The 144,179-nt window shown below is 41.4% G+C and overlaps 4 protein-coding genes across 7 annotated transcripts; 3 read left to right on the plus strand and 1 right to left on the minus strand.

The window, feature by feature from the left end:
• Positions 1–8,907: 8,907 nt before the first annotated feature.
• On the plus strand, positions 8,908–34,190 carry impg1b (interphotoreceptor matrix proteoglycan 1b; the record flags this gene model as incomplete). The annotated part of the gene is made up of 17 exons (XM_079527484.1): positions 8,908–8,971; positions 11,321–11,536; positions 13,716–13,882; positions 14,423–14,451; positions 15,541–15,595; positions 16,231–16,374; positions 17,923–17,981; positions 18,255–18,427; positions 18,857–19,234; positions 19,692–20,290; positions 20,711–20,800; positions 27,036–27,255; positions 28,259–28,466; positions 29,837–30,022; positions 30,497–30,659; positions 31,310–31,393; positions 32,858–34,190. The coding sequence occupies 17 exons, from the start codon at positions 8,908–8,910 to the stop codon at positions 32,936–32,938; spliced, it is 2,916 nt and encodes a 971-aa protein (XP_079383610.1). The 3' UTR covers positions 32,939–34,190.
• A 3,325-nt stretch (positions 34,191–37,515) lies between these two features.
• myo6b (myosin VIb) lies at positions 37,516–80,600 on the minus strand (the record flags this gene model as incomplete). 3 transcript variants are annotated; one of them, XM_079527828.1, is made up of 32 exons in its annotated part: positions 37,516–39,241; positions 39,821–40,039; positions 41,547–41,681; positions 43,241–43,344; positions 47,777–47,824; positions 48,477–48,637; positions 51,686–51,764; positions 52,156–52,364; positions 53,663–53,813; positions 55,338–55,428; positions 56,555–56,684; positions 56,858–56,935; positions 57,199–57,329; positions 58,012–58,105; positions 58,347–58,385; positions 59,247–59,417; positions 59,663–59,758; positions 60,744–60,871; positions 62,443–62,515; positions 63,078–63,169; positions 64,449–64,606; positions 67,999–68,143; positions 69,614–69,794; positions 72,177–72,257; positions 73,389–73,553; positions 73,880–73,977; positions 74,095–74,150; positions 75,339–75,444; positions 75,858–75,987; positions 77,044–77,117; positions 77,271–77,340; positions 80,484–80,600. In XM_079527828.1, the coding sequence occupies 32 exons, from the start codon at positions 80,598–80,600 to the stop codon at positions 39,042–39,044; spliced, it is 3,810 nt and encodes a 1,269-aa protein (XP_079383954.1). In that variant the 3' UTR covers positions 37,516–39,041. The 3 variants fall into 3 exon arrangements, with proteins under 3 accessions (XP_079383954.1, XP_079383956.1, XP_079383955.1); XM_079527830.1 differs by lacking the exon at positions 47,777–47,824; XM_079527829.1 differs by lacking the exon at positions 47,777–47,824 and having other exon boundaries at positions 48,453–48,637.
• Positions 80,601–87,407: 6,807 nt separating this feature from the next.
• colec11 (collectin sub-family member 11) lies at positions 87,408–90,713 on the plus strand. 2 transcript variants are annotated; one of them, XM_079527794.1, is made up of 7 exons: positions 87,408–87,520; positions 88,219–88,366; positions 88,634–88,705; positions 89,369–89,440; positions 89,543–89,596; positions 89,699–89,794; positions 89,987–90,713. In XM_079527794.1, the coding sequence occupies exons 1-7, from the start codon at positions 87,482–87,484 to the stop codon at positions 90,394–90,396; spliced, it is 891 nt and encodes a 296-aa protein (XP_079383920.1). In that variant the 5' UTR covers positions 87,408–87,481; the 3' UTR covers positions 90,397–90,713. The 2 variants fall into 2 exon arrangements, with proteins under 2 accessions (XP_079383920.1, XP_079383921.1); XM_079527795.1 differs by having other exon boundaries at positions 90,005–90,713.
• Positions 90,714–93,359: 2,646 nt separating this feature from the next.
• On the plus strand, positions 93,360–113,492 carry dcdc2c (doublecortin domain containing 2C). The gene is made up of 12 exons (XM_079528233.1): positions 93,360–93,391; positions 94,774–94,850; positions 95,010–95,141; positions 95,288–95,443; positions 95,817–95,892; positions 100,481–100,619; positions 102,542–102,642; positions 103,917–104,006; positions 104,782–104,868; positions 109,403–109,472; positions 111,720–111,777; positions 113,422–113,492. The coding sequence occupies exons 3-11, from the start codon at positions 95,029–95,031 to the stop codon at positions 111,734–111,736; spliced, it is 849 nt and encodes a 282-aa protein (XP_079384359.1). The 5' UTR covers positions 93,360–93,391; positions 94,774–94,850; positions 95,010–95,028; the 3' UTR covers positions 111,737–111,777; positions 113,422–113,492.
• The last annotated feature ends 30,687 nt before the right edge of the window (positions 113,493–144,179 follow it).

Consider the following 144,179-nt stretch of genomic DNA (forward strand, 5'->3'; position numbering starts at 1 on the left):
CCCAAGCGGCAGCTCTACCTCCTCACCTACTGCCACCCCATGATCCTCTAGACGGAGGTGGGGAAGACCCAGCTCACTATCTATCCCGATTCCTTTCCTAGAAAGGTGTTTTTCTTTCTTTCCCTATCTCCCCATTCTTTCTACAACTCTGCCCCCTTCCCTTCCTGTCCCTGTCAGGTAAATTAAACCCTGCCCACGGGGAACATGATAGATGGGCTCCATTTTATATGCCAGGAGCCACAGTCCCATCTTCGGTCTCCAGGTGAGCGAATACAGTCTTTTAGCTCCTGTTCATCCAGTACAGCAGGGTGGCCTTGTAGGCGACTGCTCTGGTTCCTCTACAAAGTTACACACAGATTAATCTCTGGGATTCCTCCTGTCAACGACGGGGCACGTTGAATATATAAGAGGACATTTCATGGCCTCTCTATTCTCTAATGACATTCAAATTCATCACAATGCTACGTGCTTGTTTAAGCCTCTCTCTTCTGACCAAATGCACTTAATAATAAAACATAATTGCAGTTAGCATGTCACAGGCTGTAGGCCTTTTAAAGGTGACCTTATTCCTTGAAAATCAAGGCAATATTTGATCATACATATGCAGAGGTGACTTGTTCACGAGTGATGGCCCTGATTCATGCAATTACACTCACGATGCCTCTTCAGGACACCAATATTTTATCATATATGTATGATATGCAGACGGCTCAATCATTGTCTTTACGATTGATGGCCCTGATGTATGCAATTACGTCTGACACTGCCTCTGAATTTGATCAGTGTCTGATATTGTCCATCACCCATGGGGTTATAGATTGTCTCTTCAAGTGCTCTTAATCCTGATTTATACTTAGCTGCACGTAGGTGTCATGCACCGAAAAGAGCTGATCTGCTATTTTCAGTGCATGCTATTTTCAGTGCGTGAGTTTTTTAGTTTATTAGATTTAAATCATCACAACATTTCATAGTCTTTTCTATAAACAATGCCACAATGCAACAATGCAATAATATAGCAACAGTAATAGTGTCGGTGCACAACCAGGCATTGCTATCTGTAACATTACCATGCAATCTGCCTGTTGTATAAGATTAGCTTGACGGGAGGGCTCATGCATCCATGTTCATTTGAGGATGCTCAATTTATTTTCCCTGTTGTTTTCACGCATGATGTTGCATTTTTTTGCAGAAAATATGTTACTTTGGATGAGCAACATGGTTTAAGTCAAGGTAATTGTCTGCCTGCCCACCCTCCTCGCCTTGCAGTCGACTATTTTATCTTAATGAAATTTGAATGTGATTTTGCAGCCCTGTGAGTGATTTGGGGTCAACTGACTGTATGCGAGGGATACATTCATGTTTGTTAAACTGGCATGTGCATGGTTAATGTCTGGTGTGTTTTCCATGGGCACAAGCTGACACATAAGAAAGCAGCACTCTGTGGAGCAGATCTCCGCCAGGCTGGGTTAATTGCTAGGGCTTTGATGTCACTCATGGGAACCATCAGGACACCAGAGCTCGCCTCTCGCAAACACGGCCCATAGCATCCTGTGTTTAACCCATTAAGACCTGAGGCAGATTCTACAAATGCCTTCTAGTTTTTACTTTTTCATGCCAAGGAACCACAAAATCATATTGTATTTGGCCATGGGTGTTAAAATAAATAAATACATCAAAATCTTTCAAACACAAAAAAGAAAGAAAAAAACATCAGATATACAAGGTCGCAGCATGGCACAGAGTGACACACTTGCTGTGAGCTTGTTTATCTGCCATATCTGCCAACATACGTTTTCAGAAAACTCTTAGGATTTAGTAACACTGGTTCCAGTGTTACTAAATCCTAAGAGTTTTCTGCTAAAATCTAAAATTTCCTCCAGAAGGTGACATTCCCATTTCCTGTTACGGTTAATGTCCCCATTGCTTCGGACCTTTACCCCAGTCCCACCCAAGCACCCGATGTTTAAAGGGAGAATAACTATAAATCCACAAATATATATTTATAATTGGACATTTATACAGCACACACAAGCACGCACGCACGCACGCACGCACGCACGCACGCACGCACGCACACACTTTTCACAGACATGAATTCAGCTTTGTCTTAACACTAGTTCAAAGTTCCAGGTCCAAGACAAAAACATGTACTATTCTGCATTGTGGTACATGTTGTATATACCTTTTTTTATGATCAGTACTTTATTTGGATTTTTTACAAATAAACAGAAAAAACAAACACAAGCAGCAACAACAACAACAGAATACGTATGCATGGACATTATGTATAAACACAAAAACATAATATAAAACAAGGATAGACAAGATAAACAAATAAAAATACAAATAAATCATGTTGTACATACCCTTAAAAAATCACACCCGTGTGAACTGAGTGGTGCAACTCCCCTCTCCCCCTGCCCCCCCCTCTCTCTCTCTATCTCTCTCTCTCTCTTTCTCTTTCTCTCGCTCTCTCTATCTGTCTCTCATTAGCAGGCAACAGTGCAGCACTATCTCTCTCTCTCTGTTTCTGGCACAACAGCGCCACTTTTGCCCCTACTGCTACTCAAAGTCACACACATAGGTTAACACACACATAGGTTAACAGTTTAACACGGACATTGCCGTTCCTTGGAGTGGTTGCACCACTCAAAAATAACTTTAGTTGCACAGCTTTGTAGCAAAGGTTTGCCACATTTAACGTGGGAAAGCACATGGGGAAGCGCTTTATTTGTACGATTTGTGGAAAAAGCTTTTAACTTTTTTTCCTGCCTTGACGCCTTAAGACATGGCTGTCATGGTTTGCAGCTTGTGAGATTTCTCTAATTGGCTCAATACTTTTTTTTACCAGTTTGTCAGTGATAGAATGTGACCTTCTCACATGGTTTGAAAAGAAAAAGTAAACAAACCTATAGACCATATTCAGTATTCACGTCGTCGGCCATGTTGGCATTTTGCATTGAAAAAGCAGGGTGACAATGGCCGCCATATATGGGTCAGTGACGTGACACCCCTAAAAAAGTGTTTTTTAAAAACCTTTAAATAACAGGAATAAAAATGATTTACTTTTGTTCTACTCACTCTCATCTTTATGGAAACATATTTTGTTTTTAGATATTTTATTGGAATCAGAATTTATTCAGCATTTTGTTGTACTTGTGCCTAAAATCATCATATGGTGTGACATGACAATAATTGTTTATAAAATTAAAATGGAGTACACCTTTCTTAAGTTACTCACTTTATCAAAGTCCTTTATCATAACTAACCTGTAATCCACTATAGTTTTGTGAAAAGTTATTAAATCTGTATATTATTTTCGTAATCAACACTCAATGTGAGGCCCATGTTGTCGGTCTTTCAACATATTTCGTATTTATTGTGACAAAACTTTCTCTAAAATTACACAAATATTTGTGACTCTTCCTGATACTATTTGCTATGTAATCGATGAACATTAATGGTTTCATCATTAATAAAGGTATGATCTTTTCACTATTTGGAACGTCACACCAAATGATTTAGTGTCACACCGTATGATCATATCTTCATTTTTCAAAGCAAACTGTGTTTTAACCTACCTATTAGTGAGTACTGAACTTTACAGATTGATTAAACAATTACTCAGGAAAAACAGCAACAGGAAAATTTCTTTAACATTGAATAACATGCAATGACTGAATAAAACAAAATTAAACACATTTTATTGTGGATAGTTGCAGATTTTAGGTGTAGCTGTTTAAAACAAATGTTTAAATGGACAAAAGAAACATGGGTCTTTGTTATTTATTGTTATATCTGTAGGAAAATACAGTTTGCATCATATGGTGTGACAAAAAAGTCATATGGCGTGACAGGCAGACAGTCACACCATTATGATATAGTGTCACACCATATTATGTTTTCTGCACTTAACATAACCTTGAGGCTACTAGCTACACATTAGCATGCTAACAACATGCTAGCTATAACAAAGCAACATAGATTTACATGTAATTATGACCAAAAAATCTAATAACTTTAGCTTTTTTAATGAAAAAGGTGTCACACCCACAGACACTCGGATGAGTCGCATTGGTCAGCGTTCCAACAAGATCGTATTTCATGGAAATGTTAAAATGATAATTCACCACAGACACCTGTCATGCTATTGTAATGCAAGTGCTGAGCAGCCTTACTGAAGAAGGACCTCTCTATCCCAATGGGTGTCCAAACCATTGCCTGTTGAAATTTCCCAAAATGGTGTCACACAATATGATTTTGGTTTGGGGGACAAAATCTTTTTGATCAGAAATGACTGAAAACATTATGCTTGGACTTTGAAAAGATTAGGCTCACAAATAGACATCTATATTATATTTATGGAATTTTTAAAATAATTTTAGCATTTTTTCCCCTTAGTTTTATTCAAGTTCCTACTTTGAGAAACAGGGCCAGGACAGTCGCACCATATGAGTTTTGCTATGTTTGGTTGAAAATTCTGAAGAAATGAGGAATGAAATGTTTTAATCTTGAGTATGTTCACATGAAGCATAATGTCCTGCACAATATACAGAAGGTTTTTGACAAATATATTTTTTATTTATACGCGTTTGACACTGAGGACAGCAAAGGACAGCATGTCACGTCACCCACCCACATATATATATATATATATATATATAATGGGACCCTGGTCAACAAAGTACTGCATAGGGTTTAAAGTGGTAGATCTACTGTGTTGGAGAGCACTTGAAAAACTTAAAACATTTGCATGGACTATTACACTTGCTGCCCTCTGTTGGTGTCCTAGCATGCTGGATCCAACAAGTACTCATATCAAGAACCATTTGACCGGACAACTTCAAATTTGTGTTGCCCAAGACAGGATAGGCAGTTGTCCAGAAAAGCCTGTATGAACGATATGCCCATATATAGAGGGAATGCGCATGCATAAAGTGAATGGCAGATCGAGTGGCAAATCGAGTGGAAAAGTGAGTGACAAAGTGAATTTAATGTTGTTTAAAGTCATGTAATGCAATCAAATAGGACTTTTCTGTTTGGATGCATGGGCTGTCAAGGCCAGAAAGTAGTTTTTTGCCACTCAGTAGGAGTTCCTGCATAACTTCCGGGTAATGATGATGATGTCACGCGCATACCCTCTATAGGCATAAGGATTTGTGTGAGGGGCTGTGTTATTTTATTTTTTGGGGAGGAGCGAGGGAGTGGTATATAGGTATTAATTGGCTGGGCTCAGTTTGGGGTTTAGTGGTATGTGGGTGATAGCTGACTTAAGCAGTCACACCTGGCCTTTGTCAAACTAATGAACTAGCAGAGGGGCGCAGCCTGTAGCCCAACAACAGTGATGTACAATTATACATGTATTTGTTTCCGTTAATATGTCAAAATAGTTAGTTTGAGTCTGAGAACTGTACCACTGGAGAGACGATTTTGGAATATCAAATTCTAATCAGCATCTGTTGAAAATATCTTGCAGATATTTGGAGTTACATCATATTTTTTTACCTTTATTACACTTTTATCTTTTGAACTTTTACAGTATGTCTATCAGTCATGCAGTATCTGTTCACTTTTGCCTGTACCTGTGTTGTATTTCATTCTTACTGTAGGCTGCTGTGATGAATTGAATTGAACTGAATTTCCCCACAGGGATCAATAAAGGTCCATATCAATGAATGAGTTGGCATCCCAATTCATCTTGCTTACCATGGATGAAGAAATTTGGCCCATTTTGCCCATGCAGGTAGTATAAAACTACTTCACATGATCAAGATTGGATTTCAGTAGGCAAGGAAATAATTTCTCTTCATTAATTATTCATGAAGAATGACACCAAGGTCATGTCCTCAGAAGAACACAGGCTAAGTTCCATACATTTACTATTTCAACTGCAACTTTATATGTTTGTTTGTTTTCACTTACAAGAGAATTTAAAAAGGATACAGAAAGAGTGTGAAGGAGAATGCATAAAAACCCTCCAGGGGCTTGAGAGGTGGCATTCTCCGGGAATATTTATACATTCATAGGATAGAATTAGATAAATTTGGAATATACACATCTATTACAAATAAAACATTAATAGCATGTGATGTCATACTAATGAGGAAAAAAATAAAAAATAAAATATGGACAATATAACAAAGAAAACAAACAGCAAAAGCATATTGCAATAATAAAAGTCAAAGGTATAAAAAGTACACCTACAGGAAAAATATTGGTTTCATTAGGCAGACCATTATGGAAAGTATTTGGTGGTCAAGAGAAGCGATTTCAAAACCTTCTTGAATTGGTGAGAAGACAACTCCCATAGATGTAATAGCAGAGAATTCTATTATTTTAGACCCTCTGAAGCCTAGATATTAAACTGAGTTTAGACGTACAGTCTGAGGTTATTAGCCACGTGTTGAGTAATTATTGACCTGAGAATTATATCCAAATATATTATGAAAAAAGGGGGGAAGGGTTGATAGATCTGGTAGATCTGCTATTTTGGTATTTTTGTGGACTTGTGTCAAGTGTTCATATTTTGTCATCTTGCCCTTTGACCATCAGTTTTATCATCAGCCTACTGCCTGTTTACTCTGGGTTGTTCTCCTTATCCTATTTATGTCATGTCACCATCCACGTGCCCAATCATCTCAGCCCTATTTTATCATTTATATTATGGATTGCCTGACGCCAAGTTAGGCCTCACTGTCTGTCCCCAGTCAAAAGTTAGCTCGCATATTGAGAGGTCTGTTTTGATGTGGGACTGCATGTATTTGACCTTGATGCCTAGTGAGAAAAGAGATAGCTGCTCAGGGAGTATTTCTCTCTGTTAAGAGTTCACCGCTAGCCGGGGAAAGAAATGTTATCTTGAGGTTGCCATAGCAACGCCAGCCTCAGTGCTTTCCCGGTCTATGCCCTCCATGACAGAACTAAGGAAGCTGTCCCAATATCAGTCTCATCAGCTATGTGCTGGTCCAATGAGCGTTCGACACCTAGTGCCAGCGTGGAATAGTGGAAATTAACTGTGTATTCAGCCAATGAAATGTGTATCAACAATTTGGTATTCTACAGTATTAAGGCCGGTGAAATGAATTGTTCGTGAGAGAGAACCCTGTGCAGTTTGTCGCACAGGGTGAGAGTTTTTTGTAATTTGGCTGTGTGTGGATCTGTCCTGTCTCTCTGATCTGAAAATGAATAGACACTAAACCATAATCTGCTGACTGGACAATCCTTCTTCCTGGTGGTTTCATCTTTTTATTGGGTACAAGGTATTTTTCTAAAAGAGTATTTCCTGCTCAGATCAACTTTTGGAAGTTGTTCTTTCTGCTTAAAGTAATCCTGTTAAAGCTATTTGTTAACTTGGTCATAGGCTCTCTGCCTAGTTGTGGTGCTGAGTATTCATCAGTACTTTTAAATACTTTCTTAGAAGTATTTTTATAGTTATAGCCCTGTGTAGCTCAGTAATTCAGTATTATACAGTCCTTTATATCTGGGATCATTAATTGTCCCTTCTGCATTTTATATGCAACTAATGGGTTTTATCTTCATTATAAATCCATCAGGGTTCTCCCCCATGAACAAAGACCAATTTGAAGATGGTTCACTTAAACAGTAAACACTGAGGACAGGAAAGCTGTTGTAAGTACAATTACAGTGTTTCCCCTATAATGAAGTTGTAGCTGCAGTGGTGAATAAGTGTGCACGAACAAATATTATGTTGGTGCTCAAAATGTATATTGCGCTCAAACACTTGACTTGTTGACTTGTTGCACAGCCATGAGCAGGAGTAATTTGTTTTTACATATGAATTGTCTAAAGATTTAGGAAACTAATGATGACGTCAACTCCCACGACATAAGTTGTATTCAAATAAGCCTATGTTGTATGAACCACTGGCACCTGCAAGACCCCTTAACCGATCCAGTTATCATCAGTCATATGAGGACAATCACTACACGCACCTCTCTATCCCCCGCAACACAAGGGATATCTCATGCAGAGGTAATAGGTAGAAACTACAGCCTGCCACTTTGTCCCTTTCCACAGTAAAGAGGGCTCAAAAGCTCAGCCCCAGAAAGCAACCAGAAAACATGAATAAAGGCCATTGTTTTGCTGGTTGCTGGTTAAGACAGCAACCTCACTTGGCAGCAGGAACAGTGAATACTGAGGGCACAGATTAGTCCCCTCTCCCTCGACTGTCAGTGTGTGTCCCGGGAGAGGAATTAAGGACTAGGATGGTTGGAGGGACCCTGTGAAATTAGAGAGAGAGAGAGAGAGAGAGAGAGAGAGAGAGAGAGAGAGAGAACAAAGGCAGAGACAGTTCAATAGAAAACTACTGAGGCAGACAGGAAAGACAGAGAGACTGAGGCTATCAGTAAGCCAGTTACAGGTGACAGGGGAGTTCTCACAAGTTGGTTCAGGCTGACAGATGAGGGTCCAGAAGGCAGCTAACAGGATGAGGCTATAGCTGCCACGTGGCCCTGCAGGGATTATAAAGAGCAAGAAGAAGGTAAAGGGATTATACTCAAAAACAGAACCTGCTTTTTTAACCTCGTCACTGTTGTCACACTGGCAGTGAGCGGAGTGTGGCTACTCAGAATTCCATCCACATCTCCCAACACACTCGCTCGGCCTTTCCATCCCTCTATTGATCCATCCATGCAGGCGTCAATGCTGTGTACTGGGATCAAACACTGGGGATCAAAGTAACTCAATCTGTCAATGAAGTTGTTGCACAGACTGTATTGGAACTGAGTCAACTGACAACCTCTTTTTGGATGCACGACACATTGAGGAGGAGACTTTTGGACAGCTTAATAATGGACTCTAGATAAACAGATTCTGGATTTTATTATCGTTTTCTACACCACCTACACAAATGAAAATCCTGGGCTGGACAACGGCATAAACTAGTCCATCATGCTATTGAAATCAGGACTATTCCTCCCATTGCTGTTTACTCTCCAAGCTTTTCAAATCAAAGGTAAGGACTCACCTTTGCTACCTCCCTACAGGGGGGGGCTGTACTAATGACTGCTGTTCACCTGTTTTGCTCTATTGCTCTTGTTCTCTGACAGGAGAGAGATAGGTTGTTTCTTACTTTTACCCAACGGATAGTTGCTTTGGAAGGATAAGTGTATATACAGTAGAGTAGAAGACACAAAGTTCTGATAACCAAACCTAATTAAACAACTTTCACTCTGACATGCCCTGAACCACTTGAGAAGGATCTTGACATAATTATCATTTCTATTTTAGTATTTTTCAGGGGGTATAGGGCAGTTGTGTCACAGACTGTCTTGTACATTAATGTAGATCATAATTACTGTCATTTCTGAAAAGATTTTTGGGTGCATGTGTGCCTAAAATGGGTGCAGTCTCGAGCACTGATACGTTGTAATGAGTTGTGAACACGTCATGAACCACTTGCGTAGGTGCAAGCTCAAGGACAGCGGGATTTACTCCCCTGTTATGTTAGAAGCAAACTAGAAAATGCTAGCTCTGAATGCTACCTGCTGAATCTATATATGTTTTCTTTTTCAGCACCATATCCACAAGCCTTTCACAGTAAAATACTGGGCAATAATGTTCCGCAATTAAAACCCACTGAAATAGACAGTGTAATTAGTGCCTGCATTTAGCAGTGGTTGTGCCGTTCAGTATGATGTGCGTGAGTGAGTTCATTACACTGAACAAAACAAAAGCTATTCTGTTCCCAATGTAGCGAGACGCTAATCTTTTCTGGCTTGTAGCTCTGCTGTGAGGCCCTTACTGTTTTGTTGGGCATTAAGGCCCATTCAAGCATCCCATCGTCTATTTTAGGCCCTGTCTGTATGCATGCAAACAGGCTTCCTGGTTCATTAAGCATTTCATATTTTTTATCTGAATTGAGCAAAACACAATAAACATTAACACAAACCATTCAGCAAGATTTCAAGCTCAGGCTGGTGGGTCAGTAAATGTCTGCCCTGGTCTGTCTACATACAATGTTCACAATAGGTCACTGATTCAAAGTCTGTCTGTCTGTCTGTCTGTCTGTCTGCCTGTCTGTCTGTCTGTGCGTGCGTGCGTGCGTGCGTGCGTGCGTGCGTGCGTGCGTGCGTGCGCGCGCGCGTGTACACGCAGTACAGTATGTACATTTACTGTGTGTGTGTGTGTGTGCGTGCGTGCGTGTGCTGTATGTCCATGAAAATGCACTCTCTGTCTGGCAACAAAACTGTCAAGTCAACAACAGTGTGCATGTCACTTACATCAAACTGTTTACATGATGTTTCTTTCTATGGCCTGCTAATGCCAACATAGTCTGCTAATCTAGTCAATATTGTTTGGTCGCTGGGTCTGATTAAACCACAGGTCTTTGTTTTGAAGCTCAGATATCTGTCTAGGCTTATTGTCTTAACGAGGCTTCAGGGGTTTGCCCCCCCCCCCCCCCCCCCCCCCACACACACACACACACACACACGCCTACCCCTCAATAATAATCTCATTCATTGTGAATGGACTGGACTTCACCGTGTTCGCTGGCCTATTGGACTTGTGTAATGCAATGGCACTACCTCTCTGCGAGGCCTCAAACTGTGTCCTGACATGACTGTAGCTTTGCCTGGTTTCGTCAAAGAATTGTCACATGCAAGTGGTAGACGACTTTCTATCCTGGTGTGACAATGCCTTCTTGCAGCTTAATGTCTCTAAAACAAAAGAGCTATGCATAGATTTTAGACGTTCCCCACAATCCCCCCAGAAGAGCGTTGTCAATGGACAGACTGTAGATATTGTACCCAGTTACAAATATCTAGGCACAATTATTGATGACAAGCTGAAATTCGACCTACTGTAAATACTGATGTGATGTATAAAAAAGGTCAACAACGCCTGTACTGTCTAAGGAAATTGGCTAAGTTCAATGTTGACAAGACTCTGTTTTACATAGCGGGGCAGATAACATGCAAATACAGGTGAATCGTTCACTTGCGGATACAAGCACCAAAATTGGCACACATACTCCTTAGGGATGGCTCTTTTGATAAAACCATTGTGCCAAATAAAATTATGAAGTATCTATACATATAAATGCATTTTGGTGGGCACTTTTTTTCTCCTCTTTTATTTTTTTTCTGACGGGAATTCCCGCGGGAGCCCGGGAAAAGTTCCACAAATGAGCCAAATCCGGGAAAATATTAAACCCTAGTGCAAGGCCAGAGGCCTGGATACAAGCCATTAGATAATGCTCTGCACAATGTGGAAATTGAAGTGCTCCTTGGCATTAATTACTTGTCAGCATCTTGTCATATGAATATACAGGATATAACTAATAGAATGGTTTCTCTTGCAGACTTTCGCAACCAAGGATACTCAGGACTCAAACATGTTAAATACAGACACTTCTTGGAAGCATTCGGATCAAACAAACAAATCCCCAGCATCAAAACAGCAGAGGCTGGACATCGGACAAAGAGATCAGCACTCTTTACTACTGGTGTGAAAATATGTCCCCAGGAAACAATGAAAGGAGTCATCACTAGCCATCAGGCCTACTACAAACTCAGAGGTAAGGGGAAATACATTAGTCCGACTATATGCACACTTTAGATTATGTACTGTGCCAATATTTAGGACAAAACAAACACTTTGAAGGGTTCTGACTCAGAACTTCTGAGGTGCAGCATATTCATGCCGGTTCTAGCAATGGAATTAAGTATTTTCTCAAAACCAAAACAATTCAGACTGGTAAGCTATGCCCCATGATATACGACTCATACGAGTAGTTCATTTGAATCACAAGAAGCCCTAGTCAAACACCAGCTCTGGGGTCTAGTAAAGATATTGACAAGCCTGTACAGTCTTGTAGCAAATTAAGGCTTGTCAATAATCTCATGTGAGAAATTAAACAAGGACCCACACTCACAAAAATAAACTTTACTTGTACTATTTGTGGAAAAATCGCTCAAAACTAATTTCACCCTGCACTTCTTTTACCTGTAAAACTGTGATGTGACAATAATGCTCATTCTGATTCTGATAAGACCTCACTTTGACGCTTTCACAGTTAAAAATTTAGTGTGGAAAAAAACCTTCTGATACAATGCTTTACAGTACACATGTGCTCATTGTTAGTCTTGGACTAAGTGACATTGAAGTGTCTAGTGTTTCCACCCAATTTTGGGCATGTCATTATAGGCAAAAGTATCATATTTTAAAAAATGTTAAAACATTTCAGAAAGTTTTGAAAGTTGTTGATCTACAAGCTCACAAAGCATCACGATGTGATGTGTTGTAAGCTTGTAGTTCTGCTAATTTACGACAACGTATACATTAGGGCGGCTGTGGCTCAGGAGGTAGAGCAGGTCGTCCATTGATCCCTGGGTCGGCGGTTCGTATCCCGGCTCCTCCTGTCCACATGTCGAAGTGTCCTTGGGCAAGACACTGAACCCTACATTGCTTCCAATGAGTTGGTCGGTGTGAGCTTGCCACCATTGGTGTGTGAATGTGGGAAGTGAGGACGCTGGCGTCGACTGTTCGCCGCTTCACCTCCCAATGTATGAATGAATGAACCATTGTAAAGCGCTTTGAGCACTTGGAAAAGCGCTATAAAAAGGCAATTCATTATTATTATTATTATTATTATTATTATTATTATTATTATTATTATTATTATTATTATTATTATTATTATTATTATTATTATTATTATAGCAATGCTTGTTTTGTCATAGTCAACTTCAAATGGCTTTGAAGCTAATTTCGGGGATTAAGTTAATAAAATACAGTATAATGTAATGTCAGCTACTGTATATAGAGCAGCTCACCTTTTCAAATCTCCAGTTGGTTTAATATGTCACTCTATGTGTGTTATGTCACACTCTGTGTGTTATGTCATGTCGCACATCCCCTGCTGCAGTCAAGTGAAGCTGATACATATGAATTATGTAGTTATTACATAACTGTTAAAATGCTCCATGGAGCAATCAAGATATTGGACAAAGTGAAACTGGTTCCATGCAGAGTCATACTTTAATATTTTCAAATGTCAGGGATATATGATTTGCAAACATAATAAAAAACTCAGGATGTACAATGTACATATACTGTAAGCGTATTCTCAATCGTCATTGACTTTGCTGGAGCTTCAGCCTCTAAATCAGAGGTTATAAATACATTATCGTTGATTCGTTGCTGCCGGGAGGAAACCACCTAACTCCATTTTGAGGTTCGAAAGTATGGAACCAATAGAAAGTAATAAAAAACGCTTTGGTCAAAACCTCTTAACTCCATTGGACCCTCAAACTGTCTGTTAAAGCAACTAACTCCACACCTCTCCCCCTCTCGTGCAATTAATTGACAATATGTCAGAATACCAACTTTGATGAGGCAGTATTGCTTTGTTTTCAAAATATAAGGTTTTCTTAGTTTCCTGAAAATGTATATTTTTCATTTCCTGAAAAATGAAAATTTTGGAGTTAGATGGTTTCTTCCCGACAGCAGAGATATATTATGTAGGACTGCTTGTTTATTAAAGCAAATGACTGATGTTGCTTAGTCAAAATGGGAGGCCTGCCATGCAACACGGTCGCACGCACACAGCACGCACACACGCATACAAAATGAATGCTACATTAGCCTATCTGCAACTTCTGCAAGTGTTGTTGTGAGTTCGGCAATTTTCGCGGAATATTCACCCCCAGAATACGGACGCTGCTGTTCATGCACTTACTTAGTGTATTCTTCAGTTTGTCAGGAGGCGATCTGGGAGGCGTTCCACATCTTTTTCGACAGGGTCCCTATCTCAGAGGAGTACCGGGCCTGGGTTCATACCTGCCAGCATGAGAACATCTGCATGGACGACCTGGCTCGAAACTTCAGCAGCTCACAAGAACACCTGGACCTGGTTGCCAGAGTGAGTAGCCTACATCCACCACACAGTCGATTCAGTGACTATAGTCTGGCTTAAACCCTCTATGCCATAGAGGATATCTGTGGCAAAGATAGACAGAAAAACCAGTCCAAGTATGCGCGTTACTGTATGACTCAGATCCGTTTGACTAACCATAGAGTTGTTTTTTTCCATCTACAACACATCTCTTTGCCAAAAGATATCTGGTCTACAAGCTTTCAGATTGTAAAAAAGAGCGGACCAAATATAGAGCCATGCAGGATGCCAAAGTATATAGGGTTCATTTGGTTAAATAATTTAATTGCAACATTTTCAAGAATAAGAACAATGCACCACAGGAGCTGTTCTGAAAGACCTCTTGAAAGATGGTTAACTTTAGGTAGGATTACCAATGACCATCACAGTACAGAACTGATCACTTGCAGCACTGTCAAAAAAATAAGGAATTTCACATAACTCTCAGAGGAGATACTTAGAATGTGATAAAAGCTGTGTGTCACAGTTCCTACTGTGAGATGTGATTGTCCTTTTCTTGGCTTACAGAGAGTAGCTGAGCTGGGAGAAAGTGAAGGGTATGTACAAACTACAGTATATGTCTAGAAAGTTGTTATTATTAATGATGACACAGTTTTAATTTAGTATTTAACTGAATACATAATGCACAATCTTTTGCACCGCTCCAGTAATAGGCCTATCTCACAGCCCGTTTTCCACGCCCACTTCCGGTAAATAGTGGTGTCTTTAACATGAGCATTTACACGTTTTTTTCTCTGGAGAATCTAAGTACATTTTCTAATGTAAAAATGTGACAGACCAATATTATTATGAAGCAAACAAGATGGTAAATCAGGTCGAACAGATAGAACAAACCTTACCTTGAGAAAACAAAAGTTGTAGACTTCTTAAATTACCTCTGTTAACATGGAGCGTCTATGGAGTGACGTCACGCTATCACCACTAACCCCGAAAGGGGGCGTATTTAGGGGGGCGGGGAAATTCTGTGAGATAGGCTTATTGCTATGAGATACTGTACATTTCAAACAAAATATATCCATTGTATTTGTGCTGTTTTCTTGAAACTGCAAAGTGCAAGCAGCTTCATTTCTGTTTATATTCATCTGCTTTGGCTGTGGGTTTTACAAATGCTGCTGATATAACAGTTTATTTCAATAGTTCATCACTGTAAAACTCATATGGAGCCAGAGGGATATTGACTGATTATACAGCTAGTTTGCTACACTTAATGAATATTAGCCTATCCATGCATATCCAATGTGAGCACTGGACCTGAACCCATAAATCAAGTCGTAGAGACGTAGAGACAGCTAAAATGCCAATATTCACCCCAAGTATTATGTGGCTGATTTAATGATTACAACAACAAATGTATAACCTTTTTCTCTTTAGTTGTTCTTTCACTCAGGGTTGTATCACACTGAGAATTCAGTTTGATGTGATATTCCTGACATTGTGAGTTATTGATTAATGACACATTCAATTATTTTACAGGGGGGGAGTAGCAACATCTGGTCCAGGAAGAGACTGTAAGTTGCCTACCTCTATGCATCGATGCTGTTGAATGAAATCAAACAAACAAGGCTGTTAATTAAACAAATTTACTAAATTAACTCAATGCCGAACGCTTTGCTCTTTTGTTTCAGGTACATGGACTCCCCCATTGAATCTACTTCCAACAGAAGAAGTGGAGGTAAGTTGGTAAAAGGATTTTTTTTACCAACAAGAACCAAGAAGACTCACAGTAGCTATAATTCATACATTGGCCAATGAAGTATGCACGAACGTTGAGTGATGAAAAACAAGTGCCTCCCAGAATACGTATAGGTCATGTCAAAGATGAAGTGAAAGGCTTGTTATGTTTCTGTTCCGTTCATGCAGGCATGTCCTCTGTGGATATTACCCAATCTTATTGGAGTTCTGGAAGATAAAACATAGCCTATACATATTCATAAATGCCGTGATACTAAATGAGGGCAAAGATAGAGCAAAACAGGGCCCTGTAAAGCTCCTTTAGGGATGTTTTTGGTGAGAGAAAAGAACTGAACTGGTATATGCTCTTGAACAGAGTATGATCTTTAGTAGACAATGATTTAACCAATTAAACCCTATAGCCTACTTCATAGACGAATACTCATGCCGTTTCTTTTTTCCCTCTACACCAAATCTCTTCGCCGGAAATAGCCAATCTTCATGCTCACAACGAACAGATGTTCGACCCAGAATAGAGATGCTATAGGGTTCAAGTGGTTAAACCACACCCAGGCTGACATGTGGACGGGGACTTCAGAGGCCCGTGTTTAATCTGTCGTTTACCGTGGTGTTTTGTCTGGCAGAGTGAGGACCAGAACATGCTACCAGGGGAGTATGAACACACTGTTGAGTTCAGTGTCACTGTGGTGAACTCCGAATACAGTGAGCTGCTCAGTGACCCAGAGGATCCACGGTACCATGTCATCACAGAACACCTGACGGAACAGGTAAGAGCTATCTTGTCTGCCATAAAATGTAATTTATACTTCATCACACAACTGTGTCACTCAAAAACAATTAGCCTCTATAGAGCGTCGCAGTCATGACGACGCCAGGCCCAGGAAATTAAAATTTTATTCTCACATTCGGTCAGTCAATCAAATCATCACTATGGGGTACACACAAACACACAAAGCTGGGCATAGCTCAAAAAGGGGAGCCTTTGGGGGGGACGCACAATATGTCATAGTAAAAAAGTCTATAGACTTGGCTGCTACATTACGTCAAGAGGGGACGCACCATACGTCATAGTAAAAAGTCCATAGCCTTGGCTGCCATAATTATTATGTCACGGGGTGCCCACACACAAAGCCAGGCGTTGGAGGGGCTAGCGCCCCTCAAAAATATTGTATTATGGGTATAATGGAACCTGCTACAACTTATGTGATGATTTTAATTAGGTGCAGCAGCTAATCAGCCAGCTTTGGAAGGCTCACATTTAACAATAGAGCTAATCCTCTTAATGCTTGTAGGCAATTGCTGCAGAGTTTAAAAATTAGTCCTTTCCCATGCAGCTTTTGAGGGGGAAAGACATGCTAGAAGCATTTTGTTCTGGGTGGAATTGAACTGGAGACAACTGGTGCATTCACAACCGCTGGTGAGCCACAAAACGAAACTGCTGAGATACACGAAACGTCTCGTGGAAATCAAAAAATCTAAGTGGCCATGATAGATGATGTGTCTTAAAGAGATATCCATGTACACTGCCCCGTGGGGCCAGTTCCCGTACATATTGAATAATATGTAGTGGAGAGCCAGTCTCGAACACGATAGAGAACGATGCATCTCCAGCTGAAAAAAGTGTTGATGTCGGTCACTTGTCAAAAGGAACTGTGCGCCAGCATAATTATGCCTATAAGCATCTAAAAATAAATTGATTTTGGTGAATTACTCTGTATAGTGGTATTTTCTATGTTGCCCTATGTGGCCATTAAAGTGCCCTATGTCAGCACAACTTCATTTCTGCTACATAATTAATGTATGTTGAACTGACACAGCTCTTGCATTAGGTTGAAACTGAACTATATCGTTGAAATAGTGTGTTAATCATCAAGCTTTCTTCTCTTTTACCAAGGCATTGCACGTGCCATATAAGTATGTACTTAACCTTTGATTGTTGTTGGTCCTTGAAACAAGAAGTGTAGGTCTTTGTGGGATGTCAAATGTCATACAAAGTAATTATAATCACAGCGGGTAAATAGGAGCATTACTGATTGAGCTAATTGTAGGGATTTAAAACACAACAGGGTGCCTCAATCTGTCAATCCCACAAATGTGACTGAAATTCCTCTTTGATTATAGTCGCCTTTAGTGCTGCTAACTTGACGTTGAGTGTGGAGGAGCTTATACAAGGTCAAAACTATGTAAAACCAAGAGCACACTAGTACAAAGCTTTTTACACCGATTTACAATCTCTGTGGAGCACACATAGCTCATGCAACAAATGCTTTTGATATGCTTCTTACACACCTGGTTATTTATTTATTCTTTTGCAGATGTTTCATATTTTTGAAAAAGTTCCGGGATTTAAAGAAATTCGTGTTCTGGGATTTCGGTAAGTATCAAGTGAGAACAGGGGAGACCAACAAACTAAGAATTATTATTATCTTTTGAGATAGATAGATTTTTCCTCTTGAAAGACATTTATTTAAGTAATGCTTAATTTATGTGGAAAATACCATGGCAAATAGCTGATCTACAAGCTCACAACGTGCCATGACAACAAAGTATACATCAGGCTTAAGCTGTACATGAAGTCTTTCTCACATACTGTACTATCCATGATGTCATGATGTGCATGATGACTTTGTGACGATGTGTTGATCAGATCAGAGGATGTGGCCGTGCGTTATGCTGCTGTCTTTGATGGAGACATAGATCTCGGCCAGGAGGAGCCAGGCCAAGATGTCAGTGGATCTAAACTGAAGCACATTGTTGCCAACGCCTTAAGTCACGGGACATCATTGCCACTGGACATTCAAACTCTCAGCTTTGGGCCTGGTAAATAAGATATCATGACATAAAATAGATCAGGGTAGAATTTAAGATTGTACAGCTGACCAATTTGAAAGGTTAAAGGAGCATTCAGTGATTTGGGTGATTTGGAAAAAACCCCGGTCTGCCCCGGTAACAAGATGTGCACATGCACGCACTACAGTGGGTGGACACGCAACAGGCCAACAGCACACACACCAAGGCCCACCCCCGCTCGATCATGATTGGCGGAAGGCCCCTCTCTATCCTGATTGGATGAAGACTGGGCCACCTAGCCAAAAAAGGTTTTTTTTTACCCCCAGGGGTTAACTGGGGACAGGGAGGAATTAACTCCTTATATGGTCAGCACACTCTAGGGAGGATTATCACAACAAAACAAAAAATAAGTGATATTTGAATGGTCTTCATCTAATGAAAGTATCCCTGTCATTTCAGAAACCACAATTTACAGAGTCGACGAAATGCGCATGAATCCCCATGAGACTGTGACATCTCAGAACATTGCCTCACCACCACCGACGGTTGGATACAGTGTTCCGAGTCTTGGCCTCTTACCCACTGTGTCCGTTACAGAGAAATCAATGGAGGCTTTCACAGTCATCTCAGAAACACAAACCTTTGTGCCGTTCATGCCCAACAACCTCCCAGAAACAACTTCTGGAGTCAGTGAGGAGACACCGGCAATGGCAGCAATAGAGGAGTCTGTGGAGGGTAATATTGAAGGGGCTATAGATGTTATGCCACCCACTCAGATGACTGCAGAGAAAGAGGAGGGGGATGTGTCTAGTAGACCCGATGAAGAGGTGTCAAGCGGTAAGTACTGTACATCATAGACCCTAGAATCAAAACCCATTATGATTTATGTCCACTATTGCTTTCATAATAGACAAAAATATGTTTTAAAATTGACACAAGATGCCTTTGCAGGAAGTAGGTCTTCTTCTTCTTGTGTAATGTGTATGTTTTTTTTAATGTAATGTTATATATCTTTATTATTATTATTATCACTTAATTTGCAGTTTTCAACCTGAATCTTATTGTTCTGTGAAAACATGACATTTTCATTATGTTCTGTGATTTCTGTCGGGTGGTTCTGTCGAGAGTGCCCTCTCTCAACACACAGAATACATTGAGAGGTGCTATGTCATATTTCCTCTCCTTCTGATTAGTCACAAATACAATAGATTCAGGTTAAAAATAAATTCAGTTTTCCATTAATTTGAAATAAATTCTCTTCTTTTTTGTTCTTCCTTATCATAATATACACCAGTTGAGGTGGTTAAGGAAGAGCCACAGAATGAGGAAAGTCTCCAGTTATCTCCAGACGTGAAACCTATGACTACTGTTACACCTGCGGCTAACCTCGCCCCATCAGAGTCTACAGACCCAGAGGCAGAGGTCCCCATCTATACACCTTCCTCTGACGAGGATACAATCCGGACAGGCATTGAACCAGCAATATTGGAGCCAGTAGTGGAAATAGGGGCAGGGATTGAGGATGTGGTATTACCAGCATCCTCAGAGAGTGGGATATCCGCTGAGAGAGGAGATGAACCGGTGCACAGTGGAATGACAGCGGCGTCAGTGGACATCCCTGTTGAGTACCCAGACCTACACGAGAGGTCTACAAGGACGGAGGTGGATATCAGTGGCAGTGGATTGCCCTCAGAGTCTGAGGAGCAACCATATGAATCAACCGCGGCCCCGGCTAAGAGGCAAATGAACACCCCACTGATGATGACAGCTGATAACAACAAAGAATTAGTAGTGTTCTTTAGTTTGAGGGTCACTAACATGCTGTTTTCTGAGGACCTGTTCAACAAGAGCTCCCCTGAGTACAGATCATTGGAGAATACCTTTCTTGAGCTGGTAGGTAAACAAGCTTTTGCGCTTGATGTCATGCTTCTGCACACCTTATTCTCATTCTTACTTTTGTAGGCCCATGCAAACGTCGTGAAGCATTACATATTCACATTGATGCATTATGTATAACATTTATCTTGAAATTATAACTGTAAGGGCAACCGCCAACAGCTCCAAGATGACACGTTATGAGTCTTTGTATGCTCTATAAGTGATGATTCACTACACACTATACAGCCTTATTTATCTTCTGCTGCTTTTTTCCCCTTCATGGCCGTTAAAATAATAACACATTATGTAACATGTAGATTTCTCAATCTGGCATGCTGATTAATGCTACCTGAATGTGATATGGCATTATCCTATAGTCCGGATGGCATCTACAGTATTATGCAGATACTCTGATTTATTGTGTTCACTTAATAGACACAACACTCTGGGTCCAGAGACTCACCAAACCCTGGAGCTTCCAGTAAATCTGGGCATAAGAGACAGAGGACCTTAGCATCTATACCGGTATTCTTTTTCCATATTGGAACTACAACTCCCATGCCTCAGAGAGAGCATGACCTATCTACCTCTAACCTAACCATTCGTTATGCAGTATCTAACACATCTTAAACACAGACCTATCTACCTCTAACCTAACCATTCTTTATGCAGTATCTAACACATCTTCTTAATCACAGCACTTCTAACATTGCTTAAGGAGTTGTCTCCACTTCCGCTTTAGACTTAACATTGCACAGAAATATTCTCAGTGGCTTGCATTCTTTAAACTTCAATCTTTGAAAGTCTTTGTGATCTTATCACAAAGACTTATCATCTTATCATCATTTTATTTTCATGTTGTTTGGCTAATATGCTGCCTTAATTCTTCTAACTAAATTTTTGTATCTACCATATTTAATAGCCTAATATTACAAAATGTGTGTCTGGCAGAACTTGTAGATTATTGGACTTGAACTGATGATTAGTCGGGAGGAATATTTTTCGGAATTAAATAGTTGTGTTAATAGTTTAAATACAGTAGAATAAGCCAAACATAATGTTGCCATTCCTTTTAAAATATTTCAGACAGGCTATGTGATGAGGGCAGCAATTTACTGTTTTCTTAATTTTACAGTAACTTATTAAAGTATCTTAACTGTATTTGAAATTGTTCTACAGATTTCTACAAATTGTTCTACAGATCTACAGTATGTGTAATTGGGCTGTAAATTTAAATTAATTAAAAAATTAGTATTTTAAAGTGAGATATTTATTTGGAATTTCTTTCTGCTCATTATTCATGAATATTGGAATATTTTTTTTAAAGAAAGATCACCTCTGTTGACAACTTGACATCCCTATTTAGCTCTAAGCCTTACCCAGGGGTTGACAGAAGGTTAGTCTCACACACATAGAAGAGCCTTGTGCTCAGTAAAGTCCTCTGCCTTGAACTGAAGCATATCAATACAAATTGGATTGCCTGCTGGCTGACATGTCAGCTGCCAGCTCCATCAGAGCAGAGGGAATGTGTAAGCTACTGTAGGAGGCTGGTTTTGAGCAACTGAAGTTTCAAGGTTCAATATTTCTTTATCTTTACATAATTGTGTAATGGGGGTACATAAAAGTAAAATTATTTTGAGAAGTGAAATTCTGTATAAGAAGTTAAATTATTTTGGGGTATGAATAGATACTGGCATCATATATGATGTACAGTAACTTCATATATTGAAGTGGAATGGGCTTACATCGAATGTTACATTAATTTACTCATTGCTTTTGTGTTGCATTTAGGCTATTTGCATTGTGAGTCAGAACAATGGTTAATGCTGGTTTAACCAGCAATATCCTCTCCTGCAGCTGGAGAAATGTTCTGTGCAATAATTTATGGTACAATTAAATCTGTCTGTCTTGGATAAGGACATGCAGATGTAATGCCTTGTGCTTTTATTTTATGATTAATGACTGTTTGGCTGACTTGGATATGGACATAGATTTAAGAGAGACGTTATGGATGCATTTTTGCATCACACTCAAATCAAAATAATGTATACACTAATACAAATGATACTGCATCCAATCTTAAATGATTGCCCAAACTGTGAATTTGTCCCTCAAACCATTAGAAATAAGTTTGAGGGACATAGACAATATGATATTAAATATTAAAAACTGTTTTAAAATTCATGTTATAGCTGCTTTAACCAATGTATTTAGTGCCATATGCATATAATTATTTCTGGCAAAACTAATGTGGTCAGAAGTTTGCACTGGTAAGTACTCAGTGTATCTCTCCATAGCCTATGGAGAATAGTTGAAATATCTAATTTTAAATGGGCTATGAATATAGGGAACAGTTTTAACATTTGATACATTTGATACTGAGACGAAACATCAAGTGATTGTGATTGCCAATATTCAGCCCATTTAAATGAAAATACTGGTTGAATATGGAACCCCATGTGTGATATTGTAACTTAACCACTTAAACCCAATATGGTTGAGCGTAGTCCCTCTGGGCTCTATGCTAGTAACCTTTCTGTTTTCTGTAATTGGAAAGCTTTTGCTGAAAATAGCTGATGAAGCTTGTCGATTTGGGATTTTCAGCAAAAGCTTTCCCCACAATATAGATAAAGGGGTTAAGGGTTTAAAGGAGCATTCAGTGATTTGGGTGATTTGGAAAAAAACCCGGTCCACCCGGTAACAAGATGTGCACATGCACATGCTCTACAGTGGGGGAAGTACAACAGACCAACAGCACGTGCACCAATGCCCGCCCCACTCGATCATGATTGGAGGAAGGCCCCTCTCATCCTGATTGGATGAAGGCTTTGCCACCCAAAGCCCAAACCGAAACTAGGGTTTTTTGACCCCAGGGGCTCACTGGGGACAGGGAGGAACTCCTTATATGGTCAGCACACTTTATAGTAGGGAGGATTATCCAAAAAATAAGAAAAAATAAGTGATATTTGAATTAAGTGAAATCACTGAATATACCTTTAAGTCTATCCCTATACTTTCCATTCAACACTCTCCTCCGTTACGCCTGTATGTACTGGTTTGTGTTAGACATGGCATTTAAAAAATAACTAATGCAATTTAGTTTTAATAGTAATATGATTGACTGGACATTCCCCAACAAGAACCAATAGATACATGTGTAACTTACTGACTGTATGGGTAAGCATGCAGCTTGTTTGTCTTTGATCGCATGCATGTATGGATATATCTGTGTAACACATGCTTATAAAGTACAGAGAAGTCTTTAACAAGTAACAACCAAATATAATGCAGTATAGGCCTACTGTTATATAGGTGACAAAAAATCACACCTGTGTGAAGTGAGGGGCAATCTTATCATCATACATCATCTCATTCTGGCCAATCAGAATTTGCGTGCTCACCTTCGTCTTCAATGTTTGTGTTACGCAATGTTTGTGTTTACATGAACACTCAAAATTGTTCATTAATTGTCAATGGGATTTAAAAGCTGGACATAGGAGGGTCAAAAACATAACATCCAAAAAGCAGGCAATTGTGATCCATATAGAAATGTAACTCTTACAAACAAGCCTGAGAAGATTATGCACCATCGAAATGTAGATCAGGTGTGCTTCCTTTCATAAGCTACTTGGCTGTGGTGGGTGCTCATCTACAGTCAATACTTAGTATTATAATTAGATAAAACAACAACAACAACAACAACAACAACAGCAGAGTGGAAATAGTGGCACTCTAAATGATTTAAAAAAAGACAAACTTTGTCTCAAACTACTTTGCTGCATCAGGCTAGTGGAGTAGAATATCGATATGAAGTTCTTGGCTTCATTGAAAAGACTTTGTTGTTCCTTGGCCCACAAAACCCCTGCATTTAGTTGTGTCCCGAAAGGCATTTTGCTTGACCAACAAAAGTAAGCTAACCTTGACTTGCGTCAACATACTGCATTGAGACAAATGGATGGCCCAGAAACAAATCTTTGCCAGTGGTACTGCATGTCATGATCTATTTGCTGTTCTCTGTTAGATTGTCTCTCTCCGTGACTCTCTCTCTCTCTCTCTCTCTCTCTCTCTCTCTCTCTCTCTCTCCCCACTTTTAGAGACATATTAACCATTGTGCGTACACTGGCCCTGACCTGCCTGCTAGTGATAAGTGGAGTAACCCTAAGAGCTCCTTAATGCCTCTTATCTCCTGCTCTGCAGCCAGGCACAGAACATATAGCTAAGGCATCGTAATCTCCACCACTCCCACTCCAGTGGTTTGATGCTGACCTTCTGTAGCCAAACTCATCTGCAGGTGGACCACACATAACAGATACGATCGATAAACCATGATGGAGGTCTCTTTGTTGTACCAGCTGGCCTCTTCCTCCCGACTAATCATCAGTTCAAGTCCAAAGCCAGCCTTATGAGAACCTAGCCTCAGTCAGCTAACCTGCAAGTCATTGGTGTTTATCTTACCTTATCTTATTTTAGGGATATTTCACTTTCAAACAAAATAAACAACATAAACAAAATATATAAAAATAAATTAAAAAGGATTTATATAGTAATAATATATTTGCAAATTTTCAGCAAACTTTCAGCATTTATCTTCTCAATTTAACTTGCCTTATCATAATCTTTTTAAATATCTCCAAATCAGCACTGGGTCAGAGAAAACTACAAGGATTTCCCGTGTAATCCTAATAATTCACCCCTGGAGGATCAGCACATTGATCTCCTCCACCAGGGGATTCATCTCTTCCATATACAGTATATTAAATAGGAATCTTTAAGTCTATAATAAATTGTTTCTTAAACGCAAATGGGAAGCTGATTTAGAATGTACGATGATGGTGATTGGCGAAACGTCTTAGGAAGAGCTCAGACAGTCCTGATCTCTACAAAGCAAATGCAATTCAATATTTTTCACAAAACGTATTTACTTAGGCTACATCAAATAAATGGACATGTGTCAGAGGTGCAACATAAATTAAGGTGATTTTATTCATATGCTCTGGAGTTGTCCACACTTTGGAAATTCATTATAACCACTGTTTCAGATGTCATAGAATCGGAGGTTCCTTTTGACCCTAGGATTTGCATATTGGGTGATGTCAGTTTACTCAATGTGAACATTCATACAAGATATTTTATTTTACTTGCCAGCACAGCTGGGAAAATAATTATCCTTATAAATTGGTAGTCAGACATTTCTACAACATAAAAACATTGGTTGAATGAACTTTCTTTTTATTGTACTCCTGAGAAGATCCTGTATTATGTAGAAAACCTGAAACATTTGGGGCTCCGTTCTCGATGACTCCTCTTCGGTGATGTTATAACAAATTGCTGTTCCTGCGAAGGTTGTTGTAGTCAATGTTGAATATTGTGTCATTCTGGGATGGGGGAGGGCTTGATGTGAAGGATTGTTTTTTTTTGGCTTTTTCTTGTATTTTTGTCTAAAAAGAAAAATGGATGTTTGTACTTTGTACACTGCCGACAAATACATTTTACAAACAAAGGGGAAAAAATAAAAAAGTAATGGAAACATCACAGCCGTGATTTGTCAATTACCTTTTTCATTTATTTTTTATATATATATATTTTATGTTTGTTTTATTTGAAATTTAAATATCCCTTTAAATGTGACACATGTCACTTGTAGTAGTGCCTTTAACTGTGACTGCATTAAGAGTGGATGTTGGCAGGTTCTGTGTATCTGCGTCTGCGTACAGATACACAGAATAATTCTGAACAGCATAATACTGAACTGATTACATAATACTGCTTAATGTACTCTTGAGGTCTTGGTATATAGTTAGTACACTAAGGGATATACGTAAGCATTCACCAAACGGCATGCGTGATGTTGAGCTGGTTTCAATTCCAGATAGCTGGTGTCATGTAGGCCATTTCCAACTGTTTGATCTAGTTCTTTTTGATAACATATTCTCTGTTTGACTCTCTTCAAAACTAGTGATCACCATTTCCTGTATTCAACACTTAAACTTAGCCCTTCATTTGAATCCATATAGCGCATTTAATGTATGGTTTCATGCTCACACACTTTTATGACATATTATTCATTGCATTTGCACTAAAACATGACATGCTTTACCAGTGACAGTCTCTCACTGTGTGGATGTAAACCTATTTCCTGTAGTCTTTTCTTGGTTCTATAATCTTGTTCTCAGGAGGACAGCCATATAGGCTAGTGTTTGTCAAATCAATCTAACTTTATTGCATCTGTAAATACTATAGAGCTTTGAAGTGGGAGGGAATCCAAACCTTTTCCTCCTAGGATCAAGACAAGAGTCATTCATTATTCAATCCCATAGGATGGCACCATCACCATTTGGAATTAGCCTCCCTTGAAAATCCTAACCCCACTTAATTTCTGAAAATCCATTTCTTGCTGTTTTATGTTTGTATGTTTTGTTTATTTGTTTGTGAGAAACTGATTTGTTATTGAATTTATCGATGAGAACACAGAAAACGGATTATATATATTTGTCAATGCCAGTATAAGCCATTATAGCCTAAAGTGAAACAATACAAGAAAACATTACCTCTACATTGACTGGAAATAGCTCTACAAGCGCAACTCATTTTGAGCTTGTAGATCTGCTATTTCTGCAAATATATTTGGTATAGAGTGAAAAAAGAGTGGAAGTACAGAACCGACTTGTGTCAGATCAAGTGTATAATTATAGACGGTCTAAAATGCAGAGCAAAAGTCCTGGCTACTTGGTAATTCCGCCTTCTTATCCTTTCTCTACAGCTCCTGCCATATCTAGAGTCTAACTTGACGGGTTTCAAGCAACTGGAAATCCTCAACTTCAGGAATGGCAGTGTTGTAGTAAACAGCAGAATGAGGCTGGACCAGCCGGTGCCATCCAACGTCACCCAGGCTGTGCACTGTGTGCTCGAAGACTTCTGCCATGCTGCGTCCAAACGGCTAGACATAGAGATTGATAGTCGTTCCCTGGATATAGAACCAGGTACAGTAAGAGGATTTCTTGGAGTTGTTGTTGTGACCCTTATTATCTGCACAAGTGTGTTAACCACTAAATAGCCACCTGTAAGCTCACAACCTGTCACAAAGTGACACATTGTGTGCTTGTAGATCTATTTTATAAAACTAGACCAGTTGATCACCGGCTTACTGTGGAACGGTGCAAGTTGGGAACGATCTGCGATCTGGACAATCTCCATATATGCCTGGGCATATCGTTTAGATCGGCTATTCGATCCGACCAACACCGGCACACTCCCGCAGGTCATGTGTTCGGCAAGTTTGCCGAACGGTCGGTCAGACGGTCGGTCGGTCAGACGGTTATCATCAAGATACGTGAACTGCAGACACACAGACAGAGATATCATGCACTAGGATGTTGAAAATGTTGAATATGTTATTTTATATTTTTACGTTTGTTTTTTATATAACTAGAGCGGTGCCCGTTGGGCACTGGCCTACTTGGAACGAGGCAAGTTGGAATATATGGAGTTATTTGTCAGGCATGCCCAAATATGGACATATGTGTGATGTCAGAACAGGCCAGCTCCATAGAGTCTGGGCAGGGGCCCTGTCCAGAGCCGGGGCAGAGGCCCTTTGTGGCGGTTCTAGACAACCGTGCGTCTGTCTGACCGACTCGACACCGTGCGTGTGTCGAATTTGAAGTCGGTGAGGCGAACGGTTCTCTGGTTACGTGGATTACAGACGTACACACATCCTTTACAGTTTGTGGATGTTGTGCAATAGTAATGTGATAACTTGTTCATAATGTAAGAGAATGCCCGCATTAATGCACACCTTTTCACGTCAATCAAACTGACCTTAAATTTCTCCTCTGAATGTGCAATGCAAAACAGGTGGCCAGCATTTCATTCATGTTAATGAGTTATTCTCTCCTGGTTGTTTCACCTCTCTCGTCCTCTGTTGTCCACCCTGTCCACACCCTTCTCTGTTGTCCCGTCGTTCCTACTATCTTCTCATGGTTTTAGCTGAACTGGTGGACCCGTGCAAGTTCCTGGCCTGCAGTGGGTTCTCGCGGTGTGTCGTCAACAGCTGGACAGGAGAGGCAGAGTGTCTGTGTAACTCTGGCTACAAAACAGTGGATGGACATTGTCAGAGCACCTGCACCCTGGAGCCTAACTTCTGCTCCAATGGAGGGCTCTGCGAGATAATCCCCGGCCATGGTGCCACTTGCAGGTACACTACAACCAACAAGTTAACGCACAGAAAAAACAACATTGACCGCATTGTTCTTCATCGTGTTTTTAGCAGGGGGGGACAACAACGACGACAGGTGGTTAACCTGTGACATAAGTCCTCTATGATGTCAGTCGTCTATGACGTATATAGCCTCGGAAACCCATGATTTATATGACATAGGACTCTAAACCCATGACTTATATGACATAGGATAGGATAGGTTTCAGACTGATCACAGCTCCTTAAACTTGTCTTCCATTATACAATTTAAGTTAAACATTTCAATATTTATGTATTGTCACATTAAGTAAAAGAGTGGTGTGAAATTGGATTTTTGTTCCCATTGTGTCGTTATTCCAAGAAAAAAATAAAAGGAAGAAGGGGGAGTGGGGGGAGGTCAAGGCAGGATCTTTCCACAAATCGTACAAATATGTGCTTTCCCACTTTAGATGTTGCTTTTTGCACAAATCGTACAAACATTAGATGTGGCACACCTTTGCTACATACATTTTGGTGCTGATCGGTTAAGTGGTTTGTGAGATTAGCTCTGGACACACGCACGCACGCACCCACCCACCCGCCCACCCACCCACCCACCCACCCACACACACACACACACACACACACACACACACACACACACACACACACACACACACACACACACACACACACACACACACACACACACACACACACACACACACACACACACACACACACACACTCTCTCTCTCTCGGACCCTCTTATAGAAGGCTAGCCTCCTGCAGAGCCACGCTGTAAAAGGAAATCCAAACAGTAATGTTCCACAAAATACATTTCTTTGGGTTACATTTGTATACGCTCAGAGTTATATTAACTTTCATAAGGTTGTTACAGTGTATAAAGGGTTATAGTATCAATGCTTCCATCTGCAGTACAGGTTGAGATGTTCACCTTTCACCCACCTAAAACATGAAGTCTTTGCTTTGGAACGATCTCCCAGCCGCAGCACTGTCTCACGCACGCTCGCGTGCAGACACACACACACACACACACACACACACACACACACACACACACACACACACACACACACACACACACCACACACACACACACACACACACACACACACACACACACACACACACACACACACACACACACACACACACACACACACACACACACACACACACACAGCACCTTGGTTGATTTCCAAATGTGTACAGGCAGGGACAGGATGAAGTTACTTTTTAGGTCAAGCCACAAAGGTCAAGCCACAGTTTATGTTGTATTGTTTGTGAACAGCATTACGTTGCATATTTCAGGGTGACCCTTCCTTTCTAACCTAATTTTTATGTTGTGGATGGTTCTTTTTTAGATGCCCCGTGGGTACGCACTGGCACTACCATGGAGAACGCTGCAATGAGGTGGTGGCAGCGCCCCTTGATCATTCTGTTATTGCAACTAGCCTCGTGGGAAGCCTCTGCCTTGTTTGTGCCATTATTGGCATTTTGGTATTCATAAAAAAGAAGTGTAAACTGACCAGAAAGGCTGTGACATTGATGTAAGTGAGACATTTTATATTATTATATACTTTGTCGTATGAAGGTGTATTTCAGAAATAGAGCATTGTAATAGCCAATGTATCCAATCAACAGATTCTCACTCACACTCAGAAGTGGTATTATAGTGACGAGTTTGGACAAAATCAATCACAAAAAATCAACCGTTTGTTGTGTCGTTTTTCAACGCTTCCGGTATTCCCGTGCACTGGAATGCAGTAGGGCAGTGGTATTATAGTACAGAGTGATATTCTCAAGGCAACACATTGCTACATGTTGTGAGCTTGTTTATCTGCTAGTGGTGCTATTTTTTAAAGATTTAGAAAATGATTCAAGTCAAGATTTTTGCCTATAGGCCTAAGGATCATAGGCCCAAAATAAGTTTCAAGTAATTATTCTCACTAAGAAATTGTTTGCACTTTCATAATTGTTTCACAAACCTGCATATTCACAGTTCAATCATCTTTACATTATAGGCAACCCCCTGCTCCATATGCCTTTGAGAATACATTGAGAGTGAATCCAGTTTTTGAGAACGATGATGGTGCCTTGGCTCAAACGTCCACATTACAATGTCCTTCAAGTTTCAGTCAGTCTGAGACTTTTGCCTCAATTGAAAATATACATCTAAGCATTGAGGTAACCTGTAGTCCTACTGTACAACACAGTATCGCTTAAAACATAGTGTTACTAACCATACATATTCAGTCAACTAATCCTCTAATAAACACACCAAATCGTCATTTCAGTTTGCTTGCATGCAAAGTTTTCACTTCCAAACTAATCCAATTCAATACAATACAATATAAAACAATACTAATATTAAAGTCTTTCAGTAAAATATATGTATTTTGAATGTCAGAATATTAGACATTGTTTACAGTTGTAAAGGTAGAATGGTGCTTTCAGAGCAGGACAGTCTATGTACCCAGCATTGTGCAGGTGCTCAAAAGAGGCCAGTCTATGACAGTCACAGTCACCTATATGGCATCAGTAGGCCTGCATATTCTTATTTGGGCAAAGCCTCTCCACTGAATACCAGTGTATAAAATTAAAGTTCCACAGCAGGAGTCTAAGGGTTTCATAGAGCGGTGCAGTTGTTGACGTACAAAGTTTCTTGTTTCTACTTGTGTCCACGGACAAATGCTTGCTTGCTTGCTTGCTTGTTTGCTTGTTTGCTTGCCTCTCTCTTTGCTCACCCATTTGCTTTTCAACCATTTTAGTGAATAATATTAACAAGAGATTAAATTTAATGTACAGTTGTGGCTGTCTTCATCTTTTTTCCACAGATCCCCAGGCACCTCTACACAACAAGATCTGAAAAGTTAGTCTCTGAAATGGTTGACTTCCACCAGTGCATACCACACAATGAGGTGAGGACCAATCGGGAACAAGGACACGGTACCATTCAAAGTAGGCGACAGATAGAACATGGCAGCCCCGTCTATTGAATTCTGACCTCACATCACCAGAATAATTGAGTAGTGGAGAAGTGGTGCCATGCCCATGTTCTATTCGATTCATCAAGCTTGATAGCTTGCATTGTTATATTCGATAGCTTTCATTTGTGGAGTCCTGAAGAAAGGTTAAGTCCAATTTATGCTTTGGTGACAAAAGTGTGTGTGACATGTAGCCTAAAGAATATAAGCGACCTCGCCCGCATCTGCCTGGGTGACAGCAGACTGCTGGGCGAGCGCTGGCACTTTGGCATGGGGGGTTTGATGAGGTCAGATCAACATAATGGAATGTCAGAACAGGTCAGCTCCATGGAGATCTACAGGGTTTGATGAGGGTCCAGGTAGGGCCGGGCCTTTATTTTCGGGCTTGTTGAGAACTCTAGTTTTCACCGGCTGCCGGGCGCCACTGCACTAATAACTTTGGCGGCCAGTCTAGAGTTTGAATGGACAGGTATCAGTTAAAACTTAAAAGGGAGACATCGAAGAGGAAGGATGGATGGGGAAGGATCAACATATGGAATGTCAGAACAGGTCAGCTCCATATATGGAGATCTAAGGGTTTGAGGTTCATCAGGAATCTCCATATATGGGCATTCCCATATATGGGCTTAATATTGATGATCTCCATCCCTGATGATGTCACGTGATGTCATGTGATGTCACGAGGCATGACCATATATGGAGGCGTGGAATGGGTGATGGACGGACTGACGGGAAATGCACGTTTTCATATAGTAAATGCGACCTGTGGTCGCAATACGTACTGGTGTGGAGATTCAAGCCACTCGTTTTTGAACACTTAAGGATTGAACGCATAAGGGGCGGCAGTGGATCAGGGATAAAGTGACACTGAACCCCGGCCCTAATTGCTCCTAATGTGCAGGTTGGTGCCTTGCATGGTTTCCTCCGCCATCGGTGTATGAATGTGTGTGTGTGTGTGTGTGAATGGGTGAATGTAATGCACTATCTATGTAAAGTGCTTTGGATAAAAGCGCTATATAAATGCACCATTTTCCATTTATAACGCTTGAATGCCTCTGCAATTTGAACAGTGCCAAATTACAGAGACGCCATTGCAATTCATCCATGACGAACTGGAATGGCATCCCGTTTTGGTCAAATTATTATAAGCTATTATAAGCAAACATTTTCAAATCAGGACGAGTCATCCTGAATCATGCAGTGTAATACTGTCCCATTGGTATTCAAAAACAATACAACAAAAAGTTACTTTCAGCCGAGTATCTAGGCTACTCATTTTTCAGTTTTTTGGCTGATTAATTTCATGATTTTAGTTTCACTATGCAGTCATTTGTAATTATAATTACTTGTTCAGGTTTAATCCTATCCTGTCTTGCTATCTTCTCGTGTTCTCTTTAGATGTGGCGATCGCCGAATGAGTACAGAGCAAGTTGCCTTGTAAGGTCAGATAATGACTGCTTTGAAGTAACTGTTCTGTGACACCCCCTTCTGCGCCAATTCCACCTGACCACCTGCTGAGTACACCACATCACAACACACTGCAAGACAACGTGACTGTTAAGCCTAGCCTAATTTATGCAACTTGACACTGTAGGAATCAGGTTTTACTGCCAATAGCTTACTCACTCACAGTGTGATAGCAGCCTGGAATGGCAATAATCAAGGTGACAATGTTAAAAGTGGTTGAGGTTAACTGTTCATTGTATTGTTGTGTCTTGTTAAGGCCCAGGCATACTCCAGTTTTTAGGTGATACGCTAAACAGAGAGATGTGTTGGGGTGAGCAATGAGTCGCTTACAATACATCACTGCGGCGTGACGTCATGTTGTAGTTTTATTTTCCCAACCACTCCACCGTGGAGTAAAACTGGAGTATGCCTGAGCCTTTAGACAGAGCTCTATGGCTAATGCATGAGATGAATTTCTGTTGTGTTTAAGTGGAAGCTATAATGTTTGCATCATACTGTGTATTGAAGGTTAGAAACATTTGCTGTAAACCCTTGGGCCGTGGCAAAGATTTCAGATTTCCTCACAATGAGGTATTTATTATTTAGAAACTGATACATGTGGTGGTATCATAATTAGACATGCTATGTGTTGTTTTAACGCTATTCTTAACTTTTATGTCCAAAAAATAATTGAATGTATAAGCTGTTGTCACTTTGGTCATTACATATTGGTATTGACCAAATAGTAGCAATGTTAATTTTAGCTGGAAATATTGGCTAATGTATCATCTGTTGAATAACACATCCTGACCTACTAAAAGCAACTATTTCCACCTTTTTTTGTGTTTAGGAAATGAGTGCTGGGGATGACCATAACTAACTGGTGTACAGACGTGGCCATTGTTTTTATGGCATGGTGCCGAAGGGGCCACGGCCCTCTAGAACAGGGTTTGTCTGCATCCCTGTCTGTCTCTTTGTATCTATTTCTGTCTCTGCAAAAGTAGACCAATGCCAGCGAATCACAGTTAAGCTGACACTGCTGCTACATATATAGAGTAAACCACAAGGCCAAGCTCTGTAGCATGTGATCAACATTAGCACACAAAGCTCAATTAGCACATTACTAGCACCTGATTGGTGCTTCGTTCTCAAACTGCACACATAGTGACTTACTTCCCACTGATTGTACATGGAAGCTATGCCATAATTAGACTCTGTCTTGTTTGTTTTGTTTTTACACCATTCTCCATTTCACAGCAGCGAATAAACAATTTTTGCATGAAAATATAGTACAGCCGTTTTATTTATTATTATTACTTGGGGAAACCCAAATATCACTGGTATTTAGGCTAATATATTTAAGGGTAACACTTGCTATGCATCCCATGTTTATAATGCATTATGAACACACTTATAAGACATTATAATCTTCTCATAACCATGTATAATTATATTTATAAGCGCTCATAAATAATCATTAGATTAGAACCTTAATCATAACACATTATAAACTTTATTATAATGACTTATAATATCAAGTATTATAATACTTCATAACTTGCTATGTATTCCATGTTTAGAACGCAAAACATTATAAGACAATATAATTTTCTCAAACATTTATAATAAATTATTATAGATGTTAAATGTAAAATTATTATAAAAAGTTCATGATTATAAAAATAATCATGAACTTTATCATAACACATTTTGACTGGGCACTTCATACATTCAACTGCCTGTCACAATTTCACCCCCCTCCGTATCGAAGTATTGGACAGTATTAAGATGTTGATATTCATTATTGTTCATCCTTAGGGCCCCAAAAAACACCTTAGAAAGCACGAGTGTCTATTTAAAACACAGAGGTTTTTTGACGGAGTAAATGTGTATTTACTGTAAATACATTTACATATCATTTTCCCAGCGAACATAATCACTAGCATTTTATTTACCTAATTTACTGATGAGGTAAATGCTATGTTTAAAGTTGCATTGTGTGATATTTGTAATACAGTCACAAGGTCTGAAAATCTAAATCTGTGTCATTTTATACTTTGGCTATTTAAAAAATCTTGAACATTTGTGCAAATCTTACATTTTTAACTAAAATCTTTGCTTCCTGTAACAAAATATTTTGAGATTGAGGTCTGTGACCAAATACATAGTCTATTGTTGGGGTCCTTGACATGAAAAAGTTTGAGAACCACTGATATAGCAACTCATTGTGTACCTCTCTATCTTTTTATCAGATGGCTGTCATTCACATTACTCTAGCCTGCAGGGATGATTGATCAGTTGTTGATTTAAAAAATATTCTGTCCTTGGCCTGCTGGCATCTTGTACAAGAAATATGATGCTGATCAGCCAAGTCATTTGCAAAATAAGACCAGACAGACAGACAGACAGACAGACAGACAGACAGACAGACAGACAGACAGACAGACAGACATGGAAAAAGGTACCACAAATCAGATTTTAATTTGTTCTGTTGATGGTCTGGATGCCTAGGTGTGAGCAGGATGTTATCCCAAAATTGAAAGGAAAAGGACCACAAGTGGATTACAGTAAATACACATGCAATGAGAAAACTTTGCCCCTTAATTGATCTCCTGATATACAGTAGATGATGATGCAAGGGGAGCCTGCCATTGGATCCTGTGTAAAAACCCCTGCCTTGTTGCCCTGTAGTTACTGAAAATAGAAGGTACGGTATGTCAGTTCAATGGGATGGTCACAGAGCAGCCTCTTGCAGACACATTTTCTCTATGTTCAGCAGTACACATTCATGTTGAAATGTATGTTATGCTCGAAACTTGTAGATTCCCAGTCGCACAGAAGGTACAAACAGGAAGATGCTCTTGGAGTGATTGGTGCCTGAAGATCTGATTGAGTGGTGCCTCTTATTGATTAGAACATGGGGTGCATCTTGGTTGATTGCTATTGTACTGTGATTGGTTGATTAGAAATGGAAAGGGTGGAGTTTGCATAGTATAGGTTGACACTCTTTCCATTCATTTTGTGTTGTACATTTTGTTTTTCAGCAGGCTCCTGGTCCATTTTTGAAAGTCATGTTTTTACCCCTGATCTACACTCCCACTTTGTGACAGGGATCAACCAAACCTCTTCAATGTCTGTTAAGGATACTAGTATAGATTAATCCACGGATGGATGTCTTGGGCGCAGCTATTACTGAGGTGTACCATTAAGCGCAGCTTTACACCTCAGCACTGATTAGCTACACCTGGCCTACAGGGCACTGCTCCGTGGATTTGTCTATAGCTGCAGGGTCAAACCATTAGAAGCGCCCACAATGTGAAAGCCCACATAGTGTAAGGTTGGGTAGCAAGAGGCCACCATCAGTTCTAGGTCGCTGTAACAAGGAGAGCTTGACATGAGTTAAGTTTATAGCTATTTTAGATTAAGGAATTTCACACTATTGGCCAATGTAACCCAGACTTGTCCGGTTGTCAAAAGGCTCATGGAGAGTAACTCCCACACAATCGATCCAATCAAGCCTGAGTGAGTGGCAGCTTTTCCATTGGCCACGCACAGGTGTGGGAGGCTATATAAGTAGGTAGGCAGACACTCACTTCCTCATGGTTCAGAATCCTCACCAAACCTTCGACTTGTAACCTGGTGCCTCTCCTACGCCGAAACATTCCTGCTCCACCAATTCTCCAATCTCCACTTGTGTGCGTCTGCAATTAAAACTGTGGAAAGAGAATTCCTCTGCCTCTTATGTGGTCAGGCTGGCCGGTGGCCTTGCCTGCTCACCATTGCTGTCAATCACCAAACCTGAACTATTTCCGAGAGACACTCTTTCAACGGTTATTAGTTCAGTTATTAACTGTTTGTGTCTGAAAACCTGTGTACATGGACGTAATACCTTTTTTACGAGGTGACAAATGCATCTGCTTAGCTTCCAGCCTCCATTCAGTATTGCACTCTTTAGTCTGTCTAGCAGTTAATGAAAAGAATGGTGCATACATTTATTTATATAGTATTTATGCCAATATCAACATACAATGAAAGATTAGCCAGGGACATTTTAGTCAATAATCCTTTACTAAATGAAGATAAGTATATAGTACAGACAAAAGCATGGGACCTCCAATGTATTAGTACTTCTTCATTGTGTATAAGAGAGACTCATTTTTACAGCTAAGGAGGCTGGCATACGTGCACCTCCCTGGGCTGGTACAGACCACTCCTTGTAATAAAAGTAACATTGTTTCAGTCCACTCTCTACCTTGATTATTTCTTAAAGCCCTCATAAAGCAGTGAAAAGGGTTGATGATTCATGGGGCCCAAGACTACATGGAGCCGTTGGGGAGCAGTATTACTGTGATGCAATCATCTGGTTGACCATGGTTTGGTGACAAGCCTGATCAGAGCAATGAGATGATTGTGTTGTTCCGGAGCTTATGATATGCAAAAGTCAAGTCAACTTGACTTTTGGTACAACACGCACACACGCACGCACGCACGCATGCACACACACATGCACACACACACACACACTTTATTATTATATATTACAATCCTCAAACTGACAAACTAGACTTACTTAATGATCAAATAACAAAATGTTAAGGTTTCCCATTTTATTCATTTTCCCAGCGAACATAATCATTATATACCTAATGTGAAAAGACACTACATAAATGCCAATAAATCCAGCTGCTTTCACCGTTACAGTATGTGGATTAATATAAATACAGTATTGCATAAAAAGCCATCAAAGAGTAAATGCAGCAGACATTTTTTGTCGAGTTTGATGTAAAGTGTCGATGTTGAGCTTAAGGACAATGTATAGGCGGCTAATACAAAGTACTAATATACAATGACTTCTAAACAATCTAAAAATATTTGTTTCCATTTTAAAAGTCTGATGTTAAGAACCGAGACAACTTTAATGAAGACAAAGTAGATTTTTCAGCATCTAGGAGCTGCTTGAGATGATGTGAGAAGATGTAGCACTCAATAAGTAGATTTGTAATACCCGAAAGACCATAGACCATATTCACACAGCGGCCATGTTGGCATTTTGCATTGAAAAAGCAGGGTGGCAACGGGCTGGCATTTCATTAACTTAATGGCAAGATGGCCGTCGTGTGAATAGGTGAATGAACCACAACCTTAGAGAAACAATAATGTATAATGCTTACTCCACACTATTTGAAATTCCAACAATGCAGTGTTCTTCTAAAAATCAAACATAGCTATTCCAGTCCATTACGATTTTAATCAAAAAACTATTAAGACTCCCTTGGGGGTAGTGCAGCAGTATTGCAGTTTTAAGGCCCCATAGTGGCATTTTCCATTCAAGCATACGTAGATCAATAAGAATAATAACTCAAATAACTAACTAACTGCACCAATAATTACACAGCAAAATAAAGTCGAGGGAAAAAAAGAATGATCTGAAGGCGCATAAAACCAGAAACAATTGAGGCAATTCACAGAATGTGTCACAGTGCCACAAATTGAAGTTGTGTGGAGCGTCACTCTGGTATTACTTATTTGTCGTTCCTTCAAACATTGTAGGCATCATATATTCATGTACTGACAGTCTGCGTGTTTATGCTTTTGTGTCTGCTGAGATGTTTAGTAGGTGTGTATCTGAGCATGTGTACGGGCCTGTATGCACACAGTACAAGATTCCTCAGTGTTAATTAATAATTTGTATTGTGACTGAGTATTATTCTGTGTAGGCGGGGCGGGTAAGTGTCCGCACCGAGCAGCCAATGGCCCTTCGAGTTGACAAGCTGCTGCAGACAAAATAGGTTATCATGTTCATCTAATGGAGCTCTCCCTTCACGCATCTCAGCCAATCATAGTGACTGTGGGTGGAACCTTTCACTGGGAATAGCATACAAGCACGTATGTACTGTACAGGTTCTGTGTGCCTAAAGCCTGATTTGTACAGGTACCTGGTTGTGCCTCGTGTCTTACACCAGAAATGGTAGATCTACAAGCTTAAAATGCATCACAGCGTGACACGCTGTGAGCTTGTACAGCTGCTATTTTCTGTGTGAGACACCGGCATGCAACTAAGTATACAAGATGTGTCAGGTTGTTGACGGAGCCCATGTTTGTGTGCCGTCTATTTATTTATCTTAGTCCAACTGGTTCACTTGAGGAGATTCTGAAGCATGGCAGTGGCGTAGGTTGGGCGGGCCTGCTTGCTCTCAATAGCGCTCCTAAGGTACTGGATGCCATCGCAGCGCTCCCAGATCTCTTCGTATTGCCTGGGCAGGATCTCCGCACCCCTCTTCCTGGTCAGACCAGTCTCCTCCAGGCTCAGCTCGCACATCTCCATGTCGTCTTTCCCTGTACAGAGGAGGAACATACTGTCAGGAGAAACATTCACTTGAACACATGCATACACATATCCATCCATACCCACTCACATCACTGCATGCGCGCACGCGCGCACACACACACACACACACACACACACACACACACACACACACACACACACACACACACACACACACACACACACACACACACACACACACACACACACACACACACACACACACTTCTTTATTTGGATCCCCATTAGCTTCCGCTGCCGTGGTCACTAGTCTTCCTGGGGTCCACATAGAACATCACAACATAAAACAACATACAATATTCATACAAACAAGTAACAACAACTGACAATTGTCTAAATTACACTATTAAAATGCCAATGATGTAAGGGATAATATCTGGCTAGGTGGTCATTGTCGGGAGATAATTCACCGACAGGGAGTTTAACCACCGAGGCGAAGCCGAGGTGGTTACACTCCCTGAAGGTGAATTATATATAGATATTAGATAGTCTATAGCTATATACACTGTATGCTATTATAATGTAACGTTACAAACTAAAACTTGAATCAGTTCTAGAAGACCTACCAGCCACCAACACAATGGGGCGTTTGTCTGGATGTAGCTCCATCTGTCTGGCTATCCAGGGCCCATCAAAGTGGGCATACCACCAGCCCTTCTTCTTGTTCTGGGGGTCCTTGTACTGGTCTGCTGGCCGGATGAATGGAATACGGAAGTAGCGCTGCTGACGGTTCATGGCCACTTCCTGTTGCTGGTTTACTATCGAAGGAGCAGGGTTCTGTTCGGCTGTGGTGGGGCAATGCAGGGAGCAAACACACAGCATTAAGGGCAAGGTTGTTTGGTTTTTGTTCAGAACAATCATTAAAAGCTAGAAAGAGTGTTGCAGGAAAGGTTTATCCAACACCATTAAACACAAGAGGGTTAGAAAACAAGGCATAAAGCAAAGAAATTGATCAAAGAGAAAGAGAGAAAAAATAGGTAAAGCTGAAAGCCAAGTCTAGAGCCTTAGGGAATAGCCTTGCAGCAAGAGTGAAAACGTTTAGTGAAGGGATGGAAAAAGTATGGAAATGAAGAGAATGAATGTATGCATGTGAGAGAGAGAGAGAGAGAGAGAGGGTGTGTACAGTATGTGTGTGTGTGTGTGTGTGTGTGTGTGTGTGTGTGTGTGTGTGTGTGTGTGTGTGTGTGTGTGTGTGTGTGTGTGTGTGTGTGTGTGTGTGTGTGTGTGTGTGTGTGTGTGTGCGTGCGTACGTGCATGGGTACCTGCGTGGGTACCTGCGTGGGTACGGGCGTGTGTGCCTGTGTGCTAAAGGTATACATTTAAATACATTTAATTCAATTTAATTTAATTTAAATTTAAACTATATAAAGGTTGGTTGAGTTGAGAATGTAATGAGCAAAGAATGGCCTTGCCAGCAGGTATCAAACCTGAGAAGTTGTGGCTGTGACCTACTTGCCAATTACAACAAATACTTTTGTACAAGAGGGTTAGAAAACAAGGCATAAAGCAAAAAAAAATATCAAAGAGAAAGAGAAAAGAAATAAGTCTAGAGCCTTAGGGAATACATTTAATTCAATTTAATTTAAATTCAATTTAAACTAAATAAAGGTTGGTTGAGTTGAGAATGTAATGAGCAAAGAATGGCCTTGCCAGCAGGTATCAAACCTGAGAAGTTGTGGCTGTGACCTACTTGCCAATTACAACAAATACTTTTGACACTGCCAGACGGAAAACAGCCACATTTTCCCTGGTGTTAATTTCATCTGCTAATTGAAATGTTGAAACAAGGGCAAACTATATATTTACTTGTCATAATGCTTTAGTCATCAAAAAGCAAGGGGCAGAAGGTGAGGTTTTCTTCTATGTACAAAAAATCACACCCGTGTGAACTGAGTGGTGTAAGGTTTTATATAGCATGATCAGCTGTGGTCTGACGTAATGTCTGACGTAATGAAATAAGGTAAGGTATTATGTAGCCTGATCAGCTCTGATCTGACGTAATGAAATCACACCCGGATGTGATTTCACAACTGGCTTTTTCTGTGCAGAGAAAATGACCACGGTTGCTACGGTCATCCAGTTCACCCGGGTGTGATTTAATTACGTCAGAAATTATTTTGAACATAGCAACCATGGTCGTTTTTTTATGCACACAAAAGCCAGTTGTAGGAGTGGTTTACACCACTCAAAAATACACAGCAAAGACTCATCTCTCAAATGATGTTTCATAAGCAGTGTACTGAATGCAACAGGAAGGAGTCAGCAAACAACAAGTGATCTTTCACAACTGACCATAGTCGGTGACTGATTTCGGGGCCCTCTGGTCAGTTCCATCATCATCGCGTTTCTTGTTCTTGGATTTCCAAGCATGGTAGACCTTCAGACGTCGGTGGAACTCCTCCCGGCATGCCGCCAGCAGCTCAATGTCTGTACGCAAAAGAGGCCACCAGTCAGCACACAAACATAACTGCAAGATTTCAATGAGATTCCAACCGTAATGATAAAAATCACACCTGTGTGAACTGAGTGGTGCAAGGTCTTATATAGCCTGATCAGCTGTGGTCTGACGTAATGTCAGTGACCATAGTAATCATGCTCATTCTTTTGGGTCCCACGTACAGGTACACACACGTACAGGTACACACATACATAGACACATACAGACAAAGCTGGTTGTTGGAGTGGATCTCCATATATGGAGCTGACCTGATCTGACATTCCATTTGTTGATCCCTCCCCACCTGTCCTTCCTCCACGATGCCTCCCTTTTGACTGATACCTGTCCATTCAAACTCTAGACAGGCCCACCCCAAAGTCATTAGCGCAGCCGCGCACAGCAGCCGGTGAAAACTAGAGTTCTCAAAAGGCCCAAAAATTAAGACCGGGCCCTACAGTACCTGGGCCCTAACTGGGCACGAGGCCCCGCCTGGCCTTACCAATTAGCACACATTTTACGACCTACCCGACCCAAAAACGTCAATTTAAAAAATCCCACCCGTGTGAAGTGAGGGGCGCTCTTATCATTATAGTAACATCATTATACATCATCTCATGAACAACTGAATTTATGTGATCGGTTAGCCGATTTGCTCGTCTACATATGACGTACATTTTCCCTTCATTGTCAATGGTATTTAATGTTTGTGTTGCCACAAATTTACGTCATATTTGAGGCACATATGACCTAATTTTGTTGACAAAAGCTGTATATAGGACGGGCTAGCGCCCCTCAAAAACACACACAAAAAGATCCATATATGGGCATTCCCAGACCTGTAGTTTCAGCACGACCTCGCCCTTTAGGGCATGGTGGATGAAAAGGCATACATACACGTGTGTGTGTGTGTGTGTGTGTGTGTTTGTGTGTGTGTGTGTGTGGTGTGTGTGTGTGGTGTGTGTGGTGTGTGTGTGTGTGTGTGTGTGTGTGTGTGTGTGTTTGGGGGACTACACTTGCTACACTTTTTGGGGGCCTTGGGGGGATAGGAGTTTAGACTCTTCACACGGGTGTTTAAATCACACCCGTGTGAAGTGAGGGGCGCTAATATATTAAAGTCTAACTCATGTTGATTAGGTGATGTAATGGTGACAAAACAAACATTACATTCTCTTTATTGTCAATGGCATTTTTAAAACAAACATTGAACTAAAACCAAACATTAAAACTGTATATAGGAGGGGCTAGCGGTCCTCAAAAACATGGACAGATGTTTAATTATTAACTATGGCGACTGAATAAATAAATCATGCTGGAATGATGGAGGTGTGTAATGCATTCCACCATGGCCACCTGTGTGTATGTGTGTTTGTGCGTGTCTGTGTGCGTGTCTGTGTGCGTGCGTGCGTGCGTGCGTGCGTGCGTGCGTGCGTGCGTGCGGTGCGTGTTGTGCGGATATGTGTGAGTGTGTACTGTACTACAATTGATGAGGTCCAATGTTGAGATGCATGCCCTGGGGTGTGTTCAGGTGTTCTGCTCTGCTCCGTCTTACCACAGGAGGTGTTGATAACGTCCCGCAGCTCAGCGTACTTCCACTTGCTCAGATCGTACTTTTTCACCCCAGCAGCAACCTTGGTTGCCTGCACCTGAGGACCCCTGAGGGCATGAAAGGCAGAGAGACAGAGAATGAATGGAGACAGACAACACAACAGAGAATCAGTTGAGTGGTAGAGATGGAGGTCAGGCAAGCTATTGTTCACTATGGTAGAGGACTGGGGTTTCACACAGTGGACGGGATGTTCTGAAAATCTCTGTTCTGAAAGGAATAGCTAGCAACAGTTGTTATTTGAAAGCAAAAGAAAATAAGTTATTAGAACATGCTAAGCATCCATTGAAGACCAGATCAGACCAGGCAATTAGCAGACAATCATGGGAGATGTGATGTGTGACAAATCAACAGTGAGGTTAGATCAAAGTATAGTATAAGTATGAACATAATCACTATACACTGTATAACATGAAAACGAGCTAGAGCATACTCTAGTCTACATGAACACGTATAGTCCATCTAATAGCACTATTATAGTCCATCTAATAGCACTAGAGTGTAAACTAGGCCTCCTCTGCATCTGTGCCTACTTAGCAGACTGCTCCAGAGTGTCTGAGCTCCACCCCTGCTGTTCCACGACAGCTAAATCAATAATAGATTCCATTTGGTTCCTAACTGTCAGTCCTTTAGCTGGGGACTCCCTAGAACCCTCTTAAACACCCCTGGGGGTCCCCACTGCTCCTCAGATGTGTAACACGGGACAATGCACACAGATATACAGTTGGAGGCCATCGATATTGTCCTTTTCTTTTTGCTGAGGTTTGCGTGATCTGCGCAAAAGGACAGTTAACCCATTTTGGGCGGGAACCCCTTTTGGTGTTTTAAACATTATGTTATAATTTAGCTATTGAAAAATAGCAGATCTACAAGCTCATAGCGCGCCACCGAGTGGCGCGCTACGAGCTTGTAGGTCTGCTATTTTTGAAAAATCGTGAAAATATTTATTTCAGAAAACTGGAGGATTTAGAAGGATTTTTAAAATTTTTGAGGTCAGGCCTAAAGGGGTCAAATGATAAGGGACAATATCGGTGGCACCCAACTGTACAAAAGAAATGCCAGCTCTGCTCATCAGTAGTGTGTTCTTGTATTCTGCAGGAGTCGGGACTACTTCCCTGTGTTTAAGTCCTGCAGGTGCAACACAAGTGGCAATTTGCGCAGCTCTCCAACTATACTGCAGCGCTTGCTGTGAGTACCCCGGGTCAGCATAATTTTCAATGGAGAGAAAGACACATAGTGTGGTCTCTCTGGATGCCTGGGCTAACACTGCTGACATTAAGGGCTATAAATCCAAATGTTATTTGGTACCCACTGGAACTGGTGCCAGCTTTACACAGAGGATGTGGATGTGCAAATGCCACTGATATTATCAAAGTCAAATTGCGGGGGAAATAAGTTAGTTTGGAGAGGTGTTTCATTAATAAACAAGAAATGATGACTTTCGTCATATTATTACCAGCAGCTTTTATATTTGCGGCGGTGGTGGTCCACAGTAAAAAGAAATAGCAGATCTACAAGCTCCCAATGTGAAGATATGAATATGATGCAGTGTGAGCTTGTAGATAGGCTATTTTAACAATTTTATGTATTTTTGATTATTATATATTTTGTAAAGGAATGGTTTTGGTCATACAAGGTTTTCACTTGACAGCAATATATCTGACTGTATCAGTATCAGTCAGTTTGACCAGATTGCATTCAAATTGGCTACTATGAGTATGAGGTATTTCCACTTGACAGCACGCAGTTGGTTTGATTGACACCCGAACACATTGACATGTCCATCTTTCCTAAAACGAGAGTCTAAAATTTTGTAGAGTTATGGGTCCATTTGCAGGCTTGGCAGGTCTAAATAAGTCCCGCGGTAGTCACTGAGACTCAAATGTGTTACTGTCTGTTACCCATTAAATCAGCGAGTCTGCTGCCACGTTTTAGCGGCGCTCCGCTGTTATTTGCCCCCTCAATGTCGTAAATGTTGTATTAGTTGGCTCTGGGACAGGTTGAAGCCAGTGCGATCATGGCTAATGGCTGGGATTCGGTGCGTCACAGTGCGTCGCATTGGAAATGGCCAATGCGAACTGTCTAATAGTAATACTTAGGCACAAACCAACTATTGTCGAAGAACAATATTGATGTAACTAAGAGATTCGCTGAGTGAGCTATATTTTATATACAGAGATTTAGAAGGAATAAGCAAAAGCGTGATGCGGCAATTCCTCCTCCTCCGAGTCCACACTCCGTCCGCTGTGTCTCCTGCATGAGTAGGCGAGAGTCGAGATGACACTTTGTGGAGTGGGCGGTGGCTTCCAGGCGTGCGTGCGTGCGTGTGAGCGTGTGTGTGTGTGTGTGTGTGTGTGTGTGTGTGTGTGAGCCAATGGAGAGGGGAAGCAGTGTTGCCAGGTCCGTGAATTATAAGCGAGTTGGAGTGCGTGTAAGTAGTGTGTTGAAAGGTATTTTTGTGGGCTTTTGAAATATGCGGACTTGGCAACCCACTCTTCAGCAACTAGCGGTGTGAACTAACGGTGTCAGTCTACCGGTTACAAGTTTCAGGGCAAACACTAACCAGCACCAGCACCTTCTACGAAGCTGCTGGTAAAAATAGGTATGGCTTCAAATGTGAGATGAGATGACAAAAACTATTCTCTGATCTTTGTCACGTGAGTCACAATTATGTACGTAGGTTCATTTAGTTTGTGGTGAGTGTCAAATTGTCAATCCATTAGTGATGAGCTTTGATATGTAGCTAGTAGAAGCCACAATATTTTATATTATATTTATATTATTATATTATATTTGCCACACCATTCTCTAGATATATCAATGCTGGCATTCAAGTTAATATGTATATTCTTAATGCATAAAAACAACCAAAACCAAAACTAAAAATATAAGCCTGATGAAACCCCCATCCAATTTATGCAGGAATGAACTCAAGTGTGTATACAGATTTTAGACTGAAACATTATCATGCTTCTACAGTACATCTCATTTCTCCTTGAAGACTGACAAGGTGTTGAGCTCAATTAATCAGTGCTGTCGTGATCATTTTCTGGAGCAGGTTTATGATGACAGTGTCGGCTCTGACATTGAGGAGAGGGCCCACAGCTCTGAGCTGCAAAGCTGCTAATCCTCCCCTCCAGCCGGGATGCATAAGCTACCTGCCAGTAGCATGTGTCCATCAATGTCATGGATCAAATGACTGACAACAGTCATCATAGCTAAGATAGCTAAACACTTAATAATTAAAGGCTACTGATATAGCTATCAGTAGCTATATCAGTATCCTCAAATTATTATTCACATAGTACTGTAATTCTACTTATATTATATATAATATTTAGATCAACAGACTCCAACAGTCTTTTAAATGCCAAATAGAATGTAATCTTTTAAACCCATTATTTTTAGGATATTCGTGCGTAACTTGCGCTTGTATCTTTTACCTTTCCATTTTATTTTGGGATACTGTAAATATTCACAATCATCAACACATTGCACTGGGTACAGAACAGGTGACGTGTGGATGTATTTTTGTATAAAATGCTAGATTTCTAACGGCTACTTTATAACAATTACATTTATAAGCAGTATTACAGTACTATGTGAATATTTAACACATGGCTAATCGCAGAACTAATCAGAATCTATGGTACAATTATAAAGTACAAATCATAAAAAAAAAAGAATCTATGGTACAATCTAAATTACAAGCAATGGGAATGGGAGAGCATCATACATTGCCAAACCCTCAAACACTTTACACCCAATTTTATACTTGGTCATACAATGGCATCGTGCAGCGAAAATAGCCGATCTACAAGCTCACAACGCATCGCAATGCAGCGAGTTGTGAGCTTGTAATTGACATGACCAAAATAGGGATGCCAGGTTGAATATGGATAAGCTTGTGTTGTTCACCTGCACCGCAAACAACATATTCAACAGTTTAAAAAATATTAAGCTCAGTTTTAGCCTTGGAGAACACAGAGACAATCAGGGAATCAAAAATAGAATATCCCCATTATGATTTACCATGTCATCTTCTGTTTTTAACCATTCGGTTAGCAGGCATGCCGAACATACATGTATAAACGGCACATTGATTCATGATGCAGGGAGGAACGCACATGCTCCCAGATCTGACTCATGATGATGATCTTGTGCAGATTTCTCAAAACTCAAAAGAATTATGACTATTGTTTATGGCTGCTTTGAAGGTGAAGGTGTACTCCTGGGATGCAGAGAGATTTGTTACTTAGATTGGGATTAATTGGGGGGGCGGGGGCAGTTATTTGCATTAGGTGAAGCGTGGACAAGGGGCGGTTATAGGAAGCAGTAGTTATGTCTGAAGCGTGGACAAGGGGCGGTTATAGGAAGCAGTAGTTATGTCTGAAGCGTGGACAAGGGGCGGTTATAGGAAGCAGTAGTTATGTCTGAAGCGTGGACAAGGGGCGGTTATAGGAAGCCGTAGTTATGTCTTACATGGCTCTTGATGTGGATGCAGAGATAGGCAGAGCAGTGAACTCATTGCTGGGAGAGAACAACAGGAAAGATGTAGGTTACACATGCAGGCAGAGATTAAAATAACTTTGTTTACCCCTGAGGTTAAATATTCAATCATTGTGCAATTGATCTACTACTGTACGTGGAGTATACTGTTTACTGCGCAAACATGCACACATGCATTGTATATTATGCACAAATGCACTGTCTGTATATTATTAATATTATTTTGTTTGTGTGCACTGTATGTACAGTATAACATATTCATAAACAGAATGTGGTATGGAATTAAGAATGGCAGTTGTGCTTTTTAATGTAGTGTATGGGAATATATTATGTTTATGTGCATGGTACTATATGTGCAATGTTGATTTTGATATTTGATACGTGTGCTATACTGCACTTGTATCTCCATATTTCATCTTTTTATGATTTTCCACAATTCATCATATGAGTATCGTGCAAAAGCAGTGACAACAGCATCCTACAAGCTCACAATGTGTTGCATCTTGACAAAAGTTTTAACAAGAGCTTGTAACAAAAAACTACATTTGATCTATCGAAACAGTGGAACATAAAAGGTTCCCGCCTGACAGTGACGATGTTCATGAACAAACTCTGGATTTGTATGAATAATGCTAGTTGTGGATTGCACTGTGTGTGAATAATGGCACTGCACCTGCGCAGGCCCGCATCCATCTGTCCGTCTTCGGTGATGAGCTCAGCTTCGCTCTGGGCGATCCTCATGGCAAGCTCTCTGTCTCTCCTCTCCTGTTCCACCATGGTCGTACGCTGGACCTCCTCTTTTTGCTCCAGCGCCAGCTGGACCTCCATCTCAGCCTAAAGAAAACACACACACACACACACACACACACACACACACACACACACACACACACACACACACACACACACAATGAAATTATTAATGTTTTTTTTATTTCTGCATGCTGTTTAGTTACTAAACAGGCCTGCATATGGTAGGTTACAGTAGGTTGTAGGCCTATTAATGAGTCATTTATTGTCCATTATTAATATTATTAATGTACAGAGACGTATTGAATCAAAACATGCCCCATACAGAAGAGAGAGAAATGCGTGGAACATTATTTCAATATTTTTGTTAAATTTGACAAATAACATGATAATATTGTAATTCTGTCAGCTGCTTTAAGTTTCTAATGAATTAATGCACACTAATAATGCAGTTTATTGACTTTGATTTATTTATTTATTTTCTAAATATATACCCTGCAATGATTGCCTTGTTTGTGTTTCATAATTGAAATTGAAATATTGGCTGCTAGTATTTTAATACCAATACTATTATATTATTGTGGTATTCTTTGCTATTCCATTTTGCCTGCTCACTTATGTCTAGTCCAGTTGTCCTTCATTTCAGGGTATAAACGACAACGTACAGTAATAATATATAACACATTTCTTGGCACATAAAGTAATAGATTAAGGTACCATGTTTATTTTGATTGAAAGTAATAATGCACAATTCTGTTTAACATAATATGATTTATACCAAAAATACTCGTAAAAACAAAAGATGCCATGAAATCCACAGTGGAAACCAAACATTGCCTGTTCAGTAGACGTTGAAAACGAATCTTAGGAGACTCATGAGCCATGGCTAATGGCAGCCTGGTGTCAAACTGGCTCAAAGCAAAGTAATGTAATGGTGACAGCTTGCAAATTTGCAAGTGGCTTGCCTGAGCTGAGAGGGCAAGCACAGTGTGAGGCTGCCCGTCAACGTAAAACAATGGAACAACTGCTTTGATCAGTATTGGGCCTCAAGAGTCAAGACAGAGAGAATGGGCTCAGTGAGAGATTACACAGAGGCTGAGGGCATTAGACACAGATGGTAGAAAGTTTTAGGTAGAGGAGTGTGCCCAGGGATGAAAATATTTAGTTCAATAGTAGACAGTGGGCGCGAAGGAGGCAGTGAATATATGGATATATATATAGGTTAGCAGAGATGACAGTTGAGAGCACAGGGGAGTAGGCAGAGGGAGGAAAGACAATGCTCAATGCTGGGCATAGACTAAATCCTATAGTTGAAAAGGGAAAATAACTTAAGTCATAGTAAGCAATAACTCACTGCTAGGTAACAGGCCATGGCATATTGGGTATACACACAGTATCACAGGTTGTCGTTCAACTGACAACCAACCAAACGGTTACCGCTTGTTGCATCATAGTCATTTTGAAAGTGGCTCTCAAGTCAAAAAAGTGTGGGCACCCCTGCCATTGAGAATGCATTGGGCGTTTAAGTTAAATAACTCCGAAACTACAAATCATTTCAAAGTAAAAAGTTCCAGCATGTGTCTCCACAGTAAGCTGAATTATAAAAAGTGTGAATGGAGTTTCTAGGTGAAAGTGCTTTTTTGACGTGCCAATATCTGCCATTGAGCCCCATTGTGAATTTCTCAAATTTGAAAGCACTATATTTCTAAAACTATGAAACATTTCAAAGATTTCTTTTCAGGCAAACATGTCCACCGTAAGATGAACCTAAATAGGCCCAAATAAGCCCCCCCAGTTTATATTGAAACTATTTTCAGCAATGGTACACTTATTTTTTCAGTGGGTAGATCTTGTTGAGCTGGTCATTTTGAAAGTAGATCTCACGTCATAAATGTGTGGGCACCCCTGGGATAAACGATCAGTTTCTGTTTAGATTAGATGACTTATCATTCAGACTTCACACTTATTTCTTGCGACATTTGTATGGTTTTTAAACAAATATTTTTCTCCTTAGCTGTGGAGTGATAAACAGTAGAACACATGCATTAGACCAGTGGTTCCCAAAGTGGGGTCTGGGGACCCCCCAGGGGTCCTTGAGGGAGTTCCAGGGGGTCCCCAGCTAAATGATAGTTTAATTCTATAATTTTAACCCAAGATTTTGCAACCCATGTTTCACCCAGTGTCAATTATCTAATGTGATCCTGGGCTCTATAACCCTCCGCCAACCTGGGGAGAGCAACGGATTGACCTCATGATTCCATCAATGCATGAGCGTCCATGCACTCGTGCATGCACTCGCGTTCTTTGCACCAGACAGGGGGGAGTTTCCCCAGTTGGACGTAGCACGTGGAAGGAGCACGTTATTCCAACCAGTTCCTTTCCCCTCCATCAGCCGCCTTGAGCCGTAAAAATCTTCTCTGGAGATGCAGTGGTTCCCTGGCATATCTTTTCAAATGGGGGTCTGCGGGCTAATGAGTATCAATTTGGGGGTCCTTGACATGAAAAAGTTTGGGAACCACTGCATTAGACTTCATTTCCATTATCCGTTATAGTTGGCATACCGTACCACACCTATCAACCAATCATATTACGCAACTTGAGATACCCGTTTTATAATAGTCAAGATATAATACATTATTAAGCTGAGGGAATTCAATTCATGCGCCATAAAGTAAGAAAAAAGAGTGACAATCCAAATGCATTGTAAAGATAAAGAGGTGGATGATAGTCCCACAGTGGGATATAAGGCTTCTTAAAGGAAGGAGTCAGCAGGAAGTGGAATTTGGAATCATCAATCATGATCAATGGGTGACAGCCCAAGACCCAAGCACCCACTTCTCTGCCCTTAAGTCTGACTCAGCTGTTGCTGTGGGAGACAGCAACATCACGTTGACTCCAAAGGGTAGAAGACTGACACTGTTAGGGACCCATGACATCAGGGTCAATAGTAGAGTACTGTACATTTCTATGCATTAGGCTACACTCAAGGTCTTTAAACTGTATATTCAGGTTGAAATTGCTTCACAATTTGAACAGTGAATTTATTAATCATTCATATAATTGTGCTTCACCGAAAACAATCAAAACATGCTAATTTTTTGATTGGGCTGGCAAATAAGAAGTTGTACAAACCTGCAGAATCTTCTCCTCTTCCTCTCTCTTCTTCCTCTCCTCTTCCTCCTGCTTCCTCTTCAGCTCCATCTCTGCTTTCCTGAGGTAAGGACAGGAGATTACAAACCGTTATTCATTTGAATGCCTTTGGTAGAACCCTGGGTTGTATACTGTAGCTACCTGGGAATCATACAGTACTGTGTAAGACCAAAATGTGTCAATCATCTTTATACGTGGCTTCTGCACTCTGTGAACTCTCAAAAATCACATCAGATTCTGTCTGTGTCTGTCTATAATTATAATGCAGTCTATAATTAAAAACATAGCTGGTACTTTCTGTTTCAGGTAGCTACAGTATACAACCAAATTGGTTCTACCAACACTTTACCCAAACCATTTGCACCTTTTCCAAAATGGACTTATTTAAACCCAATTGACCAATCAATCGCTATCAAACTTCAATTGATCATCAATCCCCCTTCTTCACTCACGTCCTTCTGTCATCTTGCTCCTGTTGGCGGCGATGTTCCTCCTCCTCCCTCCTCGTCTTCTCTCTATCCATCTCGTCTTCGATGTGCCTCAGTCTCTCCCTCTCCTCTTGCTCCTGTTTCTTCTTCTTGATGGATGAGAGGAGCTGCTCTGAGCGCTTCACCAGCCCCTGGTACTCTGCATCAATCTCCTTTCTGGTCATTATTGTGGCCTAAAAGGTCAAGAGATGGGGATGACCAACATGTCATAGGTGGTATTCATGGACCGATTTCATATTCTATACCCAGCTGTTAACTTCTGAACGAATATAGGCTCAAGTGTGTTCTCTAGATTGCTTGCTGCACCAGTTTTGCTCAACGCATATTAAATAGAGGCAGCGGAGACTTTAAAAAAGCCTTTGTTTATGTCTAATGTCTAACCTTTTGCTACCTGAACTTTTGTTGTTGTTTTTTAGCAAGCACCAGTCTCTGCTCCCTACTGAACAGGAACAGCAACCTGTAGGAGTCACTAATGCAGTGTCAAAGAATGCTCTTCCCACCAGTGAACACGGCCAATTGTGTTCGCTGGAGCGTGCGGCTGTCACTGTGTACCACCACCACCACCAGACATTCCCTCGTCAGACATTTTGTTCAGGGTGAGAAGGTAGAGGTCACCCTACTGTGAGGATTCATTAGAATAAGCCTCTAACTGCGACACAGACAGGGAGAATGACACGCTCTTATCCCTGAGGTATAGAGGTCTGAATGACAGACACTGGCATCTGTATCATTCAGTCGGTGAAACCACACCAGGGGCATTATTTAAGGACCCTGAACATCACTAGTATCTATACAGAGGCTGTTGGAGGCTGATTGGGAGAGCCAGGGAGCAAAGGAAGGGGCCCAGGTGGCTGGTGTAGCCGGCTGGTAATAAAGGCAGAAAAAGCCCAAACAATACAATAAAAGCCCAAACAATAAAAAATAAATAAAAAGCAAAGGAAGGAACTTGGTGGTTTAAATTAGTATAATCGTATCGTTTCTTTTGGTATAATAATCATTTGGTATGTACATCTTTTATTCTAACTCCTAATGCGACTAGCGAGACTAAACGAATGGATTTGCATAATGGAGGGGGAAAAAATGCAACGCCAACGGGAACCCACCACCGAAACATGATAGTTTTTTTCCTTTTTTCTAAACTGGATCACACGGCTCACTTTATTATTATTATATTGTTTTTATTGTTTTTTTTACACACAACAAGACATAGCAACATACATATATACACCACTAGACTACACATAAGCATACAATACATTAAGAACGCCTTGGGAAAAATAAGTAAATAAAAAAGACTGAAATACACGGCTCACTTTAGAATGAATACCAGGCTTTCCGATCTCTTAAAACCACTCAAAAACCTTGCAAACGTGGGAAACTTGGTTTCAAATTGCCTTTCAGTCAATGGAAATGGTGAATCTTCTCTGCTTGGCCTTACGTTGGAAGTAAGGCCAGGTCCTTGAACACTAACCTTAATCTTGGCCAGTAGAGAGTCTATGGAGGTGGCCAGGTCCTGGATCTGTTTGGCTATCGACTGCTTGTCTTCTTTCAGCCCGATCACCACCTCGTTGAACCTCTCCATGCGATTCTTCAGGTTCCCAACCTTCACCATTCCATCAATGCTGTGAGAGGAGAAAGTGCATGCAGGGCACATAGAATCAGATATTCATGAGATATATGAACATATATTTTTTAGAGCTGAATGATGAACTACTGTTACTGAATGATTTTAAGCATATGAAGCACGCACGCACGCACGCACGCACGCACGCACGCACGCACGCACGCACGCAGGCACGCACGCACGCATGCACGCATGCACGCATGCACACACGCACATGGAGTCCATGTGTGTAGTCCACTACACTGGACTACACTCCAGTGTAGTGGAAGATCATCATCTTGATGAATGCAGTTTTCCAGACCAAAGCAATACAGTAGGAAATGACTCCCAGAATGAGATTTTTTGATTGTTTGTTTGAACTACTCAAAATGTGCAATGTGGAATACTCTTCAAACCCCATCAAGCGTGAATGTTATTGTAAAAATAATGCACAAGGAGAATGAAGAAAAATAACATAATCCTAAATAAGAAATCTAGACGTAGGGAGGAGGGAGGGCAGACACAGAATGTCAGCAACATAAGTCACTGAAAATACTGTAGATGTTTATAAAGTAGGAGTAACCTTCAAACACTTTAAGCGCTAGAACAATAGACAAAATGTTTGTTTCCTGGCAGACCAAAATAAATGTACTCTTATGTACATGAATAGTAAGTAACAAGTAACAATAAGAAAGAGAGATGAGAGGAGGGAGAAGACAGAAGAGAAAGAGTGACCATGGGGATGATCGAGTGCCCATTTTCTTTTTTGAGGTAGATGTATGCCTAAGAGATGCCTAAATAGTTGAAACCTATTTTGAAGGGAACTAGCCCCTCCTATGTCCAGCTTTTAGTAACACAAACATTGAAGACAAAGGTGAGGACGCAAATTCTGATTGGCCGGAATGAGATGATGTATGATGATGTACGATGATAAGAGCGCCCCTTACTTCACACTGGTTAACAGTTAAAGGCTTAACTTCACAGTTCTTAATAAAAAGTTGATGCCCCTAGTTTTGAGGCCCAGTCCTGGCATGCATATATATTGAGCTTGAGTACCCAAAATAAAATATTAGAGAGAGAGAGAGAGAGAGAGAGAGAGAGAGAGAGAGAGAGAGAGAGAGAGAGAGAGAGAGAGAGAGAGAGAGAGAGAGAGAGAGAGAGAGAGTTAGAGAGAGAGAGTTGTTATGTTGTTGTTATGTTGTTGTTACGTTGTTGTTTGTCACATCTGTGATTGTGCTTTGGCAACACTTGTAAAATGGTATGCCAATAAAGCCTGTTGAATTGAATTGAATTGAATTGAGAGAGTTATGAGGTAATCTGACAGTTTCTGGGACTAAATTTAAATTTGCCTTTTTTTAAAGGTAAAAAGTGGTTAAATGCCTGATTCGTACATTTTCATGGACTTGATGCCCCTGCTTTTGAAGCCCAGTCCTAGCATGCATATATATTAACGTTGAGTGCCCACAGGGGAAGAACATAATGCGAGAGGGGAGAGAAGGAGAGAGGGAGAGAGAGAGAGAGAGAGAGAGAGACAGACACTCACCGGGGCTTATGCTTCCTCTTACAAAGCCACATACGGACCGTTTTCTGGATCTTGACACAGGCTGAGGCTCTGTACGTCATCTTGTGACTCACTGTTGGAGGTGTTTGAGAAGACAATAGTACTGTATAAGCAGCAAAAAACTTAAAACCAAAAACACACATATTTCAGCGTTGCTGGTAAGGTTGGTTTGCTAAGGTTCATAATATCAAGCCTTTATATTATGTTTGCAGACAGCTAACTGGAGATTATCTCCATTAACCAATTCATCCCATTAAAACCAGGAAAGCATCTGTATAATTTTGGATTTATGCGTTGGCTATTCAAAAATCCAAATATCTTTGAACATTTAAAAAAAACAATCTTTAAAGTATGAGAACTACTAATTTAGAAGGCATTTGTAGGCATTTGTAGAATCCTGTAGCACCCCTATTTTGGGCAGATCTTTCAAATATTTTCAAAATGTTTAGATTTTTAATTTAAAAGATATTTGTCATACAAAGTACATAGAGCTTTCAAGGGTTGGTGACAGATTCAATTGGAAATTATAATGGCTTCCTTATTTAGCTTTTTTATCTATAGCGTCTTTCCACTGTTTAGGTTTAGCAAATATATGTTTTAATGTTTGTATTTATGATGTTTGCATCTCTGTTGCTATCTTGCTATCTGTTGCTGCTATCTCCTTAAAAAAGGAGATGTTATCTAAATGGAACTCACCTGTTTAAATAACTGAAGAAAACAAATGAGTCTCAGTAATGAACTATCCTGAGAAATGTGAAATATGCAGGAGGCAGTGTACTGCTCTAAAGGTAATGTAATAACAACTAATGCTTTGACATAAAGGAGTCATGCTGCTCTTTGGAATAATGGGGAAAATCAATACCAATTGTCAGGGACCATAATGGTTCATGGGGTTGCTTTTAGAGTCACATTCTATATTCCTACTGATTGCCTTGTGCTTTTACTGTTTGGAACAAATAGAAAGTGGGTAAACTTGATGTATGATCTATTAGTGTTCTACCGTTATAAGAAAAAAAGCATCTTAAAAAAGCAGCTTAATTCCGTCTTCGAAAAACTGAAATGACTGAACTTACAAACTAAGTTAGGCTAAAATATTTAATATTTCCACAATGTGTGTGCAGTTCCATGTGGTTGCATAATGTCCTACAGATGGCCCTGCAGTGATGTCTGCGGATGTGGATAACATGATGTTGACATACGTTTTATGACAGAGAGAGTACACCACTGGATCTTCTTCCAGCGACTACACACCAACCACTGGTTGACCTTCTTCAGCAGCTCTGCCAGATGCTCTGGATCTGACTTCATGATGTGATCAAACTCTGCAAACTGACACACGCACACACGCACACACACACACACACACGCACCCGCACCCGCACACGCACACACACACACGGACGGACGGAAGGATGCACAATTATTTTGATACCTAGAGTACATTGACTTGTATAATGATCTGCAAGTGAAAAACATGGCTGATGGGGCTGGCTTTCCTGTACCTTTCCAGGACGGAAGAACACTCTGGTCAGTCCAAATTTGTAGTCATTAACGTTGAGCCCCAGGGCTTTGAACAGAGCCTGGAGGAGACCAAAGACATAACACACATACCTACCATGACACAACAATACCATACCGTGACAGAAATACCATACCATGACACAGCAATACCATACAATGACACAGCAATATCATGCTAAGCATCAAGTATTTATGATTAAACACAAGCTACATGGATCAACAGTACCAAATGACACAACTAAACCCATGCGCTGGAAATGTGCAAAGTAAGCTGTATATATGACATAATGCACGACGGAAGCCGGTCGTTCGGGAGGCCCACCTTGCAGAAGAAGCGAGGATCGAGTCGCGTGAGCTTGTCGGGCATGTACTTCTTGTACATGTTGTAGAGCTCGTGGAAGGGGGCTCTGGAGGGGAAACCTCCTTGCATTAGGTCCAAGACAGACACCATCCCTAACCAACACAAGCACATGAAAACAGTCTGAAATACTGCACATCTGGACACTGAGACAGTCACTGTACGCAGCGGTGGAAGAAGTACTCACATTCTTCACTTGAGTAACAGTATCAATACCACAATGTAGAAATACTCGGTTACAAGTAAAAGTCTGGTATTCATAATAAAAAGATCTGTTCTTTTCATCAAACGACACAGTTGTGCGATGGAGAATAAATAGAAGTTTAGTGTTGCTGCAACAGGTACAGAATAGAGCCCTGCGTGTGACTGTTTTCATAATGCCGCTCCACCTGGATTTTTGACCATTACCGGCCGCTCCTGCAACGTGTGTGTTCCACTTCCACCCACACCTGGGAGAGCTTTTGACCGCCTGCCCCCGCCTGCAGCAAAACTTTATCATTTCAGCACCGTGGACAGAGACACAATGGGGACACCCAGCTAGAAATAAGTATCTTCTGCCACACCATACTCTAGCCTTCAACTAGCCAATCTACATCGACACGTTGTTAGCTTGTAGATTGGCTATTTGTACTTTTTTTAAATGTTTTAAAATAGTAAGAAATGGCAAATAAGTTTAGGGATAAGGGGTAAGGGGTGGCGCAAGATATAGGGCTCTATCTATAATGAGCTCTAGGGATGATGCACAGATTATTCTCTGACACATGGTACTGTACATACCTGAGCACTGCAGTTGAGACAGGATGTGGGCTCCTTCAAACTGGTGACTGACCATTTTCAGGTTGGGTTTCACACAGCGGATGAAACTTGCACCCTTTAAACACAGAGAAATAACGGTCACAACATGTGTCTTATTGTCTTACCCTTAATAAAGCCTCTGTATTACAATGTTCATGTAGCCCGCATCCAAATAGCAGCTTCTGCTATATTACTATACTGTATTGCTTCCATCGTTTGCTATTTCAAAGACAAATACTTTCAATGTACTCAGAATGTGACTTTGGGGGAGTAATGTTAAAGGTCAAACTCTCAGAAAAACATTGGACGTTACTCACTGTGCTGCGAAGCTTCTCCAAGAGCAGATTCAGTTGAGTCTGTAAGCAGTAAAAGCAACTCAAACCTTTGCCCTTTTTGCGACACAGGGTTCTGTATTTAATGAGGAAAACTCAACTCAGTAATAATACAGTCATATCCACAACGAGAGTGCCATGCATCACAGTCAAGAGGTGAAGTAAACTGTGTACATGTACTAGACTAAATAGAGTTAAAAATCATGCAAGGACAATTAATGTGCATGGATTTAATAAATCATCATCACAATAACAAAGGGTGTGAGTATGCAAATGAATGAATTAATATTAGTGAATGAATGCCTCAACATTGCTTCTTTAATAGTCTCCTCCTTTGGTTTGTATTTCATCATTGTAGACTGTCTACATTTTAACAGTTAAACCAGATATGTGACATTTCAATCAGATATCCAGCCCTGATTCCAAGACACATTGATTACCAGTTCTTTGAAGCATACACACACATCAGGCCCGGTGCCACAGGGGTGCAAAAGGGTGCATTTCCCCCTTAACCCAACCTCCTTGCACCCCCATGTGAAAAGTGTATTTTATTTTATTTTATTTTTTAAGTTGAGTGGTAAAATTGTATTCATTCTTGCAATGTGAGTGATGGGGACTCTAATGTACCCCATACCTTACGCCTAACCTCATGAACATAATTTACCGGATGGATGTGCTATGTTTTTCAACAATTATCTAGGATTTCAAGGTAACACGGGGTGAATCATTTATATAAAAATAATCATTTTGTGGGTGAAGTATTCCTGTGTCAAAAAAATAAAGGTTTTATTGCATTTGAGAAGAAAACACTCCAATAGAGTTGATTTGGTTTTGTTCTTGGGAGACATCCTCCAACCGTAAAACAAGACCCATGTGGTCTCTCACCTTGAACTTGTTTCCTACGCTGATAAAGCCCAGTTTGCCAGCCTTCTGTTTGGAGTCCTTGGCATTGTTCGAGTTCTCAAACAGTTCTCGAACAAACTTGTCCTTCGACTCGCTCACCAGGCACTCCAAGGACATGTGGAGGGCGTCGTTATTCTTCTCCACAAAGCGGATCTAAGGACACACGCACACACGCACGCACGCACGCACGCACGCACGCACGCACGCACGCACGCACGCACGGACACACGCAAGCACGCGCGCACGCACGCACGCACGAACACACGCACACACACACGCACACGTACAGTAAAACATTGTTACGTTATTTTCATCACAGAGCCCTGGGGGACTCCGGTCAACTAAGTACAGGGTGTAAGTGGTTAAGGATTAATCAATACAATCTGGGCTATAATTACCGTTTCATAGCACACCGCTCCAGCAAAATGCCTGATGATGAATCCTTCATCATCTCGGACATTCCTGTGAACGGCCAATTTTGACTTCCTGGGGACCTGGGTGACGTGACAAGAAATTATATGAGCGGTTTCACTTCAGTGCTGATATATCAATCAGAAACGCAAGAGTAGATTCTTTGAGAATGGGGATTGTTTGGGAGAATTACACAACTACCGTATTACTAACCTATTACTGAAGGTCTATGGGATATACAACACACACATTCTGAGAAACAAACAGCAATCTAATTTACAGTTATTAAATGCTTTTGCCTGCATGAATAATCACGCTTATTACAATTCTGCAGTTCTACTTAAGTAATATTAACAAATTACTTAGTAAAAGAGACAAAGCATGTCACCCCTGAATTCATTATTAAACTTATCTAAAGCAGAGCAGTCATTCGATATTCATTATCTTTTAGAGTTTCTCTTGGTGTGTAAACATTTTTGCACATATTTTAGCATCCACTATATTTAGAAATTGTTCTAGACAATGACTAATAGTTTTGTGTAGCCTGGCATGGCCAGACTACTGCTACATTACATTTCTTTAAGCATTGGAGGATTCGTCTAAGTTTTGTGTGCATTAAATGTAAAGAATCATCCTCTTTTTTTAAATGCACACAATTCATATAATCTCCGTCCACATAATGTGGTCACAGGCAGCCAGCTCTCGAATTCGGTCTTGAATCGGTGTCAAGACACGTTTCAAAAAGGATTTCACGCTTGGCTGAAAAACGTAGGCCTACCATGAGCAATGGGACAATAGCTACAAAGAGATTGAGATAGAGGGAGGGCCTGGGGTCCTACGTCAGTGCTGCTACATGCAATGATCACAATGACAGCGAAACAACTCTCAGACCTCATTGTATGAGAACGATGAGAAAAGGAGAATTAATCGATTGAGATAAGAATGAATGGATAAAAGAAAGAAAGAGACAGAAAGAAGTAAAGAAAGAGACAGATTGAGAGGATATAAAAGAGAGGCACTGAGGCAGGTAGCTCAAGAGAGAGAGAGAGAGAGAGAGAGAATTCTCACGGTCAGTCTGAAGTGGTCTTTGTGTTTGCTGTGTACAGCCACGGTGAAGTGTTGGTCGCTGGCCTGAGGTAGACGGTTCTCTTCATCCAAAATATCCAGGACACCCACCAGCTTCGCCTCCACCAGGTCTACAGACAACATCAACTCATTGAATTAGTCATGCAAAGCTATGTTTCAGTTATTATGACACATTTTAAATTGTACAGTATAAATATTGTGTATTATAATTCCAACTTATATTTATGAGCATTCTAAGATGGAACTTGTTTTCTTCTTAAAGTGTCAAATATGTCAACTTTGTGTGTGTATCCAGCAAAAATAAATTCCAAGGAATCGGGACAAAACGTCTTCATCAAATTTGAGTCTCTCGAGTCTGCATTGAGATGCCACCTACCATGTTTTTACCATTTCGTGAAAACATGTTAAGTATTGGAAATTTCCAATTGCACATTGTTTGTGTCTGATCGTGAATATTCAGGCACAGTATATGTTCATCCGGATGTTCATTTAGCTGTATTTGTGAATTATTCATATGATGCTCTGAGTTTCGAATATGACCTGATAGCAAGGACCTCAGACAAATTTGCATGAACAAGCATCTGTGCATAAATCCTGCAGATTGATGACTGAATTAATGTCCAGGCAAATAGTAATTTGCAAGTCATGAACGTTATTCATGGCTGTCAGTTAACCTCAAACCTGAATAATCACAGTGAATTTGAAATACAAATCAAACCACTTCACCTTCCCACACTGACTACTTCAACCATTACTGGAGGATTCATTCGTGATCCGAGACAACACAGGCCATTACGCATGCTCCCTTTAGATACAGATATTTCACCATTCTGGATAACGAGAACTAGTATTTCCATGGATCTGACAGGTGACTGCCACGGGGCAGATATGACCGTATACTTCCATCATTCTCGGCACGTCTGTGGCAAGAAGGGCTCTACAGACGCCAGTCCTCAAAGACATCACTTCAGCTTAATGATGTGCCCGAATGCCACTCAGTGGTTCTCTGTCATGGTAAAACCACCCAATATACTGCCTCCATGTCAGCCTTTAGATATGGACAAACGCACGCACGTGCGCGCGCACGCACACACACATACGCACGCGCACACACACACGCGCGTGAACACACACACACACACACACACACGCACACGCACGCACACACACACACACACGCACATGACACGACCCCCCACGCACACACGCATGCATGCGCTGTACGTGCGTGGGCGCACACAGACCCACACGTACGTACGCACACACACAAACACACACATGCACTCACACATAGACACACCCGCACACACACATGGCCACCCACGCACACGCTGTGTGTGTGCCTGGGCGCACCCACGCACGCACGCACTCACGCACGCACGCACGCACGCACGCACGCACGCACGCACGCACACACACATACACACACACAGTTCCTCTTTCAGTCCCTTCAGAAAACCAACTCGTTCAGGCATCTGGTTCACTCCATGGGCAGATCTAATCTAAATCAGCCTCTCCGTACCTCTGTTCTCTCAGTGACTCCATTTCACAGCGTGAAACAGTGAGCTCTCTCGGGACCCGCTACCTTAGTGCCCTGATGACTAGTGAATTCAAAAAGGTGTTGGTTTGATGTTACGGTGTATTCTTTTACAACAGAGAGAATGTTCACAGCAACACCTACCTATGCAGTCCTGGTTATCGACATAATGAACTTCGTTTACTCCAAGTCCTTCCTTTTGATACAGCTCTTGCTCCTAGACACAAAACATGTCAAAAATGAAGACCGCGAAAAAGCATTGTGCACTTTCTTGTAAAAACTCTTTGATTCTATGCAAAAATAAAGAATAACTCTGTTTGACTTCACTGTGTGGCTCCAGGATATTACAGACTTACAAAGGCTCCCTACACCTCAAAATAAAAACTAAATAAATCTTTGTTCAATTCAAACAGACAGAACTTTGGACACATAATAGAAGTGGCTGAGATTAGAATTGTGGCAGTTTAATTGGAGACCTTGGAAACACATAAAGCAAGAGATCACAGGAGAGAAGCAAGCCGCGCTATGTCCCTTGAGAAATTATCATTCTAATAAGAGAAGGGAGCAGGACAGAGAGAGAGAGAAAGAGAGAGAGAGAGAGAGAGAGAGAGAGAGAGAGAGAGAGCAAGACAGCCACAGAAAAAGAAAAGGAGTTTCAGAGTGCAGCCGCCACTTACTCAAGGCTGGTAAAAGATTGCGTGAGTAGCACGGCTCGAAGCAGGTCTCCTAGGCTACTGAGCATGCTAAATGAGTTTAATTCATGTTTTTGCTGCACCCACCTCCTTGAGAATGCGCTCGTTGAAGAACTGCTGCAGTTTCTCATTGCAGTAGTTGATACAAAACTGTTCAAAGCTGTTGTGTTCAAAATACTCTGAGGGGATGAATAAACAGAAGAGGCGTTGAAAGATTTTGAATTATGATCGATTTCCAGAAAGCCAAATTTGTACTAGAGTTGTGCGCTAATGAATGCAGTAACATGGATATTATTTCTTCGAGTGAATTGAAGTGAACACTGTAGATGCAATTTAGGGTACTTAAACATAAGTGCAGGAAGAGGCAAGAGTCTGTTTGAACTTGACACTCGACAAGTTGAAAGTCTAAAGTAATAAAACAACACTGGATTATATACACTGAACCTGTTAAAATACATTTAAATACATACATATTAAACACCAACAACCCTGCCGCCTGGAGGGGGGCGGTTGCCGCCTTTGAGTGGAGTATGCATGGGTCTGCTCTTATTGTAATGATTTGGTGCCTATGATAACTGTATTGTCTGCCTTTTTAATATATGTATTTATATACTGTATGGATATATTTCCTGAATGGTAGTCTATCAAAATTCAAGAGCCACTTATTGTCATTATGGTTCATTGTCCTTGCCATGTCTTTGTATATTCAATCTTTTTATTTATAATAGTGTTGTGCCTGAGCTGTTTTTCTTTTCTTTTCTTTCTTTTCTTTTGTTGTTTGTTATTATGTTCTTGTTGTGTAATGTCTGTTTGTTGTCCTTAAATTTGTTAAAACCAATAAATATACTTTATTAAAAAAACAACAACAACAACAACCATTACATACCCCCTTTCCAAAAATATACTTCCAAATACAGTTTTGACCAACGTTTGAATAGGTTGAAACTCATATGATAATCAAAACAGTGTTAATGTATGGTAAAACATTACATCATCTGGGGAGTTACTGGAGATCAAATGTTCCCCTTGGTTTGGTAAGCGTTCTATATACAGTTGGCTGATATAAAGGGCTCATCTGTACAGACATACAGTTGGGTGCCACCAATATTGTCCCTTATTATTTGACCCATTTAGGCCTGACCTCAAAAATTTAAAAAATGCTTCTAAATCCTCCAGTTTTCTGAAATAAATATTTTCACGATTTTTCAAAAATAGCAGACCTACAAGCTCGTAGCGCGCCACTCGGTGGCGCGCTATGAGCTTGTAGATCTGCTATTTTTCAATAGCTAAATTATAACATAATGTTTAAAACACCAAAAGGGGTTCCCGCCCAAAATGGGTTAACTGTCCTTTTGCGCAGATCACGCAAACCTCAGCAAAAAGAAAAGGACAATATCGATGGCCTCCAACTGTAGCTATCAGAACTTTAATTATTTCACTGAAGTCAAAACTCGTTACCAAAACCAGCGATGTCCAGCACTCCAATGAAGTTGGAGGATCTCTCAAATGGGAAGCATTGGTTGACCCGTCTGACCACGTGATCAAACAGGCAGCTGTACACGGCTTTGGCCAGGGCATCACGGGCATTGTTAGCTTGTTCCACCCTCAGAGGCACCCTGGGGAGACAGACAAAGTGGAGCATTTGCAAGTCAATCTGAAATTGGGACACACTTACAGTACTTGCTTTCCCCCCCTACTTTTACATGCTTCCACGCTAAAGTAAGTAAAAGTTCTACAGTATTAATGGGTCAGTTCTTGCAGAATAGGATTAACACACCTTTGTGTCTCCAACCGATCTACATTATAGCTGGGTGAGCACTTTTAAATGAGGGATTCTGAGACATTAAAACTGGATATGGACCCCTGAACCCTGCTTGAATCTCTAATGTCTCTTTAACACCATTTTGTTTCAATTATTCAGCAGGGTTCAATGTATGAACCGAGTGCAGTTCCACAGGGCACTGGAGTTCAACTCAGCAAGTCCACTAAAAAGACGACGCTCGATTAAAAATGCAAGTCCATTTTAAGCAATGGCAGGCCTTTATCCATTATTATTATATTATATTATTATTATATATATTATTTTGAATAGTCCTTCCTTGTTGTATGTGAGGAATTATGCACTGAGAGCAAGTGAGAAAACAACAGCAGCACAGTGCCATGCTATAGTATGGCCCGACGCAAAGCAAAAGACTAAAGTGTGGTTCTTTTCTCAGAAGTGACTTGCTCACAGTGCATTAACAGAACGCACTCCCTCACCACATCAAACAGACCCACACCCTCCCATCCTTCAAACCTGCCCTCAAAACCCACTTCTTTAGAATTGCTATGAAAATATAATGTATATACATTAAACAATGTGCTTTCTCATCAATAATGCCGCACTGGTCCATTGTCACCTAATCTCAAATATAAAGCATTTGCAGAATAGGGTGCTTTTCCTTCTTTCAGAACCAATGCAATCATTGAGAAAAACAAAACAAAACACAAAGAGCATTTAAGGGCATTAACTTATACCCTTCAAATCCTCCCAAAGTTTTGTTTATTTTGTGTTATTTACCCAATGGTACTACATACCCACGGTTTATAGTATACCAGCTTCTCAACGTCGGTTCCAGAGACCACCACAGGTCCAAATGAACCCTCGTGGTTCTGTAACTCAGAGAGTGTACGACTGGAACCAAATGAACCTGTAACTGGTCTATTTGGTTCCATTAACACTGAGGATTTACAGTGTATATAGGGGTTCCAGAGATAAAACATCACTGACAGTTGAGAGTTGAAAGGCTCCTCACAACATATCAATGTTGTGTTACGCACACATGTACAATTGTCCATTCATTGTCAATTGTCAATGGGAATGTAATATTTGTGTAGGACAAAGTTTGTGCACACACACTAAAAGCTGGACATAGGACCCAGGGCCTAGCACCCCTCAAACATTATAATAATAATGGTACCAAATGGGGGTCCATGGTCTAATCGCATATCAATCTAGGGATCCTTGAAATGAGGTTGAGAATCACTACCTTATACTTCATAAAGCCTTACAGTACTGTATAGGAACAGGGTTACTGACTAACCTGAATTAGCAACTACCACCACCACCCCAACCCCCTAAGTTATCCTCAACCTCCACGGGCCGGAGTAGGGTGGATCACTGTGGGGTTTCATGACAGAGCCCAGCCCCCTCTCCTCTCCCCACCTGCTCTCCAGGGCAGGCACCAGGCCCGTACTGTACTGCAGCCATTCCCTCCAGTCTCCTCAGATAAAGTCTGCATAATTTATGTGGAGAAAACACTTCCAGGCTGGGCCAGCTAGCATCTGGCCTTCCTGAAATATTCATCCGCTAAACCTAGCCCTGTCATTCAAACACCACACCACCACTATTATTGTACTGCTAGTGCACCCTACTGTATATATTCCTTGTTTTGGTCAAGACATTACTGTACACGTTAATGTGTCAGGAACCCGTAATGAAGGAAGAATTATCAAAGGAATAACCCAAAACAATTTCATATTACCCCAAATCTTTCATATTCAGATTACCGTCATAATAAACTTCAATTGCTGTGAAACTGTACTGTATGTGAGCATATGCCCATTGTGAATATGCCATTTATGTTACATACATACATAGAGGAGATGTACAGTATAGTGTATGCTGTTTGCTTGCGCACAGATAAGTAGGTATGTTATTAAGATAGTTTATAATTTAGATACTAGATTTGATGTTTACCTGGTATCCAAGTTACTTACTGCCACTTTCTGTGGCTGTTTTCTAAGCTTTCTACAGTATGTACAGTTGGAGGCCATCGATATTGTCCTTTTCTTTTTGCTGAGGTTTGCGTGATCTGCGCAAAACCCCTTTTGGTGTTTTAAACATTATGTTATAATTTAGCTATTGAAAAATCGCAGATCTACAAGCTCATAGCGCGCCACCGAGTGGCGCGCTACGAGCTAGTAGGTCTGCTATTTTTGAAAAATCGTGAAAATATTTATTTCAGAAAACTGGAGGATTTAGAAGGATTTTTTTTAAATTTTGAGGTCAGGCCTAAATGGGTCAAATGATAAGGGACAATATCGGTGGCACCCAACTGTACTTACTGCCACTTTCTGTGGCTGTTTTCTAAGCTTTCTACAGTATGTACTTGATCTGTTTGTTGACTAGGGCTTATGCTGCTTACTCCAATCTCTTGCTCTCTGGAATCTGGATATGAGCGTCTGCTACAGTAAATGCCTAAATTGTACATGGCAATAATCTCATTTATGTGATATTCTCCATTTACTAAATCCCTGTTTAATCCAAAATGTAACAGGCTTAATACAATCTCAGGCTTTGCCCTCTAGTGCAATCTCCATAAAGAAGTCTTACCACGGCACACAATGACCTCAGATAAGGACAGCAGGGCTACAGTCACTTTGCCAACTGCCAAGTCACTGCCAGTGTCATTTTAACACTATCGCCATCTAAAGACGATTAGCTATCTTAACCACTTAAGCCCTATTTTATACTGTGTTGTACAACGCTGCCGTGCAACGAAAGGAGCCAATGCGCAAACTCATGCAGATTGGTTTGCGATTGCTCATGCAAGTGATGTGAAAGAACATTTTTGTTCATCCTCGCTAATTTTCCCCATGTCATTACATGCCCAAAATAGGGAGGCCAGTAGTTAAGGTGCCTCCTTAAATAAAGGTTGACTCTGCAAACAAAGAATGAGGAGCCATAGCATTTCTTTCTTGGATTTAGCATACCTTGTATCGAACTGTACTTTCCTGTGCTTTTTGTTTGTTCGATCAATCAATCAATCAATCAATCAATCAATCAATCAATCAATCTGCCACAGACCAGCAAATTGCAACTGTATTTAGTCCCTCTCCAGTTACATTTGTTAGTCTTCTTAACTGGTGACAGCTTTTCCACTAAAGTGGGCCAGACAAGTGGAAATTGCTGCTTGTCAACAGCTCTCATCAAATAGGATCAATATAAACTACTGTGAATTCTTACTTGATTACTGTTCCTTTGGCGCCCCCTGCTGTAGTCAGCATGATTCTGGTGGTGAGGCTGACCTGAAGGTCATCCTGGTCCAAGCCCAAGAGGTCGGCACAGTATTGCAGAGATGGGCCGGACTGATTATGCAACACACATCCGCCTGAAGAATACACACACATTGCAAATTGAAACGTATATAAATGTCATCCCTAAATTAACAATGGGCATTCGGCCAAACTCAATAAATGAAAAATACAACAGCTGGTCTTCTCCTTCCAGATCCTTACTTTTAGATGGATTTTACTGAGTTAGCTCTACAGTACATCAGCCTGAGGGGGTGATGACTGTGTGTTGGCTATAGCTTCACAGGCAGCATGTGTGTCTTCCGCCGTAGTCTGAAAACCCACCTATTCAGACTCCACCATGGCCCGTAGCACTTGCCCTAGCCTAGCCCCCTTAGATAGCACTTTATGTAGACTTAGGTAGTATTTTTAAACAGACTTATAGCTTGTTACGTAGACAGCACTAGAATTGCATTTTTATGTAGTCATAGCACTTTATAGTACACATGTATAATATATAATATAGTATAGTATGTATAGTTCACATAGATACTCCACTGTTACGTTCTTAGTTTACGCTTGAGTCATGATAACTACTTTTTATATATGTGATGTATGCCATGCTTTTGTTATTTGTTTTTGTTATTGCTTAATGTAAATCGCTCTGGATTAAGAGCGTCTGCTAAATGCCTAAATTGTAAATTGTGTGCATATGGCACCATTTTTAAGAAGTTCTTCATATCACAGGCAATGCTACTGCTCTCCAATCTTCTACCATAATACTCTGTGATAATGACCCATTGATGCTACCGTCACAAATGTTGTTTTAGTCAAGGAGCCATCTAGCATCTACTGACATATTTAGTGACTTATAATGCCAAATCAAATAGTGTTTAGTACAGTATGTGCTATTACCGACAGCCACAAAGAGTAGGCTATACTTCTATGAAAGATAATTGCTCAAATAAGGTTGTATACTGTAACTGATAATCAAGCTCATGTACAGTGCATATTAGAACATAATGTATAGAAAAGGCCTGCAATATCCACACCTAGAGCCTTTGTGCAGTTACTAATTATTACCGATGTGATATACTGTCATTTGATGTTTTTAACGCAACTCTTTATTGGACATTTTAGAAATAGAGGGATGGAAGCGCTGCAGGGCTCTGTTAGTGGCTCTTAGAGGTGCTCTTTGGTGATACAGGTAAACCATATAGATCTGTTAGTGGCTCTTAGAGGTGCTCTTTGGTGATACAGGTAAAACCATATAGACTAAAGGTATCCTTCCTCCAAGTTGTACTGCTTGTCAAGGTGTAAGTTGCAGACTTGAAAAGAAAAGAAGGGAATCCAAGGCACTCCGTCTTTGGTGAAAAATGTAATAGTTTATTTGATGAGCAAGGCAAATAAATAACAGGACCTATACGCGTTTCGCCCAAAAGGTCTTCGTCAGGGTCTATCTGTCTTTATTGGACATGTTTGTGCATGCGTGTGTGTTAACAGTTATCCCTGTTCACGTCTCTTTTAGCGCATACAGTAAGCGTTAACCGTTACAGTCAGTATCTCACCTGAGCTACTTCCTGTGTCCTCAAAGTCGATGTTGCCAAGGTGCAGAACCCCGGCAACAACCCTGAAGAGGTCCAGCTTCTCGTCGTCGTCCAGACCGATCCTCTTCATGGCCCCACACATCCTATTGAAGTCCCCCAGGTCATCAAGAAGAGGGTCTTTCAAAGCACCAGCCTTTAGATGCTGGGAAGGCGGTATACAGTCGATTAGTCAGACACATAAGACATCATAGAGAGAGAGCTTTAAACCACCACCACAATCACACACACTATCACAGGTACCAATAAGGCTGTTCCACTATACTGTACATTACCGTACATCTCTTTCTTTAGGCTGGTCATAAGTAGTTTTGCTGAGAAGCAGAAAGGATAAACATGCAACATACTGTAGAATGTCACTGGAAAACCTCAGATCACATTCATGATGATTATAGTAATCAACTGGTGTCGGCGTGCTCTGCTTCAACCAAAGCAATTTTATTTATATAGCTTACTGATTTATTCATTTACAGTAGCCAATTATCCCCCCCAATTTGGTCAGTAATTAAGTGATGGTTGGCTTACAGTGACAGTCTAAAGCTTGAAATACTGAAAACCAGAAAAGAACATATTCTATTTTACACTCTGAACACACATCACTCCTTAAAGCGTTATTTAAATCTGAGTGTACAAATAAGTTCCGTTTGTGTACTCTTTCAGTTAAATGAACACTGAAGAATCGACTGTGTAGTGTGTACCTCCATGCAGACAGAGAAGACGCATGCACTCTCATTTCCTGTTTGCTCTGCAAACAGCCACATAAAATAAAATATGAGCATCTCAGTGTTTACACTGGAGAAGACAATTACACTAATTGACAGTGGAATTGGGTTGCTATAGGCAACGGCTTGGGTCCAAGTATATTTCCGTATGTCAGCTACTGATATTCACCAACACTGCATAAAGAAATAAACTTGGACCCATTTAGAATGTTGAAAATGTATGTTACAAAGAGCAGAGAGCAGTATTTCCTGCTAAGGAAAAAAAGAAAGAAAAAACAAACAAACAAACAAACAAAAACACTTAAGATCACCTTATCGTCCTATTTACCACCGACATGTGAGGGGATGTAAAGATACACAAATCACTTCATTAGTCAGTCATAATGCAATGTTATTCACACATACTCTGCTCACTTCCAGACACACAGTGAAGGCTTCACTGCCACTGTCACAGTCTCAGACTTTGTCTCATTAATGATTGTATAGCATCTAGGTCTTGTATTTCTGTGTATGTTGTTCCGTAGTCTAGTTTCCTTGGTTCTGTTTCTCTTTGCCCCAGCTGTATCTCATTTGTATCTCATTTGTAATCACCCCATGTGTATATCAGTCTCGTTCCCCCAGTCAGTCCTTGTATTAGTGTTTTTGAGCGGTGCCTAACCGCTCCAATTACGCAGCTATGTGTGCGTGTGAGTACGCACGCACGCACGCACGCACGCACGCACGCACGCACATTGGGCGCCCCTCAATTTCATTTTGAAAAGCTGATGGAAACATACCATAGTCTTGACAATTGCAACAACATGATGGAGAACCAAGAACTGTTTTGTGTCCTTGGTCTAACTTTCCAAGGAGTAAATGCAAATAGCTGTTGGTAAAACCTTGATTTGATAGCAGGGGGGAAAGGTGGTGACAGTGGATCCCCATGAAGAGCTGCTGTTACATACTGCTCCTGGAAGTCTGGCTTATACACAGTAAAATCCTCTGCGTTAATTTAACTCTGAGTGTACAAATGTACAGGGAACCATTTGTACACTCAGTTAATTAAGATTGAGGCATTTACTGCAATGAAAAGTAGTAACCTGTTACAAAATTGTTTTTTTAATGTAAGGGTACAGTACTGTATGTACTGTTCCAGTTTGAAAGATATGCCAGTGAAATTAATTCATTTAGTAGATAATAAGTCCCCATGGGAGTGAGTTGTTACAATTATTGTACTGATATACAAATATAGCATAATTAAATGTGCAGACGTTGTCGATTTTTTTTTTCCATAAACGATTTTGTTGAGGATTTATTCAGGTTAATTTCACTTTCCCACTGCATTTCTATAATAGTAGCAGATTGTCTGTACAACATTGTCTCAGATTCTTTACAATCTACCCAAAATACCAGGGATAGTAGGCTACTACACTGTACTTCAATATTTGGTCACAAAATGATTGTATCTTACAACACACTTTGCACTTTGTTTCACTTATTACAATTTCAAAAATGTAGGCTTCCATCAGACTCTCTTATCCAAAGCAACTTACGGAGTGCACGATCAGAGTAAATAACATAAACCCTAAAGTAACTAGGATACCAGGTTTCACACTAGTGTCATGACATCACTGGCAAATGTAACACAATGTAAAACAAGCCTGTACATGCCAAGTTGCAATTAGTTAATCACAGAATAACACGCCCCAAATAAACAAACAATAAAACAAAACGTGAAAAAGGTGATACAAAGTTATGAATAATAATTACATATAAAAAGCACAGTGGTGTTAATGGGGTTCAAATTTGAAAGAACATGGTATTACCTGAGGACTCTTGCGGTTCTGCGTAATCTGTTTATCCGAGTCCTTATCAGCAAAATATCTGGTGCATCCTCGATTCAGATACTGTAAGTAGGAAAGCATCAAAAACACAGATGCATGATTAATATTTGGATAATCAGATTTCAGACACACAATTCAGTGTAATCTTCTTGTGGGGAAACCTTCGGGGGCTTGTTGTGTTGTTTTTCATCATCAAAAAACAATTTTCTTTGTCATCTACCAATATGACTTCACACTTGACTAGATGTGAATCATACGTCAGATAATTGCCTCTGTTGATGTGGGTCTCACCTAAGGGACTTGATATAATGATGCTGTGACAAAACAACTTCAAACAATGGCCACGGTTGCGTATTTGTTCTGTTAAGTGTTGTTATGGCGTTTTTACGGGAGGACCTTTGTTCTCTCTATTGATATGCCACTGAATACAGTGTCACTGATGAGGGACTGACTTCACTGGGGAATTTGATTTGATGATTTATTTAAATGCACAAGTATCACATAAGCTACTTGCAAGCAAACTGGTGTGACATCTAGTGGGCTCATGTAGACTTGCACAGGACCAGATTACTTTGCACTGGCAGAAGCTGGATTAAAAAGTACACATCTGAAAACATCATATAATTTAGGTAATCAATAGGTACAATCTAACAGAAAATATGGCCTATTTAACAAAGAGATTTACATGTAGGTAGGTACCTTGAGTAAAGCCATTCTCAAGTAACATTCACCTTCTTTCAAAGACGTCAATCAGCCATAAGCTCCTTCTATTTGCAGCTTCTAAAATGTGTCTTCTGTGAGTGTCTGTAACCTGTGCTGTGTGCATGTATGATTGTACAACAGCAGCTTATAAATTAACTTAATTATGGCTGAGTGTGCAAACCCTAGACATATCCTGGGTCAAAATATCATAATATGTCAGCATTTCCCCTGAAATACTTTGTAAAAACTAAACTCAACTGTATCCTGGGTCAGAAATGAAATGCCCTTATTCATTTCTCTGCCTACAACATTTTGTGATCACCTTCTCTCAAGAACAGATTCCGCGCTAAGGAAACAAACAGCAGAGGGCACTGTTTCTCCTTGTTCTTGCCGATGGGTTCCCAGATTGGTGATCACCAAACATAATCAGAGTCAAAATGCCAGCATGTCTTTATGAATGCAGACCCCTGACGACCGTGTAAGCCCATTCACCTTGAAACTGTCAGGAGAATCAAGGTGGAACTTCTTCTTGATGTCCTCGGAGGCCCCAGCGCAGAGCCTGTAGAAGATGTGGTAGTTCCTCTCCTCTTTACTCTGCATGCAGATCCTCGACTTCTCCAGCAGGTAGTGAGACACAAACCCGCCCACAACTGCATTCTAATTGGTAATATACAGGAAAGAAACTCTTTTACTTGCGTTGTACAACTACTTGATGCATGATGCAAGTCCACAAATTAAGCCTGATATACTGTATACTAAACCTAGCCAAATATATATCAGGCATATTTTGTTTTCCTGTGTAGTTAATTTGGCCTGTTTTTTTGTGTATGTGTATGTGAATGATGCATGTAGCGCAGCAGAAACAATTTCAGCTAGATAAGAACATTAACCTAGCCCAATAATCACAGTTAATGTGGTGGAATAGTATATAATAGTAATATAATTTCTTTATAATAAAAACTATTATAGACAAGCATCATTACCTTCTCATTGAAGTGGATCTCCACAAATTTCCCAAAGCGACTACTGTTATTATTACGGACGGTCTTTGCATTTCCAAAGGCCTCAAGGAGAGGATTTGCTGAATTTTAAAAGTAAAAAGAACATTTTAATTTAATAATCAAAGCAACAATGTTATTACCGTATTTATTCACTGTCTAGCTCAATGTCTAAATATATGAATATATTAATTAGTTACCTTCAACAATTCTTTCATCAATGTCTTGACCGGTTCCATATGATGTGGTCAGATATCTATAGAATGGAGATACAGTACATGTATCAACATGGTAACAACAATAATGACATAACAGGTTATAGAGAATAATTAAGAACATTGGGCCCTATGTTGCGCCACTCCTTACCCCTTATCCCTAAACTTATTTGCCATTTTTATTATTTTGAAAAACCTTTTAAAATAGTTCAACTAGCCAATCTACATCGACACGTTGTGAGCTTGTACTTGTAGATTGGCTGTTTGAACTATTTTAAAAGGTTTTTCAAAATAGTAAAAAATGCCAAATAAGTTTAGGCATAAGGGGTAAGGGGTATCGCAAGATATAGCCCAATGTCTATAACAAGTATGCATTGAAAACTATTTTACAGCTTAATAAAATAATATCTTGTCATAATATAAAGAGAGTCCTTTTTCTCTTAGCATACATGTATGGGACTAGTGGAGAAGAGATCCAGTAGAACTAAGACAATTAAGTCATTTTATGTTTGGTTGTGCTCGGGTGTTGTGCTCTGAAAATAGCAGATCTACAATCCGATCTACAACGCATCACGCTGCGCTAGATTGGCAATTTTCAGCATGCAACAAAGAAAAACAAATCAGGCATTACAATAGTTAGTGGACTAAAACTAAAACTTTTCATGACTAAAATACGACTAAAACTAAATGTAATTTTATTCAAAAGACTATGACTAAACTAAATCAGAATTTGCCTTTAAAATCAACACTGCAATCAGGGCCTGATATACGTATGGGCATAGGGGGGGGGGGGGGGGGGGGGGCATGATGGCATGCAAAAATCCCACATTTCAAAGATATTTAATATTAAATGGCTTATATTTAAAACGATTTGAAACACTACGCTACTAACTAACTGCAACTGTCACAACACCAAGCGAACACCATTTCATCATCCAAAAAATACAAATCTCAGTCAGACCGCTCTCTGCACCTAGGCGACCAGCTGGAATAATGCTCTGACCTGATTTGCCAACCTTAACGTCCCTAATTCAAAGTAGTTACTAATAGTTTTCTATGCATTTCGGGTGTTTGGGGATTTAATCCCCAAACACCCGGGTTGCGCCCCTACACCCGGGTTGCCCCCCTACACTTTCCTCCAGCACCCTGAGGTGGAGCTGGTTAAATCCGGGCCTGACTACAATGCAGTACCGTAGTGGGTACGGTATGTGACATGGATGTGTCCATACCTGAGGACAAACTTAGTGTTTTCAGTCTTTCCAGCGCCAGATTCACCAGAAACTATGATGGATTGACTCAGCTTCAGAAACTTCATGTCCCTGTAAGCCTTGTCCGCTGAGGGAGGAAAGATAAACGTAGACAATGCATTTAATATTAAGTTGCTTGAATAACAAATAAAGTTATGTCTGATAAAAGCTCAATTCAAAAATATCTTGGCTGTATTGTGAATGAGATAAAACTGAATTAGAGTATATGATTTTGGAGGTAACACATTTTACTTTTGTGAGTTAATTTCACAAATGTTCAGGAGAGCCTTTAGTATAAAAGACATATTTAAATTAAATACATAAATACAATACATTTCCAGGATTTACCGTTTCGCAATACTACAGAAAAACTAACTACAGTAACAAGTACTATTATTAGTGTAGCTTGTTGTTTCTCGCATCAATGTTAGACATGCACATTATTTATGTGTTTATGTGTGATGATTATGCAGTATGTGAAATAAAACGGAATGCTCTTACCAATAGCATATACATGAGGTGGAAGTGTACCCAGGGACTTTCCATGATAGGACTTGATGGTTTCAGGAGAATACAATTTGGGGATCTCAAAGTATGGATTCACAGCTATCAATATGTTGGCAACATATGTCTGTAAAGAAGCAAATAGAAAAATTAGTAATCATGAATCATCAAAGCATTTAAAGAAACTTATGATGGTTATAATCAATGGACAAGAAAACAGTAGCCTATTCCAATGTAAGCATTTAGCAGATGCTCTTGTCCAGAGCAGCTTACAAAATGCAAGATCAGAGTTAATAGCATGAACCCAAGTAAACAAATCACAGGGTAAATGGACATGTAAATAGAGTGCAAAGAAAATTAGTGCTACAAAGTAATCAATTAGGAAAAGTAATTAGGACACCAGAACTAGAAACATCAAACCTAGCATCTAAACAATTAACAATATGATATCTATATAACATTCTAAGCATAACCAAACAATACTGTATGTCTACAGTGAATAGCATAACATATGTAACCAAGTTAAATCAACATACATCTGCGGTATTTTAACATGTACCAACAGTGTGATAGGGGGTGAGGCAGAGTCTAAGTTTTGAGACAACAGTGAAAAATAGGGAGTGAGTCTGCAGTCCTGACTGAGGGGGAAGATCATTCCACAGCTTGGGAGCCAGGAGGGAGAAGATATTAGGACGATTGGAGCATTGGCCAGAGTGTTGTGGAGAAGGGAGGGACAGACGTCCTGTGTTAGCCGATCTGTGTGTAGCAAGGGGTGTAGGGGTGGACCATGTCCTGAAGGTAAAGGCTTGCCATGCCCTTGTTTTTCTGTGTATTGTGTCAGTGCAGCATACAGCTGTCTACCAAGTATTCTCTTACACACAAGTAAGAGAATACTTATTTAAAAGACCTATTTAAAACTATTGAGATATTCCCTCTACCATCTGTCACTCATTTCCTAAGTGGGGTGACTGGGTGTACCACTCACTCAGTGACCCTTCGCTAGCTTCTCCTCCCTTATAACCACCTGGCACTCGATTACCCCCCCAAGGGAAAAGGACAGTCAGGCAATCTTCTTTCTGTCTCAGAAAGAGTCCTCATGCTACCTTCCCAAGATGCAATGGGACAACAATGTCCACATATTACTGTTCGTACAACATGGAGGTGTGTAAGGAAGTAAACGTACGTAAATGTGGTCTTTACTGTACCGCACTCTGACATTGTTGAGAAGAGTGGCTTCATTCAGGTACATTAGTGAACCTAAACAAAACACAAAACAAACAAACAAACAAACAAAGCAATATTAAAAGTGCACTCAAAATACAAACAAGCATTTAATTTAATTATAATTCATCCCCGTTCAAAATATTTTATTATTAATGCACTGTACCATTTTGAATGGTGGTAACTTACAGTTGTCTTCTACATGTTTGTTGATGTCATCCTCTGCTGGATAGACTTGGCTCATAGGAGCCAGAAAGGTCTGCAACATGAAAAGCAGAAAATGGCTTTTGGTAAGATACAGTAATGAAACCAAACAAATGGTTATGAGCATATTAAATGGGCGCAGAGTGGGCAGACACAACCATACAGTAGCAATGTCTGACAAATGATAAACGTGAATTTCACCATCATGTTGTTGAAGGAGGCCCCTTTTCTTAATATCAACGTGTAAGATTCGGTAATTGTTTTGACTAGCTTTTCTCAAACTATTTTCAGGCATATCCCATGGACCTGCCCTGCACATTTTTGTGATTTGGACCCCCCAGAAAATTCAAAATGGTCGCATATTACGTGAGTTCATAGTGCCGGACAAATTAACACATTAATCCAATGGCATTGCAAGGATAAGAAATAGGACACATGGACTATCCAAATGGGTCCTTTAAATTTGTTTTAAATATTTATATAAAAATAGCTAAAAGTGATGTTTCAAATAAAATATATTATTATTATTATTATTTTTATTATTATTATTATTGACCTTACAGGGTTAAAGATCACAGTAGTGATGTTTGATGCTACACCTTCACAAGCTGAAAGAGTTACTGATATTCATGCTCTATTGTTCATGAGTCCATGAGTTAATGGAAATAAACTCAATGGAACAAGCCGGCTGTGAGAGAAACAAGGAGAGACATGGCAGGATGATGAATAATTTGGTGGGAGAGCAACAGGATCTGAGCACCTGTGTGTGCGTGTGCGTGTGTGCGTGTGTGTGTGTGCGTGTGTGTGTGTGTGTGTGTGTGTGTGTGTGTGTGTGTGTGTGTGTGTGTGTGTGTGTGTGTGTGTGCTGATCTTGTGCGGAGCAGTCCATGAGTCACTGTATTATTAAAAACACCCAAGCACCTCCCCTGTGACGAAAACAGGCAGAGGGTACTGTATTTATTGATTCTGTACCTAAAAAGGACCTTCAGAAGGCAACCAAAACAACCTGTTTATTAATAGAGTTAAGACTAATTTGTACACTGTAACACGACAGTGTTGCATGCAAACATGATTTCAGGCTAGTAAATCAGTTTTTGTTTGCAAGCAACTCCAACTGTCACGTGTCCAACTGCCCCCCAGTGCGCACCACACACACCTCCACTCACACTCACTTTATTTCCAGAAATTGCATGTGCATCTAATGTTTCCTCTCCCCAACGTCGCTGTGTATACACAGAGGTGCATGATGCGTGTGCAGTGCATGCTTGCATGTCTGAGCTACTGGGGCAAGTGGAATGCTAGCATAAACAGAACATGCTTTGTGTGCTCGTTACCGTGACTCAAATGGGACATTGCCAGACAAAATAGCATATTGTGTGTCCAACTAATGGAGTAGACAAAGCAAAACAAAAAAGTGGGTACACTCATCAGCCATGCAGAACCAAGCGAGGGTCATAATACTGACATGAGGCTCTAATGAGCTCAACTCAACCATAAAGGAAACTCAATGAGCCTTTCATCACCTAGATCAGGGGTTCTCAACCCGTGGGTCGCCAAATAGTTTTGGGGGGTCCCCCCCCCCAAAAAATAAAAAAAAATAACCTTTTTTTTTTTTTTGCAACTGAATAGCTTGAATAAAATGGAAATTAAGAGTTTACATAGTACACATAGTGTATGCATAAACTTTCCTTAATGATTATATCTGGTTTCAGTATTTATTTATGATGTATTTTCGCTATTAAGGTTATTGTAGCGGTCAATTTGTATTGGGGGTAGGGAGAGGGGCTGGGCGGGGGTCGCGACTCGCGAGACACGGCCAAAGCATTTCCGGGGGTCCCCAGACAAAAAACGTTGAGAACCCCTGACCTAGATTGGCTCTAGGTTTTCACAAAGGCATGAAATGAAGACTAACACACAGTCTACTGATAATAATGTTAATTCAGTGGTATTTTCTAACGATGTAGCAACTGAGTGTGCAAATGGCTCTGTTTTGTTTATTAAATGTGATGTGAGTTGACCACAGTGCATTAGAGACATCCAGAAAATGTTTACTGTTATGAGAAAAAGAACATCGCAAGAAATGTATTTTTCACAGCAGCAATTTTGACACGTAAACACAGCTGAAGGTTATTACTTACTTAGGTTATTATTAGTAAGAACCTAACTGGGTGTGTTTAATTTAATGTTACTGTGTGCCACTATGAAGTTGACTGTACAGGAGCTGTCCATGCTGGCACAGTGGCACACAGAAACACCTAAAATGTACGTGTTTCATTTAGGTCCTAAATGAAACACACCCACAATTAACACTATTACCTTCAGTTGCGTTTACCTTTCAAAATGGCTGCTGTGGAAAGGGCCTGCTGCTGTGCTTCTTGTAAACATTAGAGCCACTCGTAGCCTCCTCAGTGAAGACAACACACACTGGGGACATAAGGAGGCTCGGGTGTAACAGGTGGCCTTCTCCTCCTAATGACCAACTCTCCCTGAAGGCAATACTATCAGTACACCTGCTGCTGCACTGTTTACTTATTCATGTGCCTGTGCATCACCACATTTTGTTCATGCACTCTCTCAGGTTTCTCACGTTTTACTCATTGTGTTAACGCCTTTCCAACCTTGAAATTGCAATTTAGCTAAACAGCATTTCTTTTTTCAATGTGTATGTGCTGCCTGGTACTCTTAGACTGGTACTTTGTATGAGTAATAACCAATCTCATGGTAAAAGACTGTTTGAATTTGCTATACTCACTCTACTCTACTCCCGAAATGTGTGTGTCCCGATATAATGAAAGTACAGTATGTGTGTGTAGGTGTGTGTGTGTGTGTGTGTGTGTGTGTGCGTGCGTGCGTGCGTGCGTGCGTGCGTGCGTGCGTGCGTGCGTGCGTGCGTGCGTGCGTGCATGCGTGCGTGTGCGTGCGTGCGTGCATGCGTGCGTGCATGCGTGTGCGCGTGTGCTGGATCGAGTTAGCAAACAACCAATTCATGCCACCTGTGGCTGAGAGTGCATCTCTTGCAGGGGCCTCCACACCCACAAGAAGTAGCATGGCTGACCCACCTTAACACAAGAGTGTGTGTGTGTGTGTGTGTGTGCGTGCGTGCGTGCGTGCGTGCGTGCGTGCGTGCGTGCGTGCGTGCGTGCGTGCGTGCGTGCGTGCGTGCGTGCGTGCGTGCGTGCGTGCGTGCGTGCGACCCACCTTGCCCCTCTGGTTCAGTGGCTCTATGGTGAGTGCTTCAGCTCCTATGTCAACTATCATGCCCAGCTGGAACCCGTCGGTGGGGTGGGGCGCCCATACTGGCTTCCCATCCTCCATGACTCCATCCTCCTCCATCACCTCCAGTCAGCTGTACAGTGGGAGTGAGAGGAGAGAGAGAGAGAGAGAGAGAGAGAGAGAGAGAGAGAGAGAGAGAGAGAGAGAGAGAGAGAGAGACCATTCATTCAGTAATATGTAATATGAAATATGTAGCATATAATTACAGTGGAGACTAGTATTATGCTGTAGCAGTTACAAATGGGCTAGCAGCTAGCCCATTTGTCAGCTAGCCGCTAGCTGATAAGGTCTTGATAAGGGCTGATGATGGCTATTAAATCGTCTGATAACATCCTAAACCACTAAAGCCCCCACTGATTAACAACAATATATAATATAATCTCACATTGATGCAGCCTGAATTCTCACGAAAACAAAGTATATCATTACATTTTTGGTTATGCGGAACCATGACATTACAGTGTTGTTTCTATTGCTTTCCATTGGAGTCATCCCACTGCAAGCAGTGTGGATTTCCCACTGGGACACAACAGGAGCTATTTCCAGAGGGAATCCTGAAACAACTGATGAGAACAGGATCACCTCAAGTGACATGGCATACCAGAAAATGAGCTCTGTTGGGGATGACCTACAGTCTGTATAATTGCTCTGACCTTCACGCTTGTTTGTTATTTTGGGATGTAATTATAGGCAAACATTTTCCAAAATTGCAATAATAGCCAATCTACAAGAATCACATTGCATCACGTTGTTGTGAACTTGTAGATTGATATCCGATTGGGTGCCTGCTGGCCTAGCGGTCCAGGCGCATGCCTGACAGTGTGTCGCGTGATCGAGTCCCGATCCCGACCTTTGCTGCATGTCAGTCTCTCCCTGTTTCCTGTCTATCTCCATTATATGTCCTATTAATAAAAGCAGAAAAAAGATTGACATCCACTTGACTTTACACTTGGTTGGCGGGTGTATTGCTAAAGACCCAAGGCACTACATATATCTCATGAAATATATTTTACCTGGAAATTACTTTGCAATGTAATCTTGTTGGAACAATTTGACAAGACGAATGTGTAATTGATGCTTTGGCAAAAAGTTACCTTTCAATATCCTTTTAACTCCTTTTAACTTTTAACTGATTTTTCTTTACCAAGTCAGACCTGTAATCATGTCTTTTATAAGTTCCAGGACACAAGTAGGCCAACAATCTGAGAACTTCAGACAAGTAAAAGAAAGCCTGGTTTATACCTTTCACTGTAACTCTGATATTGATGATAGGTGTGTGTTTAACCATCAACCTTTGACAGTTAATCCTACAAACAGTGCACTCCTCAGAGTGGCAGTGCTGACATCCACACTATCCAATTAGCTCCGGGGATTGAGGTCAAATTGTGAAAGGGGTCAGGAATTGGAAACTGCTGATGCAGCCTTCAGCAATGCCTCGAAGATCAGCAGGTCCATTCATTCAGTTCAACTGTACCACTGACAACCTCTGTCCTGATGGCCCCATCTTGACCTGCACCATAACACCCCATTCAAACATAATCTCCAAGATGATGAAGCAATTTTGTAGTCTAGTTCATCAAAAATATTCTCAATGTTCCATTGAGAAATCTTTACTTACTTACTTTGTTACTGCTTTATCATCAACTATAAGCCAGTTCTGGTGAGTCCCATATTATGGGACTAGCTGCTCACTTTGGACATTAATACCATACTGCTCCAACTTTCAACTGCCTTTAACCATAATAATTTGGTCCTGGCATCTGTATTAGGTCATGTCATTCTAGACAAAATGTTTCAAAATGTCCCCAATGCCATTCATCATACTACTATGAAGTATATCAGACTTAGTGGTTAAGAAATGCACAGAAATACAACAGATGGAAAGATGGACTAGATTAGTCTCACTGAGGATTGTGTAATATGTTTCAAAAGGATTAATTACAGATGTTTTAAAGAAAGTCAACAAAATATGTATCACATGGAGACAGGTGTAATAAAGGTTATTGGAGGGTGGAAAATGCATCCTGTATGTCAGGCATTGTCTGATGAGTGTATGATTAGATGCAAAATATGTCTCTATTTTTTTTATTATGCGTACATTTGTATTATACGTACAGTATGAGACCATCATTCATTACTGGGCTCCTCTAGGGACTAGATAAGAATGTTAGCATAGGGCAATAAACATGCATGTTATCGCAGTTCATCATTATATATTGCCTGTTCATAACATGACCAGAATAATGAGTCTTTGTTTACAGTAGGAAGCTTTGAAGAATGTCAGCCATCAGGACACCAGGAAAAACATTTCCAACGTCAATGAACTGCAATGGCCAACTGCAAGAGCAAAAAGACCTCAATTTGGTCATTGAAAGGCCCTAGGCAAGTTGACGATGAACTCCAAATAATAATAATAATAATAGCAAATAGTAATAGCAACAGCTAACAGCTTTGAGCCTAAAGTCAGAGACAAGGCCTTAACTGCAATATTGAGAAGCATAAATGCTTTTCTTCATAAATTAGCAATTTATTTTGACACACTAGTCTTTTTTTCTCTGTCATTTCTAGGTTTCTCTTCCTATAGTATCATTATTATCACATTTTCATCACTTTATTCTTCATTGTGCCAATAAACTAAACTATACTCTGCTAGGTTTGCATGTGTAATTTTAAACGGAGTATCATGGCATCCTTCCAGTGAGAGGACTTTCTCCCAGCTTTTACTGATAGTCTGTAAGCAACTGGAGGTCAATGATCTGATCCCACAATGCTGACTGGAACCGTTTTTAGCAGCATGTCACACAGCTACCTCACCTCATCTAAGGTAAGATATCTAGATTCAGGTTATTGGTAAGAATTAATTTGAGTAGCCTATGTCTGTCTATTTGACTTGTTTGCCATGCAAGACCCAAGAGTGATAATTATTGCGACCGAAGGTTACTATGAAAACCTGAAAAAGATGTCAGTCCCGTCAGTGACTACGTCAGTGACTACGTCACGCCACCATATTTATACGGTCGTCAGTCCGTCACACCTCGTGACATGCTCCATATATGGCCGTATCCATATATGAAGATCACGACACTGACCTCATCAAACCCTGGATACATGGATCATCACCTAGATTTGCATATATGGAGCCTGCCAGCAACTCTACATCTCACCTCATTGCTCAAACCTCAACCCCTTAGATCTCCATATATGGAGCTTCATTGTTCATTGTTGATCTGACCCCCCCCCCCCATGCCAAAGCCCCAATGCTCGCCCAGCAGTCTGCCGTCACCCAGGTGGATGCGTGCACGGCGCACGCAACCTCGAGGTCGCTTCTCACGCTCGGGCGTCTGGTTTTAGTTTATGATAATGATTGTCACAAACTGAACAGACAGATTTCTGTGTGGTGATGAATATTAACACCACAGTGAGCATAGAACAAGACATTGGTGTGTAAGGAGGAAGCAGGCATTTGCATTTGCATTACTTTGTCAGTCCTGCATGTCTACCATCAGTCTCTCATGTGAGATCTCATGTTGGGATCAAGGCATGTCAAGACATCCTGAAGTGTAATTAGAACAAAACTTTCCCACAGTTTCCTACTGTCCATGTTTAATGATGTCAACAGGAAATGTTTTCATCATAAAAATAACTTAAACTACAAGTGAGCTTCCAAGCACATACATAGAAACATCACATGCAGGCCTGCTGTTTGAAGACTGATAAGAATCCATGCTTATTAACCACTTAAACCCTTATACGTAGTTGACCAGATTCCCAAGGGCTCATCACAAAAACCAGTGGTAACTTTGACTCTTACTCTTCATCAAATCCTCTTAGTATTTGACCCTAATCCTGAACAGAGGGGAAATGTCAGGTAATAAGGTGTCAGGTGTGAGGGTAGCCAGGGACATACACAGGTGTGCACAACAGCACACTGACTGACGACATGACTGACGACATCCTGTGGCTGTGATGGTGGTGTGGACATGGATTCATTGTTGCGTGCACACTGTGGACAGGCGTGCTCGCACACCCACACGCATGCATGCATGCACACACACACACGCACACGCACACGCACACACACACACACACACACACACACACACACACACACACACACACACACACACACCGCCTCTTGCTTCCTGTTCTCTCCAAGGCAAAAGGATATGGAAAATACATTGAAGTATCTGCTGTAGGCCAACAGGATATGGGTAAAGTACACTGTTAAAAGCAAACCACACTTCACTATCACGAGCAAGGTTTTCTGGTTTAAACAAAACAATAAATACATAAATAAATAAATAAATAAATGAATAAATGAATGAATGAATGAATGAATGAATGAATGAATGAATGAATAAATACTGTAGCTATAATAACGAGGAAGATAAACTGTAGCCACAAACACATTATTATTATTATTATTTATACAGTACTAATAACTACTACTACTACTAGGCTACTCTACTACTACTATTGTTTTAAACTAGGCTCAACTGCATGTTCGTTTAATCTATCAACTATCAATTTCATCTATATCTGTTGTTGCACCAATGCAATGATTGGTACCGTACCAGATAAACTTGCTTAAAAAGTAGCCTAAAGTCCGTAGTCGCGCTCTCTAGGCTAGTCAAACTCTGTTCTCACTAGTGCAACACCACCAGCAAGTGTAAAAGTTAATCTACAAGACAAAAACGGAGACACTTACCTCGTATATCTTTCAGACAGACACACGTGAAAGTAGTGCAACAGCTATGCATGTAATGTCCCTCATGCGTATTCGTGGCGATGGGTATTTCCAGCTGGATTCGGTCTTCCCCGGGATGGATGAATGGAGCTTCAGGCTTGGATGACAGCAGCAGGAGGCTGAAGTCCAGGGAAGCAGCCGCTGACGTCACACTGAAGCCTAGAATCTATACCCCGTAGTACGACGGCATCGCACCGGGAATGCACCCAACATCTAGAGCGATTTGTTTCACTGTATGCTTTGTTACTTGTTCAGACTGCACTAGCCTACACCAAATGACACCAAAAGTTAGTTGAATTGGCTATATGCGTTAATTGGCGATTTGGCGTCAACACCACCCCCTTCACGGCAATGAAAGGAGAACAAATGCTGCCTTGAGACTCATGAATATTTGAGAGATTTAAGTAATCTAAAACTTTTGGGGGGGATTTTTGAAGGAGACACCCAATCCACCATTGAAAGCACCACTGGGGTTGTAAATCTAATTAGGATATCTGATAGCTACTCCTGTATTGGGCCATATCGGATTACCTACACAAGATGATGCAAACCACTAGCATGCTGCATGATCGACATATTGCCCACACATGTTAAGTAATATAGGCCTACTGTAGTATAGTTTACTATTTAAAAAAACATCAGTTTGAGCTATAGTTTATAAAATTCACAAAATCAATTTTGTTTTGCTACTCTGACAATAACATGTAATAGGCCTACTACGGGGAAACTGGCCTGGGCTCCATTCTCATGGGTTCGAGTAGTTTCTGTACCATCTACGATATGTTTCTGTACCAATAAACCAAATTAATTAAAAGAGATCAAAGACGATGTGAGAGGACAATGAGTTAATAATCACCATATAAGACCATTCTGTCTTGCTGTTTGCCATGTCTCCGTATAGGTAACATAGCCTAGGCTAATCTTGATAAATAGCAGTGGCAAAGGAACTCGAGTAGCCATATAGGCCTACTTAAAAGGACTACAGTGTCCGATAGGTCGAAGTATAAAATAGTCCCAGTCCGTATTGTGGGCTTTTGGCTCCATCTGGTGGCGATGTGATGGAGCAGCTCAGCATCTGAGGGCGGACAGAATGCATCAGTGCAGTGGGATGAGGAAGATGCCAGCTGAGCTGAGTTCCCAAAGTAGGCGGCCTACTGCATCATTCACTACCGAGCAGGAGCCAATCTGCTTGGTTGAAAATGGGAGAACAGCACTACAGAACTGATGTAAACTTGTGTTATTATTTATTTACATTATTTGAAGGAGATAAAGTTATTATACGGTAGGTTTATAAAGTTAATAATTGTATGACAGGTTCACTGTTTCCCTCTCTGTCTGCACCAGCAGTGGTGTGTAGGCTACAGTTGTTTTCCCCCTCATTAGTAATTCATTGTTTCACCAAAGGTATCATTCCTCATCACAAAAAGCAGTAAACTGAGACCGGGGGTAACTTTGACTCTTCATCAAATTCTCTTCATTTGATCCTAATCCTGAACAGAGGGGAGATGTCAGTTAAAAGGTGTCAGTTGTGTGGCAATGCAAACAAGTGGGCTGTAGAGCAAACACACGGACAAACACACACACACACACACACACACACACACACACACACACACACACACACACACACACACACACACACACACACACACACACACACACACACACACACACACACACACACACCAATAATTATACTAATACTAAAACATTATATTCACAAAATAATAAATAAATGGTGCTTGGTGCTTTGAAGACACCTTCCCTTCTTTTTTTGCTTTATTTTGATAAATCCAGTTCATATTTTATTATGTGACAGGCAGCCCATCTACAAGCCGATCTACAAGCTCACAATGCATAGTGATTCGATGCACATGTGAACTTGTCGATCGCATGCTTTCGGTTGCACGACTCCGTCGTACGACGGCGTATAATGGGGCTTGTGTGTTATCAGGAAGTGCTGTCAATCACCCTGCTGCTTTCCCATCCAATTATCTGTGGGGCCCCAGCTGCTTGGGGCTTCTTCTTTTTTTCCTTCTTAAAAAAAAATCTGTAACACTGTTTATGGATAGCCTATCACACACATTCTGGGCTGAGGAGAAAACATGAAATGCTCTCTGAGAGATCACCACTGTTCAATGCCCCTATGAACTCATGAGGATCATTTTGCAGGCTAATGCTTCTCTCTGCTTCTGGCTGGAAAATTCCCCTAAAGGTGAGTCATAATTCTTGAAATACAGAATACAATATACGGTGTAAATTAGTGAAATGCTAGTGACTAAATTAATTTGTCATGTCAAGCATGGCTCTTTGAGTTTACTGAAGCCATGGATATGACACTTGGCTTTTGATGAATAATTGGCAAAATTGTCTTGCTTGTGCTGCATGCATACAGTACAGTACAGTACAGAAGTTTGTTGCTCAAGTCGAGTGTGAATTCATGATTAAAACTTAACGTGGCTTGGATTAAGATGCAGGTTTATTACTTGAAGTCATTAAGGATTAAACAATGATTAAACCCTTTGTTGACCCAGGGGTTTATACTAGGCACCCTCCATTTCCCCCTGTACACCATCTCTTTGCTGAAAATAGCTGATCTACAAGCTCAGAACTCTTCACATTGCAACGCGTTGTGAGCTTTAATTCTGTTTCATGATAGCTGTTTTACCTTGAGATTTTGGTTTAAAAGCTTTTGGAATCTGACTCATGTTATCATTGCTATCAAAGCCTGCCTTCTCAAGAATGCAGCAAGTCAGTCTCACTGATACTAGGGGATGATGGATGACGGTTATGTTTACTCTGACATTTTAGGTGATAATGTATGTCATTACTATTTGTTTAATAATAAATTATTGAGTCAATGATTTCTGTAAATATACTCACACCTTCATTTCTCTATTTGTCTTTATTCAGTTTTGGCCCATAATCACCAGGTACTGTAGCATGAAAGGAGAGAAGTTGTTTGTTTCTGTGATGGGGCTGATACTGCTCCAGTCATCTTTTGGACAACACATGACAGAAGAACCCTGTTCTGTTCAAATCCTTGTCCCTGGACTCAAAGGTACACAGTCATAGTTACATACTGCCTACTTTAGTAAACATAAATGTAGCTACAGAGTTCGTTTTACGCTGAAAGTGTCAAAATGTTAAATTTGAACACTACATTAACATTCAGTATACTTTATTGTGTGACGACACACACACACACACACACACACACACACACACACACACACACACACACACACACACATACACACACACACAAATGCATCTTACCGTATTTATTTAGGGAAAAACAAACAGCTAACAGCATTTCTTCGTAAAGGAGACCCAGGGGAGAAGGGAGAGAAAGGTGCACCAGGGAGACCAGGAAGAGTCGGCCCACCCGGCGAGATTGGTATGTTTTTCTGCTTGGAAAATATGCACTGTTTAGATAGCTATATTGGAAATATTATTCCCATTAGAACACCTTAAGTGTAATTTATAGCCTATTCCGTTGCACAACTGTGTCGTTGGCCGAAAATAGAGCTGTTAGCTTGAAAACCAGGATTTCCTAGGGAAACAAATAATACAAATAAAATAAAATAATTCACCGTACACCTCAACAAATACTCCTCATGCTTTCTCATGATAATGTCTCATGCCATATAGTAATGGGCTGGATCACAACCAGGCAGTCCAGAGACTGCCAAGTGTTTACACTTTGGGGTCAGAAGTCAGATGAGAAATTATGCCCAGAATGCACTGCTACTGACAAGTGTTTACTTGAGGCTTTAATGAGGAATGAATGTTCTACAATTTACGTTACAGACACATGGCACAGTGCTTTTGCTTTTTTTGAACGTATCCTTGGTTAATTTATTCAAAAGAGGCCACAAACTGGCGGTCCAGAAAACAGAATTTGAGTAGTCAAGTAATTTGTATTAATGTTTACTTTTTTGAGAGGCTATTTGGATTCGGCAATTTACTTCAGTCAGTTTGATTTATCTATGTAATTTGTTTCTGTATGTGCTCCCATAAACATTTCTCAAATGGCATTGCTTTTGTTTTTGTTTTATAGGCCAACCCGGGGTTAAAGGACAGAAGGGCATCATGGGACATTATGGCAAAATGGGCCCAAGAGGAATCAAAGGTTATTATAAACTATAGCGCTGTAATGTACCTGTATACTACTTGTATGAATACTATATGTGTCCTGTTTAACATATGATGTTTTACTTGAGTACTATCTCAGGTGTAAAGGGAGATATGGGAGAGGCAGGTCCAAAGGGCCCCAATGGAGAGCCAGGTAGAACATCTACTACAATTTCTTTAATGGCATACTGGATCATGAACCACCGCACAAAATATGAGGTCAATGCAGTAATCCTCCACAGTTTTGCCTTATCAGGTGTTCCATGTGAGTGTACACCTCTGAGAAAGATGATTGGAGAAATGGACATTCTCGTGGCCCAGTTGTCCTCTGAGCTGAAGTTCATTAAAAACGGTAAGATTTTTTGAACATTCCTGATTTATCATTAAACATATATCTAGGATATTCTCAAATCAAAAATAATTTGAAAAGCTATCCTGTTCAACATAATATTCTCAGTTTGTTTTTAATTCATGGGTATAATTGTTTCTCTGCATATAATGCAAATGACTGAAAATCATAGAAATGGAAGTGCTCATTTTTCAGCACTGCCCTCCCCTGCAGCTGTTGCTGGCATTAAAGAGACAGACAGTAAGGTCTATCTGTTGGTGAAGGAGGAGAAACGCTACTTGGACGCTGAGATCTACTGTCAGGGGAGGGGAGGGCACCTGGCCATGCCCAAGGATGAGGGGGCCAACGCCGCCATAGCGGGCTATATCACGGAGGCAGGCCTGAGCAGAGTCTACATCGGTATAAATGACTTGGACCACGAGGGTCTATTTGCCTATGTGGACCGCTCTCCCATGAGCACCTTCAGCAGATGGAGGAAGGGGGAGCCCAACAATGCCTACGATGATGAGGACTGTGTTGACATGGCGGCGTCTGGGGACTGGACTGATGTCGCCTGCCACCCCACCATGTACTTTGTGTGTGAATTTGATAAAGATAGTATGTAAAAAGAACAGAGAAGCAGAAGTTGAGTGTGTCCTAAATACAGTGGAAGAAAGCCACACGTGGGGCAAAATAATCAAGTTAAACTAAACTTCTCCTGCCTTCAAAGCAAATGGCAAAATGATATCCAACTACAGTCAATTTTATTTTCTGCATCATTATATAATGTATTCCCTGTTGACTGCAATACTAGTGCTAAATGAAAGGCATACGATGAAGCTATTTATTTTTTGTAATTCACTCAGCATTCTGAAGTTACATTTTTATATATATTATAGTATTTTCAGGTTACTCATCATTAATTAAAGACAAAGACACTTAACCTTATGTCTCCTGTCTTGTTTATTTATTTGTATTATTTATTTATCTGTTTAATTAGTAGAGTAGAGTTGCAATGGCATAGAATGAAGGGGTGTAGGCTCTCTACAAAGGGTGTCATTTCATTTCATTTACCTTTTGTAAGGCTTTTTGCAGACAACCTGTCTGACCTGGCTTTGGCCAGAGCTATGAGTCATCCCAACAGCCATATAAGAGCTGCCATCCAGTGGACAGAAATCATATTACAATGCAACAAACCAGATTACATACAGGTATATGTTTGTACAGTATGCATGTTCATATGCAGCTATGTCAGGTGGCAGAGATTACATATCATTGAGCTTCTAATATAAGTTTTAAAATCGTATGTGCTATAGGTGTAGGCTACTTGAGGTTGTCAATTGACCCTTTATGTGATACAGGATTACATGTGAATCACATGTAATCCAGTATCTTGAAAAGAATCCCTGGTTTGGATGACCATGGTGTCACTTCTGACTTTGTAACTTATCAGTTACAAAGTCAGAAGGTTACTGAAAATTATTCTATAAATCCTGATGGGCAAGGGGAAATAGCTATCAAAGCAGTTTTCATAGAAAATGATGGGTATTGATTAAAAAAGGATCCTTTATCATACAAACACATATTACCTTCGACCACAAGACATAATAGTACATTTAATATTAAAATGTAATGCAATATCAAGAACAAACAGATCATTTTAGTAGGATATAGTATGTCTTTCCATTTGAACATCTTTCATCTTTTATAGTGTAATTAACATGGGTTATCTTCACAGCTGTGGATGGTATTATTTTTGAAGATGGGCATTACACTTCAGATGATACTGCTTCTCCCTAAGAAGACAGAATAATTTGAATATGCATGATGCAGTTCTCCTAATAAAGCACAGCACGAGTCCCTTAAGAAATGAATAATTAATGGGGAGATGAATTATGCATTTCATTGACCAGGAGTTGTCTAGCAAAACCCAATTAGGTGCCATTGTTGGTGCAATCTCTGGTTACCTCTGCCCTGTGGTAAACAATTTGGACAGCTCTGTCTGGCAGTGGCCTGCCAGACAATCTGTGGTGAGCAAAAATGTATTCCAAATGGGGGATTAGGGCAGCTATCTGGAAATACGTGACCAGCACATATTAGACTACATTTTCCCAATACCACCAATCATGTAAAGCTAAATTTAGTTCATTTACATTTACAAAGTGGGTAAAGTGTGTGTGTGTGTGTGTGTGTGTGTGTGTGTGTGTGTGTGTGTGTGTGTGTGTGTGTGTGTGTGTGTGTGTGTGTGTGTGTGTGTGTGTGTGTGTGTGTGGGAGGGGGGGGGGGGGGGGGGATACTTCAACTTGCCTACTATCATTATTATAACAACAACAAACAATAATAATACACATAAATACATAATATTAAACTATTTATTGCACCTTTGATACAGTACATAAATGTAGCTGGAATTATATCAAATGAAACATGTGCAACTGCAAACCCAAGAAAGGGAAAATTATGTGATGAAAATAAAATATTAATACATACTCTCGAAATCATGAATAATGTTTCTCATTATTTTTTAGATAGCCTACCAAGTCAAATTGTGAGTCGCTGAGTCATTATTTTGAGAAAGTTTCTCATGAAGTGATTGTGGAAGTTTGTCATTATTTTGAGATACAAATAAATTATTTTGAGATAATCATTATATTTTAAATATAGGCTACTCGTTTCTCATTATAATGACTACAGGAGCATCCACCACCACCCCACCCCGCCCACCCCAAATCACATTGGCGGAAATGATCTTCCATAACAAGGCATAGATAGGCATAAATGCCAAAACAAATGCACGTGACCTTTCTCCTATAGCTTGTTTCCCTGGGAACACGTGGATGAGTCATTGGAAAAGACCAGGAAAAAGACAATACCAGCCTGAGCCAACCAAGCAGCACCGGGCAGCGGATAGGTTTCTTGATACTATCCTCTCAAGTGAACTAACATCCATATCAGATATCTCTATCTCTCCACGTCTGCAGAGCTTACTTATAACTGTGACCTGACGTTTGCCAGTTTGCCACGCACCAGGTTGTTTAGGCATTAGTATAGGCTATCTGCGTTGTTGTTGGTATAATGTCTGACACGTCGAGTATGGCTGCAAACTCTAGTCTGCCTCCGACCAAAACAATTGTGGTGTACAGAAATGGGGACGCTTTCTTCCCCGGGAGAAAGATAGTGGTCAATCAACGACACGTGTCAACGTTTGGCAGCTTTCTGACCTCTGTGACCCATGGAATTGAGGCTCCCTTCGGAGCTGTGAGGAATGTCTACACTCCCAGAGAGGGACACAAAGTTGTTGACTTGGACCATTTGCAGCACGGAGAAAGTTATGTTGCAGCTGGAGTGGAACGTTTCAAAAAGCTTGAGTAGGTACAAAAACAATTAAAACTGGCCTAATTAGGCTACAGTAATACTAATAGGCATCAATTATGAGCATTGCCCAGCTTGTTAGAAGAATTGTTTAGGCGAGCCTAAACAATCAGAGAGAACACTAATTGAGTCACCTGTTGAACTTAACTAAATAATTGTTCTTAAATAATGTATGGGATCCCATCTCTTCATCTTTGCAGCTATTGCCAAATAACAACAAAAAAGCCACAGCTGAAGAAGAACAAAAAGGTAAGCCACCACAAGGCCATTTAACTGGTTTATTACTATTAAATGTATGATTCATGTTTCCTGTCCTGCTTATTGTGAATATAGAGCAGTGATTCTCCTTTTTTTAAATTTCAAGAACCCCCAGTTTGATATAACATTAGGCCATGATGGACCACCATTTCTTTTGGAATCCCCTGTGGTCCCTGGACTCCATGATGTTGAAAACTATTAGAGATAGAACATTAGAGTATATGGGCTCTAGTGTTTATTAAGCCTACACTATCTGCTCTTTCCAAATGTGAAAACATTTTGAACATGTTTGTATTCCTACAATGACATGATGGTCAAAAGCAACACCAGGTTATGGTTAGGGATGGAGCATGTGACATCACGTGACATCATCAGGGATGGAGCATGTGACATCACGTGACATCATCAGGGATGAAGCATGTGACATCACATGACATCATCAGGGATGGAGATCTGTGATGTCATCAATATTAAGCCCATATATGAAGAGCCTGATGTCATCAATATTGGCCAGCAACTCTACAGTACATCTGACCTCAAACCCTTAGATCTCCATATATGGAGCTGACCTGTTCTGACCCAGATTCCATATGTTGATCCTTCCCCATCCATCCTTCCTCTTCGATGTCTCCCTTTTGACTGATACCTGTCCATTTAAACTCTAGACAAGCCTGCCCCAAAGTTATTAGTGCAGCCGTGCCCGGCAGCCGGTGAAAACTAGAGTTCTTAACAGGCCCGGAAATTAAGATCTTACCCCCCATGCCAAAGCGCCAGTGCTCGCCCAGCAGTCTGCTGTCACCCAGGCAGATATGTTGATCTGACCTCCCATTCCAAAGCGCCAGTGCTCACCCAGCAGTCTGCTGTGGCGGACTGCTGGGTCGAACTTGTGCTGTCAGTCTGGATTTGCAGCCTAGGTGCCCGGACCGCTAGGCCGGCCTGGGCCATATCCCACAAAATTATGTTTAAGCAATAACAATCATCCTTCCATAAATGTATAGACTCAGAGGGGACCCTGCTAGGGACTTATATATAGGGGAGACAATGAGTTTTATCCTGTCATTTTCCAAGCCATCAGTCAAAGCGAAAACATGGCCATGACAGCGCGTCCTCGCTGGACATGCAGAGACTCTTGGGTAATGAAGTCAAAAGACGTTGGCTGCCAAGTTATTTGTTATAAATGTGTGGCTCTAACCAAAGTGAAGTCCCTGAACACTTACCATTGTTGTGGAGTATAGCTACCAGTATACTGAGTATAGTTACCATAGTTATCATGTTTATATTTTAATAAACTTTAATATACTACATCATTAATGCCTACTGTATATAACACTGTTAGACATTAATTTCATTTCCCTTTATTTTGAACATTTTAGATTCGACCGGTAGTTCACAGCAGAATAGTCGTTTCAGCTCGCTGCCAGAAAATTATTAACGAGTCATGCACTATCTAGTGAGTATTGACTTATGACTGCCTCAAATACATCATCATGAATGTGGAAAGAAACATGTCATAGCCTATACAATTTTACAAAGATGTAATATCTAAATGTAGTTTATATTGTTCATTGTTGTATGTCATTGCAAATGTCTGTTTTGTTAACCCTTATAGTGCTTTTACCAATGGAGATATGCGGGTGCCTCCAGTTCGAATAATGATCCCGAAGTATACTCTCACAAGCTGGGAAAATGTCTTAGCTATGGTGACAGAGAAAGTGTGTCTTCGTACTGGTGCTGTGCACAGGTAAGACAGGAGAGACTTTACTTTATAGTTGCCTATTGCAGCTATAAATGTATTGTATTTTCTGTGGGAAGGTGATCCCTAAAACCTTAATATTATACTTTTACTATTCCTTGCCTTTGTGTTATTGTGTTCTTTTGAATCCCCAGACTTTGTTCATTAGATGGATGTCTTCTACGTGGTCCAGCGGAGTTAGAGAATAACCAGTATTATGTGGCGGTTGGAGCTGATAAGTTCAAGGCCCTGCCATACAGCCAGCTGGTTCCCAGCAGAGAAACCATCAGGGAGGATGATATGAGTTACAGGTATATATTACTTTTTAATGTGCTAATTTATGCTTTCGCAGAACGGACTGTAACAAAATATTAGGCTTGAGTCAGAACATTGCTTTCCGCATTAAAACTCTCAATACTTCATTGACCTGTGTCTCCACCCAGGGGTCTATACTCCTCCTTTCCCCCTCTATACTAAATCTCCCGATCTACAAGCTCACAACGCGTTTGCAGTGTGATGTGTTGTGAACTTGCGTTGGTTATTTTTGCCTAATCTTGCCTATTTTTGCTGAATGTTTATCTATTTTGACATGCCCAGAATAGGGTTTATTCAATGGCTGGATGCTGATAATAAGACATGAATCATTTTGTTGATATCCTAACCTGGGCATTTATTTTCCTGCAGACTCAGCCATGACTGTCCCTTAGACCTGTCCCTTAGAAAGCTAAGACATGTGGTGGTGACACAAGCTAAGGATGTGGTGAGTTACTGCAGTTTCAAGAATCATTATCAGTGGTACCATCTTGTTTTACATGATTGTGTGATATGCTAAATTATATTGCCTTTTTAACCGATCATACAGTATGACTACATATCTATGGCACCTCAGTAGTGTCACAGTTGAAAAGCGCATCTTTGCACACACAGCATTTCAATTAACATTTCCCACGTGTGAGACTTGTGTTGCGGAGGTGCAATTCGTTATGAAACAGTGCTATCATCAATCACTGTCTGCAGGAGGCATTGAGTTACCATTGCTTTCCACTTTGATGGGTAATCCCCACAGAGACAGGCTGGCCCACTTGATCAAGTGCAGTGAGCCTCATAGACTGAACATATGCACCAGGGGGGGACTTTCACTGACTGGAGAGAGAGAGAGAGAGAGAGAGAGAGAGAGAGAGAGAGAGAGAGAGAGGAGAGAGAGAGGAGAGAGAGAGAGAGAGAGGAGAGAGAGAGAGGAGAGAGAGAGAGAGAGAGAGAGAGAGAGAGAGAGAGAGAGAGAGAGAGAGAGAGAGAGAGAGAGAGATTCTCTCATTCAAACCAGAACCCAGACAATTTGTATTGTGATTAAGTAGACAGTCGAAAGCTTTGAATCCATATGAGGATTGTTCTACAGGGGTCTTGAGATGAACACCGAATAGTCCCCGTGAGGACAGGAACATGCCCAGTCAGCAGGTTGGGGTACTGTAGAGATAAGGCCCCCCTAGTGAGACATGTCTGACATCTGATTTTTGTAACCATGAAAGATGACAATACTGTGTCAGATGCCAATTTTTGTTTCAAATGGAGAAAAATGTCCCCTGCATTCAACCACACAATAGGTGTTCCTGTAGCAGATGACATGAAATTGTGCAGATAAAGATAATCTGTACGTTAACAATAAGAATTTCGACAGTAACTTACTTTTTAAGATTTCCCTATATTGTGTTTTGTATGCAAAGCTTTTTCTAATTTGGCTTAATTAGTTTCTATTACAGTACATCCAACTTGGGGGACAACATTTCACAGATGACATATCTGTCTGCCTGGAATATGTTTCATTGAGTTACAGCCATTGTTTACACTACCAGTAGGGGGAGACATAGACAGAACTATGCCTCATATTTGCATCAGCCTGCTGATCTGCTATTAGTTATTCACTGGACATGATGTTGCTACACTTTACTCCCGTTCCCTCTTCGCCTGATCCCTCATGAATTTGTAAACATGATTTGACCAGTTAATGAGGACCTTTCAGGGGGGTGGGCGGGTGATACATGTGAGGAAAATTGCTCACTCTTGCTTGATCTGTCAGCTGTTTGGCTTACTGATTACACATACATTTATAGGGTCATGTCCATCATTAATTTCAGTTTGACCTCACAAAACAACGACGGTCTGGTTAGAAACGCCCGTAAAAAAAAGAGATCCCGGTAACGTGCCCATGGAGGCTGCATAAAATGTAACCTTGCTCCGCAACCTTGCTGTATGGAAAAGGTGTCTTTTCCCGTCTGGACCAGGGGTGGGCAACGATGGAGAGGGCCACTAAATTTCCACCCTCACTCCAGAGGACCACATTGCATATTACAGTCCTAGCAAAAATAGCCGATCTAGCCGAGCTAAAAACCTTTGAGCTTGTAGATCAGCTATTTTTTTAAATTGAAATCCTGAATAATTTTTTTGCTATTTTTGAATTGGATTCCTGAAAAGCATGTTTGGAATTGTAACAGCCAAAATCAATAATTTGTCAGTATTCCGATATTAACCTGCGGGCCGCATTAAGTGATGGTGTGGGCCACATGTGGCCCCCTGGCCGCCAGTTGCCCATGTATGGAATGGACCGGTGGTAGAGCGCTGCCGAATGGGACGTCTGGTCTAGAGCGTCTGGTGAATTTCTCAACTGACGGCCCGGCTGTGAAAACGAGCGCGGTACTGAGACTCTCCAGCACTCCGTGTTCCCACCGGAGGCAAGTGCAGATGCTGAGCCAGGCCTTTGCAGCGATGATATGGAAATATTTTGTTAGACATGTATAGCATGAAGAGACGATTTACAGTATATATGAAAGAGAGGTGAAGGGAGAACAAAAAGATAGAGAAAGTGAGAGAGAGAGAATTATGTTAAGTACTAAATCGGAGTGCTTCATGTTACTCGTAGTAAACAGTGTACTGTACTTTAACAGTACCTCATATAGTGCTTCCTATGAAGCACTGCATGTAAACAGACCAGAGAGGGCCGACTAAATGTGGAATAATAGGAGTTCACTCTCCTCCCTGACATGGGCGATAAAACTCCATCCCCTCCCACTGCCGACCCTCCATGATCTCATTGGGGAAAGGGGAAGTGGCGATGCCCAGCGGAAAGCTATACTCCCAGGCTGCTGCCTGCAAGTCTGCTCACTGGAGGACCAAACCCAGGGAGTGGCCCTCTCCGCCACCGTTGCCCAGTATGTGTGGTTGGATAGCGGCTGGCCCACGTTGGACGGGTGGGTCCCCCCCTTTTCCCCTGGCTATCATATCACACTGTCCTCTTGTTGACTCCTGCGCTCTGCCACTTGAGAGGGCCAGAGATTACTCGCTGCCCGGGGCCCCCTGAGGCCACTCACACCGACTCTAGAATTCTCTCATTCTCTCCCTCTCTCTGTCTCTGTCTCTCTCTCTCTTTCTCCCTCCTCTCTCTCTTTCTCTCTCCCCCTCTTGCCCCCCTCTCTTCCACGCTCTCACAGGGGCCTCCTGATAGACACAGTTGTCTGCCCCCCTAGGACATGGTCGGCAGATATGTAATGCGTAACGAGAGGCGAGATGACTTCAGCTTTTCCACTGTCTGCCGTGTTTCAATTCAGCGCTGCAACTTTTTTCTCCTCTGCTCTCCCAAGCTCCGCAACTCTGGTTGTCCTTCCTCCCTCCCTCCCTCCCACCAGCCTCCTCGCCGTTCTCCCCGAGTGAGAGGCTCTTGATTTAACGCTGTTGATATAAATAAGAGTTGTTTACATCTTGCTACCAGGCTGTATACATGAAAAAATGGGGAAAAAAATAAAAACATCAACAGACACAACAAAACAACATTTTTAACTGTTTTAATTTGTGCTCGATGTGTGAAGATGTTTCACATCACTCAGGTGTGAATTGAGGTTATGAAATTAGATTAACAGTATATCGATGACCGAATTCACATGGCGGCCAATTTGGTCTTACATGAACTCGGTTGGGCTGCCCCACAGCCAAAATGGCCACCATGTGAATGTGGTCATTAGCTGCAGTGGCAATACATTTTTGTCTTTGATCTCGTGTTTGTGGCCACTATAGCACTTGTACTGTATGTGAACTCTGTTTCAACTTTCCCTCACTGACTAATGTGACTATAGCAGGCAAACTTCTCTCTTCTCTCTCTCTCTCTCTCTCTCTCTCTTCCCCTCTCTCCCAATTTTTGTTGTTGTTTTATTTTTCTCCCTTGGCCCACCGACGACTGTAGGAATTCAAAAGAACATCCACAGACCCTGCTTCTTCTGCATTAAATAAAGCAAACAAGTGAAGAAACATCACTGCTATTCCCCAGACTCCATGTTAGTGAGCTTGCGAACACCATTGCCAGAAGTGTATTCTGGTGGAAGGCTGAGATCACTACACTCTCCCCCGAGCCAGCCCAGGGATCCAGCCAGGCAGCCGCAGTAGAGATCTGCTGCTGAAAAAGAAACATTAAGTCTGTGCTCTCTCTCTCACTCTCTCTCTCTCTCTCTCTCTCTCTCTCTCTCTCTCTCTCTCTCTCACTCTCTCTCTCTCTCTGGGAACTATAGTTCAGCTTACTACCTACAGAGCGGATGAGCAGCCTGTGAGGAGAAAGTTGCCTTTTGTGGAAGCATTCATTCAAATGTGTACCTTTCTGTCTGAACATCTCGCCACTGCTCGCTTTCCCCCACTTCTCTCAGTCTCTCTCTGTCTCTTTCTGTCTCTCTCTCATTCTCTGTCTCATCTGTCTGTCTGTCTCGTGCTCCCTTTGCTCTCTCGCCACGCAGCTAAAGTCCCAGGACTCTATCCCCCCCCCCCCCCCCTCTCTCTCTTTTTTTGTCCTCCGCCGGTTCTCCATCAATAACCGTCTGCTGTCTACACAGCTGAAGAATAAGTTATTCCCTACGACTCCCCTCCCTTTCCCTTTAAGCTTGTTTGGATTTTCATTGTTTGATCTGGCTTGATAAATAAGACAAATGCAGTTAGAAATTCATGGCTGCCCCATTTCATCAATAAATGATTAGTTTGCGAGCGCTCCCAAGTGATTGATAGGTTGTGCACGGGATGTATTGGAACCAGATGAATTCAATACAGTGGGAGTCGCGGGGGAGCTACAAAGCGTATCAACTCATGAAAAATTGAGGTCAATGGAAAATGTAAAAAAAAAACGGTTGAGAAGAGAAAATCAAGTGGAGGAAGAAGTTTTGTTCAACAGCTAATATACATTGTGTTGCCTCACCATGTTTTGTCCTTCCTTTCTACTCCCCCCGCAACAAAACAACACAAAGGTCTGACTATGAATCATAGCAAAATCAGAGGAAATACGTCTCAACCCATGGCCCCCTCTTTTTCTTGTCTCTGTGTAGTTTGCTCACGCAGGCTTTAGAAAAGACCTTGAGCACGCAGCCAGGGGCCACACGAAGAACCATGCGGACTCAGCCAAGCCAGAGAGAGCCAAACAACAGAGGCAGGTGTCCAGAGTCCCACTTCTCAACTCCACAGTGGGTAAGGAGAGCAATTCTATAGAACCGTTCTCTACCACACAGTATTTAATGTGGTTTACTTTCTATGTGCCTCCCTTTTTCTCACTCTCGCTGTTATAAAGGCGACCGCTTGACTACTGTTTTTGTGTGGATGTGTGTGTGCACATGTTTGTGTGTGCTTGTGTATGCACATGCAGTCATGTATAAATAGACCAGTGTGTGTTCCTCGTGTGTGCTGAAATGTATGTGACATTTACATTTTCTGTGTGTGTGTGGTGAACAGATAGAAAAGTAGGCAGATGGAGTATCATTCTTTTGAATAATAGCAACCTGTTCACCGAAGTTAACCCGCATCAGGGGAGCAGTGCTTTCTGCTCTTTGAAAGAACAGAACTTCTTTCCGTGAATATTAAACGGAACATGACTTCAAACACCGTCAAGGGCTCTTAAATCATGGATGAATTCAATCAGGCCATTTTGTTGAATATGTATCCAGAAAGCCTTGTTAACAGAGCCGGGGAAAGAAAATAAAATGCTCCAATTTTCTCCTGATGCGGGGAATCAAAATGATCATAAGTTATTCATCACAATAACACGGAGGAGAGATCATAAAAGTGACAAAATACTCTATCAGATTGATGAGTTTCAGCACTGTAGCAATTATGCAGTTTGAAAGTGATATATAACATCAATACACAGTAATTGCACCTCCGCCACTGCCACCCAGCTATTCAATAGTTGTTATTTCATGGGTGTATGTTTTACCTTCCGTGCACAACAGCACACAATGACCCACACTTGAAAGGCCCATCCCGGGCCAGAGTTAGCATGACATCATAGGATGAATAATTGCCGTGGTATGAGAGCTGCCATCGCTTCACACATAACAGCCGAGCCAGCATTCCTAGTGATGGAGTTGGATTTCCTACTCTCATGTCAGGCTCATATTAGCGAGGTGGCTGTCTGTCTACCGTTGCTGCCTGGTGGAGAGTGCTCTTCCTGAAGACCACTTTTTGGACACTTGATCATCCCCCATGGCAGGACCCCGTCTCCTCCCATAAACTGCTTAATGTTGTGAGGGTAAAAGAGAAAGAATCCATAGGGAACTCAGCTGAGCTGCGCAGAGTCAATCAGCTCAATCAACTCAGAGGCACGCGGTGGCTCTGAGTGCTATTGGCATGCATCAGCCAACACAAGAGCAGAGCTTTTGGCAATACATAACTTTAATTTGATTTAATCATTTCCCCTTTCTTAGGGTGTTGGCACAGGAACAGATACAAGTAGCATCTTTGTGAGACATAACAGATTAGTAACAGGTAGTCGCATAATTCACTTTTTAAGACAAATAACCCTTTTCTCCTCTGATCACCAAATACTCACTAATACTCAAGTTAGTAGTTCAATAAGGTGTTTAATCAGTCACGATTACCCCTTCCGATCTAGCAACCACAGAGACAGACAAATAGGGTTTTGGGAACAGCAGCATGATGTTGACTTGTAAACTACTCCTTGCGCTCATTAACAGCAGCCTGTCACTGTGGAGAGCTAACCCCAGAATGTAGGTTCATGCAGGGTTTCCAGACTTGTGGCAGCGGAGCCATGCCTTCTCCCTAACCTTTAGGCCTGTGTGACCACACTCTAAATAAATAAATGGACTTGACAGCATCATTGATCACTTCTGAAGTTGAAGTAAAGAGGAAGATGGAGAGGATCAGAGGGCAGTAAGAGGGAGAGAAATAGTCAGGGTGACTGAAGCTATGATTCATTGTACGATGGTGTCAAACTCAGAAAATAGCAGATCTACAAGCTCACCATGTGTTGCAATGCTCATGTTCTGAGCTTGTAGCTCTTCTATTTTCAGCATGTAACACTGTCGTACCATGGAGAATAAATTACGGATGAGCTGCCAGCAGATGAGGTAATTGTGATTAATCGCTTTTCTCAGAGGGCAGTGTGTTCAATGCAAAACACAAAAGGCGGGAGACGGTGGGAGCCGCAGAGGTGCAGGAAGATGGCCAGTTGAAGGTGGACTTGCCAATTGATCAGGTAAAACACAGATCCGTACTGGACCCCAGTGAGGTTATTAGCATTATGGTCTTGAAACAACTTGGGCCTGCTTCCCAGATACAGAATGAGAGTTTATCTAAAGACACCATCATCACCGCCAGCACCTAAATGTACATGTGCTGTCCACGTAATACTAATTCTCTAGCAACGCTAACAAAACTCTTTTAATCTCACCATTACAAAGTCATTAATCTTTCCCACCAACCATGATTCAAACATCATAATAGGTTTGGTGATTTGGAAATTATCTTGTTCCTAACATATTTAAACCTTTGTTAGCTATAGAGCTTATTTTCTTAACTTTTTCAAAACCCAATGCAAAAAGTCCTTCAGAAATCAGTGGCAGCAACACATGATGGCGGCAACTCACAGATGTGCCAAAAAATACATCATCCCTGGAGCACACTATTTGCTGTCTGTGTACAGTGTAGACAGAAAACTATACAAAGAAGTTGCAAGAATAAGAATAATACTGTAGGCAAATTGATCCACTAACAGTATGTGGTTTGGATTGAGACAATCGTACACCCTGCAACCATTAATGTTTTTTATTTATTTTATTTAGCCTCACTAACCACTTTGTTTTTTTTTCAACGAAGGTTCATGTTTTAGGTTGTTATTAGAGAAAGTAAAAGATGAGTGTTAAACTTATTTCATTTGCTGCTTTCTTTCGTTTTAGCTATTTTTGACAGGGCCGCCCCCTGTCAAAAATAGCTTTCGAAGCTCGAACAAGTTGCTAAATATTATTTAAATTATTATTTACTATAGTCCTACTATACCCCAGGAAATTACATTTGGCCACAAGAAATCACGGGATCTATTGAATGTGAAGGGGGAGTTCACAAACTGACATATTTAGCCATGACACACAGTATGGCATCCCCCTAGTAGTTCATTCAGACACACGGAAAACAACTACTGTGGCCTGATTTTCTGGGGTCTAGTAGGACTATAGTAAATAATAATAAAGAAATCGCCGTAACAGAAAATACATATTTACTCACGTGTTTGAATGCCCCCGTCCCCCTGTCAAAAATAGCTAAAAAAGTGAAAGAAAGCAGCAAATGAAAAAAAAATGAAAAAAACAAAGTTCAATCACCTGTGAAAGTACTACTTCAGAAACTTGGATTCAGTGCACAGAGCAAACCCCATCACACCTCAGTTGAGCAACTTACATGAATATTTTGTCATTGTAAAATCAATACGACAATGCAGCATAATCTGAACGAGGTCTTTTCTCCTCCTCCCTCCAGGTCGAGGCTAAGGTGGTCGAGGAGGATTGTGACCAGGTCCATTCTCACTCCTCCACCACGAACAAGGGCTCGCTCCAGGGTCCGGGCAATGTGAGTACCGTGTAGGCTGTACAAAGACAAATATATAACGCCCATCCCAGTCTTCGGTACTGAGCCAAACTACTAAACTTAGTATGTCTGGTGCTGCCTCTAGTCACTAGGTGGGGCTGGTAAGAAATGTGTCCACACCTTTATATAAAGATGTCATTTCCTGTTGTTGTACTAACTTGAAAAACACTGCAAGGTCTAAGCATCATTCTGGTGCTGCTGTGAATACAATTTGAGCATTTTAAAAGTGAGTTGTTTTTCTTAAAAAAAAGAAAAAAGGAAAATAATGTTTACACAGCTCCAGCAAGTGGAGTGAACGCACATAGCTTGTTCATTTTTGGTTGGTAAAGCAGCTTGAAAATGCTTCATCACGGGGCCAGTAATCAGCAATGCATTACATTTCCTGAGAAGAAATGCTGCTATTTGTACCAAAATGACTGCAAATTGCTGCTATTTGTTTCAAAAAACATTATACCCTGTAGAACATGTATATAACGCTGCAATGTGACATAGCTCTGTTTACAAATGATGTACCCTCCAACTGTATTCTGTATATATTTTCAACTGTTTTTATTATATTTTGACACTTGCTTTGGCAATGTAAACATATGTTTTCTCATGCCAATAAAGCTCCTTTGAATTTAATTGAATTGAATTGATATTGAGAGCTTTAGGTAGCCTTTAAAACTTCACTCACGTCTAGCAGCCGTAACCTTTGCTGATACATGTTATGTCTCTCTATTATCTGTATGTCTTTTCCTGTGTTTGATTTTCCTAGTGCTCCTCTGGGCGAGGAGAGTCAAGAAGGGACCCAAAAGTCACTTCCAGTCCCAGAGATGGAGGACTAAAGTCCCCAGAACCCCAGGTATGACCTCATCTAATATAGACGCTGACAGCTTTAGCCGTAGCTACACAGACACATGTACTCAAGGACTACTGCATTAGACAAATACAGTAGGGTGTGGATGTTATTATACTAGAGCTCCATAACCATATGCACTCGCTTGATGTCTGTCCTTTACTCTGGTTTTAATGTGCATTCTCCTTGATGAATTAGGGGCAGAGCTGTGTATACAGATGTTCCTCCATGGATGTGTGGTTCCTAGAAATTACACTCATTTAAATACACTTATTTTGCTCTAATAATCCTCGAGGGACAGCAATATGAAGCCCCATAACTGTGATGAACGTACACAATACTTGGGTGATATTACTATTCCAAGCAATTTCATTCAGCTTTGAAATGAGAAGATATTGAGTCTTATTTAAGCAATCAATAACCTTGAACATTTCATTTTAATGAAAACTATAATTTCAAGCAGTGGCAATTACACCATAGGGGAATGTTTTGGTGTGGTGATGATTTTGCCACCGTATGCACTTTTGCAATAAAGATATTCTTATCGGGATAATTATTGACTTCATAGGGCCAGTTATGACCCTGGTTAAGAACCTCATCAATAGCTTAATTCATTACTTATCGCTTTTAGTCATACATGAATATTGCTGATTCAGAATGGCTATGGATTGGAAGGAATGGCCATTAGATAATGGACAATAACGATAGTCCCCAGTACGGACTTGCCGCTTGGTAGAGTAGTCATCTCTGTGCCAAGCATGTATTTCTTGACTTTCCATCCAAGAAAGAGAGAAAGAATGAGGTTCATTCACCATAAAGTTGTAAAGATTCAGCGTAGGGCCGGAAATACAACAGTGACTGCGTTACATCAGAATGAAATGACCAGGAATAAATTGTGAGTGATGTAAAGCAAATGTAAGTCTCCAAAACTCACGCTTTATTTAATTATTTACCAGGGACAGTGCACATTAATCAACATGTCGGCTTTCACATCCATGTAATTGAGCCAGAGTTAGCCAGAATCTAATTTTCATATGTAGTCCCAGAGCAGGCTGTTAAAAAGTAGTGATAAAACTATACACAAAAACAGACATATCAATACAATACAATACAGGACAAGTAGACATAGTACAGGAGACAGAACAATTCTGCAGCAGACTCTTTGGACATAAGTCACCATACTTTGGTGTACAGTAGGTTCTATTCAGACAATGATGTACTTTTTTGTGTTAGGTAGACTTGGTCCCTTTATGAAAGGGGTTTCTGGGTAACGTCAGCTCTAGGATTGTTATTGTGCAGCACCATCGTTGTTGTTTAAAGAAAATAAATGACACGTGTGGTCAATGAGACAAATTGTCTGTTTCTACTTTCCTACAATTTCTACACTGGACCCCGTTTGTCTGGTGGATGTCTCCAGAGACAGCTCTTCACGAACATGACAACTAATGCAGTTTCACTCAAGCTGCCAAAGTTCTGGGAGTCGGCAGCCTCTGCTTGGTTCGCCCAGACGGAAGCACAGTTTGCGTTGCGGGAGATATCCGCAGATGCCACAAAATACTATTACGTGGTGTCGGCCCTCAGGAGTTCAACAGCGACCAGAGTGGTGAGTCTACTCAGACATCCTCCTGAGCAGGATAAATATGACGCACTCAAGGCTCACCTGTTGAAAACATTTGAACTTTGCGATGCTGAGCGGGCCAGCTATCTCTTATCTCTGGAAGGTCTTGGCAACAACAAGCCGTCTGAACTCATGGACAGAATGCTGGGTCTCCTGGGAGAGCACAAGCCCGATTTCCTCTTTGTCCAACTGTTTCTGCAACAGTTGCCTTTTCAGGTACGGGCTGCTTTGGCCAACACCACCATCACTGACTGTCGTACTCTGGCCATGGAGGCTGATAGGTTTTTCTTAGCTAGTGAACAATATTGCGCGGCCACACTGCTTCCTGCCCAAACCGTTTCACCACGTCCGCGGGACATGACAGTCGCCGCCGCAGCTCCTCAACGCCGATGGGACCCCGGCCTTTGTTTTTACCATGCAAGGTTTGGACCCAAAGCCAAGCGGTGCCGATCTCCATGCACTTTCAGCGTGGCGAGAAATGCTGGGGTTGGTCAGTAGTGACCATGACTAGCTGGAATGCTACTGTTTATCCAAGACACTGTTTCTTTGAACACCCGGGCCCTTCGCATCAGCGCCCCAGTCGCCCCGGAGCCTTCTGCCCGCCTCCATGTTGACTTTTTATTTATTACTGTGCATACTGGGAGGACAGTACGTATGTAGTGGACTCTGTGGACATGAATCACCATCATTTGTTGGCGATCCGATACCGGAAAATGCACTATTTATCTTTCTGTGTTAAGGACATGGTCACTTTAAGAAGGGACTTTCTGTGTAGCGTCTGCTCTAGGATTATTATTGTGCATCTTGAGCTCAGTTTTTGATGTGATGAAGAAAATAAATGGCACATGTTCATCTAGTCAGTGAGAGAAATTACCACAATTTCTATGATGTTGGCTTTTTATTGCCTTGTTTGTTTTGAGGAATGTAGTTGTACTGTACAGTAGTTACTGTAGACTAGAAGTGATGTAGGCCAATCTTAACCACGTAAACCTTATACTTCGTTAAATGGGATCCCCCAGGGATCTCTACTTGGCTCTGCAGAAAATAGATCCTCTTCAAGCTTACTGTGAGCTTGTAGATCTTCTATTTTTTGAGTGGTGTAAACTCCTACAACTGGCTTTGTTAGTGCAGAAAAAATGAGCATGGTTGCTATGTTCACCCTGTTCACCCGGGTGTGATTTCATTACCACTCCTACAACTGGCTTTGTTAGTGCAGAAAAAATGAGCATGGTTGCTATGTTCACCCTGTTCACCCGGGTGTGATTTCATTACGTCAGACATGATTTTATTACGTCAGACGGGCTAAGACCTTACACCACTCAGTTCACACGGGTGTGATTTTTTAACCAAATGTTCGCTTATTATGACATGCCTAGAATTGGGATGCTAAGGTTCATGTGGTTAAAATAAATTCTCAAAGTAACATAGCACTCATTGCTACCAATTGCTCATGCATATTGTCACAGTTTTCCTTTAAGGTCAAACAAACTACTTCTCTCTCATCGCCAGCAGCCTCATCATTTACATGATAATAAGAGATATATGTACCACTATGACTCATACTTCTGAGTTTGGATAGATTGCCTCCCACTTTGACCATCATGCATTCTTGTGAAATGCCCCGCTTGCACCATATATCTATATAAATATATTGATGACCAAATTCAATTACATGATTGCATTCTCAGCCAAACCTCCTCAGCCGCCTCCGTTTCAATGATTCATTGCATTGAATTTAAATAGTGAATAGTTACAGACAGTACACCGGTGAGGTAGTGTGTGTGATATTGACCTGTGTGGTCCAGACCAAATAAAGAATAACGAGATTCAGCATGTCTGCCAAGTGGAGATGTCCGCTGGGAGTGAAGGCAGAAGAAAGTAAAGGATGGAGGACCAGAGCCGGATGCACATTCATCAAAGGCTTTCACATAATCAGCTGACTGACATTTGTTGGGTTTCATGATGCCTTCCCTTGGACGCTACTCTGTTAAGTTGCTGATTAATTTCACAAGAAGGCCAGGTCCATGTGCTAAAGTGTAGTGGACATGAAGTATGTTTTTGTAAATGGGCACAAGGGTAGACTTGAATCAACTGGTGTGATATTGTGTTTACAACTATCGTTTGTTTTGATTTAACAATATCGGCTGATTTATCAACCAGTCAGCTAAGCATTTTTTCTTAATTAATATTGTTAGAAATGCCAATACGACTAGGGACATTTGATCAATTGTCTTCCTCTTCTTAAGAATTTGTGATAAAAAATCAAATACTTATTGACCCTCTCATTGATCCCTCCTATTCTTTTCCAATGTAATTCCGTTTCATTTGTCTTTCGCCTGTTTTCCAGGCTGCTATTCCCTCAAGCTTAGGTTAGCCATTTCAAAGGCCTTCTTCTTCCCATGCAAGGTCAACTATAATCAACTCTAGACAATGTCACCGCCTGGCTTCTCCAGCAAGCTAGACTGAGAGAGACGATTCCTCTGGGCTTTTAAGGACCTACTGCATTATACCATTCAATTACTGTTCATTAGACAGTGTACAGTCATTAATCAGACTGAGATGTTCTGCTAGTCCTCAACGGGGACAATGAACTGGGGGAAATTTATTCTGCAGTGGCTCCCTGTGTCAGCCACTGTTTAGTATGGCAGAGGGGAAAAAACAGTCTGGAATGCACTAGGGCTGTCAGAGATACAGTTTGGATGCTGCACTGTGTTCAAGTGAACTTATCCTCTTCATGCTGTCCTGTCTCTGAATTTTGAGAAACATAGCCTTTTGTCAGAGATTTACTGCATATGTACTGTAGTATTAGGAATCTGATATATCACCACAAGGGAAAAAACCTGACAGATTTACTGATTTGGGGCAGCATATGCATTGGATATGACTAGATGATGATATGAGAAACTGATTTATGTTTTCCAGCAGGCTAAAGAGGAGGAGGCGTCTAACGGGGTCTGCAGGATACGGTCACGGATGTCCAGGTTTCTCAAGGGTAGGTTCATCAAAGCATAAAGCCTGGTAGTAGCTCGCTGGCGGCAGCAGCAGCTTCACAGAGGCCCCCGCGTTCCCCTCCACGGCACCGCTGAACCTAATGCACCCATAAAGAGACCACTAATACACTCCGCATTACCAGTCCCCCCTCACATCGCATGTCACTGGATCTGCAAGCACCACTCAACATCTGGGAGAGCTTTCCGCCTGTACTTTATGGAGACCATCTGCCTGAGTGGGGTTTTTGCCGTCCCAATCTCAGATGACTTATTCCAGTATTAAAGGCACCTGCACATCAAGGTGCACCACGCTGAGAGCGCAGGATTATTCACTACTCTTTATATTTCCTGTTTCCTCCATGATTTGGGTTGACTCTTGACTGCAGTATGAATACAGTGGAGTAGCTGACTTCCTATTGTTTTACTTTGTTTCTCCCCCTTGACTCCTTAGAGTTACATGCTTTTAGTTTTATTTCATAGATACCTAGAAGAGCACATCTGATTAAAAAGAAAATAAGAAACAAATATGACATGCATTTCATGATACAAAAAAATAAATAAAGATAAGAAGATAGTATTGAAACACATACGGTAGCTGTGATGAAACCTGACACTCTTTCTTTGTTGACTGGGGATGTGACTTGCGCCGTTTTCCAGCAATTTCACTCTAATTGGCTACAAAACATAGGCTTTGGGAGTGAGGCCCATTCAACGGTTTCCAAAGCATTCCCCATTGTCCCCGGTGAGAATTCCAGAGGTGGCTAAATGGAGCGAGATGTGAAAACCCTGCAGGTGGTTATCATCAGCGCCTGCCCTCCAATCTGCTGTGTGCACCGTGTCACTGTGTGACACCAGGAGAATCACTGCATCCTGTGCTAACAGCATGCTCCCTGCCTCATATACAATCCATGCGGTCACAAATACACATACACACACACACACACACACACACACACACACACACACATAAACACAGGGTCATCTCACAGACTGCAGTTAACATCAGTCTCGTTCATTACACAGACACGTATGCACACCCATGTATACAGCACACACACACACACACACACACACACACACACACACACACACACACTCCTACCTCAATTATCCTTGTATTGAGAGTGCCAGAGAGAGGTGTAGTCATGTGAAATTCATTGGACAGAAATATAGCCTTAGTATAGTATACTGTAACCTCCTGCTTTTCTTCCAGAATAGCTGTGTCCACTGCAGGGGGTGTATGGAATCAATCACGGCATCTCATTACTTGCACACAGCAGACTCCTGTCCCTATTTCTCCTGTCCATATTACATTATATTATTGTCCCTGGGTCTGAATGCTTCTGCACCATACCTCCATATTCCCTAGCTGTCACAGCCGCTGTGGATCTGCACATGCCGTGCATAGCTGGGAATTCAGAGCTGAAGTGGAGGGAAGTGGGTTGTGAAAATATAGGGAACGCAAGTGATCTCAAACTAACAGATATGAACCCTGGCACCTGCTTTGCATCAAAATGTTTATGTCTGTGCCATGCCAGTCTTTATCCCCGAAATGAATTTTCCAGTTGAGGGGAAATGGGAACCGTTTTTTTTATTTTTGAAAAATGTAAATCTACCCTCAAAGTCCTTACTGTCCTCTCCTCCATATAGTTGTGGCAATTTCTTATTAGGCACGGTTTCATGGCCAGGGATATTCTGTCTCGACTTCCCGTGCATGAAAGGAAAAGACACTGTTAGGTTCATTTTGGTCGAGATTCTCCTTCAAAAGTTATTGGCAACATGAACAATGGCCACATAATTTATGGCAACTGTTAAGGTCTCTGACAGAAGTTGTAAAGCATCTTGACTGATTGAGTAGCTATGAGATGTGTGCAGTCATGGCATATTGTCGCCTGCATGCGCCGACTACATGCAGAGAGTTGTGTGGCTTTCTATGTCACAGATAAATTATTCCACACAGCCAAATTAATGTGTTGTAAATCACCTCCCGGACCCGAGACCAGTCCTGAGTGACGACCTTTACGCCTATTTGACTCTAACTCTTATTTATGTTAATCACATCTGTATTATACTGACGGGGAAAAGGGTGTCATATTCTAAAAGGTCATTGTTGTGCAGTGTAGCCGTCAAGAGGAAAAACACTTTGTTTTTGTTTATCGCTAAGCAGGAGAAGCCTTTGAAATGACAGGTTTGCCTCTTTCCTTGTGTGTTTTTACTAAAGTATTATTTTTTCATTCCCCTTTTTTCAGAGAAAAGTAAAAGTTGAAAACGGTCCATTCCTCAATCTGCATGCCATCCATTGTAAAGGTATGTGTTTTATATATACGTATATAGGTCGATAAAATTTCTCATGAATTGAAATTGGAATCTGACATAATTTAAACATGGCACATGCATGCTGTAATAGAGCTCCATATAGTACCATATAGCGCAGTGGTTTTCATCCACCCTACAGGCACACAGACTAGGGCAGCTATAGGAAGCCGCCTTGAGCATAAAGAAACCCCGGGCGTGGTCATGAAATCCCTGCAGAAAGAACTTCAGGTTACTTGCGACACATGTAGGTAATTGCGCTTTCTGCGGGGGTTCAACTGCTACAATACATACTTATGATACACACACACTGTTTCTTACCTTGGTTTCATTCTGCACTATTAAGTTGCAAAAGGTATTTAGAACAAATGGTATCCTACTGGATGGTGTAGCTGCGTGTGTGTGTGTGTGTGTGTGTGTGTGTGGGTGTGTGTGTGTGTGTGTGTGTGTGTGTGTGTGTGTGTGGGTGTGAGAGAAAGAAAAAGAAAGCGTTTCCACTCATTCATCATATGCATGAAAGGCCTTCAAAAAGAAACAGCTCCCAACAGCGATACGTTTCTCTCTCTCTCTCTCTCTCTCTCTCTCTCTCTCGCTCTCTCTCTCTCTCCACACTTCCGAACCCTCAACACCAACCCTCCATTTACATGGTGAAAAATAATAAGTTCCAAAGACAGTGTGCTGAGCATCAACCACTGTGATGTGAGAGGGAACGTCTGCGTGTGATCTCCAGCACTCTCCAGACGACAGGCTCTGTGAAGTGCACCACTGCCCAGTTACACACACATTAGCTTTGATTGCTGGTTTGTTCTGTCCGCGGCCTGTAGCTTTGAACCGCATCTCGAGATGAAAGCCAACCTTGTCCGCAAGTGTGTCCACTGTGGACCGCTGCTGTTGCTTATTTGCTGTGGGCGCCATCAAGGGCTTGAAGACTTTCTTTTTTTTCCTGTTTTTGTTCTATAGTTCCTTACCATGCTGGGATGAGCATTATGTATAATTTATCATGCAATACATCTGCAGACAGGGCCCCATCTCAGATCCATTTGAATTTAATGCTTCTTCTCTTTCGTGTTGACTGACTCTGTGGTCATCCTATGATAGCACTAAAGCCTGATTTATACCTTGTTTCGCATCGTGTCTACTGTCTCGCAACACAAATAGCAGGTCTACGAGCTCACAACGTGTCCCAGTGGGACAAGTCGTGAGCTTGTAGATCGCCTATTTTCAGTGCAAGACACTGGTCGAAACTATATAAATCAAGCGGCAGCCTCTGTTGTGTCCAGCTGATGCACTTTGATATCAGTGGTTGGAGCATCACTGCTTCACTGCTTATATCTCTTTGTGTCAGAGACACAGGTCTCTGTCTGTCTGCCTGTCTGTCTGTCATGCCCTTTCTCTCTTTTTCTCTAGACTTTTCCTCGCTCTTTCTCGACATGTATCTCTCTCTCTCTGACATGACGTTTCTCTCTTTTTCTCTCCACATTTCCTCGCACTTTCTCTGCATGTCTTTCTCTGTCTGTCCTTCCTCTCCCTCTCCCCCTCTCTGACATGCCCTTTCTCTCTTTTTCTCTCCACTTTTCCTTGCTCTTTCTCTGCATGTCTTTCTGTGTCTGTGTCCCCCCCCCTCTCTCTCTCCATCAGAGCCATAGAACACAGTAGCAGTCTCAGTAATGGTAGCAGTGGCGGTCCTCGACTGAGGACCAGACGTCCTTGTGCTCTCTGTCTCCAGCAGCACAGCCTCTCATGTATAAGATGAAACGGTGTTATAAACCAAATAAAAATGTCTTGCCTCTTGACAGCCCCACCGTGAATATATGGCCTCTTATTTCAGTGAATATATTGCATAATTATATACGGTTATGAATATTGCATGGAGCCTCACACTGAGCGCATGGTAAGATGCCTAATTGCGGAGTTTAATTATTAAGAAGCAAAGGTCCTGAGCGGGTTCCACGCGAAGCACTTTTGATAAATTATTTTTTGTAGTTTTCTGATGAATTATTTGGGGGAGGGGGGGTTCTCGTGCCTAATCAGCAGGCATAGTGGACTGAATAACTGCTCTTGAGAGAGACTTATCTTCCCTCGGAGAGGTATTGCTACACTGATTAAATCCAGTGAAATCAACTAATAACTTAATGATATTGGAGTAGATCACAAAAAATGTCCCACTCCCTCTTATAGTGGTGCTGTGAAGAACACATGGGTGCAGTAATGGGTGGAATGAGGTTTTGCTGTTGACCTCGGGCAGCACCTTAATTTCTCTGTGTAACATGAGAGGGGGAGAGAGAGAGAATGGGACCGCGTACAGTATACTAAAGCAGAGCAAAGCACTTCATATTAAACCCAGTGTACTGTAGTGTCTCACTTTGTACTTCACATGCACTTCATGCAAACAGCACAGAGAGGCTTGCTAAACAAGGAATAATAAAATAGGGCTCTTCTTGAGTACTACTAAAGCCACTATTGTCAGTGTGCTTGTACAGTATAACTGCTATTGATACTGCCACTTTCTTCCTCTCCTAAACATGTGCAGTACTATATGCAGAGGCAGGCCTTTCTACTTATCTATTCAGTTCAAGTACACTCCCTGTGCCGGGAAGTTTGAGGTCTGACCTCGGCTTTGTGTCGAATTTGAAAATGAATAAAACAGTCTAGTGCAGCCGTGTTACCTCAAATATATAAACTCACACACATGATGTATGCTTCCATAAAAGCTAATGGTTCTAATGCGGACAATAAGAATCACTGACCCGCTTAATCGCAGTTCCATGTCGTGCTGTGACAGTGCGAAAGTTAGCCGGCTCAAACGCAGGGTAATAGCTCAGGTCCCTGCATTCTCCCCTCCTACAAAATGCATGGCGTCTTGCACTTACGAAATGCAGTCAAGCAGCTCTCTGCGAGGAGGCACAAATATGTGAATAATTGATTTGATATTGATGTGAGGAGCACCTTGGTGTGTCCAGTGGTTGTTTGGTCTAGGACCCCCCCCTCACCTCCCAGAGGGCAGGCGCCTGCTCCGTCTGTCAATAACATGTCAGTCGTCTCACATGCAGGGCACTCTGACCAGCTCTGCTGCCTCAGTAATCACCTGCCCCGGCTGCCCTGTGCTTGTTGTTAGAAATCTACTATTCTGCTCATGCTGGAGGCTAGGCGTAAGAGCATGGGGCATCAACTTTCATTTGTTGTTTTGTTTTTGTACAACATTAACCCTGGTGTCCCAATTTGGGAACAAATCTTTCAAAATGTAAATGGGCAAATAGCAGATCTACATGCTCACGTGTCAAAGGTGCAACACATTGTGAGCTTGTAGATTGAAATTTCTTTAATTTTTTTGTAGAAGTATATAAGGCTTAAGTGATTAAGATTTGTGAATCTGGAAGACTTTCTCCAAGTGTATGATTATGATCAATGGACTATTACATTTTGGAACTCTCAGACACCATTCATATTATTGTCAAACTTGGGCATTAAGTTGAAAAACATGTTCCAGAATGCATCTGCCTCAACATACAGTAGTACTGTAATTACCTGCCTATCTATTACCCAAACCCCTGGGACTGCTACACTGTGTTTTGACTACAGTATAGTGTGATGGGCTGGCCGGATGGAAGGCACATTCTAATTACGTTATCTTCTTAGGTAATTGTAGATATTATAAATAAATTGCTGGAGTGAAAAGGCTTTGTAATAGCATTTGTGATTTGATACAATACATTTAATGCAGTGAGTATAGTATATTTTTATAAAGCCTTAATCTGGCAGGTTGACTAAGAAGTTTTACATCAATTATCTGATGGTATCTGCAATCTGCTGCACCATAGTCTTATGTCATTGTGCAGATTCACTTGATCAGATTACAGCAGTGTCTTGCTCAAGGGCACTTTAACCACAGTTGTTGATGGAGAAAAGATTTTTTTCTTTTTTAATCCATTACCTATCCAGATTTACAGTAACTGATGACCTTCCTTTCCTGCTTGGCTAGCCTTCAGGCTACCTCTGCCCGTAAGTTGGGATGTGCACTGTAAATGTGCATGGTGGAAGTAAAGAGTGTGTAAGGCTTCAGACTGTGTGCTGTGAGAACTAGAATGAACCTCCTAGTACGCAGAGAGACAGGCAGTGTTATGAGGGAAAAAAATGCCCTTTTCGACACTGACATCATCCAGAGCCACCAGGAGGCCACTTTCCCCCTCGTTCTGTTCCGGCCGGCTAGCTACCCACTTTCTGCCACTAATGGCTGGAAGCGCAGCTAAAAGCTCCCAGTGTGATAAGGTAATGTGAAGGCAGAGAGGGAGAGGGAGAGAGGAAGAGAGAGCTGTATCATTGGGGCCATATATACTGATTATGCCAGGGGTTCTCAACCCGTGGGTCGCGACGCCTCGGGGGGTCGCCAAATTATTTTAGGGGGTCCCCAAATTATTTTAGGGGGTCCCCAAATTATTTTCAAAAAAATAATAATAAAAAAAAATATATATATTTTATTTTCACGATTTTTCAAAAATAGCAGACCTACAAGCTCGTAGCGCGCCACTCGGTGGCGCGCTATGAGCTTGTAGATCTGCTATTTTTCAATAGCTAAATTATAACATAATGCTTAAAACACCAAAAGGGGTTCCCGCCCAAAATGGGTTAAGGTTATTGTAGCAGTCAATTTATATTGGGGGTCGGGAGGGGGCGGGGCGGGGGTTCCGAGACATTGCCAAAGCATTTCCGGGGGTCCCCGGCCAAAAACGTTGAGAACCCCTGTGATAAGGTAATGTGAAGGCAGAGAGGGAGAGAGAGAGAGGAAGAGAGAGCTGTATCATTGGGGCCCATATATACTGATTATGCAGTGATGAGGAAATGGTCTAAAAATAAGGGGTGGTAAAGAAAAGGAAAAGGAAAATGGAAAAGGCCGCTAGATGATATCACTGCAACCAGATTGCTGACTGCAGTGGTCCAGGCTGGAGTCATAGAGCCAGCGGGTGTGGATGGGGTGGGGACTTGATTATCCTCCCAACTGTCCTTCAGGATGCTGTTGATCAGAGGAAGTGGTCAGTGGTTTGTGTTTGTGGTCAGTGTCAAGTTAATTTGCCCAACACAGTGTGAAACATACAACATCAGCTTTCATTACTAAAAGGCTTTTATTTGGTAGTGTGGTGTGGCTGGTGGTGGTGCCATTATTATTCATTCCAGGCAAAACCATTATTTACATCCCAACATTATGAATGTACATAACATAATGCATACAGTATAAATGCCATTTTTGCTGCTCTTTTATGCCAGAATAGCACCTCCTTTGTCATCAGTTGACCAGTGATCAGTTGATTTGTGCAGTGTTAGAAAAGGACCTGCTTATGTATACTGTAGCTGTAGGGTTCCTGAAACCACTGGCTTAGAATAGATTACCCTGTACACATACAGTATCATGCTGTGTTCTTCACACCCTTGCTTCACTCTTTCTCCTGAACAGTCTCTCTCTCTCTCTCTCTCTCTCTCTCTCTCTCTCTCTCTCTACCTCTCTCTTTCTCTCTCTCTCAGTTTGGTATCTCTCTCCTCAGTCGCTGTCCTTAGCAAGATGGATGTGTGTGTTCCCAGGGCAGATGGTGGTGTTGTTCCTGTGTGTAACCGGCTCACACTTTAACACCCGGCCTGCTTGTCTGGCCTGATGGGCCATGGCCTGGGGAGGGGATAGGACTCTCACTCTACCACACCACGTAGTGTATACTACCTGATGGGCCATGGCCTGGGGATAGGACTCTCACTCTACCACACCACGTAGTGTATACTACCTGATGGGCCATGGCCTGGGGATAGGACTCTCACTCTACCACACCACGTAGTGTATACTACCTGATGGGCCATGGCCTGGGGATAGGACTCTCACTCTACCACACCACCTAGTGTACTAGTGAGCATGTCTGGCCTGATGGGCCATGGCCTGGGGAGGGGATAGGACTCTCACTCTACCACACCACGTAGTGTACTAGTGAGCATGTGTGACGCGCGGCAGCAGCTAACCGCATGGCCGCTCACACCTTTTTAGCAAGGAATACACTCTATAACATATGCCGAAATGCACAGATGAGTTCTCCCTTTTAAAGGAACATGGCTTTTGTTGTGCGGAAGCTGCCGTGTGCAGTACATCATGTGTTTTACATAACAGTTGGTGTTTGCTGTTTTTGTCTTCTTTGCGTGGCTATGGAAACTTTCCATTTTCGTACACCATTCCAGTACTACAGTACATATTGTTGCTGTTACCAACACTATCAATAAGGCAATACTCCAGCCAGAGTATTAACCACTTGAACTCTATACTTAGTTGAGTAGATTCCCAAGGGCTCTATAGACCTTCATGTTTCCGTTCTATACTAATGTCTTTGCCGGAAATGGCCGATCTACAAGCTCACAATGTGTCACGTTGCGACACCTTGTGAACTTGTAGATCGGTTATTTTCACAGACATTCCCCCCCCCCCCAGAATATGGATACTAGTGTTGTTCAAGTAGTTCAAATATTTGAATTCTGTTCTATTTAGACGTAACAACGTGTAATGCTACCTGCCGCTATTTCTATTGTTTTAGCATCACTATAGTAGCTTTCAGACAAATTATTTAAAAAAATAAATAAATAAAAAATATTTTTTTTTAAATTTTATTTTCACGATTTTTCAAAAATAGCAGATCTACAAGCTCGTAGCGCGCCACTCGGTGGCGCGCTATGAGCTTGTAGATCTGCTATTTTTCAATAGCTAAATTATAACAATGCTTAAAACACCAAAAGGGGCAACATTGTTGCATGCAGAGCCACACTCATCTTCACTCCCACAAAATAACGACCTCTGATTGGGCACCGTTTCACATAATGGTGACCTGTGTCTTTCTGATAGATTCATTTCATTTCATCGCTGTGATAAACTTTTATAACAGCTATCATTTACCTGCAACATATGCAGAGCTCTTTAGGAGATCTATGCTTGATTTCTGTGCGATGATCTGAGGATGATAAATCCGGCAGTGTACATAAATCAGGGGTGTCACTAGCAATATTTCGCTGTGTGCATGCATATGTAAATTCAGCCAGGCAGTGATGTTCTTCTGTGGGATATTGTAGTCTTTGTCTAGCCCCTAACCATACTATTTCCTTCATTTCAATCTCATCACGCAATCTGAATTGTCCCTTAGCTGCTCCTATCACATGTAATGAATGTACTGCCCCAAAGGTGAGCGCCATAATTGATTAAAAACCATAATGTTTTTTCATGTCTAGGCATAGACATATCTGTGTGTGTGTGTGTGTGTGTGTGTGTGTGTGTGTGTGTGTGGTGTATATGTGAGTGTATGTACGTACTGTACGTGTGTGTGGACAGGACAGGACATCAAAGTCGTGTGTGTGCTGGCTCTATTTCATCCTGGTTAATGAGGAAGCTGTGAGAGTGCTTCTGGGTCACAGTGGGAACATGCACGGCGAGGTCACTTCAAAGGCGGCATAATGACGGATTAAGTCTAAATCACAGCCACGCTTTAGTCTCTGCCTCACATCTAGCCCGTCGCCTTGCATTTTATTAACAAAATCATCGCAATATGATCTGGTAAAATGTGTCTGCCTTAATTTCCCTTGTCCATCTTACTCTGCTTAAATCCCCCCACATCCAGATTAGTGGATCATGGTGGGCAATGTGGTGGACCTTTTTAAAAAGCCTTGATCGTGATGAAATATTCTTTCATTAGTGTCTATACTGTATATCTCTCAGTGTATTCATGTTTTAATGTACTCTGCTGCATTTAATGTGGCACACTGACTTCCTTGTTGCTTCTTTCAGTGGTGGTGATATAGGGACACACTATTGACTATTCCATTTGTGCTGGAACCTACAGCACAGGTGTAATGTCCTTGTTTCCTTGACTGGCTTATAAAGCTTCTTATAAAGCACACTGTAAGTGGTGTAAAAAAGTATTCACATTTTGTACTTAAGTAAAAGTATCAATACTGCAATGTAGAAATACTCCGTTACAAGTAAAAGTCCGGAATTCAATATTAAAATGTACTTAAAGTACTAAATGTAAAAGTACTCACTACTCATTATACCCGAATGTCCCATTTCAAGTTTTCAAATGTCTAAAAATCTTTTGAAAATAGCAGATCTACAAGCATACAACGTGTCGCATTGCGGTGCATTGTGAGCTTACTCAAATACACAAATACCTCAAAATTGTACTTAAGTAAACCACTGAGCACACACCCTTACATTTTAAAGGACTAAACAATAGCAGAAATGTCTTTGAGTTGTGTTGACTAGCAAGGAGGAGGAGCAAATACGTTTCAAATCACTGAACTAATGGTTCTGGGGCTGGATTGTTTAGCTGCTGCTGTTCTTGTCACATAGGTGGTTGGGTTGGGTGCTTCACTGCGTAGCAGCAGGACTGCTGCTCATCTCGTTGAGTGTAACTCTTACCATCTCTCGCCTCCGCCCTGCAGTGCCTCTCGTTAGGCTAGCTCCCCATCCAGGCCACTCGCTGTGCTGTCGTTGTAGACATGTAGAGTACTCAGCGGAAACACAAGTGCGTCTGGAGTGATTTATCCACCTGTAGAGCACTCCAGCACAGAGAGATGGTCTCATCATCAACACAGCAATTATAATCAAGGGGACCAGTTTGGCAGGCTTTGCCACCAAAATGCTTGTTTGTGACACACAGAGGTGGGGGGTGTGAGGAACTATATTGATAAATCTGAGCGATTATTCAGGTGAGAAAATGTCTCGGGTTCAAGGTCTGAGTGACACACCATAAGTCTCCGCCTAAACATTGTCAGCGCTAATCCGGATTATCCAGGATGTTTACGTACGCATGCCTGGCTAAATCAATTCAATAGATACATAATCCTGGTTACATACATTAATAAGGTGCATAGTATATATTTTGTAGTGTCTGCTTAGTAAGGGATTAGTGGAAGCAACATCAGCTGAAATTGGGCCGTCGTCCACCCCCTGCTCAGAGTGGAAAATCAGCCTCATTTGTTGGAGGCTCAGGGGTGGCTCTCATTTCACCTGGGCTCTCCCATGTTTAATTGGCCTCATTAGTTGATTAACTTAACAAATTTACCTCTTAGCCTCGAGGCATAGCTTCGAACCCTGGCATACCAATGGGCCTTCCCAAAGTCACTCATCACAGAAAGCACAATGTCAGCACTTAGAAGCTGGTCATTTCGGTGCACCAGGAAGCTTTCTATTTTGGCACTGATGCCTAGTTTCCTATTATTAACCTCTAGCCTTTGCTTCAGCATACTCCTCTGCTGCTGAAATTGCAGGAGTTGGTTCCAGGACATTTTGCAATGTGGCAACTACAGTTGGGTGCCACCGATATTGTCCCTTATCATTTGACCCATTTAGGCCTGACCTCAACATTTTAAAAAATCCTTCTAAATCCTCCAGTTTTCTGAAATAAATATTTTCACGATTTTTCAAAAATAGCAGATCTGCTATTTTTCAATAGCTAAATTATAACAATGTTTAAAACACCAAAAGGGGTTCCCGCCCAAAATGGGTTAACTGTCCTTTTGCGCAGATCACGCAAACCTCAGCAAAAAGAAAAGGACAATATCGATGGCCTCCAACTGTATGTGTGATATTACGTGCCATACTTTATTAGCTTTCTGTACTGTGCTGTGTTTTTACTGTATTACCGTATGTGCTGTATTTTAACAGTATTTACAGTAGTAGACTCAGGGACCACGCAAGTCGGGAACAATGTACAGTAAGATGGGAACAATGCAAGTTGGGAACGCATGCCCCACCCGTTTATGAAGTACCTGTTATTATAGTACTCAGTGTGGTACCCACTACCATAGGCCAATCAACCAAATATACGGGGATCCCTGATGTTGCCTGTGTTTGAACTCAATCTGTTGGGCGGTGCCTGAGTTATGTCCTGGAAAGTCCCATACACAGGCAGACAGATACACAGGTGTCTGCAATTTATAGATACAGATTCATAGATGTACAGTAGGTGTTGCTTTGCTATAATGCCACCCCCTACAATGTAGTGTAGGGCTTGGAAATGTGGAAATGTACATTCGATTGTCCAATCTAGACATAAAATGCAATATTTCAAGATGTTTGTTTGTGAATTCATAGATATTGGTTTCATCTTGTTCATGTCATCCTTGGGGAATGGTATGACAAATGAGTGGTAGATGAAAAACAAAGGCCATCATGTTAAACTATCCTGTCACCACTGAAATCTCAGAATCCTCTATAGACTCCTCGACAGTCAGATGAAATGGCCAGCAAAGTGTCAATTTAACCACACCACTTGTTATTGCCAGCCAAGTTATTGGTCCACTTCCTTGTTTAATAACCAGTGGCAGAGCTCAGAAGAAGTCAATGAAGGGGGGGGGGGGGGGGGGGGGCGGGTATGTTTGTGTGTGAGGTGGGGGTGCAGTACGATAGGAGAGGAGTTTACAAATGGGATCCATCATTTTTCATGCACAGGGGTGACATCCCTCCGTCAGCCAATTTCGCTCCGATAGCCCGGTCCCTTGGATCATTGATATCTGCATTAGGGACCTTTGTTAAAGGTCTCATCTAAATGCATTGAAAAATGCCTTGCTCCCTCTGTGTACTTCCCGAGGTTCCTTGTGTGTGTGCGTGCGTGCATGTGGCTCTCGCTGAGATTTGCCGACTTGGCTTTGTCTACATTAAGGTTAGTCTGTGTGGCGATGCAATATGGTGTCACTGAACCTAGCTAAATGAAAAAAAACAGAGAAGACAGAGAGAGAAAAAAAAGGAAAACAACCAACACCATAAACAAGATTGTTATAAGGAATGGGCTCTCACAATACTATATATGTAGTATAAACATTTAAGCAATCATTGTAGGACCAATTTTTTTGTTTATTTATTATTATCGTTATTATCGTTAATGTACTATTACCCAAATTACCAGTACATGTTTGAATGAGGCCATATGGAATGGAATGCGGCAACATTAGTAAATACACCATAAGGTAGAATGACATGAATACACCAATGCTACACTTTAGGCATTTAGCAGACGCTCTTAATCCATCTTCTGTATGAAGATGGCTTGAGTAGGTCCATTAAGCAAAACACTACAGCGACACTTCATTTCACACACACACACACACACACACACACACACACACACACACACACACACACACACACGCACACACACACACACACACACACACACACACACACACACACACGCGCGCAATGTTATTTTGTGTGTGTGTGTGTGTGTGTGTGTGTGTGTGTGTGTGTGTGTGTGTGTGTGTGTGTGTGTGTGTGTGTGTGTGTGTGTGTGTGTGTGTGTGTGTGTGTGTGTGTGTGTGTGTGTGTGTGTGTGTGTGTGTGTGTGTGTGTGTGTGTGTGTGTGTGTGTGTGTGTGTGTGTGTGTGTGTGTGTGTGTGTGTGTGTGTGTGAAATAACATCCTGTGTCTTGTCATGCATGGGCTCATGAACTTATGTACATTAAACCGGCCTGTCCTTCCCCCTTTTCTTGTTTGTTTTGAAGATGTTTTAATTTGCTGTTCCTGTTGATCCATTTCATAGAGCCAAAGACACACAACTGAGGTGATAAGGGGGGGCTGAAAGTCACTTCCTATCCAACCTCTCTTCTGCAACAATCTTCTGCCTTAATTTTCTCACATATCAAAGTACCCTTGAGCTTCAAGAGGCCTCATTCAGATACTCCATTTTAAATTGCCACAATCTCTCTCGTTCACTGATTTCACTACACTTAGAGCAACGTTTCCTGTTGGTGAAACATTAACACTTTTTAGCATGCATACCTCGGTGTGGGTTCATGAACCATGCAGCAAATGGCGAGCTGTACACCCAGGCAATCTAATATTTCATTAATAGATTGGACACAAATGTATGTCGAACATTTCATTAAAAAGACAGTAGGTAGTTAGGCGGTCTTCTGGCACATTCCTAAGATATATTAAGAATTGTAATTAATATACTTGATAATCTGAGTATCCTGAAATTGAATCATAATTTGGTGCTTGAGGACATCCCTGCAGTATGGTCCCATAAGGATTCCATTAAAAGTCTTGACTATAATCTATAGTTCTATAGTACAGAACCATATTGTGCCATTCTCGCAGGACAATCTAAAGCCACTTTCAAATGACTTTGGCATTCATATTTTGCCATAAGTTTATAGGCCCTCAGGTACATCACAGCAACTGTTGGAACATGAGTGATAGTGTGTCCCAGAATGTTTACAAAGAGAATTGCACTGGGAGCATCTGTCATAGGCTGTCACTGTGTTGAAGGGAAAATGGTTGCTGTTTGACACATGCTATTACTGTTTTGCTGTTGTCCCATTTTCAGATATAGCCTGTGAGAGGACAAGGCCACATTAATGCACTCAAACCACATATTTTTGTCCTTTTTATCTGTCAGCAGACAGTCAAATTAACGGGCAAGGCGCTAACTTGAATATTACACTTTGAAACAGAATATAAGCTACTTTATTTTTGGTGTTGTTGCCCATATTTACTTCCTGTGTTTTAAATATATATATACTTCAGCTCTACACTACTTTATCATGTGAGGCGTAAATGTCACAGGCAGCTCAAACAGAGAGCAGCCGAACCACAAAACATGCCGAGATTGGATGTGAAATCAGTGCAAGGGTCACTGACAAAAGAAATGGGGTTTTATGCAGAGCCTGCCTCAACACACAACACTCCCAAACCAAAGGTAAGAAAGCAAAGCCCTTACTAGCTATTTTCAACCCATCATTATTTCTCATAAATCCAAAACTAGCTCCGACCAGTGCTTTTGACAGCATGACTGATGAGTTTTCCGTCGTGAATGTCAAGAGAAATGGTCTCCTGCACCTTATCTCCCCCCTTTCTCATTGTGTGTGAGACTTGGGCGATTTTTATGGAGAAAAGCCACGGCCGTTGTGATGAGCATTACCTGGTGATAATGAAGGGCATGGCGCTCTACTGTCAGCCCCTACAGACAGGCAGGGAGGCATGGGGCCCCGGCTGTTCAGAGACGTTGTCCATTCATGCGTTTACGTGCCCTTACGTCTTTATCTGGAGCCCGGGATAAATAAGCATATTTATATATTTACATTGTGTCAGTGCAATGATTGCCTTATCTACCACCACCTTCATTCATGAAAGGAAATGTCAAGAGGTAATCAAGTCAAATGTGCATTTCGGCTATGCTATTCCTGGATCTCGTATTGCAGGTTGAAAATAGCTGAGACCCTAGTCTTTTTGCCGGGAAATATTCCTTCCTGGAATATGTGACTTTTCATGCGCCATATATGCATTAATTCTTTGTTGATTATTCATGTTATCGTGCTTTACACCGCACGCAGACACATACATAATGTACAAAAAGAAAATATACATAGTTAATGTTTGGTTTTCTACTCTGGATAGTGTACTGTTCATTCAGTACACCAATAATATATTAATTTAAGTCTATTCAAAACTCCATACAAAATATAAAATAAAGGCGAAAGCCACAAAAAAAACATAAAAAAAAAAAGGTCTATTCAAAACTTTACTAAAGTTCCCAAGTATGTTGGGTAACTAAAAGCATGCACATAATTCAGTGTTATGCTTTAGGGTTTATTTATTTTATCCTCAAAATTTTGATGTGACGAGCGACGAGCCATTCCTTTGGTCTTAGACAAGATGTTTATATCCCACGGAGGCTAATGTTGAATGTTTTTAGTGGTCTGGTACACAAATCTCTGAGTACAGGCAGAGGATAATGAGGTCTAACAGGGGCTATTAGCCTGGGAGCTGCATATTTATGATGGCTTTATGAAGCATTTACTGCCTCGTTTCCATCAGGTAGCTGTCTGCTCAGACCCTGACAGCTTTCCTTAGAGATTAGTCTCAGATACCCCCTGTTAGGTGGCAGTCTGGCCATATCGCTTTACCTGCTGTTCTACTCCTTCTCTGTCCCCCCAGCCCAGCCCCCCTCTCTCTATCTGCCTCCACACTCACGCTCCATCTCTCTCTTTCATCTCCCCACCCACTTGCTCACTCCATGTCTCGCTCTCCCTTTCCCAAAAGTTTTCCGCAGTTTATTTATCACTACCCGTCCCCTGATTACACAACCGATACAAATCAGGGTTAAAACGTTTGTTTATTGTAAAGAAGGGAGCGAAGTAGAGGGAATAAATGGTTTGCGGTAGATGTCAAGGATGATGAGGTTGGTCGGACTGGCAGCGTTGTCTCCGGCACGGCTCGTCTTTGCATGGCATCATCGCGAACTCAACCGCACTACCACGCTACAATGTGTGCTCGGGAGAATTCAGCCTCAAAGTCCCTCTTGTGTCCCTGAGAAATCAAATTCACATGTTATCATTGAGAACATCTTCTCCATACAACATTCTGGGAGAAGATTAAACTGTACTTCATACTAAATGGTAATTGATTCTGGCATAAGGAATCATCTCTGTCCTGGATGTCCACAGGAGGGGTGTAAATGTTAATCAAACTAATCAATGTAATCGAATATAAAGCATAATAGATAATTGGCCATTTAATAAAACTAGTCCATAACCGGCGATGTGGGCAGCCAAGCTATATGCAGAATTGTACCCCATACTCATGTACAATGGGGTACATTAGAGCAGCAGCCCCCAAACCTTTTTGGCCGTGCACCCCCTGTTACCTCCTGCAGCATGCAGCAAAGGTCATCGTGAACGGGACTCGAACACGCGACGTGCTGTCAGGCCAGAGCCTATATGTGGCATGCGCCTGGACCACTTGGCCAGCGGGCGCCCATGAAAGTCCTTTTATGTTTGCAGCGTTTGTGTTCTGCCGTGGTCGGTGTGGCTGTGAGTGTGTGTAATCGCTCAAACATCTATCCCTCTTTTGAGCATGTTAAAGGCACAAAATATGATGTCATAAGTGTTTCATTAATTTCTTGAGATATAAAAAAAGAAAACCACGCGTCTCGATTAATAGAAAAGATAATCAATAGAATAATGGCTAAGAAAAAAATCCATAGTTGCAGCCTTCCATCTGAGTTGTATTGCCAGCAGCCAGGGCTGTCAGTAAACTGCTACATAATATGTTGTTGCTGCCTATGATACTGTTCCAGAATTTCCTTCTGGGGATCAATAAATGTTTGTCTTTATCTTCGAAAACTTTGACACAGCTTTTTTATTCTCCACAACATTTAACCACAGAATAATGGAAAAAGCCCACAGCAAGTTGACAACTCTTCCGTGTGCAATATAGCCATTGGGTACGTGCTCACACCTCGTCTCCGCACGGCGCCCCCCTGTGTTTGCCAAGTGCCTCGTGGTGCGCGGGCTGTATGATTCTTTCATGAGCTGCGTGTGTGGTGGCTGGCCTTTCATTGCCGTGCTCTCATTGAGCATTTAATCAATACCTGTCATCTTGAAGTCATCCTCCAAGCAGACCCCCGTTCTCTGTCTGCCCCATAATCCATCTCCATATACGGCTATTTGAATTTGTATTACACGTTAAGAGGACCTTCTTCACTATCAGAGGACTTAAAGGATTGTTTAAGGACCTTCAGTACGCATTTTCATAAGCATGCGACCTGGTTTATAAAAATCTATACTAAGGACCCGAGGACCCGAGGTTGCATTGTAGCAACCGCGGGAAGAGGCAGGAACGTGCATAGAATTCCACATTCAAAGAGAGGCAATTTCTGTGTCTTGTTTTTGTTGTTGTTTATTTATTTTTATTTTTTTAAGCTGGTTTTATTGCTGTTGCTCAGCTCTTCTGTCTATCTATTTGCTTTGGGTTTAACCAGTCGCCAAAGGTAATTTATGGTATTTTCCCCCCTAGGAGAGTGTTTGATAAGGCACTTTTAAAGCACGTCTGAAAAAAGGGGGGCGGGCTGGGGGGCCTTACTTTGGATTCCAAGTGAGTGCGGTTTCAGAATCACTGGCACCTACTTGTGATTGTACTTTGCGAGTCTACCCGGGGAAAGCACTGATAGTGCTCCCGGCGCAGGGGCCAGTAAATGCATTCTTTAGAGAGATTGTAGCGTGTGAGTTTATCTGGAGTCAACACTGATCGTATTGGAAGTGCAGAGACACTATGCATTTAAGTTTTGGTTGTTTTCTTTTTTTACTCCCTCACTGTCTGTGTAGCCGTCCTCCTCCAGCTCAGCTTCTTCTGGGAAACAAATGTGCAGCCAGTGATCCGTCGTCTGAACACGGTTAAGAAAATAGTTTCAGAAAATTGGACCTTGAAGAATTCAGAATGGGGGAGTAATTGGAGGTCAATAGAAACCAATGCTCCACGACAGAAGTGAACCCGCAGAGAGAGAGAGAGAGAGAGAGAGGGGGAGGGGAGAGAGAGAGACTGAGGGAGGGAGAGAGAGAGACTGGCAGAGTGTCAATCAGCCAGCGTTTTGCCCGCATCGCCCCTTAATTTAATCACTGTTTAATTACTGCTGTCCCCTGAGGGCCGCTCGGCTGGGTTCGGTTACTGAGCTTTTTCCCTTCCTCCTGCTTCAACCCCCCCCAACTCCATCTCTTGGCGCGTATTTAGCCCTCGGACACTCTCTCTGAAGCAGGCCTCTGCCTCAGAAAGCCTCAGCAGTATTTCAACCTTACCTCGGGGCCCCCACGCACAAATCTGCTGATGATAATGTCAAGGGCAAGCACATATGCATATGTGTGATGAAAGCTGCCCGCAGGAGGAGCAGAGTCGCCACAGAGACACAACTTCACCACAACAGAGCAAGGGCAGGGAAGAAGCTCTGGAAACATCTTGTTGTCAGCTCCAGCACCTCTCAAACCAGTTATCCACCAGCGCTGGAACGTAACCAAGCACTGTTTACTCAGGTATTGTACTTCAGTACAATTTTGAGGCACTTTTACTACATTTTTCAATACTTTACACTACTACTCCACTACATCTCAGAGATAAATGTACACTGTACTCCCTGCAATTATTTGAAAACTCGATAATTGATACAAAACATCCGTACATTAGCCAATTAAGCCCCTTTTTATACATTTTCTACTCAAAAATAATAAAAGTGTAATATTTTGAAAATAAATTAAGTAGGCCATTCTTAATGAGTACTTGTATTTTTTGCACTTGAGTATATTTTAATGCCAATACTGTAGAAGTTTCTCTCAAGTAAAATCTTGAATATAGTACTTTATATATGTATTTCTACATTGTTGTATTGCTACTTTTTACTTAAGTGGACAATTTAGAATACTTCTTCCACAGCTGTCACCCATCCCTCCTCCATCCTCCATTTCTCTCCCTGTCTCTCCCTCTCCCTACTATAACTCTGCTCACGCAGAGCTGGATGGAACAGGGAATCCAAGAGCTCTGCAAATCATCCACTTAAAAATCACTGCAGGAAGGGGCGACTGGGTTCACATAATGTTCCCTGGCCATAATGTGCGCCGCCACCACTACGCCCCAAACACAGGCATAATGTGCGCCGCCACCGCTACGGCCCAAACACAGTGCAGCCAGGCAAAATGTGCGCCGCCACCACTACGGCCCAAACACAGTGGCCAGGCATAATGTGCGCCGCCACCGCAACGGCCCAAACACAGTGGCCAGGCATAATGTGCACCGCCACCGCTACGGCCCAAACACAGGCATAATGTGCGCCGCCACCGCAACGGCCCAAACACAGTGGCCAGGCATAATGTGCACCGCCACCGCTACGGCCCAAACACAGGCATAATGTGCGCCGCCACCGCTACGGCCCAAACACAGGCATAATGTGCGCCGCCACCGCTACGGCCCAAACACAGGCATAATGTGCACCGCCACCGCTACGGCCCAAACACAGGCATAATGTGCGCCGCCACCGCTACGGCCCAAACACAGGCATAATGTGCACCGCCACCGCTACGGCCCAAACACAGGCATAATGTGCGCCGCCACCGCTACGGCCCAAACACAGGCATAATGTGCGCCGCCACCGCTACGGACCAAACACAGTGCAGCCAGGCATAATGTGCGCCGCCACCGCTACGGCCCAAACACAGGCATAATGTGCGCCGCCACCGCTACGGCCCAAACACAGGCATAATGTGCGCCGCCACCGCTACGGCCCAAACACAGTGCAGCCAGGCAAAATGTGTGCCGCCACCGCTACGGCCCAAACACAGTGGCCAGGCATAATGTGCGCCGCCACCGCTACGGCCCAAACACAGTGGCCAGGCATAATGTGCGCCGCCACCGCTACGGCCCAAACACAGTGCAGCCAGGCATAATGTGCGCCGCCACCGCTACGGCCCAAACACAGGCATAATGTGCGCCGCCACCGCTACGGCCCAAACACAGGCATAATGTGCGCCGCCACCGCTACGGCCCAAACACAGTGCATGTGTTGTAGCTTGTCTGGATTACCAGCAGCTCACCACTGCAGAGCACACAACGGACACTGCGTCCTGGGAATAACTCACATTTAGCTCTTAAGCTACAGCAATCAATATAAATTTAGCATGGTAATGATCAGGCGCTGGGGGTATAGCTCTCCTGTGCCTCTCTCTCGCTCTCTCCTTCTTTCTCCCTCACTATCATTCTCTTGGTCTCTCTCTCCCGGCGCACGCTGTGGCGTCCGGGGCTCCCAGAGGCCTCTGGGTAACACAGCCAGGGCTCAGCACTGTGCGTCAAACCTCGGCTGAGGATTACGATGGGGAAACAAACAAACAGGGCTGTCGTATACAGTTTTAGTGGCACGTACAGGCAGTGGCCACGGCAGTAATGAATCCGCTGATGCCACACATGCATGCACATACTTGCACACACCTTCAGTGTGTGCGCGCACGCGCACGCACTCAACACCCCTTCCACAGTTCCCTCCTTCACGCAGTATGGGGTACATTAGTGTATGTTAGAGTGTGGGCATAATGGAACAGAGTTGATGCGATGAGGGACTGTGTGTGTGTGTGTGTGTGTGTGTGTGTGTGTGTGTGTGTGTGTGTGTGTGTGTGTGTGTGTGTGTGTGTGTGTGTGTGTGTGAGAGAGAGAGAGAGAGAGAGAGAGAGAGTGAGTGAGTGAGTGTGTGCTTCTGTCTGTCTGTCTGTCTGTGTGCACATGTGCGACTGACTGACTGATGAGTTACTGTCTCTCAGGAGAGTGTCCAAGATGATGACTATCGCTATGGGAAGGACTTGAGACAGCCATGGCTCCCGGGTATTTAGATTGGAGTGTTGACAGGTTTATTATTGGACTGTTTTATTGTTTTTTGTTTTTGGGGGCGAGAAGGGGGGGGGGGGGGGGGTGCGTTGACTGGATGGATAATATTACAGTGTGATGGTTAACGTGTTCCTCTGCAGTTTCTTGTGTAATATACTTATATTATGGTGTCAACAACAGCTGGCATGGCAACCTGCCACCCGGGGAACCATTTTGAAACTTCCAAGGAAGACTCGTTGAGATAACGATTATATACATTAATTGCATGGGTGGAATGGGGCGTGGCAACTTGCCTTATTGCAATCTTCTTTGTGTACATTTAGTCATTTGGCATTTTACATGGTTAGGCGCTTATGTACAACACTGTGTTTATGCTGGGTGAAACCAAATCCAAATTGGCTGGAGGATTGTGCCAAATGTAATCCCCTTACCCGCGGCTCGCCGGGCTTGTTTGTGTCAAGTAGGGAACCCAGCCAGAGTGCTGCAGCCCTTAATGCAATTGACGACCTGCTGCCTCTGACATTAATAAAGATGGAACATGTACAGGAAATTAAACTCTCGCTTTCCTATTGTAATGAGATCTTATCCATCATGATACTGTTTACCTCGCAATCAGATGGAATGATCAAATTGAAGCTCAATCAGGGTTTCACACCATGCCATCTCTGTAACCCACTGGCATTGCTCTTCTGAATGGATGGCAAAGTGAATGGGATTTAAATAAAGACTCTATATGTTAATGGACGGGCTTCAGCTCCCCTGGTGATCCACTTTCTTTACAAAAGTGGAAGAATGAGGGATGGGAAACAGCAATGGAGACTAATGTTGAGCATTACTGAGTTATAATGTACATGTATTTTTTGATTTCTTTCTTGCTTGTTGTTTTAAGTGCATTACTACGCAAAGAATCCTCTGCGAAAGACATTCAACACGTTGACCTTAGCAGTGCCTCAGAGACGAGGCACCATTGGCCACAAGAGGGGAGTAGGTAGCCACAGAGACAAAAGGCAAGCCACACCGAGGGCTTTGAGCGACACAGGAGAGACACGGGAACTGTATTAACAGCTAAAAGGCATTATCATTCATTTCACTACCTCGGGATTTTACTGGATATTTCTGTGTCCTTAAAAGAGTCTATGATCCCTGTTATAAATGAGGAGATAGTACTATGGGCGAAGGGGAATGGGGGAAATTTTGATGGTATCGGCTTTTATAGGTAATAAGGGAGTGCTGATCAAAGGTTCACATTACTCAGATGCTGCCAGGTTGCACTCAGGAGGGAGAACAAGTGCTCTTCAACCCGCCTCAGTAAATTGCCAGATCAGCTAATCAGAATTCTACTGAAGGATGGAAGTTAGTGAAGAGTAATTGAAAACAGATTTTAAGCGGGCATCTATATACAGTAGAGGGGTATCTGAATATGGCAAACTCTCTCTCTCTCTCTCTCTCTTTCTCTCTCTCTCTCGCTCTCACTAAATCATGGTGAATGTTAATAATGTTTTGTATAGCTTTTCTTGGAGGGGGGGTGATCAAATGGAAGCCTCTACAGAACCTCAGATGCATTGGGAGAAATTACTTGGGGAATATCTCAAGTAGACTATCCATTATGTACAGCACATGCCCCCTCTCCCCTTCTCTTGGGTTTGGGTGTTGGTGGTGTGGGGGGTTGATTGTGAGAGGAGCCATGTACTCATAAAAAACAGTGCGTGTGGGATGTTATCATCATCTGTTCAGCATGAGTATATGAGCCAATTATACAAGTATGCCTGTATGTTGTCCTCTTTACATGATAAGATACAAAGTCCCTGGCTATATGGGGCCCTACTTGACCTGGCTCTGCATAAGATTGAATATTCTATGGAAAAAGGTTTCCATAATGGAGAGTATTGAGCTACAGCATGATCAAGAAGTCATCCGCCATGGATGCAACCACAGATTAATGAAGTAGGTAAGATAAGAGCGGGGTCTGCATTTGCATAAGACACTCAGGGTGAATTAATGGGATTATATATTCAATATGGTCAGTATTAATAGGCAATGTAAATGCTGCAGAATGAATTGAGATCATACATAAACTGCGTGTGCCATAATATAGTACAGGCGCGGGAGTAGTCACTTCTCGCCATGTACACAATTAAAAACAAGCAATCCACTTCATGTTGCGACAGTGAGAATGGCTTATAGTAGATAGCTTGACATTAAGCCAGTGGTTATGGGTAAGTCAGACGGCACCGCTATAGTGCACCTTCACTGTTAACGCCTTAATGTTATCTCCGTTTACATGATCTACAGCTTCTAGGGATATTCTGCTTCGTGGCCCTGCGGCATCATTCTCTCCCCGTAGGCTTTATAGATGATCCCTATCTGACAGTGAGAACACCAGGCCAAAAGCACAACATCAACGTTGCATCAACAGCTCGGCTGCTGTTATTTCCCCCAAGACTCAGCGTCCCGCGTCTTATAATGATCCTCCAGGGTCGCATTTAGAACACGGGCCGATTGGTATCTGCTACCTCGCTGTCACGCTGCCACTTTTAACAGACTTTCAAAAAGGAGAGGGACAGGACACATTCCAGCGATTTGTATTTAAGAGAAAATGATTAATCCTAAAAGCTGCCATCATTGTAGCGATGTTCCGTTTAAGGTGTGATTACCGTCGCAGATGTCAGTGATGGTGGTGGCGGCGGTGGCAAGGAGGAGCGTTGCAATGATTATTAGTCCCCAAAGAACTGAGACCCATAATACCTTCTCTATTTTATATCCTAACTTCCTCTCCTTCCATGAGAAGTCTAAGGATGGGTATCATAAGGATTCCATCTGTCGTACATCTTTTATGTACCACCTACAGTTCCAGAGTTATAGGCCAAAATGTGAAGCGAAAGTTTCACGCCGATCATCCCAGCGGTACTGAAGATTAGCTGGACACACACACACACACACACACACACACACACACACACACACACACACACACACACACACACACACACACACACACACACACACACACTCACACACGTGTACACACATGCATGCATGGACAGATGGACAGAAGCGAAACATATAGTGTCCGGCCTTTGGCCGTCTCGTCTGGTGGAGGCAATTTATGGTTCTTTTCAAATGACTTTGGTGAGGGTATAGCAACACGTGTCTACAGTGGTCTGCCTTGTTGATGCTTCATTATTACAAATGAAATACAATATTGTTCTTATAAAATAGTTGGTTTGTGCCTAAGTATTATGATTATAAAGATCGCTTTTGTCATTTTGACTGACAGGGACTTCCCATCCACTTCCCATGCGTGCGTGCGTGCGTGCGTGCGTGCGTGCGTGCGTGCGTGCGTGCGTGCGTGCGTGCGTGCGTGTTGGTAGTGTAAAGGCCCTGATACATCAAGCCGATGTTAGGTCACGACTCACGAGGTGTCTGTGGCCGTCCTATTTTTTATGGTGTGTCCTGTGACTGAGCATGTTGAATATCGTTTGGGAGCTAGCACTCTGTTTGGCTGACCAACCATACATGATGTGTGCAGTTGTGTCAACTGTGCTGTTTTTGACGGCATAAGAAGTGCAAAAAAAATGTAAGCAAGGGAATGTTTGTCAAGGAATATGCTGTCTGCACTTAAGCCTCTCCAACTGATCCAAAACGCCGCAGCTCGTCTGGTCTTCAACCAGCCAAAATTCTCACATGTCTCCCCCCTGCTCCGCTCCCTGCACTGGCTCCCAGTCGCTGCCCGCACAGAATACAAAACTCTGATGCTGGCATTCATATCTTGCAAGCATGATTGAACCCTACAAACCCTCCCGCGCACTCAGATCAGCCAACGCAGGAAAGCTGGAAGTACCCTCACTAAAAACGCCCCAAACTCTTCTCCCTTCTGGCCCCAAAACTGTGGAATGCACTCCCCGTTGCAATCAGAACTGCATCATCACTCCCAATCTTCCGCCGTGGTCTGAAGACCCACCTTTTCAGACTCCATCATGGCCCATAACACTTATCCTACCCCCTTAGATAGCACTTTTTAGACTTAGATAGCATTTGAAACAGACTTATAGCATGTCATGTAGATAGCACAATCATTGCATTTTATGTAGTCATAGCACATCATAGTACATATGTATAGCATAGTATAGTATATATGTATAGTTAATATGTATAGTGTCATTATATAGATATGTTCTAGTTACGTTCTTAGCTTATGCATGCTTCTTGATAAATGCATTTTATATATGTGATGTATTCCCATACTTTTGTTCTTGCCTAAATGTAAGTCGCTCTGGATTAAGAGCGTCTGCTAAATGCCTAAATTGTAAATTGTCTGCTTTAGTAAGCCAACAATAGCACAAAAGGAGAAAACAGTTTGTAAACATGTGTGCTAATTCTCACCTGTGTTTTCCCATGTATTCGCTGTACTGTAAATGAACAGGGACCGGAGGGCCAGAGCTAGTGCAGACAGTCTGCTATTCGATCGAGGATGCGATGCCGTCATTTTCTCAGACAGAATATAGAAACTTGTTAAAATGGAACTTCAAATATACCTCAGCAGCTGTTCATATATACGGATATACCAGTGTAGCCCACCTCAGTAAAGCCTATGTTTGCTAAACACTTTGTGGTCTTTTGTTGACTCAAATACCGATAGCAGCGCCGTTTGTCCAGGGGCTTATTGCTATTGCAGTCCCGACCAATCAGGAACTGGTATCAACTTGGCACCGGTTCTCGGTACCCATCCCTAGCGAGGACACATTTTCACTATACTGCTGCTTTGATACGCTTGACTGCTTATTAGCTGTTAGAGTAGATAGATTTAAAAAAAGAAGAAAAAACTCCCACTGCAACGACAGGTGTCTGATTTCTATGCCCACACCAAACACGCACCACAGTTAGATGCAGATTGCCTGTGGAGATCACAGTTGGTGCAAAATAATAGTGGTTTTGGAAATACCGACCCTGGCACACACTACAGGATTGATACAACAGCGTGAAAGAATGATTGCTATAATGATAGAGGCCTAACCAGATATTTTCATAAATGGAACGCTGGATTTGAGCCTGCACGAGAGCCAAGAATGTGTATGGTGTGCGAGGCAATTTAGAGAAAACGTTTTTGTACTAAATTGCCACATCATGGCATGATCCTTAAAGTACTTGGTTACTTGGTGAGAATGAATCAAAACAAGTTTGGAACTTGTAAAGAGAGGAAGAAATTAAATAAAGTTTTATAGTGACTGTTCTCAGCAAAGTGCTCTTCCTGACATGTGGCTGATAGATTTGCTCTCTTCCTATATGCCCGGCTGAAACATGAATAAATGGAATACTTTTACATATATATTTATATCAAGGCTTATATCAAGGCACTGTTTGAGGGCTATTTTCTTTTGGTATGCAAAATGGGTAGGTTTAACCTCGGGGTATGACAATATGATTAGAATGGGAAGTCATTCCAGCACCATCACCACCACCACTGTGATAAAAATATAAGGAAGTGATTAGGGGGGCGGCAGGGGGGTCTGAAAAAGCTTTGGCTCATTTATATTTCATACCATATGAAATAGTAATCTGACCTATAGACAAGTTCACTGTGGCTCATACTGTGTATATGGAAAGGTGCCTACATATGTGTAATACTTCCAGACTGCTTAATTCCAATGGAACTGCTGCAATATTTAATGATTAAGAACGATGGGACCACTGTATAATCCATTTCTAGGGGATGAATGCACTAATACAAGGTTAGAGATGAAAATAAGGTGACAGCATGGATGCTTTCTACCCAGATGTCTTAAATCAGCCTAGTCAATCTCGCGTAAGGTAATGCATATTACTTATAGGCCGCATATATCTGTCAGGAAATATGGCATGCTGTTAGTGTGGGATCACATCAAATACAGCATGAGCGTTTGACAGCAGAGTGGCGATGGTTGAACTCCATACATAAGAAATGTTGAGATATGTCAGTTTGAATAGTCTTTACTACACTGCGCTCGTTTTTGTGCATAAAATAATTGCATGTTTTGCTAAACTTTATTTTTTCTTTAATAGAGAAATCATAACCCGTAGTTCTACCAGTCATGCATGGTGTCATGGTTTGGTATTTCTGTTTTATTTATACATCTATATTCTAATTTTTGTCTTTTCATATAGATGCTAATATATGTAAATATTGTATATGTTAATATTTTCTTATTACAAGTTGTAAGCGTAGCAGTTTTGCCAGTTGGCGCTGCAAAATAAAAGTGGCTTTAACATATTATTGCTTTCATGAAACATGCTATTACAGTTTTCTGTAGCCTACATGTTGGACTTGTAGTCTATAACCTGACCATAGATAGACTTTCTGCACTACATGTTGGACTTGTAGTCTATAACCTGACCATAGATAGACTTTCTGCACTACATGTTGGACTTGTAGTCTATAACCTGACCACAGATAGACTTTCTGCACTACATATTGGACTTGTAGTCTATAACCTGACCATAGATAGACTTTATATGTAGTCTATAACCTGACCACAGATAGACTTTCTGCACTGCATTACCAAGCCAAGGTGAACCAGGATACTGACATGCATTAACTTTGAACCTGCCCAGACATTTACATACAAAAAACACAAACCAGGTCTGTTGATGCCCCCATAAACATGACACATAATGTGACGTGCCTGTCACGCATGGGCCATGTCAGCGTGACCGTGTGACATTGTGATGTATGTGTTTGTGTGTGCGTGCGAGCAAGCGTGTTTGTGGTGGTGGCGGCGTTTGCCTGATGATTTGCGTGTGTGTGTGTGTGTGTGTGTGTGTGTGTGTGTGTGTGTGTGTGTGTGTGCGTGCGTGCGTGCGTGCGTGCGTGCGTGCGTGCGTGCGTGCGTGCGTGCGTGCGTGCGTGCGTGCGTGCGTGCGTGCGTGCGTGCGTGTGCACATGCTACATGACTATGACAGCATCACTATTGGTCCAGCTCCATCCAGGACTGTAGGTCAGCCACGGTTTAATTGTCAGCCTTAAATATTCATGGGCACATTGTGTAGATAAATGAACGTATAAGCATACTGTAACATTTTCAATAGGTCAGGTGTCACTGACTCCACTGGATACAATTTACTGTATGATCCCACATTCACTGTAATGCCAATTAATATGTTAAGAGCATGAAAAGAAACCCTAATGGCATTTTCCATTTATGCATTACGAAGTAATGCAAAAATTAGATGGATCTCGTTAAGAGTAAAGGTACGGGGTAATATAAAGGTGAGCTTTATGAGGGTATTTTATATAAGGATGAATCTATATAATTCTAACATAGTCTCTCACCTTTAGTGCTCCTATAGTCATCACTTTTCACCTGAGCACTGTGCACTCTTGATCGCCTGGCTACAATGGTCAAATAATTCAAACGAGGGCAGCCGAACAGAGTTAGTTATAACCCTATAATGTTTGGCAGGAAGTGATATATTATATACAGTGTGTTTAAATCTCTGTTGGCTCACCGGGCTCTTTCATTTGCATTCGTTTCACTGCCAATATCACTTACCACCTGGAACAGCCACTCTAGATTGTTGTTAGAATGTAATCCAACACGTACGGCAGTGCTAACATATTATTAACCAAAGTTATGTTAGCTCCCCAGGCTCTTTGCATTGCACCTACTCTTGGATTAAAATGGTACAACATTACACTTGGCACTGTGCCAAAAGGTACAATCGTCACAGGTTCTACTTAGTTTGCTGTGCCGCACATGAGCATCCTAAATAGACGTGTAAATTTTGGCCGCCCTATTCCAAAAACTGGCTTGAAAAAAGAATAACAAAATAGCCGATCTACAAGCATGCATGTATATGTATTATTATTTTTGAGGGGCGCTAGCCCCTCCTATGCCCAGCTTTGTGTATGCGTGTGAATTTTAGAGATGGGCTGAGCAAAGTACATATTGAGGATAAAAGGTGAGGGCAGAAAAGTGAGGCCAATTGTGATTGGCCGGAAGGACAGAAAAGTGAGGACGCCAATTATGATTGGACAGAATGTGATGATGTATGATGATAAGAGCGCCCCTCACTTCACACAAGTGTGATTGTTTTTTAATTATTATTATTATTATTTATTTCTTTAGTTTTAGTTTTTGAGTATTCTTTTAGATATTTGAAATTTGTGCCCAAAACAGAGACGGCAGGTTGGAAGTGGTTAAACTGGCACAATAATCCCTTTCTCCTCATTTCCAATTGGCCTCCAAGTCACTGCCAGGCGTCCCCCACTTTGGAAATATGTGGTGTAAACTAAGCCAGTCATTGCACTGACAGCTCATGGTTCTATCCTGGCTGCAGGCACTGCTCTAGCAACACAACACAACACAACACAAGTTACACAACACAACACAACACAAGTTACACAACACAACACAACACAACACAACACAAGTTACACAACACAAGTTACACAACACAACACAACACAACACAACACAACACAACACAACACAACACAACACAACACAACACAACACAACACAACACAACACAACACAACACAAACCCACCTACTGTAGCTTTCTGCCTCTTGCCAAGGTTAGTATCCCCTCATCCTCTGTGCTTCCATCGCTCTCCTTAATGGCTTATTTGACGATAATTAACCCTGAATCCTACAGAGACAGGCCAGTGAGAGATTGATGGCCTAGTCGGCCAGCAACACCTGTTCTGGTACACTTCTCACAGCTACCAAACCATGGCCAAATATGACCGCCCTCGAGCCCTGCGTGCTAATGTCAAAGACAAACATGGGTCCTCCCCGGTGGCCTGGGTGTTCTGTACGGGACAACACGGCGACCACAACCCCTGATTATGGTCATTATTCCATCCAAGTCAGGCTGCTAAATGGGCATCTTGCAGTCGCCTTTGTCCCAATTATCTACCCAGTCCCCTTAAAATGTCCCATTGATCTGTAGCCATACTCATCTCCATGTATGCATGCTGGCCGTCATTTCTCTGCCTAGCTCTCAAGCCATTCAGGGGCAATAAGTGCACATGTGGGAATGGCTATGCTACAACATTATCTTTCAGCATATGGAAATGTAATGTGGGACTGGAAGTGAGATAGTGAATGTCCATTTTGGAAACCCTTTGTCCAGATCTGTCGAGGTATTTTCCACTGTACATTACACAACAGTTTTGTCCAAGCATCACTTATTTTTTGAATATTGTTGAAAATGTTTGAAATGTCATCATTATACCCATTATGCGGATGCCCCTTTTGTGCTATGGTGCTTTGTGACTGATGCCATACACTCCAAATTTGGGCATAGCTGTATTGGGAACTCCTTATATGGATATGGCATAGTCATGAGTGTGACGTGACATGAGCCTGACGACATGGTCTTACCGCCGGCCAGCCGGTCCTCCCTTAAGCCAATTTTAATATAAGATACTGTAAGTAGACAGGTCCAATTATAAAGGTGATTTTATTTTGAACATTTTTGACCACAAACAAACATAAACATAGTTCACATGCATGTGGGTTTGTGGGAGAGAGGGAGAGGTGGGAAGGGAGATTGAGCACCCATTACCAAGACGTGAACATGCTGATCAACACATTGTAAGCACAAACCCCCCAGAAATTGTGTAATACATTTTAAGTTGTCTGTCTGTTTGTCTATCTGTCTGGGCCGATATGCCCAAATATGGATATAGACTTTCCAAACGTGGTACTTCACAGCCACATCTCTGTTCACAGCTACATGCTGTTCTGATATATAGACTCAGAGTCATAGACTGGCCTCCTATAGTACGCGGGTGACCTGGACATGCCATGATGTCACAGATCAATATAAACTCTCCCAAGTTGGTGTGACACAGGCTGAGTGCTATACTGACGTAATTGACAACAGGTACTGATGACAAACCAATTCCCTGACCGCAATACTGACATCCTAGTTGACTGATGTTTTAGACTGGCCTTTGTACTTTTGCATCAGGTTTGTTTATGGTTTACTGTATGTCTGAGTTATAGACATGCCTATGTCTTTCCTATGTTTGTTTATGGTTATGTCTGAGTTGGCATATCAGATGGATTGGCGGTGCGACATAGGTGTGCTCTGTGCTCTAGTATAGTAGTCATTTTTGAGTGGTGTAAACCACTCCTACAACTGGCTTTTTTGTGCAGAAAAAATGAGCATGGTTGCTATGTTCACCCTGTTGTAATGACGTAATGAAATCACACCCGGGTGAACAGGGTGAACATAGCAACCATGCTCATTTTTTCTGCACAAACAAAGCCAGGTAATGAAATCACACCCGGGTGTGATTTCATTAGGTCAGACATGATTTCATTACGTCAGACAGACCTTACACCACTCAGTTCACACGGGTGTGATTTTTACATATATACACTGTATATATCTAGGAATCTCGGTAACCCTTTCTTTTACAGTACAGTAATAACCATGAAATTACATGGTAATTACATGGTTATTACAAGGTAGTAAGGAGTAATTACTGGGTATTTACTAGGTAATTACATGGTAACTACAGGGTAATAAACACAACAATTACTAGGTAATTATCAAGTATTTTCTTGACTACTACCCAGTAATTACCATGTAATTATGAGTATTTACCAGGTAATTACATGGTAATGTAACCAGTAATTACTATGAAAACGAATCAGTAATTACTAGGTAATTATCAAGTATTTTCTTGACTACTACCCAGTAATTACCATGTAATTATGAGTATTTACCAGGTAAATACAGGAATTTACATGGTAATTACATGGTCATGTAACCAGTAATTACTATGAAAACGAATCAGTAATTACTAGGTAATTATCAAGAATTTCCTTGACTACTACCCAGTGATTATTAGTATTTGCCAGGTAATTACATGGTAATTACATGGTCATGTAACCAGTAATTACTCAGAAAATACAAAGTTTTCCCCAGTAAGTACTAGGTAATCCTTATGTATTTTCCTGCCAACTACCAGGAAATTATAACCTATATACTAGGTAGTTACCAGTTAATTACACTGTAAATACTGGATAATGGCCATGTAGTTACCTAGTATTTACTATACAATTCACTGACGACTACCAGGTATTTACCCATGAATTATTGAGCCATGTGTTATCAATCAATTGGTGCAGTTGACCGTGAGGCTGTTAACGACGGTATTTACATTGTAATTACCAGATATTAACCTGATAACTACCATGTATTACCCAGTCCATTACATGTTAACTACAGGGAAATATACCCAGTAAGTACTAGGTAATTAGGGTAACTTTCTTTTACAGTCCAGTTCCACCTTAATTACTGGGTAAATACCAGGTAAATAGTTGTCTAGTTACTGGATAAATACTGAGTAATTACCAAGTAATATCATGGCAACAAACCACGCTTTCTTTTACAGTCCAGTTCTACCGTAATTACTGTGTAAATACTGAAAGTACCAGGTAGTAATATGGAAACAAACCACGCTTTCTTTTACAGACACAGTTCCACTTTAATTACTTAGTATATACTAGGTAAATACAAATCACACTTACTGGGTAAATAGCAGGTAATTACCGGTTAAATATTTTCTAGTTACTGGGTAAATGCTGAGTAATTACCAGGTAAAACATGGTAGTTATCAGGTTAATATCTGGTAATTACAATGTAAATAGTCATTAACACCCGCACGGCCACTGCACCAGTTGATTGATAAGGCATGAATCAATAATAAATACTCATAATTACATGGTAATTCCCGGGTAGTAGTTAAGGAAATACATGATAATTACCTAGTACTTACTGGGTATATTTCCCTGTAGTTAACATGTAATGGACTGGGTAATACATGGTAGTTATCAGGTTAATATCTGGTAATTACAATGTAAATACCGTCGTTAACAGCCTCACGGTCAACTGCACCAATTGATTGATAACACATGGCTCAATAATTCATGGGTAAATACCTGGTAGTCGTCAGTGAATTGTATAGTAAATACTAGGTAACTACATGGCCATTATCCAGTATTTACAGTGTAATTAACTGGTAACTACCTAGTATATAGGTTATAATTTCCTGGTAGTTGGCAGGAAAATACATAAGGATTACCTAGTACTTACTGGGGAAAACTTTGTATTTTCTGAGTAATTACTGGTTACATGACCATGTAATTACCATGTAATTACCTGGCAAATACTAATAATCACTGGGTAGTAGTCAAGAAAATACTTGATAATTACCTAGTAATTACTGATTCGTTTTCATAGTAATTACTGGTTACATGACCATGTAATTACCATGTAAATTCCTGTATTTACCTAGTAAATACTCATAATTACATGGTAATTACTGGGTAGTAGTCAAGAAAATACTTGATAATTACCTAGTAATTGTTGTGTTTGTTGTGTTGTAGTTACCATGTAATTACCTAGTAAATACCCAGTAATTACTCCTTACTACCTTGTAATAACCATGTAATTACCATGTAATTTCATGGTTATTACTGTACTGTAAAAGAAAGGGTTACCGGAATCTCTGGTGTTTACATAGAAACGCTAATAAACAGCTTACATTTTTTGCATAATGCAATGCCTGTGTGAAATTTCAAATCAATTACTCAAGCCACTGAGAACCATGCAGAATAGACAGGTATAGACTGACATTGTACATTGTACATACTGTATTTACTGTATATATATATATAGTAGGGTATACTGTATATAAAATATGTTCTAGAATTAGATTTGCATCAGGCAAAAAGTGTCCCAAGGCATGCAGCTGCTGACTCTCACCCTAGAGTGTCTCCCATCACAGCAGCCATGAAAATATATGTAGTAACACAATTTGCTCGCTGCATTTTGTTGCCAGTGTTTATCGAACTGTTTTGTGCTGTGGTTGATTACTGCTGTGGAAAAACAGAGCATCATGCCCATGCTGAATGGCATTTCCAGGCCTCACACATGTGCTTCCCATTACCACAAACAGATGTTTATTCTTTTTTTCCCCCTTGTTTTTTTTCTTTGTTTTTCTTTTTTACATGAGATCTTCCTGCACACACCCCCTTTCCTGGGGATGTAGGTGGGTGTAGTGGTCTTCTCAGCACACTGAGGGGTAAAGCGTGGGCCTCAGCACTTGTCATGTTTGCTGCAGAGGGGGTTTCGGGGGAAAATAATCGAATGCAGCAAAGTGTTTAATTTTTCATAAACAGAGGAACCACCAAATGCACACAACTAACAATGTACCCCAAAGCAGATGTACAGCGTTTTTAATTTATGGAG

This window comes from Electrona antarctica (assembly GCF_951216825.1).
Source record: "Electrona antarctica genome assembly, chromosome: 18".
Classification (NCBI taxonomy): domain Eukaryota; kingdom Metazoa; phylum Chordata; class Actinopteri; order Myctophiformes; family Myctophidae; genus Electrona; species Electrona antarctica.

Excerpts from the sequence above, each read along its gene's own strand:
- colec11 (XM_079527794.1), top strand. The coding sequence starts at position 87,482 with ATGCTTCTCTCTGCTTCTGGCTGGAAAATTCCCCTAAAG. Across the intron at positions 88,367-88,633 it reads CCTTGTCCCTGGACTCAAAG|GAGACCCAGGGGAGAAGGGA; the intron begins GTACACAGTCAT and ends TTCTTCGTAAAG. Across the intron at positions 89,597-89,698 it reads GGGCCCCAATGGAGAGCCAG|GTGTTCCATGTGAGTGTACA; the intron begins GTAGAACATCTA and ends TTGCCTTATCAG.
- dcdc2c (XM_079528233.1), top strand. The coding sequence starts at position 95,029 with ATGCGGGTGCCTCCAGTTCGAATAATGATCCCGAAGTATACTCTCACA. Across the intron at positions 95,444-95,816 it reads GAGGATGATATGAGTTACAG|ACTCAGCCATGACTGTCCCT; the intron begins GTATATATTACT and ends ATTTTCCTGCAG. Across the intron at positions 104,007-104,781 it reads CGCTCCAGGGTCCGGGCAAT|TGCTCCTCTGGGCGAGGAGA; the intron begins GTGAGTACCGTG and ends TGATTTTCCTAG.